The sequence below is a fragment of the Physella acuta genome, unplaced genomic scaffold, assembly GCF_028476545.2.
Source record: "Physella acuta isolate Inbredline_101_S28 unplaced genomic scaffold, ASM2847654v3 ptg000022l, whole genome shotgun sequence".
In the NCBI taxonomy this organism is placed as follows: domain Eukaryota; kingdom Metazoa; phylum Mollusca; class Gastropoda; family Physidae; genus Physella; species Physella acuta.
The window spans coordinates 108,299-252,477 of NW_026731542.1; the positions used below are offsets into that span (position 1 = coordinate 108,299).

At 34.8% G+C, this 144,179-nt stretch overlaps 4 protein-coding genes across 15 annotated transcripts in view; 1 reads left to right on the forward strand and 3 right to left on the reverse strand.

Moving 5' to 3' along the window:
* Positions 1-1,993: 1,993 nt before the first annotated feature.
* On the reverse strand, positions 1,994-31,708 carry LOC131940541 (ribonuclease 3). Of its 3 annotated transcripts, none has more exons than XM_059299210.1 (20): positions 31,547-31,708; positions 28,626-28,757; positions 24,147-25,958; positions 19,263-19,436; positions 18,828-19,015; positions 18,081-18,360; positions 17,742-17,918; positions 15,484-15,669; positions 15,146-15,316; positions 14,249-14,447; positions 13,847-14,022; positions 12,557-12,665; positions 10,764-10,915; positions 7,940-8,043; positions 7,481-7,563; positions 6,366-6,533; positions 5,404-5,486; positions 4,942-5,048; positions 4,660-4,805; positions 1,994-4,260 (listed from the first exon to the last, which is right to left on the reverse strand). In XM_059299210.1, exons 2-20 carry the CDS (start codon positions 28,716-28,718, stop codon positions 4,103-4,105), a joined length of 4,566 nt encoding a protein of 1,521 aa, XP_059155193.1. In that variant the 5' UTR covers positions 28,719-28,757; positions 31,547-31,708; the 3' UTR covers positions 1,994-4,102. The 3 variants fall into 3 exon arrangements, with proteins under 3 accessions (XP_059155193.1, XP_059155212.1, XP_059155202.1); XM_059299229.1 differs by having other exon boundaries at positions 31,666-31,687; XM_059299219.1 differs by lacking the exon at positions 31,547-31,708 and adding an exon at positions 31,417-31,493.
* Positions 31,709-48,605: 16,897 nt separating this feature from the next.
* LOC131940554 (rhomboid-related protein 2) lies at positions 48,606-81,361 on the reverse strand. 3 transcript variants are annotated; one of them, XM_059299243.1, is made up of 11 exons: positions 81,161-81,361; positions 66,510-66,568; positions 65,929-65,952; positions 65,692-65,844; positions 64,492-64,650; positions 58,036-58,190; positions 57,583-57,695; positions 56,049-56,149; positions 53,324-53,444; positions 53,036-53,131; positions 48,606-48,808 (listed from the first exon to the last, which is right to left on the reverse strand). In XM_059299243.1, the coding sequence occupies exons 2-11, from the start codon at positions 66,564-66,566 to the stop codon at positions 48,645-48,647; spliced, it is 1,143 nt and encodes a 380-aa protein (XP_059155226.1). In that variant the 5' UTR covers positions 66,567-66,568; positions 81,161-81,361; the 3' UTR covers positions 48,606-48,644. The 3 variants fall into 3 exon arrangements, with proteins under 3 accessions (XP_059155226.1, XP_059155234.1, XP_059155242.1); XM_059299251.1 differs by having other exon boundaries at positions 81,154-81,361; XM_059299259.1 differs by lacking the exon at positions 81,161-81,361 and adding an exon at positions 66,820-66,906.
* Positions 81,362-86,845: 5,484 nt separating this feature from the next.
* Positions 86,846-111,830, forward strand: LOC131940576 (ELAV-like protein 2). 6 transcript variants are annotated; one of them, XM_059299288.1, is made up of 6 exons: positions 86,846-86,958; positions 99,663-99,700; positions 101,336-101,524; positions 106,669-107,341; positions 110,343-110,562; positions 111,230-111,830. In XM_059299288.1, the coding sequence occupies exons 3-6, from the start codon at positions 101,488-101,490 to the stop codon at positions 111,266-111,268; spliced, it is 969 nt and encodes a 322-aa protein (XP_059155271.1). In that variant the 5' UTR covers positions 86,846-86,958; positions 99,663-99,700; positions 101,336-101,487; the 3' UTR covers positions 111,269-111,830. The 6 variants fall into 6 exon arrangements, with proteins under 6 accessions (XP_059155271.1, XP_059155254.1, XP_059155263.1 ...); XM_059299271.1 differs by having other exon boundaries at positions 101,437-101,524; XM_059299297.1 differs by lacking the exon at positions 86,846-86,958 and adding an exon at positions 93,475-93,529 and having other exon boundaries at positions 101,437-101,524.
* Positions 111,831-135,380: 23,550 nt separating this feature from the next.
* Positions 135,381-144,179, reverse strand: part of LOC131940613 (uridine-cytidine kinase 2-B) — a 16,161-nt gene continuing 7,362 nt past the window's right edge. For 2 of the 3 annotated variants that reach the window (XM_059299323.1, XM_059299338.1), the window contains exons 2-8: positions 143,349-143,457; positions 142,377-142,536; positions 141,013-141,109; positions 138,035-138,180; positions 137,741-137,838; positions 136,942-136,990; positions 135,381-136,193 (exon numbers count right to left, since the gene is read on the reverse strand). In XM_059299323.1, coding sequence (XP_059155306.1) covers positions 136,087-136,193; positions 136,942-136,990; positions 137,741-137,838; positions 138,035-138,180; positions 141,013-141,109; positions 142,377-142,536; positions 143,349-143,453 — 762 coding nt within the window. In that variant the 5' untranslated portion in view covers positions 143,454-143,457 and the 3' untranslated portion in view covers positions 135,381-136,086. Of the gene's footprint in view, positions 136,194-136,941; positions 136,991-137,740; positions 137,839-138,034; positions 138,181-141,012; positions 141,110-142,376; positions 142,537-143,348; positions 143,458-143,982; positions 144,121-144,179 lie in introns of those variants that run through there. The other variant, XM_059299331.1, reaches the window with a different exon arrangement.

Below are 144,179 nucleotides of genomic sequence, written 5' to 3' on the forward strand. Positions count from 1 at the left end.
TGCGCTAAGTGATCTGGTTGCCGAGATATGGGCCAAAAACTGCATTTGTTCGAGGTTTTTTGGCTTTTCCGGGAAATCCAGGAAGGAATTCCGGGAATTTTTTTGGCCCACAATCATCCTTGGAACTTGCTTAACATATTTGCTTTGGAACTAGTCCTCAATATTGCTTCGTTGAGGAGGAGATACGACTTAAAGCTGGGGACACACATCCATCCAGAAATGACGAGTTAATAATCGCAATTGTCCGTATGGAAATTGCGCTAAAAAGTCACAGGAAAAAAAACACAGAAAAAGTCAGTTTTTGCTAGGAAAAAAAGTCACCATGGAAAAATTTTATCGGAAAAAAAGTCACAGAAATAAAGTCACAGAAAAAAGTCACAATTTTTTTTCCAGAAATATTTTGGTTTAATTTGTTGAAAATTATAAAATTTTGTCTGTTTATTGTTGTGGATTGTATTTTTTGATAGCATTTATTATTTATAGACTTTAAAAGCATTATGGTTTAAAATTAATTAATTTACACACCAATCTCAACTTTTGTTAGTATTTAGTTAAATACGCGGTATAAAATCTAATTATAAAAGAAATTTAGGCACATCATTGTGTTTTGCATGTTTTGTCGTAGGCTATTCTCTGGTCGGCCTTGTCCGAACATATGGTGTGTTGTGGACGTTTTGTGTCAATGACAGCCTTTGAACCTTATCGGCTTTCTGTTTTGATCAAATGCTTTGTTATGTAATTAGCGTGATAAATGTGGGCGGTAAAGGTGGTTGAACTAATCATAACTATTGTTGCGATGAGTTGAGGGCAGCCAGTCAGATGAACTTACCATTTCACGGTAGTTTAATGTTAGTATTTTTTAAAAAGACAATGAAAACCGAGGACGTTGGTCTTGGAACATTCTATAAATGCTGTCAATATTATGTTTTACATAATTACAATCTAAATACTTCATACTAAATATTTTTAGATGAATTATAAAAATTACCATGCATATACAACCTACACACATTACATTACATTAATTAATCCTAAGTTAATTTGCACTCTCTGAATATAAAATTCATAAAAGTATTAACAAATATATATTTGTGTCTTTTTTCCTGTGACTTTTTTTTCCTGTGACTTTTTTTCTGTGTTTTTTTTTCTGTGTTTTTTTTTTCCTGTGACTTTTTTTCCTACAAATACAGTACTAATAATAATATTCTGCACTATTATGTACATTTTATTTGGCGCTCTCTTGGTGAGCAATTCTTTTTTCTACGAGATTTTATTCTATTTTAAAAAGTTTAAGTATTTAAAATGGATTAAAAATCATGCCTGTATCCCGAGTTGCCATCCCCTGTTGTTTCATCTATATATATAATTCTCTTCTGGGAGCCGCTAGAAAACAAGCTGCAAACGCGCTCCCTACCTCCCCACCCCTACATGGTTTTAGTGAGATGTGTTCACTCTAAATGTTGACAAGCAGAGCCAACGATTTTAAACGTAAGGGGGGGGGGGGGGGGGGGAAGGAAGGGGGGGGGGGGGTATGGTCCTTAACGAGCTACTTATAGTGTTTTAAAGAAATATTTACAGTGGCAGCGTTGGTACTGTCGAATTCACAAATTATGAATTACTGAAAAGTAGAAAAAAAAACAACTAAATAGAGGCGTATGATACACCGCGGGTCGGCTCGTATAAGAATATTCGAGAAAGTTTAGAAGAGAAGACTCCCGGTTCATTTTTAGATGTGAAGGATAAAGTTGCCTATCTGAACTTGGCGGGATAGTAGAGTTCACCTGTTTCTTTGTCCTTAGCATTTAAAGGGATAGGGTGGTCAGAGACATGCTCGGCCGGAATTGTTTTTTTAAACGATAAAAACATGTTGTCTGAGACTTGGCAGGTGAAGTAGAGTTGAGTAGGTCACCTGTGACGTCAGTATATGAAGGGATAGTGTAGTCAGACCCATTCTCAGCCGAAATCTGCATTTTTAAAAGATAAAAAACGTCTTTTGAGTGGGGGTCTCGTTATTTTGTGATAAGTGACAGACTTGATGTTATCTATGGATGACCCCCAAACCCACAGTTATCTAACTAGATAACTGACTGGTAGTCTAGTTACATTTAATTTATGGTAAGCTGATTTGCACTTTCTGAATATTTAATACATAAAAGTATTAACAAATTCCATGCAAATACATATTTGTGACTTTTTTTCTGGTTTCCTACATTCCTTTTATAACTTTCCTGCAAACTGATAATTTAACATCTGCACTCTCATGTACATCACAATATCATTAACATGAGTTTCTTGCTTTAATTATTCAATAAACTTGTCATCTTGATTGGCACATACAGTAGCAGTAATTCATTTTATACATTTAGTAAGCAGCTGGGAGAAGAGGTTGTATGTGACATAAATTTAAGGAGATTTTATACTCACACACAGTCACAAAAAAAGCCAGATCCTTAAACGATGTAATAATTAATAATCCACCTTTCTAAAATAACCACTTTTATTACATTAAAATTACAGTCACTGTACAGGTTAGAAAATAAAATAAAAGACTGTTTGGAAGAATTCCAGACATTTTACATATATTTTGGAACTATTATAAAATTATCCAGCATTTGTAATCTCATTTAATTACAGTATAATGACATTTAATTTAGGCAAATAAGCTAATGCTTGTATTTAATATTTTAATTTCTGTAAGAAAAGAATAGCTTTTCTAGCTGTCTCATGCCCCCCTCCCCCCCTTAAACATTTTGTAAGGACTAAAAGAACCTATTCTCCTTAATAATACAATGCTAACATATAAAGGACTTTAAAAGACCATTGAGTACACTTGTTTTGACGATTTTTACCTCCCCTCCATCACACATCGTCACAAAAATCCAGACCCTTCCCCTAAAATGATGTCACACCTTAGCCTACAACACACCTCCCCCCACCCCCTCTCAAGATTGCAGTTGAATTTTTCTTTAAAAATCGATATTTTGTCAAAATCTTGTCTGAAACATTGAGTATTTTAATCAATTCATTTTACAATTTGCTTGAAATTGCTTTTTTAAATACAAAAGTGTGACGTCACACCATCTGAACCCCCCCCCCTCATCACACACCTTCACAAAATTATGGAACCCACTCCCCCTACGAGTGTGACATCATTTATGAACAACCCCATAGGCGTATAAAAATAGTGTTGTTTTTTTAAAAATTAAACTGACAAATTGAGATTAAATCCACACAAAAAATGAACAGTGCTAAATTAATCCTAGCAATGTGAAGATAAGAAATTTTTGTCACATCAAAGTCACTACATTTTAGCTGCTTCAATATGTTGCTGTACTACTTAAAAGCTTAATATAGAAAATCTCTTTACTATCTTTATTTAATAAAAAAATTATTTTTTTACAATTTATCCTGTATAAATAAAAAAAATTTAACAAAATATTTTTTTATTTCACAATAAAACATTAATCTCATTTAATATGTGACTTTTCTATTTGCACTTTTACTTTTGATTCAATGCTTACTAAAATACCATCAATCTATAAAGACAGTTAAATAATTTAAAACATTATAATTAATCAATTTACTGATCTAGGTCTACTCTTGAGAGTATCCCAGACTTATCCAACCTATATAGGAAAGAAAACTTTATTTGGGCCTAAAATATTCAATGCACATAGATCTAGAGAAACCTTATCAGCAATTAAAAGAGAGGGTAGGGAGTGGGGGACACTGTGATTTAACATTAGTTTACACATCAATGTATAATATGTCATTGATGTAAATTTTATTCTTTTAAATGGCAACATTTTTTCCCTAAATTTAAAGAAATAATACAAATGAAACTATCATCAGAAAAAAATTGTACTGAAAATAAGGATTCTGAAAAAGTAGGATATTTGCCAAAATTCAGAAAAGTAACATCCATGAATATAAAGACCAAGGAAGTATTTTATAACTTATTATACAAATACAAGTATCATAAGTAAATGAAATTAGTGTTAAAAACATAAATCTAGCTCAACAAAAATACAATAAACTATAAAAACAAATGATTCCATTACATTTACAGAAGAGCTGATACAAATTATTTAAAACTTGCATTCTAAATATTAGCGTGTCTTTTCCCACTACTTTTTCTACGGCTCAGTTTTACTCTTCTTGATTTTTTCCCAGCCTCTGGTTCATCATCTTCTTTTATTCGTTCTCCATTTTTCATTCGCTCTAGGAATCTACGTTGATGTTGTAAAATTGGAAACAACTCTATAAAATAAAATCAATGTGTCTTATCCATCTGTCATTTCAATAAGATAAAAAACAATTCCAAATATAGTAAATGATTTCAAGTATGATCTAAACTTTTTAAAAATAATCTTTAACTGACCATGTTAATACCTACATCAAAATTTGTAAGACTAATTTTGAGAACATACCTTATTTTTAAATCCCAGACAAAAATAATTTAATGATATACAACTGCATATTAATGCTTCAAGTAGTTCAATATGTGTAGGTAATTTTATTTTTGGAGTATGGAATTTCTTTAGTTAACATTCACTGTGAGCCACCAATTTAATTAATTACTTCATAATTAAATCCTTTATGACCTTTTATAATATTAAATCAAGATCACTGTGTATTTCTGGCAGACCTATTTATTACCTGCACGTTTTTTTAGAGCCTGTGTAGCAGCAGCCATTTCTGCTTGTTGAATACTGTGACCTGTACCTCTAGCTAGACGTTTACCCCGGAAATACACAGCTACAACATATTTGCGTGTATTTGTGGGGCCAATGGATTCTATCACCCTAAAAATACATAATAAACAAATTAGTAGGAAATTTTTTTAAAATAATATTTTCAAAAATTAACCAAACCAAAATTATTTTTTTTTAAATGTTGAAGTGCATTTTTAACTTAAATGGAGCATGTAATTTTACTTACTTGTATACAGGAATGTCAGGTTCTCCTCCTCCAACTTCTCGAAGAGTCAAGCAACATTGCTGCAACTGTGATTTCGGGTCATTCCAATCTTGATTCAAAATGAAATCCTACACTCACAAAAAATATAAATAAGATTTATTGTGTAATATATCTGCATATTAATTGTACAAGACCTAATGTAGCATTTGTTTTTTAAAAAAACATCTGATTTATCCTGGGTTTGGAAATAGATTTTTGATTGAATTTATTGGTAGTGTGCTTCCGGTTGAAAGTATACTATAACAATGCTCTAGGAATTAATAAGAAAGTCTCAAAATATAATGTATTAAAAGAATTATGAATGAATTTTAATTTTTGATATCTTAAAATATCAAAAGTAGAATTTAGAATGTGGTTTTTTAAAAAGTGAGTGCAAGTGTAAACTCATTGCACAATTTTATTTATATTTATATCTGCATTTACCTTTAATCTTGGAAAGAAACAAACATTACAGAAAGTTCTACAGTAGTCCAAATCTTTATCCACAAAAAGAGCGCCAACAAAAGCTGAAGAGTTATTAAAGTAAAACTATGATAATTACAGTTTTTTTTATACTAAACTATTCACTAATGAAAAAAATAATTTCACAATTTCTCTCTTAGTAGGGTGCTGACTAAGATTTTAAACAACTTTATTATTGTTTAAGATGATTGTTTAAGATGTTTAAACAATTAAAAACTTCAATTATTTACCTTTAATTTGATAGGAATTTTAATTATTAAAATATATCTGTAGACTAGAAGATGCTTTTAGAAAAAAATCATTTGTTAATCAATGGCAATGATGCAATAACTGTTATGGTGGGTTAACTTTAAGGAATGTGTTGTGTGATTCAATTGACCATACAGCATATTTGTGTAGTCTGATAGAGTTGTTCTCATTCAAATACACAGCAGACAAAATGGGTGAGCTTGGTTGGCTGTTGCATCAATCGAGTTATTTTCGTAAATTATTCTTCAGGGTTAGGAATGTTTTTATTGATTAAAAATTAGTTTAATCCAGCAGGGCATTTAATTTTCTAGTCTCGGCCAAAGTTTTAGCAATATAAAAATTATTAATTATACTACAAGCCATAATGTCTATTATCTTATGTTACCTTATACTCAGCTAAACAAACAACTATACCACAGATGGATATTGGAAAGTGCATGGGAAAGATTAAACATTCATTTTTGTAATCTAATGAATATCGTTGTAGAATTTGCTTGATAAAACTAATTAAAACAATTATCGCTCAACTTTGCAAATAAAAGGTGGATCGGTATTTTCCAGCAGCCATCATTACCATGGCAACAGCTTTAAAAAGTAGATCAAGCAACAACCTACCTTCAAGTAACCTTAAATTTAATTCAAATAAATTATATTACATAACATTGAAAACTTACACTCCAGAATATCAGCTCTCTGTTTAGTCTTCATATCCAAACCATCACTGATAGCATTCTCATTGAATATAACATATTCTGACATTCCTAAGTCATCATAAACAAGACCTTGCGTCCGACTGTTTACTAATGATGACCGAAGAAGAGACAAGTGACCTTCGTGGTGCTCTGAAACAAAGTTTAAATTTATAACAACTTACTTTAGCAAAAGCCTTAAATTTACTCTAAAATAATAAAAATTTGTACTTAAAGTTTTAATGAGCATTATTTTTTTAGAAAACTACTTTTTAACATATTTTGTCTAAGAAAAGGCACTCTAAATATTCATTGCTTTTTAAAGCTTGTCGCTAAAAAGATTTGTAATATTTGTTTTATTTTCTACTTTTTAGTGATTCATAATTTATGAAGTCGACACAACTAAAAATATTTGCTTTAAAACACCATTGCGATATCTAACAGTGAAAGCAGCCATCCTTGATAAATATTTTACAGACAGCTTGTTATTAATTATTTTTTTTTACTTCCCCTTAGTTTCAAATCGTTTAAAAATGTCATTATCTGCTCCTAATAGCCTTCACTAGATAGACCATCTACACGATTGTAGACATTTGGCATGTTATTGAATATAGTAATCTATGGTGTGATTTTTTGTTATCTCCCCTTAGTGCAGAAACTGTTTAATCCATTTTTAATGATAATTAAACATACAATTTAATTTTTAAAAAACTTGTACTGTCATCTAAGTTAAACATATCTGGGAAGTTTGAATTAAATTGCTGCATTAGAAGTGGGTCTAAATTGAGTTACAAGATTTGCCTTAAATCCACAAACTAAAAACAAACAACAGTTGCGAACTAAATTAAAGCTTGTAATAAGATTAATTATATAATTCCTTATCATAAATTATGTGTAATTTTTAACAAGCTGTTCATCTAGATCAGCAATAGTTAATCTTTGGTCTTAGGGATGGTAGAATGCATGCCATATCAATCACATTAAATTAGCTTGATAGATGTATTTTTTTCTATAATTTGCTTTAAAAATCATAACAGATCTGTTTGACATATCTTGATCAAACATCTTTTTATAAAGAAATTTAGAATGAATATACAAACCAGGATAATGTTTATACAGATACTCAGACGCTATGAGCTGTAATACTGTATCTCCTAAAAACTCTAACCTCTGATTATGGCCCCTAGAAAAGTAGAAGCGTTTTTAAAAATATATATATTTCAATGGTAAACAATTATAAAATGAGAACTTTTTACATTTTGAAATAAATGATAATTCAATAGAAATGAAAAATTACATTTCTCATTATATTTTTCTTCTATTTTCTAACTAATAGAATCAGCAATAATAATCTAAATATGTTTGTATGTTTAAATTTTTAGTGTTTTATGTTAAACTGTATAATATCTCATCAACCTACATGGGAAACCGACTAATTTTATATTGGCCAGTCACAAAACAATTATAAAGGCTTCAGCAAACCTAAAAATGTTATCTTCACTGTATAATTTCCCACAGTTTGAGTACATCTTGTTAATAGAAAGAAGTAACTTGCTTACATAGTAAGAGGATTTGTTCCAATATTTCTGTGTGTAAAAGCTTTAGCTAAAAGCCGAATATGATTAAAACGAATTCCAATTGATTCTTCAAACTTCTCAAGCTTCTGTAATAAAAAAAAATATTTTGAATATTAATCAAAAGGCATTTTTGAAGTCAGAGTTTACAAATAATAAAGCATATTTTTTGAAGAATAGATGAGTTTTAAAATTAGTAATTATAGTAGTCTCAAAAGCTCAAATCTGTTTGTTCACTTCAAGTAATAAATTGTAATTATGGGCAAGGTCTATCCTTTCAATTCAGGTTCCCCTTAGTCTACTGCTTGTCCATAAGGGTAGTTTGATGGCAAATTGTGCAAAAACACATAAATCATTAAATCAATGGGATAGCATATGATTGCAAACTCCAAAAGTCAAGAGTTTTGATCCCCCAGGGTAGATGAGGCTCATTAGCCAGGAACAGCAAGCAATCTATGACAGAAAACTCCAAAATCAAACAACTGCTGCAAAACATATTATTCTTGAGTGGACAAAGACTATAGAAGCAAATTTCTGAAAGAAAACCAGACACGGTTACACATAATACTCCATTGGGTTGGAGATTTCCTTCAATATTATACAATTAAGAATGAAGAAGATTAAATTGGTACTTCATGGAGATTCATTATATATAGGCCTTTAAAATATTATATATATATATATATATATATATATATATATCTGCCAGAGGGTACGAACTCGTGACTTTTCAGTTTAGAAACCATGAGCTTTACAGACTCTACCACGTAAAACCTCTATACTTTTCATCCAACCATCATGAAATTGTTGAGAATACTCCTGGGAAGGTTTCTGTGATAAAAAAATTAAATTTTACAGGGGTTGCACCCCCGCAGGATGTGATTAGCTGCCCAGAGTTCCTCAGCAGCTATTTTAGCACCTGGGATTCGTAGACTGGCTGTCCTGCACAAGGGGTCAGGGTACTACTTAGTTCAACATTCAAACTGCACCAGGTGCATCCCCAGGCTTCTCAGTTAGCACTATGGTAGCTACTTTTGTTTTAAAGTAAAGTGAACTAGGTTTTACCTGTTTCTATGACCTGATATATGAAGGGATAGTGCGGTCAGCACTATTCCGAGCTGGGAGGATTCAGAGATGTTCTACTGACTTGAACCCGATTTTGAACTCAAGACATTTGGGTTAGCAGTCTAGCACTCTACCATTAGGCTACGCCATCCCTATTTGTTTTAAAGAGTGCCATACAATAGGGACATGGGGGCAACTATTTAATGATCTACCAAACCAGGGAACGCGCAGCACTGGCTCCCGAGAGAACCCAGCGATGCTGATGAAACCTATTCAAAGGATGATTAATGAACACTCAAGACGTTTGTTAATAGAACAGTAGTGTGGACAAACCCGCACCCCAACAACTAGGATCCAAGACATAGCGTTGGCTTTGTTTAAATTTAAATAACTCAGTTTTAGAACAAAGGTCATGCATATAAAATACAATTGAATACACATAGGAGAAATCCACTTCAAATGTAGTATCTGCCTTTCTTCTGAGATCACAGTAGCTTTTGTCTTTTATACAATAACTAGGCATGACGCCCAGCTTCGCTTAGGCTTTCGAAAACATTGAGAATTTGAATGCTTAATAAATTCGCCCATATAAGGCGCCGGTCAGTCAAGGTCAGTTTTGACCCCCCTCATCGTAGACTTTTCGGCCAACCGGCCCCCCGTGTTCTGTCGCCCCAAGGCAAGATCCTGCCAAATTTGAAGCGCCTGCGGTGCCGGGAAGTGCCCTATCGGGCACCCGACAACTTAGCTTCATATATTATATAGATTAGCAAATTGCATAAATAAACAAAGATTTCAATAAAGTAATTGAGGCCTGAAATTACATCTGTGTAAGTCTAGTTTTTCCGTAGATCTAGATAATTTAGATCTAGATCTATAATCTCTAGATCTAGATGATCTAGAATCTCTAGATCTAGATGATCTAGAATATCTAGATCTAGAATTCAAATAGATAAAATAATTTGTTTAAGTTTAGGCCGAGAAAATCGTATTGTATACATTTCATAGCGTACATAGCTCTAAATCATATTTGAATGAAATAGTTCATTTCTTTTTATTCTAAACTCGGAAGATGACGTCATAAGTTTTGTGCTCTTTTTTTAGTGTAAACAATAAGCGACGTCATTGTTAAATGCGTTCTTGTCCCAAATTTAAACACTTTTCAGGTTGCATAATTAAAATTGTTTTTCTACATTCGAATACGCCTTTATTTTTTATTTTTCTTCTTTAAATAAAATTGTGGTTATACATTTAAAACATCTAACATATTATTTTCAACAAAAGTCCGTATAAAGTTCTTCATATATCGCTGCAGTTTCTGATGTGATGTCAGGCGAAAATATTTTGCGGACAGACAGAGAGAGAGAGAAGTGCGCACGGGGGCCATTATATATTAGGATGGCTTTGAAATTATGTATACTGTTTTTAAACTTAAAACAATATGTACATGCATGAGCACATTACTTGATATGAATCTTTGCACATCCTATTATAAAATGTGTTCAGCTCAAGCTGATTCTGATCATGTTTCAATATGTTAATGTTCATACTTATTAACATGTTAAATCTAATGACAGGAAAGTACCATTAACATGGAAAAAACGTTTTATGTAAAAAAAAATATTTAAACCAAGTTTTGTTTCTAGGCACATAAAATGTACCAGAAATTTTAAATCCACAATTAAATATGATTATTTTATATTTGTTTAGCTCCTATTTTGTTTAATGTTACTATAAAAAATACAACCTGCAAAATAGGACTTGACTTAACCCATCGCCTATCACCACCTGGTTCTTGCTGCTGTAACACATGCTTGGGCAGGTCATTCCATGTATGGAGAAGTATTTGATCATCATCAAATAATGCACGTGAGAAAATTTTATCAACCACATCTATACCTGCAAGGTTTTTAAAAAGCAAGATTTGCATGATAAAGTATAAGTAAAGATCCCCTTTCAGACCTAACGATTTATAGGACAGGTGAAGTAGAGTAACATGTTCCTTAACCTCATTATACAAAGGGATGGTGCAATGTCCAGCTCAGCTGCCTTTACTTTTCCTTAACTTGAGTTAGGTACTCATAAGAGCTGGGTGGACTGAGGCATATCCTAGAAACACTAGAGTCCATGATCCAAACTCGTTACTTTCTATTTAGTAGTCAAGCACTGAACAAATTAACCACCTCATCACATGCATAATCTATATATATAATTCTCTTCTGGGAGCCGTTAGAAAATAAAATACTTAAAAAAAACTTTTTAAAAAACCACGTTTTTCTTGTGGACTAAAAAGTAGAAAATAACTATTTACATACATTTGATGACAAAAAACGTGGGTACGTTCACCATCAAATTTCCCGACCCATCTGCCCGACCCACGTTTTTTGTCATCAAATGTATGTAAATAGTTATTTTCTACTTTTTAGTCCACAAGAAAAACGTGGTTTTTTAAAAAGTTTTTTTTAAGTATTTTATTTTCTCCTTTTTAGTCCGTTGCTACACATGAAAAACGTGGTTTTTAAAAAAGTTTTTTATATAGTTTATTTTCTACTTTATCTAATGACTTGATTAAGTATGAATTGACTAAGTGTTTATAAATACACGGACTAAAAAAATCTTGAGCGACCAGGATTCGAACCTGGGTTGTCGCGGCCACAACGCGAAGTACTAACCACTATACGATCACGGCCAGCGCGCTCACATCGATTGGGGCCGAAGTAACTGTGTCAATAAGCCTCCAGTCTTGTCGGTATCTTTAGAAATCATGTCCTCAATTTTATGGTCCTTGGGGCGTAATTAAATTAAGCTAATTACGGTCTCTAATTGCTAGTTTTTATGATTGCATCTGAAATTGTTAGGCGAAAGTAACCTGCATGCCAAATTTCAGATCTATAGATCAATAAGAAGTGGGCTAATTTTCGATGTCAATTTTAACAACAAACACACAAACGCGAAGCTGAGTTAATAAAAACGTGTTAACAAGCTGCAAACGCGCCTTGCAATCCCCTCTCTTCCTCTCTGTCGCTACCACCCCCCCCCCCCACCCCTTCACATGGTTTGATGAGCTGTGTTCACCCTAAATGTTTACATTTTACAATCGTAGAACCGGGTTTGGTGACGGCTGTTAGGGGCAGATAATTTAGTTTGAAACGATTTTAAACTTAGAGGAGGTAACTAAGAGGAGGCTGCTTTCACGGGGGGGGGGGGGGAAGGGGTGTTTAGTATTGTAAAGTAAATATTTTCAGTGGCAGCATTGGTACTGTCGAATTAACAAATTATGAATTACTGAAAGGTAGAAAAAAAAAACAACTAAATAGCGGAGTATGATACACCGCGGGTCGGCTCGTATTATATAAATGTCAAAATTTTAAGGTTTTATTTTCAAATATGAAAGTATTAACTATCTCTGAAGTTTTTATAAAAATACTTTTAAGTGTTACATTGTACTGGCTGTCATCAGCAATAATTGTTGAAAAAGTACCTTTCAATTTTTTTTACCCAATTTTGTCAATGCCTATTTAAAGCTTAAGTTGAAGTTACCTCCATCCAAAAATAAAGCACCCATTAAAGCTTCGCAACAGTTTGCCATAGCATGACGAAGATCAGATTCATGACATAGATCAGGGCCATGGACGTACAACATGTAATCCTGTAAATAATTATGTACATTTAGAACTAAGATCAGATTCATGAAATAGATCAGGGCCATGGACGTACAACATGTAATCCTGTAAATAATTATGTACATTTAGAACTAAGATCAGATTCATGAAATAGATCAGGGCCATGGACGTACAACATGTAATCCTGTAAATAATTATGTACATTTAGAACTAAGATCAGATTCATGAAATAGATCAGGGCCATGGACGTACAACATGTAATCCTGTAAATAATTATGTACATTTAGAACTAAGATCAGATTCATGACACAGATCAGGGCCATGGACGTACAACATGTAATCCTGTAAATAATTATGTACATTTAGAACTAAGATCAGATTCATGACACAGATCAGGGCCATGGACGTACAACATGTAATCCTGTAAATAATTATGTACATTTAGAACTAAGATCAGATTCATGAAATAGATCAGGGCCATGGACGTACAACATGTAATCCTGTAAATAATTATGTACATTTAGAACTAAGATCAGATTCATGAAATAGATCAGGGCCATGGACGTACAACATGTAATCCTGTAAATAATTATGTACATTTAGAACTAAGATCAGATTCATGAAATAGATCAGGGCCATGGACGTACAACATGTAATCCTGTAAATAATTATGTACATTTAGAACTAAGATCAGATTCATGACACAGATCAGGGCCATGGACGTACAACATGTAATCCTGTAAATAATTATGTACATTTAGAACTAAGATCAGATTCATGACACAGATCAGGGCCATGGACGTACAACATGTAATCCTGTAAATAATTATGTACATTTAGAACTAAGATCAGATTCATGACATAGATCAGGGCCATGGACGTACAACATGTAATCCTGTAAATAATTATGTACATTTAGAACTAAGATCAGATTCATGAAATAGATCAGGGCCATAGACGTACAACATGTAATCCTGTAAATAATTATGTACATTTAGAACTAAGATCGGATTCATGAAATAGATCAGGGCCATGGACGTACAACATGTAATCCTGTAAATAATTATGTACATTTAGAACTAAGATCAGATTCATGACACAGATCAGGGCCATGGACGTACAACATGTAATCCTGTAAATAATTATGTACATTTAGAACTAAGAATAATTTATTCCATGCTCATAAAAATAATTTTGAACGACCTACATGTAGTTTTAACTTTTTAGCTAAAACAGCTAGGTGTTGATTTTGAACTAGGGCCATTCTATAAGTTGTAAGACCTCCTTCCTCTAACCATGGGAACATATAAAAAAGATGAACACTTGTTAAAAACTCAATCACAGCATCACCCAAGAATTCAAGCCTCTCATTGTGTGGAATTTCTGAAAAAATAAAATAAAGACTAATTCTAGCTTCATAAATAAGAATAAAATCACAGGAATAGGAATTACAATTGCTGCAGTGTGTACATTTTTTTATCATATTATGTATGACTGTGTTTAAACAATAACTCTTTTAAAAAAATATTAAAAAACCACAGAATTTAACCTACACAGTGCCCTTCATACAAAATATTTCAACAAGTTTTGGTACTTAAAAGAATTTTACCTGATGCTGTTTCTTCTTGTTTTCCAAGACGTGACATAATGTCTACAAGTATGCATATTCCTCTTTTTCTTGTGTTTTGATAATGAATACGTCTATCACCATATTCAACCTGCCTCATACCACAGTTTGTCAAAGAGTTGCGTGTGTGGTCTGGATTTGTACCATAATTGGTACGATAAGATGTGTGTGTCAGTGACAACTAAAAAGTGAAAAAGATGTAATTTTCTTTTAGGCAAATAAGTATTTTTGTTTAAAATTCAAACTAAATTACAACAAATCTGAATGATAGTTAAATGTAAATACTGCTTTTGTGTTTATCATTGTTTTGAAAAATGTTTCAATTAAAAAAACCCATGTAACTGCTATGACCCAACCTATTTCAAACACAGCTCAAAGCATAACTTACTAAGCAGGTCTACAAAAAACAGAACTATGATAAATGTAAAATAACCCGAAAAAGATATAACAATTACAATTTATTGACAAAATTTAACTGAAAAAAGGAATAAACTAGTTTTCCCAGACAATTCTGGAGCAAGTAATAAAATCATTAATGCTACAGCAACAACCACTGAAAACCACAAAATATACAGGTCTTTCACAGAATGAGGACACAAATCAATCAACAGATTTTCTCTACCTCTCCTAATATGAAGTGAGCTATCTAAAAGGTCTCTCCTATCTTCTCTACTGCCTCATACTGTTTTACTAAAATTAACCAGAATATGAAAACAAAGATCGATAACTTCACCCTTGAATATTCTAGTCAGTATCACTCGTTACAAAATCATTACGGAAAGTCACTCTCAATAACCACACACTGTTTAATTCAGAGCACTGTAATCACCATAGCGACCCATTTGTTACAGTAAACTGTAGGAAATGAGCATTACAAACCTGAAGTAAATTTCTATCTGCAAATTTGTACTCAATTTTATCTTCAAGTATGTCTAGGCAAATGTGAAATCGTAGGTGACTCATTAAAACTGGAACCATCAAAGCATGTTGACACAAATCGGCTCGTAATCCAGTACAAAGGAAACCTTTGCTGCTTAGCTCTATTGTTACCTAAAATATATACAAAAAAGCCAGTTAAAATAAGGTATTTGAGAAAAAAACAGTTTTATCATTAAGATATTCAACTTATCATTAATTACTAAATAATTGTAGTCTCAAGGTGAAAGAAAATACAAAAATACTTGAATAAAAAATTAGGCTAATAAAACAATTCATACTTCTCTTTTCATCGTTTTCTTCATTCTAATTTCCCTAAGCTTTTCTTCCTGTTCTTTTAGCTTCAGTTTGTCTGCTGGTAATATTTTAGGTTTGCTATTTAAGAGGTGACGGAATTTTACATATTGTTTCCATGCCTTACGGTAGACTGGGTCACCAGCATAGCTCAGTTGTGCTGGTCTATAACCCTAGAAAATGTACAATATACAAGGCATGTTTTTAATTCATCATCTCTGACTCTTACATAATACAGAAGACAAGTCTTTAAAACAGGTTTCAAAATGCAGTGTATCCCCCCACAGGGGGTTGGAGGGGGGGGGGGGGTGCAATTAGGAGTTTAAAAAAAAATATGCAAAATATTAGGAATTTATAAAAAAAAACAAAGAGTAACATTAAAATTTCTATAGATCATAGTACAATTTTATTCATGAGGCAAATCATCAATTTCAATACTCATTGCAAATCTGAAAAAATCAGGCTGGGGGGAAGTTAATCAAACCATCAAAATCAGCATTTAGAAATATTGAGGGAAAAAATTACAAACATTAAACTTGACTTATTCCTTTAAGGCCCCTGAGAGCAAAGGGCTGCAGCTACACCTCTCTACTGGACCCGGTTTTTGGCAGCTCTCTTTATTTGAGCCCATGAAAACCCGACAACCCCTGTCTCCCATTCTACAGTTTTTCACCAGGATTGCCTTGGCTGGCCTATATCTTGTTCAAGCGGAAACACCAATCATTGAGTCAAACAAACGAAAAGTTTGAATGCTAAATTGATGGCTGCATTTGCTACTAATAATACAACTCAAAGCAAACTCTATTAAATTTTGTTTCAATGCAAATTAAATAGAGATCTACATGTGAGTATTTTAGACTGCAAAACATGTATCTTCTAAACTTATCTGTGTCCACGATAAAGTATTTAACAGATAATTTCTTCATACATAATTTTGTTGTCTACCGCTCGTGTCTGTGTTAATTACTTTATATGTAATTTATTGTGAACAAAATTGTTGCATTAGCACAAAAAGTGATTAAATCATTTCATGACATCAAGTTTGAGTCTTGCTTTGCAAATTTAATTAAACAATTTTACAGCAACAACCAAAATACAGTTTTTTTGTATTTGTAGCTAAATTTGGGAGAATGGGAATTATAAACATTTTTGTATTGTAAATAAGAATTCACAATTCACCAATGTGTCTTCAATGAATGAAATAAAGCTATTTTAGAAATTAATATACCGCATTCAGTACTTGTTCATCCTTGTTCAAATACAAACGATTTTTTATTTCAAAGACAGCTACCAGAAGTAGATAATTGGTTATGGACAGTAGAACACAGGGCAAAGACTGGGTTCACACCAAAATGAAATATAACTAAATTGAATGAGAGTCTGCTTTTTCCAGTTAGTTTAATAGCCATAGATGGGGCATTGCACAGAAGATAGGGAAACGCTGCTATGGCATCTAAAATTTAAACAACAATATTTTATAAATATTTTGACCAACTAAATTACTTATAATAACAGTAACGCAATCTATATATATAATTCTCTTCTGGGAGCCGTTAGAATACAAGCTGCACGCGCCTCCTTGCAGTCCCCTCTCTTTCTCTCTATCACTATCACTACCACCCCCACCCCACCCCCACCCCACCCCCACATTGTCTGGTGAGTTGTGGTCACGCTAAATGTTTACAAATCGTAGAGCCGTAGAGCCCGGTTTCTATTAGGGGCAGATAATTTAGTTCGATTTTAAACTTACAGGACTTGACTTAGTCCTCTTTGCTCCTTATGGAGCATAGGGCCTCCACCATTTCCTTCCATTTCTTCCTATCCTCGGCTATTAATTTTGACATCTCCCAAGACATCCCTGTTGGCTTCAGTTCTTCAAGAAGACTCTGCCTCCAGGTCTGTCTTGGGCGCCCTCTCTTCCACTTTCCCTGGGGGTTCCACTCAAGCGCTTACAGGAGGTGACTAAGAAATAACTAAGAGGAGGCTGCTTTCACGGGGGGGGGGGGGGGGGGGGGATCGGGGAAAAGGGGGGGGAGGAGGGGGGTTAGTGTTTTAAAGCAAATATTTTCAGTGGCAGCATTGGTACTGTCGAATTCACAAATTATGAATTACTGAAAAGTAGAAAATAAAACAACTAAATAGCGGCGTATGATACGCTGCGGGTCGGCTCGTACATCATAATGAACTAAAGGTTACATAAATATTTGTTTTATTCTCAATGTAAAAAAAAAACATGCAAAATTACCTGATGAATAATTAGTGGGTACTTGGGTAGATCATTTTGTATATCTTCCTCTTGTGTAGTTGTTTTATCTGGTTTATTACCCTTTTCTTCATCATCACTTTCAACGAAACTGTCCAATTTAATTTGTGGTGTAGTAACTTTTCTGTCCAGCTGGTCAATGCGAACTGAGCTTGGTTTCTGTTAATCAAAAATTATTTTTAATTGCACATTGATAGCAGAAAAGAAAATGTGAGTGCAATTTATAGATCAACCAACTGGCTAACATTATTTGTTATAAAAGATAGCAATTTTAAAATCCAATTTAATTAGAATCAGCAGAAACAATATTTAATTACTTACCATGCCTGGATTTGTGACAATCATGCCTCTTAAATTGTCAACCATATTGTGCCATTCACTTTCACCACAATCCATGATTTCTTGGAGTCTTGACTCTTCAACAAGAGGTGAAGCACTTTTGATTAAAAAGCTAAGTACAGTATTCATAGAAAGTACTTCTTTACATCCAGAATCAGGAAGAGTTCGACAAAACCTTGGCATAAAGTGAAAACGATTGCATCCCCCTTCTTGACCAGTCCAGTCCAAATCAACTAGTTCCAAAATTTCAGAAAATATAAACCTAAAAAAAAAAATCAGAGACTATTACAGAATAACTAACCAAAAAGAACAGTAGTAGTAAAATAAGTATAAAGCTATTTACATTGAACAGGATATTACTTTAAATAATTCTACTTACAATACTCAGAACTTTAAAATCAAACTAGGATTCTTTTTGTTTTCAAACTAAGATTTTAATCTGGCAAGAAATTAAATTAACTTTCACTGGTAGTTGTAAAAAGTGTATGATAACAGTGTTATTATAACAAAGCTGATGTTTTCTTGCATTTTAATCAAAACCATGGTGCTAATATGCTACTTGCTACTAGAAAGTTTGAAAAATCATCTGTTTTATAGCATCTTTTATTGTCTTGCCAGAGGTTTTATAAAAACTTAAACCAATTTAATTATTCGTTTTCTGTGTATAAGTGTTGAAATGGAAAACATTTTTCTGAGCTTTAATTTTTTATCAATAATTAAGGTACATACGTGTTGAATAAATTTATACTGCGCACAGTGAAGTTCTCAGGAGCAGATTCAGGGATAAAGTGGATTGTGTACTCAATGTTAAAACGCAGAAGTTTACATGGTGGAATATTTTCAAGTTTGCTATGACTGAACATTGAGAATCCTTCAAAGATGTACTCATGATTGTCATGATTGATTAGGGTAGGCACCTATAAACATGATTAGAAAACTTTTTTCAAATTTTAGATTTAAATGTTAACTACACCAGTAATTAACAAACAATTATCATAAATAGTGTCTTTTTAATCAATCTAATAAATTTAATATAGAAAATAGTAAAGGAAATTAAATAAAAGTGTGATAAGTACAACATATCTACTTTTTTATAGATGCTTTAAATAATTATTTATTATTATAAAATATTATCATTAATATAAGGTACATGTATGTTCAAACCTTTGTAAGAAAGTTTGTGTATGGCGACATAGTTATTCGATAGTGATACAAATCTCTCAGATTGTTACTTTCATCTTTGCATACATTAATAGCCTTTTCTCCTGGATATATGTCATGCCGAATACCTGACTGTCTTGATTTAATACTGCACCTGCATAGCGGTCCATCGTTGGCCTAAAAAAATATTCTCAAAAATCAATTATCCCACATGAAAAAAGTTCAACTTCATATGTATATATATGTATATATGTGTATGTATGTGTGTGTATGTGTGTGTATGTGTGTGTATGTGTATGTTTGTGTGTGTATGTGTATGTGTGTGTATGTGTGTGTATGTGTATGTATGTGTGTGTATGTGTGTATGTGTGTGTATATATGTGTGTATATGTGTGTATATATGTGTGTATATGTGTGTATATATGTGTGTATATGTGTGTATATATGTGTATATATGTGTATATATGTGTGTATATATGTGTAAATATGTGTGTATATATGTGTATATATGTGTGTATATGTGTGTATATGTGTGTATAAATGTGTATATATGAGTGTATATGTGTGTATATGTGTGTATATGTGTGTATATGTGTGTATATGTGTGTATATGTGTGTATATATATGTATATATGTGTATATATGTGTATATATGTGTATATATGTGTATATATGTGTATATATGTGTGTATATGTGTGTATATATGTGTGTATATGTGTGTATATATGTGTGTATATGTGTGTATATATGTGTATATATGTGTATATATGTGTGTATATATGTGTAAATATGTGTGTATATATGTGTATATATGTGTGTATATGTGTGTATATGTGTGTATAAATGTGTATATATGAGTGTATATGTGTGTATATGTGTGTATATGTGTGTATATGTGTGTATATATATGTATATATGTGTATATATGTGTATATATGTGTATATATGTGTATATATGTGTGTATATGTGTATATATATATATATATATATATATATATATATATATATATATATATATATATATATATATATATATATATATATATATATATAATTCTCTTCTGGGAGACGGTAGAAAACAAGCTGTAAGCGCGTTCCCTACCACCCCACCCCAACATGGTCTGGTGAGCTGTGGTTCACGCTAAATGTTAACATTCGTGGAGCTGGGTTTAGTGACGGCTATTAGGGGCAGATAATTTCGTTTGAAACGATTTTAAACTTAGGGGAGGTAGCTAAGAGGAGGCTGCTTTCACTGGGGGGGGGGGGGGGGGTAGGGGTTGGGGGAAATGAGGGTGGGGGTAGTATCGTCCTTAACGACCTACTGATAGTGTTTAAAAGCAAATATTATCAGTGGCAGCATTGGTACTGTCGAATTCACAAATCATGAATTACTGAAAAGTAGAAATTATACAACTAAATAGCGGCGTATGATATGCCGGTGGGTCGGCTCGTATATATATATATATATATATATATATATATATATATGTTCTGTAAAAAATATTGTTTAATATTGCAAGGGCGGCGCACCACCGGGGGGGGGGCGATTTTTTTCTCTATATACGGTATATAAAAAATAAAACTTTAGGAAGTAGACTAGCGTACCAGACCCCCGCGCGTTGCCGCAGGGATAGAAGAAAGTTTGACGAAATATATTAGGATTTCACCAACGCTTTATCAATTATAATTATATGTTCTTAGACGCGTGACCTACTTTTCTAAAACCTTGAGTGTACATTAATTAATATGGTAGAACACACTTCGGTGAGCGCCTCTGTGTAAGAGCGTAGAGGGGCGCTCTCATGCCCCCCCCCCCCCCCCCCCCGATTTTACTACCGCATAGGCGCGGCGTACTACCCCTGGCTCCTTAAAACTAACAGGCGTCATCGGCCAAATAGCATCCTGTTAATAAAGATGCAGATTTCGTCATTCGCTAAAGTGACACAAATGATCAGGATTTTTTCTTTGACACGAAAAAAAAATTATTTGACATGTTTTAAGTATCAGTGTGACTGATGCAATATGCTAGCGTTACTAATGGTCTATTATTAGATGCTCGATCTCAATTTCTGACTGGATTGTCTAATAATATATGCTTATTGCATCATTCGCAAAGTGACGAAACTCTACAGTAGGCTCCTCATATTCAAAATGTTATTTTTTCATCTTTCGCAAGGTGATGAAACTGTACAGAAGGATTTCCTCGCGTTACAAAGTTATTTTTAGAAGCCTGTTGTAGTTTTACCGCTGAATATAGTAGTACTCCTTACTCGCAATGCAGGACGCTCGATTAACAGATGCCAAGTGCCAACATAGTCGCTCTAAAACTCTGGGCGCCAAACCGTGTATTGACGAAAGTTGTACCCTATATGTCGCGCCCATAAGAAACTTTAGTTTTCTTTTTCGCAGAAATATTCTCGGAAGTATTCCCATCTACTCCCTAAAGTTCATGGTACTCGGATGAACCGCATCCGAGTTTTATTTTTTATAAACCGTGTATAGAGAAAAAAAATCGCTCCCACCCTGCCACCCCGGGGACGCCGCCCTTGCAATATTAAACAATATTTTTTTGCAGAACCCTACCATTGAGTGATCTAATCATCTCCCCAAACTTTCATGGTACACAGATGAACGGTGCGAAACAGAAATTTTATAAACCGTATATAGAGAAAAATCGCAGCCTCCCGTGGTGCCGCCCTTGCGAAATTAAAAATGATTTTTACAGAACCTTTCCCTAGAGTTTTATAATGAACTCCCCAAAGTTTTATGCCTATCGGATAAACGGTGTCACTGCAATTCACTTTTATTATTTTTATATACCGTAAATAGAGAAAAATCGGACCCTCCCGTGGCGCCGCCCTTGCGAAATTAAATATTTTTTTTTACAGAACCCTTCCCTAGAGTGTTATAATGAACTCCCCAAAGTCTCATGACTATCGGATGAACGATGTCAAAACAAAATCGACTTTTATTTTTATATACCGTATATAGAGAAAAAACAAATTGCGCCCTGCCGGGGCGCCACCCCGGCGAATTTGAAATTTTCTTTTCGCAGAAACCTCCCTAGGAATATTCTCAACAACTTCCCAAAGTTTCATGCCTATCGGATGAACGGTGTCACCGCAATTCACTTTTATTATTTTTATATACCATATATAGAGGAAAATCGCACCCTCCAGTGGCACCGCCCTTGCGAAATTAAAAATTATTTTTTTTACAGAACCCTTCCTTTGAGTGTTATTATGAACTCCCCAAAGTCTAATGGCTATCAGATGAACGATGTCAAACCAAAATTGACTTTTTATTTTTATATACCGTATATAGAGAAAAACAAATCGCGCCCTGCCGGGGCGCCACCCCTGCGAATTTGAAAAATTTTTTTCCGCAGAAACCTCCCCAGAAATATTCTCAACAACTTCCCAAAGTTTCACGGCGATGTGATGAGAGGTGTAGTAATGCATAAAGGACAAACACACACACACACAAACACACATACATTGCTTTTTATATATATATATATATATATATATATATATATATATATATATATATATATATATATATATATATATATATATATATATATATATATATATATATATATATATGTATATATATATATATATGTATATATGTATATGTATATATATGTGGATGTATATATATATATGTGTATGTATATATGTGTATATATATAAAATTGTGTATATATGTGTGTGTGTGTGTGTATATATATATATATATATATATATATATATATATACATACACACACGAAAATACCAATATAGATTAGAATACTCTTGTTCAAGTTTTAAAATTAAAAATACTTAGTTTTTATTAAAAGTAAAAACAAGTTATAACATGTCATTTGTGTGACTGCTTATAGTCTGTTTTGAAAATCTCTGTTTTAAAATGTTTGCTATAATCATAATGCCTCCTGTAAATAAGTTGTACGAAATAATATGAAGCATAAAAGCTGTGATGTGTAATGGTTTCTCGCCCTATGTTTATTTTTATGTTTTTTTTTGTATTTATATTATTAGTTTTAAATACATTTCCTTTTTATGCTTTGTAACTCTTTAAACTTTAATATGTATTTTTTTTTAAATAATAATTAAGAGAAGTAATTGCTTTTTAATTTGTTTAGTGCAAATCTATTAAAAGGTGCTTAAGAGCACACATATTTGACTATTTAAAAAAGGGAAATAAGTCATGGAAGTGGTTTGAACATTTGCGTATCTTTCACGTGATGGATTAATTTTCAAAAGAATTTTGCCAACAACAGCGTGTGTTTGATTGTAGGAGAAGGAGGACTTGAGATGGTGTCTATAAAATAAAGATAATCCAACCTCAGCTTCAGTATTCTTTTTGCAAAACAACCATCAAGTCAAAAATGCAAGATTTTTTTTTAACTGTAAAAAAAAATTGTTTATGGTCGGCTGCGGGCCCCTAAACGTCCTCCTCCTTCCCCCCCCCCCCCCCCCCCGGCATTGCGAGGTCTGGCGGCACTGTAGTTCCGCCCCTGTAATGACATAATGACAAGTTCAGGATCGGCACTGAAGTCCTTAAAGACGTCTCTAAATCCACTAAACTCTGAAGGGTTCATGACTAGCATTACTTAGGAAGGTAAAAGTGGTTGGGCAAAGTAAGGGCTCTAATCACTTCATATGCAGAGGCAGAGACTAGGTGAATTGTTTGGCTTGGTTCAAAAAAGAAACCTTGGACATAGTATCCAGAAACAGATACTTATACTTGGCATGAACAAAAATAAATGTAATCCCTTTAAATAATTGTTAACATCAGATGATTGGTATTTTAAAATTAACCATAAACATTAAAAAAAAGAATTCTTATGCTATATAATATGTAATGTGTTAACTGACCTGTCCTTTTAAATTGTACCACAGCTCTGGATGAAGACTATAAGGATGTTTTTTTCTTTTGTCCCATTCTTCCATTATTTGACTAACAGCACCATCATCCTCATCATCCTCATCAGAAGAGGAAGAGGAGGAGCTGTCACATGAGGATTTAGTGCCAGTGCAATGATGGTGATGATGGTGAGTTGGAGGTTGATGCGATGGCTCCTCAATTTTGTCTTGAGTGCTCACAAATTTTTGTGATCTTTTAACTATTTCACTTTCAAATTTATTTTCTAATTCAATCATTCTAGGAGTAGCCTCCATGTTACCAGTTTCTGAATTTCTTATAAAATATAAATCTGCAGGACAACTTCGAGTAAAATAATTAATGTTGTCAGAAGTTGCCAATTCCTCATCAGAACCATGATCACTAACATCCAGCTTAGGTCTCTTTAGTGGTAATGCAGTATCAATTTTATCATTTTTTTCACTTTTAAGCAAATCTTGACGATACTGACTTAGTTGGCTAGAAACTGAACCTAAGCTGAACCCTAAGGAAACAGGAATATTTTTATGCTCAAATGACTTCTCTCTTATGTGACGTGAACGTGAATTGCTGGGTGAAGTTGATGATCTAAGTCTTGAACGAGAATGTGCATGCATTTCCCTATGTGAAGATGATCTATATTCTCTCTTAGAATAACTACTCTTGCCTAAGGTCCTGCTTGTTCTATTTCTGCGATCTTGGGAAGCTGACACGAAACTATCTCTTTTTCTAATGCTGTCATGATCTCTGCTATAGTATGTTGAGTTTTCTCTTTGTGGTGCTTTTGGGTTTAGCTTTGGTCTTGCTGAATGTTGTCCACTAAAAAAAGATTTTGACCCAGTTGTATTATCAACTTTGCTATTATCATTTAACATTAATTCACTTGTTTTCCCCTCCAAGTCTCTTTTTTTATTTGTAGTTGATTCATCATTCCTTGGAGGAAAAGTGGTTTTTTTCTGTGTTTCATATTTGTTTGCTTCTGAGTACCTTTCATAGGCACCATCTGCAAAGTTTGACATTTGAGTTCCTTGCTGTCTGGGATGATATGAAATGCTACCTGGCTTCAATCTATTTCCTGAGAAATCATTCATCTTCAAACTAATATTCTCAGCTTTTCCTAAATTCATACCAGATGTATCTGTTTCATTAGACCGAGGTACATGTATTTCAAACATTTCTGAATTGGAAAAGTTACAGTTAAGGTTTGAGGAGATATTTAAATTTCTGTTATTGAAGTTCCCACTTTGATTAAAATTACTTCCAGTGTTTGTGTTACTTCCCTTTATGTTAGTATTGTTAGTAAATTTGGCATCATAATTTTTTTCAAGCAATAGTGGAGCTGGCTGGTTTGCAAATGGGTTCATTAAAAACACATTGGAAGTTGACGAATTCATAAGCATACTGTGATGAGGTTGTGAGTTACAGAAAAAAGTATTGGTCTGAGGTGTTCCACAGTTCATAATAGGTCTTGTAAAACTACTAGGATTATTGTTCATAGGAGGAAAAGACATTGGAAATCTGGGGCCCTGAAATGTATGCCTATTATTTAAATGAGTTTGAGCTGTCATTCTTGAAGTGGAGTTTGGATATCTAATGTTTGGGTTTTGTATGAATCTTTGAAAAGCAAACTGCTGTAATTCTGTATGTTGACTTTGTTGAAAATGTGGAGCTTGATACTGATGTTGCTGATTATGTGTCTGTGGAAGCTGAAATGTTTTCTTCTGCAAATCTTGCATTGCTACCAGTATCTCAGGTGGCTGACTGTGAACTGACTGTTGATTCTGAAACTAATTATAACAAGAAGTAGTGGTTAAAAGGGTGCAGTAGCAATTTTGTATATTAAAACTGATTTAAAAATTAAATTGTTTTACAAGGAATAACATATAATGCCCAGCCATAATAAATTTGATTGAGTGCTTCATATATTAACTTAATTCAGAGTTATTAATGTAAAGCTTAGCCCTAATATGAATCCTCTTTGTAAATAATTTAATTTTTACTTTTGAAATACATCTTTTAATAAGATTGTACTAAAACTTAAAAAAAGCTAAAGCTTCAATTTCCCTAATGAACAGTGATGTTTTAAACAAAATCAAAGTAAGGCAATATAGTTTTTTTTTTAAATTACTGATTGTTATTTTTTAAAACTATGTTAATGCTTAAATGTTACAATATAAATAATAATGGTCAAAAATAAAATAAATATATAACAAAGCTTTTTAATCATAAGTTCTTAAACACAATATAAATAAGAAAACAAAACAAACGTTCTTTCTTTAGTAAATAAATTTGTCACTCATGAAACATCTTATATATTTTAGAAACTAATGCTTTTATTAAAGAAATCGATTTGCTTTTATTCTCTTATTTTCAGTGCATTCTATATAATAGTTTCGCTGTCTGTCTATGTATCTATGTATCTATCTATCTGACAAGAACACTCTAGAGAAAACACAAGCAAAATAAAAACATGCACAGTAAGGCGGAAACGAAATATGACATCACATTTAGCATATAGTAAAAAATAGTATCAAGCCGGAGAGTGCACACAGTAATATGACGTCATTGATTCTCAAGTAAACATTGAATTAAAAAGCCAATTTTGTCTAATCTTAAAAGTGGTTTGCGTGAAGAGTTTCTTTCATACAATTCTTCAGGTAGGGGCGAAGCCCATCCCCCGCGTAAGAACGTCTAAGCCAACCCCCCCCCCCCCCCAACTCAAAAGAAATGTCGTCATCGATACTCTATAATAAAATTACAGCCTAATTCTAATTCATGTGTCTAATCTAAAAAGTGGTTTGCGTGCAGAGTTTCTTTCATGCAATTCTTCGGGTAGTGGCTAAGCGCGACACCAGTGTTTCTTTCAGACTTTTTCCTCCCCGGAGGGAGGAACTTTTTCTAATCTAAAAAGTGTTTAGCGTGCACAGTTTTTTCATGCATCTCTTCAGGTAGGGGCGAAGCCCCGCCCAGGTTCTTCCTTTAGTTTGTATGATCTACAAATGCGACCAGTGTTTCTTTCAGACTTTTTCCTCCCCGGAGAGGGGTGGGGGTACTTGAAATTTTCGGGGGCGGGGGTAGAATTTTCTGGGAGGGGGCGGACACTGGAAAAAGTATATAATTATATTTCGTTGAATGGGACGGTAGACATGTTTTGGAGTGTGTGTGGGGGGGGGGGGGGGGGGGAAGTTTAGTTTAGAGAAAAGAGACAGCACTATCAACCTAGCGCCCGATGTATCCTTCCTCAACGGGCCATTTTTACCGTTTATAAAGATTTTAGCTAAGGTATTTTTTGACTATCTACTTTTAAGTAATTAAGATGTTTAAAAATTAAAATATAATTAAAATTATAAAAAATAAGATGAGTAATATCTTGGAGGATAGAGACTGGTAAAAGTGGAAAGTCAATAAAGAGCTTTCTGTGGCAGCCCCATGTGTCCTCCACACAAAAGGGAAAAATGATTATTTACCTTTAATTTGATACCAATTTTAATTATCAAAATTAATCCCTAGTTTAGAAAATGATTTGTAAAAAAAAAAAAACGCTATGATGATATGACTGACACTCAATGGTACAGTGGGTTAGTTTTTAAGGAATGTTGTGATGCGATTGACCATTCACTGATTTTGAGCAGAAATGTGTCGTCTGATAGATTTCTTCCCATTCAAATACATGGCGGGCAAAATGGGTGGGCTTAGTTCTTTTATGAAGGATTTGTTTTTACCCTGCATGATTTTCTTAAAATTATTTAAATTATTTTAGTAGGATGCAATATATAATTTTCTATAGTTTACAGTATTTTTGAGTATGTTTACAAAAATATTAAATAAAGCAAATCATGTTTTTCTTACTTTTATTATGTTCTGCTTGATATTCTCAATAATTAGACCAAAAAAATGTATAAATGGCCAGCATGCATCAAACTCATATGTCCATTGTTAAAACTAGATCGGTATTATTGAATAATACAAAAAAATATTTATTATTATATGTATATATTTCTGCAATGACCATGAAACATTGTTAATAAATGGAATCACAGTATCGTCATTTTCAACAGCCATCATTGCCATGACAACAGTAAAAAAAGTAGGTCAAGCGACAGGCTAAACCCCAAGCAGTAGTTTATTTTATCTTTATAAGTCAAGTATCTGCCCCTTTTAATGTCCAAGGTTGGTACTCAGGCTGAAACTATCTGGTAGAGGGATCTTGTGCTTATTTTTTAATCTACACTTTTGACATTTAATTTTTTAATTACTACTTAAAATGACTCATTTAATATCTGATTTCAATAAAATGAGATATTCTTACATCTTGAGAGGAAGTCTGAACATAATCACTGAATTAGAAGTGGATCAAAATTGAGTAACAAGATTTGCCAAAAAACGCACAGAAAGACAGACATTGAACACTATAAAAGCTTGTAATAAAAGCACAGACAGTGCAAATATCTTACTTGATTTTGCGTTGTAAAATGCTGCTTCTGCATAGTAATTTTTTGTGAGTGCAGAGTAGCTGGAATATTGTTGGGATCTCCTCTGCCTGCCATCTATGCCATTTTTATAACATTAGCATTATCTGCATGAATCTATTCATAACAAACAAATGGGATTTATTATTTATATTCAATTCATTTTTTTGTGAAAGCAAAATCTACAATTTTTTAACGTTATAAAATACCAAACTCTATTGTGAAAATATTTCATTAAGAAGGGAAATCCTCATGGTGGAATGATTTTAAATGATAATAAAACAATTTATTTTAATTATTGAATGTGATACCCAATTAAATTAAGTTTTTAGAATCTAAGTTTTTTAAAGAATAAAATAAAAGTTTAAAATTGTGACGATTTAATCTAGTAGGGTTATTAGCTGCATACGAAACTATTGGCTACTGGCGGGGACTCTCAGAAGAAAGGCTGATGTAATATTTTAAGAGGATTTTATAAATGCTTTACCAATCGTGCATTTTTAGAATAATGACTTTGTTTTCTAAAACTCAAGTTATTTAAATCTGAAGAAAGCAGGCACTATATTTCTTGGATCATAGTTGATGGGGTGTGGGTTTGTCCTTACTACAGCCCAGTAGTCACCGGGTGAGCTGTATCGAAGTCTTGAGAGTACGTTGACCACCTACCGTACTAGTGAGTTAGGACACACCTCAGAGACCACCCTGATGCCAGGGGTATTGTGGACGTTCTCAGGAGCCACCAGTTACACTACCGTGTTCCTAGTGTAGGCTGCTCTTAAAAACATATGCAGGGAAGAGCCCGGGTGATGCAGGTTCAATTTAGTGAACAATTATAGTAGCCCATAGTGTATCGCAGTCTTTAAAACAAACATTGAGGCCAAAGTGATAACTGGGAGGAACATTGGTTGCAGAATGTTTTTCTCATTACACATCAGCTTCGCTTGTCCAACCAAGCCTTTCTTTATGTCACTCATGTTCTTTGCTCCATTGATAGTCAGACAACTGAGGTTAGTCCAGTCAAAGTTATAATCAGCAAATGTTTTTAACTCATTGAATATATTATCTCCGGTAACAGTGCCAAAATCTAAGTGGGGAAACCAGCTCTAGTGTTATGTTTATGTCTTTATCCACACCTCTGATGAACACAAGCAGCTAAGAGGTGGAACAGCTGTCCAGCGAATCACCCATTGCAATTGAATAATGGCGAAACTTGCTTGCATTTTTTGAGACAATGTTTTAACAAATGTCTGCAATACAGCGGGCAATAGTATTTGCACCCAAAGCTACTTTTCCAAATTATTTTGCCTTTTCTGGGTAACGTTCCTCAACCAATTCCAACAAATTTTTTAGCAATAATGTTTTACGCTGTTGAGGAAGATTGTAGGAAAAAAAGTCACAGGAAAAAAAAACACAGGAAAAAAAAACACAGAAAAAAAGTCACAGGAAAAAAAGTCACAGGAAAAAAAGTCACAAATATATATTTGCATGATATTTGTTAATACTTTTAAATCTTTTATGTATTAAATATTTAGAGAGTGCAAATTAACTTAGGATTAATTAAATGTAATGTGTGTAGGCTTTATAGGCATAGAAATTTTTTTTTATAATTCATCTAAAAATATTTATTATGAAGTATGTAGATTGTAATTATTTTAAACTTAAGATTAGTAGCATTTAATAGAATGCTCCAAAGTCCACGGTTTTCATCGTGTTATTTTTAAATACCATTAAATTACCGTGAAATGGTAAGTTCATCTGGCTTGCTGCCCTCAACTCATGGCAACAATAGTTATATTTAGTTCAACCACCTTTACTGCCCACATGTATCACGCTCATTACATAACAAAACTGAGGATCAAAACAGAAAGCCGACAAGGTTCAAAGGCTGTCATTGACGCATAACGTCAACAACACACAATATGTTCGGACAATGCCTACTGAGGAGAGGCCGACCGGAGAATAGCCTACGGCAAAATGTGCCTAAATTTCTTTTATAATTAACTTTTCTACCGCGTATTTAACTAAATACGTAACAAAAGTTGAGATTGTTGTGTTAATTATCTTAGAGTATTTTTACTTACAATTGTTATAAATCATGCTTTTAACGTCTATAAATAATTTATGCTATCAAAAAATAAAACCCACAACAATAAACATACAAAATTTTACAATTCTTAACAAATTAATAAAAATATTTCTAAAAAGATTTTTGTGACTTTTTTTCTGTGACTTTATTTCTGTGACTTTTTTTCCGATAAAATTTTTCCACCGTGACTTTTTTTCTGTGACTTTTTTTCCTAGCAAAAACTGTGACTTTTTTTCTGTGTTTTTTTTTCCTGTGACTTTTTTTCCGTTTACCGGTTGGAAAGCATAACACACTACTGTGCGCCTCTATTTTAATTCTGTAAAAACATAATGTCCTATTCCCAACCGACTGGGAATACTACAAAATACAAATAGCCTTGACCAATCTAGGACTTCTACTAGCTAACTTGATCTAGAATCTAGAACAATATACTAATATACTTCTATTAAAGCCTTGACAATGAGGTAACTTTTTCGTACATTTTACATTACTACGTTTAAAAGACGTAGTAGACTAAAGCGATAGATTACCCAATGGCAATTCCAAATTATATTAGTATTAGTCTACTATTAGACTATTATTACAACTATTACTACCCATCTTCTTTGAATCTTTAGTTCATAACTTTAAAAAAAAAACAAAAAAACATAAACCACAATTTGTTTTCGCAAATTGTGTCTCGCTATTTACCCGTGATTCCGCATTTTCTTCTCGCATTTTACCGCCTCATTTTGCTTCGTCTCGCAATTTGAATTTCCCAACGCCCAACACCCGTTTTGAAAGTTACAAAAAATTTACAGTTTCATTTTCATTCATGTACCTGTGTTTGAGCAATTGTTTTAAGCTTTTCAGTAAGCCTAATAAATAATATCTAGAAAAAATAAAGACTAGCGATGTTTTCATCAGATGCAACCAAGCTCATTTAGACATTTACTTTACCAGCCATCTTGTTTGTTTTTTTGTAAAATTTTAGAGGTTCAGGGGAAACCACTCAAATTTACAGATGGCCGCTGTTTATGATAATACAAGAAAAATTCGACCATATTTTCTGCCCACATTAATCACGCTCATTACATAATAATAAAGCATAGGGTCAAAACAGAAAGCCGACACAATACAAAGGCATTGACGCAAAACATCAACAACACACAATATGGTCGGACAAAGCCGACTGAGGAGAAGCCGACTAGAGAATGGCCTAAGGCGAAAAACATGCAAAACACAATCAATGATGTGCCTAAATTTCTTTCGAAATTAATTTTTCTACCGCATATTTAACTAAATACTAAATACGTAACAACAGTAGAGATTGCTGTGTAAATTATTTTATAGTACTTTTTTTACTATTATTGTTATAAACTAGTTCTATAAGGGTCATTCATAAATGACGTCACGCTTTTTTTGACGATTTTACCTCCCTCCTCCCCTCCGTCACACATCGTCACAAAAAGCCAGACCCCCCCCCCCAAATGACGTCACACCTCAGCCTACAACCCTCGTCAAAATTGCAGTTTTTTAATCATATCTATTAAAATTTATTTAAACAGTTTTCTAAAACGTGAAATAACGGTTAAAACTCGTTTTCTAACATAGCTTTTTTGTAATACAAAAGTGTGACGTCACACCATCTGAATTTCCCCCTCCCACTCATCATCAGTGTTTCTTCCAGACTTTTTTCCTCCGGGGGGGGGGGGGCGGCACTTGATATTTTGGGGGGTCAACATTTTTCGGGGGGGGGGGGGGCACACACCATCACAAAATTACGGACCCTCCCCCCCCCCCCCATTACGAGTGTGACGTCATTTATGGACGACCCCTAAATCAAATTTGAATTAAATAGTTCATTTCTTTATATTCTAAAATCGGAAAATGACGTCATAAGTTTTGTGTTCTTACTTTAGTGTAAACATTTGGCATGTGACGTCTTTGTTTCATTGCGTTATTGTCACAACTATAAACTCTTCTCCGTTTGCATAATTAAAATTGTTTTTACACTCAAATATGCCTTTATTTATTTTTTTTTTCTGTATCAAATTCTCCAAAGATCGCTGACGATACAGATATCATAGCCTGTGAAAATATTTGGCGGACAGAGAGAGAGAGAATTGCGCATGGTCTTTTATATATTAGGATAATAGTAATAGCAACTCTATATTGATATATTTAGCCATTGATTTCGGTTTATTCTTCATTTATCTATAATATCTAACACAAATATATATATATCAGGTTTATCTGGAGTATTCTAAACGACTTCCCAATGTTTCAGGGCGATGTGGATCTTCTTCTTTCTTCTTCTTCGTACTTAATTATTTAGTGTTGAAGGGAATCGAGATTTATCTGCCAGTGGTTTGAACTCGAGACTTTGTTCGAATTTATCAACCATGAGCTTTTTGCCGACTCGACCACGCCTCCAACACAATTAAGCGTTACGTGTCAACTGGTTATGCGCCCTTGAGGCCATTGACTCCGATTTCAGCCTGCTTTTCTTTTTGGATTTGCTTGATTGGCCTTTGACCAACCAAGAACAAACTACAAGGCAGCAGTTGTTTAAGGAGTTGTCTCTCCTAGAAGAGTGGCTGTCCCCAGCTAACGAGCCTCATCTGCCCGAGGGTTCGAACTCGAGACTTTTCGGTTTATATTAATGTATCGGGCCTAATGGACAGACAGACAAAAAAAAATCTGGATGGATGGAATTTCGTGGAGGGCAGACAGCTGTGAGGGGGGGGGGATGCAGATTTGTGGGGTGGGATAGAGAATTTCCCAGTCAATTGAGATTTGTAGTAATGCGTGTACATTTACGGGTGCCAGTTACCAATCTCACAAAGAGTCAAAGTTCAAGTTTATTTTAGCTTAATTGGCTTGTACGACAGTGTTGTTAATACGGATGGGCACTGCACGACCCCCCCCCTCCCCCCTCACCACTGAGATACCATTGCCTGTACAGTGAGAAACGACTGGGGGCCTTTTAGAACTTTTATTTATGTCTAATATAGAAAAGAAACTGATTTCCATTTTCTTTTTAAAATTATCTTTATTAAAGAAATATTAAAATTTCCATGTAATAGTCTTATTTTTTTTATAGGAGGGTAAATTGCCCCTATGTCTTGCTTACGCTAGCTTTGCGGTAGCTACGCCACTGACCACTGCACAGACTGTAGTGGAAATAATAAGCAAACCTTCAAATGGCAGTGAATTCCGTGATTCGTTGCTCCCCTGTGCAGAGGCGTAGCGAGGTGGGGGGCTGGGGGTGCGGACCGCACCGGGTGACACCATTTAGAGGGTGACACCAAGGCAAAAAATAGCAAAATATATAGAGAAAAACTTGAGGGGGGGGGGTTCAAATCGAAATTTTGATGGGGGGGGTGCAAATCGAAAATTTGAAAGTTTGTCCCCGGGAAGGGTCGCTACGCCTCTGGGGGGGGGTGACACCATTAAGGTCAACAACGTCATCACGATGAAGTAGTAGTATTATGATAGTTTGGGCGATAGTGATTACGATTACAAATTATATGAAACAGTATCCACCAGTGGCGTAAGAGGGGGGGGCAGGGGGGTGTGGTGATGTAATGTGTATGAAAGGTGAATACGTGGAACGGATCACTGCGTGTGTGTATGTATCATGTAGTGAGACGCGAGGCCGGGTGTGTTGACGTGAATGTTGTTGTACGGAGTGAACGAGGGTACAAGGGAAGCGACTGGTCGGGTGACAGTGGCTGTGTTGTGAGCGGGAGAAAGGTGGTGTGTAGGAACGAATGCGGAGGACAGTTAAAAGTTGGAGCGAAAGCAAACAGGTTGATGTGGGACTAGGGGCGCGTTTGAAGAGAAATAAAGGATACTGTGATACCTAATCTCAATCGTGTTGGTTGTGCATTCGTTGAGATCCTGACACCCTCACAGGGGGGGGGGGGGTGTTATAACCCCTCCCCCACCTTTGGACCCTTCTGTAAAAAAATATTGTCATAATAGTAAATAATAATAATGCTACTTATTTAAATCTATTTCTGAATCAGTATACATATATAATTAAATATGTATGTTTAGAACAGTCATCTAAAAACTGACGCTATGTGCACTCTGAGTTGGTTCTCCCCCCCCCCCCCCCCCCACACACACACCCCACAATTGTGTAGAGCGACATTAATGTCACACCTAGGTATACACAGGGTTGGATAATTGACCTAAAGTGACCGGACAGTGGTGAATGAAGTTGAACCTCCACCCCCGCGTAAGAACGTCTGAGCCCCCCCCCTCCCTAACTCAAAAGAAATTTCTTCATCGATACTCTATAATAAAATTACCGCCTAATTAATGTGTCTAATCTAAAAAGTGGTTTTCTTGCAATTTCTTTAATGCAATTCTTCGGGTAGTGGCTAAGCGCGACACCAGTGTTTCTTTCAGACTTTTTCCTCCCCGGAGAGGGGTGGGGGTACTTGAAATTTTCGGGGGCGGGGGTAGAATTTTCGGGGAGGGGGCGGACACTGGAAAAAGTATTATAATTATATTTCGTTGAATGGGACGGTAGACATGTTTTTTTGGGGGTGGGGGGGGTGATGTGGGGGGGGGGTGGTTTTAGTTTAGAGAAAAGAGACAGCACTATCAGCCTAGCGCCCGTTGTATCCTTCCTCAACGGGCCATTTTTCTCGTATATATATATATATATATATATATATATATATATATATATATATATATATATATATATATATATATATATATATATATATATACAAGAGCTTTCCATGCTGACGAAATAACTTTTTGGTGTGTTCCGAATGACTCGTCTTAAAATGACGTTTAGTTTTGAAGATTTCATAGACTTATGACTGAGAACAACTTTGCACAGTACGCATTGTTTCTTTTCTATTCCACTTCTAGTGATGTTAGTTAAGTCGAATTTCAGATATTCTTCTGAATATTTATGTTTTTAATTTCTTTGCTAGTGTTTAGTCTACCAGTTGGCGATCCCCAAGAAAACCCCAGGGGGGGTCGCAACCCACAGTTTGGGAATCTATGTACTAGCAAATAATATGATATCAATCGATTTGTCATTAAATCGGTCTTCAGTTTCTCTCATCACGCATTCACAATACTCTTTCATCCTTGCGAATGTTGTTTTAGGATTTTCATATCTGATCAGGTGTATTTTTTATCCTAAATTTTCCTTTATCAGGCAACGAACTTTGTTTTGCAAGTCGCTATTGCTGTCTTCGCTTTACTTTGCAATATCCTGTAAATGCATTTTTGTTGCAGCAATTAGGGGAAGAACTTGGGTTAAAATCAAGTCTTTTTTTTTTGCAAATAATTACAAAGGTATGAGAGTGCACAAAGGAGGTTATTCATCACTTGGCAAACTATGATAAAACTCAAATTTCTGATTTCAAGTAGTATTCCCCCTGCCAGCGATGCAAGGTCTGCTCCTTCCTTGTGTATATGCTCACGTGCCATTAAAATAGAAGCAATGCTCCTGTTGACAGCATTAGCTATTCTGTAATGAGACAGCCATCTTACCTCAATACATTCTGGAATTTTTAGAATAGGATCGTCAATTAGCACTTGAATTTCATGCAACAAAGTTTTTTTAGGGGACTTGCTAAATATCTTATAATTATAAATAAATTTTAAAATATGCAGAAACCTTTTGACCTTCTGGTTTTTGTTCCCGCAAGAGGCCGCTGCTGGAGATTTATTATCCACAAATCTCAGCATAATACTAAGTTCCATCTAATTTCGCACGGAAGTACTTTCATCCGCCAAAACAGACAACCTTCTGTTCTGCACTGATTGTTTTATTTCTTCTCGCAAAACTTCGCCCTTGCACACAAGAAGTTCACTGGCGGTGTTCTTTGCTGTAGGTTGATGTGAGGGTGGGGATTTTTACGAGAGGCCGGAACGAATGATTCCAATAACACACAGTTCAAGTTCCAAATACAAAGTTCTTTATTCATATGTATATAATCATGTTCTACCTAACTAGCTATACTCTCTACTATTTACTTCTGCTACTGACTGTTTACTATACCACTAACTACGCACTCCCATGACCAATCCTAACACTAACTGTTCTCTACATTCTACAATCTAACACCTTCTACCTCGCTAGCTAATCATCCTCTACCTAACTATCTACATTCCTCGGCCGTCTCTGACCGCTACCTAACAACTCCTGGCCTATCGCTCTACTCCTCGCTAGCTACCTATCCACTGCCGTCCTATCTCTCTACTGCCCCACGCCTCCGTGGTCAGCTGACCGTCCCACGTGACCGGTCAGCCCCGTGCGCCCATTGGCCTCTCTAACCAACCAACTAGGCCTATAGTCTGTTTCTGCTAACCTATATCTGCCAAACATGTCTGACGTAATCTTGCGTCATCACATATCTCCCTCCCTTTCTGTAGCTGACAAATTATATTTTTCAGCGTCTGCTACTAATCTAATACATCAACAACTATCTATCTTACTACTCTATTCTATCCCTAACAACAATCATGTAAATCAAATACAAAATGGGACAGCACAGTTTACAAAAACATAAAATCTTGTGTCTGTGTTCCTGAATAAAAAAAATGTCATTGTTCTAGTTCTTGTGTAAGTATCTAGACGTCTGTGGTGTGGCTGGTGTCTCTGCTTGATAATGTATGTCTATGTTTTATGGTATGTGTGAATTAAATCATGTGTAACTCAGTTCTGGCTAGGTTGTCGTGTACTGGCCTTGAGCTAATCTTAGTAGAATGTGTAACTGGTTGAACGGGCTTTGCGAGCAGTGTAAGTGTATGTGTAAGTGTTATGTAATTGCTAGCGTTCCTCTGTGGTGGGTGGGTTGTGGTGAGTTTTGATGTAAATTCCCGTGAGGCGGGTGTAGGCGTAACTTTCGTTGGTCAATGTGATGACGCAACAAACTCAACGCTGGTTGAGATGTCCACGTAGAGTGGTTATACGATGAACTGGAGCTGTCTGATGCGGTGGCGAACAATGACGTAAGGTTCCGACGCTGGGAACTTGGACGATGGGTCGTCTACCCTTTGTATGTGCCGACGTAGGTGTACGTAGCTGGCGGTCTGTTATTCAACCCCAGTGCGGGTGCGAAGCGGTGGCGATGCGTCCGCTATCTTGACCAGGGCAATTCTCTGTTCGGCAGGGCTGTTCGCTGTCCAGGTAACCCAACGTAATCAGGGCTTCAGGTGGCGGCACTCTTTGAAGTGTCTGCTTCATCTGGTCTCATTCTGTGTAAGCGTGGGTCTGAAAATGGTATTTCGAGACTATGAGCAATGGTGTTACGTGACCACTTTAGTGCCCGCGCAGACAAGTATTCAGACAGAGGTACCTTCCATTAAATAAAAACCTCAATCCCAAATTTATACGTGCTGAACATTTGTCTGGCAGCATAACAACATATTAAAAAATAACTTTACAACATAACCAAATAAAAAATCAGTACACTCTACTCTAACAACAATCTGTAAAGCCTAATAAACTCAATAGACGTTAACACTACTAGAGCATAGAAATAGCTTCACAAAAAGAATAGACATGTAAGTGTATATAATTAATCGTGCCGTTTCAAATCAACATTTGAATGCGTAATCATATAGTGGAGCAGCTCTCACTATCTGACTTTTGACAACTTAAACTGGCTGGCATGACCTAATGACTGACTTCACTTATGACTTCAGTAACTTCACTGATTTCAGTAACTTGACTTATTTCACTTTGACTTCAGTAACTTGACTGACTTCAATTTAACGACTGATTCCACTTTGACGACTTCAATTACTTCAACTTGACGACTAACTTCACTTTGAAGACTAACTTGACCTCGACGACTTCACTTCAATTCAACTTAAAAGACTTCACTGACCGACTTAAACTTCGACGACTTTAACGTCTTCACTTTGACTTCAAAGACTTTTCCTTGACTTCAACTACTTCAATATGACTTCAAAGACTTCACTTTGACTTCAACGACTTCAATATGACTTCAAAGATTCCCTTTGACTTCAACGACTTCAATATGACTTCAAAGACTTCAACGACTGACTTAGATTAACCTTACTTCAACTTCAAAGACTTTAACTTTGACTTCAAAGATTTCAACGACATCACTTTGATTTCAAAGACTTCACTATAACTTCGGCGATTTCACTTCTTCACTATGACCTCAACGACTTTATGACTTCAACAACTTATTGACTGACTTGACTGACTTCAAATAACTTCTTTGACTTCAGTTCTGACTTATACTTCACTGACTTTAATAACACAATTGACTTCAGTTTGACTACACTGACTTCAACTTAAACTTTTATCGACTTCATGCCGATTTTCTCGACTTCTTAGATCAACACAAAATCTCGACTTCACTTCACTATTATGTCCGTTGTTCAAAATCATTTATGTGGACGGTCCGGGTCACATTCTTGGTCATGGGGTTGATGTTCTAGGGCAGTTGCGTGTTATCTATGTGTTGTACTTTCCGTTTCACTAATTCTATCGCTAACTCTGCTTTTGTTCTTGACATTTCTTACTATCTTGACTATCTTGTTTTCTAACTTACTCTTTATAGATGTTTCAAATTCTTCTCCTGTTTTGTCTAATGGTATGCCATGTTTATAGGATTGAAACTCTGCCTCCATGGTTGTGTATGTGTGTGTGTGTGTAGAGGAAAGTTAACAAAACTAAGGCAACAGTGCGTAACAATAGAATGTGTAAGGCAGAAGAACCGCTGGTACAAACTGTCCAGCACGGGTATAAACCCAAACGTTTAAAAAAATGTTGGAAGGTACTTATCTTTTTGGACATGTTGAATTTTCCCTTGTGTTGGTAATCCACTCGTTCCGGTTGAAGAAACCCGCTGTTGTGATGAGTTAGAGAAAGCAATACACCAGTCATACTCCGTCATGAATAGCTGATATACGTTCTTTCCCTCACTCGACCCGCGCTCCACCAATTGTGAGGGTGGGGATTTTTAAGAGGGCCGGAACGAATGATTCCAATAACACACAGTTCAAGTTCCAAATACAAAGTTCTTTATTCATATGTATATAATCATGTTCTACCTAACTAGCTATACTCTCTACTATTTACTTCTGCTACTGACTGTTTACTATACCACTAACTACGCACTCCCATGACCAATCCTAACACTAACTGTTCTCTACATTCTACAATCTAACACCTTCTACCTCGCTAGCTAATCATCCTCTACCTAACTATCTACATTCCTCGGCCGTCTCTGACCGCTACCTAACAACTCCTGGCCTATCGCTCTACTCCTCGCTAGCTACCTATCCACTGCCGTCCTATCTCTCTACTGCCCCACGCCTCCGTGGTCAGCTGACCATCCCACGTGACCGGTCAGCCCCGTGCGCCCATTGGCCTCTCTAACCAACCAACTAGGCCTATAGTCTGTTTCTGCTAACCTATATCTGCCAAACATGTCTGACGTAATCTTGCGTCATCACAGTTGATCTTTCACTCTGAGCTTCTCTCCAAATTCTAAATTCTTCATTTAATTTGTCTAGAATACTCTCGATCAAGGTTTCATACTTTGTTGTATGACCTATTTCTTCCTTTATTAAAAAATATAATCCACGCATAAGTATAGTATCAAACTAGTAGAAAAAAGAATTGCGCACCAAGCGAACGCCAGGCAAAATGTGTGTAATAGTAGGGAATATTATAAGTACCTTATAAATTCACATGCGTTTTTTGATAAATCGGATCAAAATTTAACAGAAGGTAGAGAATTAGATCTGTTACTTACATGCGAAATTTCATTTATCTAGCTGAAATAGTACGCAAGTTATAGGCTTTTGAAAAATTGAAACTAAAAAAAAACACTTCCGGTTATCGGGAATCGCTGAAAAGTTAATTAGGATCTACAAATTTGATATAATACTTGAAATTGCTGAAAAGTTAATAAGGATCTACAAATCTATATATATAATTCTCTTCTGGGAGCCGTTAGAAAACAAGCTGCAAGCGCTCGCCTTGCAGTCCCCTCTCTTCCTCTCTATCGCTACCACCCCCCCCCCCACCCCCACCAAATGGTCAGGTGAGTTGTAGTTCACGCTAAATATTTACAAAACTATCGTAGAGCATGGTTTGGTGACGGCTATTAGGGGCAGATAATGTAGTTTGAAACTATTTTAAACTTGGAGGAGGTAACTAAGAAGAGGCTGCTTTCACGGGGGGGGGGGGGGGGATGGGGGTTTAGTTCAACAGTTGGGTGACGCTTACCTTGTTATGTTAAAATAAATAGCATGTAATTGAGTTAGTTTAAAGTGAGTTTTCATACAAGCCCAACGCATTAATTAAGGCTGTAGCAAAAGATGTAACATATGTCAATGAATTTTCATTTAAAAACAAGTTAATAAAAAGTCTAGTGACAATTTAAGCGCAATTTCCTTAATTTTTTGTGACCGAACGAATCACCCGTAGATGTTTGCACCCCCTTTCGTTTCTCTCCACACGAGCAGGGCTAGTCCCCGCCCCCTCGCGAGATCTGCGCGAGTCTGGCCAATGGCAGCGTGTACCGCAGAACGCGTCCAGCTACGCATCAAAGGGGAAAAAAGTCTACACGATGCTCAGTTTAAAAAAGTAGTAATTAATTTTTTGTGACCGAACAAAAGGATATTTTTGAAAACTGTCTTCGGCAATATTGTTCTAAATTATGGCAGGAATCGATTGGTAAATGTTTCAAGTCGCTAAGTGGTCTGGTTGCCGAGATATGGGCCAAAAACAGCATTTTTTCTATGTTTTTGGCTTTTCCGGGAAATCCAGGAAGGAATTCCAGGAATTTTTTTGGCCCACAATCATCCTCGGAACTTGCTTAACATATTTGCTTTGGAACTAGTCCTCGATATTGCTTCGTTCAGGAGGAGATACGACTTAAAGCTGCGGACACACATCCATCCATCCATAAATAACGAGTTAATAATCGCAATCCCAGTATGGAAATTGCGCTAAAAAAAGATGTCTAGTGCATTTTACGAAACTAAGGACCGTCGCCGATACTTTTTCTGTATACGCATTTTTCTGTTTGCGCTTTTTCCCGTTGCACAATAGCCAGGGCGCCCGTTGAAGTTTTAACGCTGAATAGTAGTTCCCCTTACTTGCTATGCAGGACGCCTATTAACGAATACAATTACTAAGTGCTTAGTTAGCCGCTCTGGAACTTTTGGCGCTAAACAGTCACACTATGACCCCCCCTCCCCTCGTTTGACGTCATTTATGGACGACCCCTACTCAATTATACTTTTTAAAAAACCACATGACCTAGTTTGATGTTTGTTACAAGCTTTTATTACAACCTTTTATTTAACTCACTTCCTCTGTCGTCAGTCTGTCTAGACCGCAACGCAGGAGTGAAAATTCGGACAGTTCTACTTGACCGACACGATTCACAGTTGGCACGTGGGTCAAGACATGAAGACAATGCAATCTGAAATTAAATTTGACTTAATTGGATGCCTAATTAATTTTTTATGAATTAATTAAAATTTGGACCGAATTAGTAGGCATGTCTATCCAATCACACCACACTCGTCATCACGTTCAATAGCTGCGCCATCACGTTCAGTAGGCGCGCAATGGTTTTTAGTCATGTAACACTATTGTAAATAAAACATGTAAAGTACTGAAAAAAAAATTCATAAAAAACGTTTTAATAACAAGCTGTTATGTAATGATGCACTAAAAAGTAGAAAATAAATTATACACTACTATTTAAATTACTATAAAGAAAAGCGTGGGTCTCTTCTCAAATATTAGTAAAGGTATCCAATAGGTACTAAAGTAACCCACGCCTTTTCTTCAAAGTAATTTAAATAGTAGTGTATAATTTATTTTCTACTTTTTAGTGCATCATTACATAAAAGCTTGTTATTAAAACGTTTTTTATGAACTTTTTTTTATGAATTTTATTTTAACTCACTTCCTCTGTCGTCAGTCTGTCTAGATCGAAACGCTGGAGTGAAAATTCGGTCACTTCTACTTGACCGATACGATTCACATTTGACACGTGGGTCAAGACATGAAGACAATGCAATCTGAAACTAAATTTGACTTAATTGGATGCCTAATTAATTTTTTATGAATTAATTAAAATTTGGACCGAATTAGTAGGCATGTCTATCCAACCACACCACACGCGTCATTACGTTCAATAGCTGCGCCATCACGTTCAGTAGGCGCGCAATGGTTTTTAGTCATGTAACTCTATTGTAAATAAAACATATAAAGTACTGAGAAAAAAATTCATAAAAAACGTTTTAATAACAAGCTTTTATGTACTAATGCACTAAAAAGTAGAAAATAAATTATAGACTACTATTTAAATTACTATAAAGAAAAGCGTGGGTCTCTTCTCAAATATTAGTAAAGGTATCCAATAGGTACTAAAGTAACCCACGCCTTTTCTTCAAAGTAATTTAAATAGTAGTGTATAATTTATTTTCTACTTTTTAGTGCATCATTACATAAAAGCTTGTTATTAAAACGTTTTTTATGAACTTTTTTTTATGAATTTTATTTTAACTCACTTCCTCTGTCGTCAGTCTGTCTAGATCGAAACGCTGGAGTGAAAATTCGGTCACTTCTACTTGACCGATACGATTCACATTTGACACGTGGGTCAAGACATGAAGACAATGCAATCTGAAACTAAATTTGACTTAATTGGATGCCTAATTAATTTTTTATGAATTAATTAAAATTTGGACCGAATTAGTAGGCATGTCTATCCAACCACACCACACGCGTCATTACGTTCAATAGCTGCGCCATCACGTTCAGTAGGCGCGCAATGGTTTTTAGTCATGTAACTCTATTGTAAATAAAACATATAAAGTACTGAGAAAAAAATTCATAAAAAACGTTTTAATAACAAGCTTTTATGTACTAATGCACTAAAAAGTAGAAAATAAATTATAGACTACTATTTAAATTACTATAAAGAAAAGCGTGGGTCTCTTCTCAAATATTAGTAAAGGTATCCAATAGGTACTAAAGTAACCCACGCCTTTTCTTCAAAGTAATTTAAATAGTAGTGTATAATTTATTTTCTACTTTTTAGTGCATCATTACATAAAAGCTTGTTATTAAAACGTTTTTTATGAACTTTTTTTTATGAATTTTATTTTAACTCACTTCCTCTGTCGTCAGTCTGTCTAGATCGAAACGCTGGAGTGAAAATTCGGTCACTTCTACTTGACCGATACGATTCACATTTGACACGTGGGTCAAGACATGAAGACAATGCAATCTGAAACTAAATTTGACTTAATTGGATGCCTAATTAATTTTTTATGAATTAATTAAAATTTGGACCGAATTAGTAGGCATGTCTATCCAACCACACCACACGCGTCATCACGTTCAATAGCTGCGCCATCACGTTCAGTAGGCGCGCAATGGTTTTTAGTCATGTAACTCTATTGTAAATAAAACATATAAAGTACTGAGAAAAAAATTCATAAAAAAACGTTTTAATAACAAGCTTTTATGTACTAATGCACTAAAAAGTAGAAAATAAATTATAGACTACTATTTAAATAACTTAAAAAAGCGTGGGTGTCTTCCTTAACATTAGTAAAGGTATCCAATAGATAGATACTAAAGTGACCCACGCTTTTTTAGCGCAATTTCCATTCTGGAGAATTGCGTTTATTAACCCGTCATTTCTGGATGTATGAATGTATGTGTGTCCGCAGCTTTAAGTCGTATCTCCTCCTCAACGAAGCAATATCGAGGACTAGTTCCAAAGCAATTATGTTAAGCAAGTTACGAGGATGAACATAGGCCAAAAAAATTCCGGGTTTCATTCATGGATTTCCCGGAAAAGCAAAAAAAACCTCGAAAAAATGCCGTTTTTGGCCCATATCTCGGCAACCAGACCACTTAGCGACTTGAAACATGTACCAATCGATTCCTGCCATAATTTAGAACAATATTGCCGAAGAAAGTTTTCAAAAATATCCTTTCGTTCGGTCACAAATTTTTATTGAATTAATTAAAATTTGGACGGAATTAGTAGGCATTTTTATCCAACCACACCACACGCGTCATCACGTTCAGTAGCTAGGCGCGCAATGGTTTTTAGTCATGTAACTCTATTGTAAATAAAACATGTATTTTAACCAATGGTTTTACTAACCATGCTCTTGATTTACGCTACGACAGAGCTATTTTTAGATAACATAAGGAAATCGCGCTAAAATTGTCACTAGACTTTTTAATTACCTTGTTTTATAGTTATTTAAATAGTAGTTTATAATTTATTTTCTACTTTTTAGTGCATTAGTACATAAAAGCTTGTTATTAAAACGTTTTTTTTTAATGAATTTTTTTGTACAATTACAGTGACAAAATAAAAACAACCAAATTTTGTGTAGTAAATTACTATAAAATAACATCAAATATTGTCCAATGTTTAATTGTTTTTAAGTGAGACAAAAACAAAAAAGCAGTTTTTATAGCCATATTTATTTTAATAGCATCGTACATTATTTGGCATTTCGACTAATTTCGCAACTTTTCTTGTTTTGTTTTTTTTTCATTCTGAAAAAATGAGAAAGTTCCCAAAAAAATCAAGGCAGAGTAAATACATATCCAAATGATAGCTGGATAACAAACTAGATCGTGGACTCTAGATGGAGATTAATTATCTCTCTAAAGATCAGGACAATTCAGTCTACAGTCGGGATTATAGGAAGAATACTCAATACCAGAAAGTACATTTTGTTGGAAAACTTAAGTTGACTTAAGGATACATAATAATATAGATCTAAATATTTTTCATTCATATGTGGAGTAACAATGCCATCAAAACTCAGTATGGGTAAAAAAATAATTAATTGAAAATTATTAACTTGGGTTAACAGCTACATCGATAGGCGGTAAAAATCACGATATAGCGACTGAAATTATCTGGTGTAGAATTTGTGACAACAATAACAGTGAATAAAAAGCTATGAAAAAGAAGGCATCACAAGGCACTTATAAAAATATAACTTTGAAACCCATAAAAAAAGAAAACGGGGAAAGGAAGATTGAGCAAAAGTGAAAACAATAGATTTGGTGATGGTTGTTTTTAAATAATGTCTTCATTTTTGTCTCAGCAGACAACGGATGCACCCAGAGAATAGAAATCCAAGGGGCACGTACCAGGGCGTTATGATTATAATTATAAAAGAGATCATGACTTGCCCGTGAGTCGCGACCTGTCTCTACCGTGGCCGGTTGAGTCCAAAGCAATGCTAAGCAACACGTTTTGAATTGAACCAGCATTAGTTGAAGGAAAATTTGACCGAAAGGAAACCAAGAGTTGGTAATTATATCACCTAAGGCCGCCTAGGGGGTCCCACTCATGTTTGATTTCGAAGTTTTCTATCCTATTGCATTATCATTAATTGATTAAAAAAATGTTAGTTCTGTAACAAAAAAAAAAACAAAGCTTATTTAATTTATTTTTAAAACCACTGAATCCAAATAAGTGAATTTTAAAAAAAAATTTCACAACCACACACACCATTTGAACGGCATGGTCAGATGACAGATAACAAGGATGTTAACCTGAAAGTTGCGCATTCAGATCTAGGCTCGAGTCCATACATTACCTTTTAAAGTCAACCCAACTCTGATGGGTATCTGACGCGTTAGGGGAGATTGCTGACAGGTCATATGGGCGAATTCTACTTCATATGTAGTATGGATTGGCAGGTCTGAAAGGTTATGTTTACACTCAAACCATTCAGAACAACTAACTATAGATATACACATAGTGATTTGAAAAACACTGTTGAAATTAACAAGTAAATGGTATTAGCATCCACACATGAATCATATATTAAAACATTATTTACTTTTTAATGTTAATACTTAGATCTAGTAAAAAATATATACACGAATGATAGAGTGACAGTTCATACATTTAAAACTAAAATGCTGCCAGAAAAGTAAATAAATGAGCATAGGCATGACATTGGCATATCACTAAACATGACTAAAGGTGAGAAAAATGGAATCATCATAGTTCTGTCATTGAATGCATGACTTGTCCTGGTTAACCATGTTTGTAATAGGTTGGTCAGACTGCAGCCAAGTGAGGGGAGCAAAGTTTAAATAACACTGCTACTTTAAAATTATAATTAAGCAATGATGTTCAACTTTCACCCACATGCTCAATTAAAACAATGAGTTCTCAAGGAAAAAATTTCTGAAATTTACACTTTTTGTAATTTATTTTCTACTCTAGTACCAGTAATGTTGTCTCTAGTACAGCGGTAATGTTTAGCAAAAAAGAACATTGCACTTGTTTTAACTATTTACTTAAGTATCCAGTCAAAGACACCCCTAATTCAGAGGCGTAGCGACCCTTCCCGGGACAAACTTCAATTTGGCGCCCCCTTCGGGATCATCCTTTCAATTTTCAATTTGCCCCCACCCCCCCCCCCCCCCCCCCCCCCACTCAAACTTTCGATTTGCACACACCTCATAATATATATTTTTAAAAATATTTATAAAGCAAAAATGCAGCTAAAATGAGATTTTAATTTGTTTTTCCAACCCATTTGGGCGTCCCCCTAAGGTCGGCGCCCGGGGACATATGTACCCCCCTGCCCCCCCCTTCGCTACGCCTCTGCCCTAATTTAATACAATACCCCGCTTTTGTAATTAAGTTGGATAATTTTAAATGTTCGTTAAATACCAATTTCATCATGAGATAACATATTCACTGCTAAGAGTTTTAAAATATTTTATTTAACTACAGTGGTACCCCACAGATCCAGTACAAGATGTACAGGCTGTCTGTTATTTCTTAGAGTCCTCATTTGGATACATTTGAACTTTCTCGTATCCAAAGTATAGAAAAAGTATTGTACGCGCGCAAAAATTCGAAATCGAGATTTTCAGAAATGTCGACATTTTAACACCCCCCCCCCCCCCCCCCGTCGGAAAAGACTGCAAATTGTCTGCATGTCTGTCTGTAAACACGATATCCTGAGTACCGTTTCAGATATGTTGATGAAATTTCATTTAATTATTTTATCAAATGTGTAGTTGTGTAAGCTTTTGAGAGATTTCCGGTAACCAGAAATGGTACTTACTGTACTTCTAAATCCAATAACTTGTTTATATAAAATTATGAAACGATTTTCGAAAACCGAAATTGAGACTTAGCTTATTTCCTTGTGAAAACTTAACTATAGTACTTTTTCAGTTAGGTAGACGAAATTTCATATATAACGAGCCGACCCGCGGCATATCATACGCCGCTATTTAGTTGTTTAATTTTCTACTTTTCAGTAATTCATAATTTGTGAATTCGACAGTACCAATGCTGCCACTGAAAATATTTGCTTTAAAACACCATCAGAACGTCGTTAAGGACGATACTACCCCACCCTCCTTTCCCCTAACCCCTACCCTACCCCCCCCCCCCCTGTGAAAGCAGCCTCCTCGTAGTTACCTCCCCTAAGTTTAAAATCGTTTCAAACTAAATTATCTGCCCCTAATAGGCGTCACTAAACCCGGCTCCACGTTTGTAAACATTTAGCGTGAACCACAGCTCACCAGACTTCCTAGAGAGGAAGAGAGGGGACTGCAAGGCGCGCTTACAGCTTGTTTACTTCAATCTTTAGTGATCTCCAATAACCGGAAGCGGTACTTCACTCTATTTCTGGTTTCTAAAATACCAATATCTTAAGTACCGTTTTCAGTGTTAATTCTGTAACATCTCTCTTCTAGATGGTACCACTGTAGTTTCCAGAAGCTATTTATAACAAGGCAGAACAATGAACCTCAGTAAAAACACTGTCGATCTAATTGCTGTCTCAGTATAAATGTTAAAATAACGTATTAGTAATGAAAATGTTCTAACCTACTGCACATGCAAATCTTTAATCAATTTGATATTTTACTATAGAGATGTCCAGTCAGTTTCCGGATATCCATTGTAGAATGCATTAAAAAGACAGCAAAATGCAACAAAAGCTAAGTAAAATGCAAGAGTTATCCAGCCCAGAGTTTTCTCCCAAGTCAACTTGTTAACATTTTTCAGAATTACAATGCCCAGAAATACACCTAATTGAAAAAGAAAAACAATTTAAAATATTTAAATATAAGCAATAATAATTAAATAAAATAATTAAGTAATAGGTAGTTTTTTCAGAGAAAAGTTACTTAATTGTTTAACACCCACTGCCAAATTTTACATTACAAGCAATACTAATAGCTAATTTCACTTTCCTACTGACCCTTTATCCTAACTAGCAAAATGAATGTTACAATATTTAAAATCCACAAGCTAATGTAATTTATTTTTTAAACCAAGATCATATTAATGACTTGTTTCCCACTAAAGGACAAAAAGATCTGCGTGTCACAGCATCAGCCATTGCCTACTGTTTAGACTAGTGCTGTTTATTTCTGACAATCACATGGATTTATTCATAGTTGAAGAACAAACACAAACATTTAACCTAGATTTATTTTTCATCTGTCATTTTGCAGTTTTGATAAAAATGCCCCAATATTATCATAAAAAGAGATAATATTCATTTATTTTCCCCTCAAGCTTCAGGTTATGCCTACTTTGCTGTTCAATATATATATGCTAGGTATGTAACTCTCTCCAACCACTCTGTGGTTCAAGTATATCAAAAGGTCTTGTTTCCCTTGCACTTCCAAAACAACTATTTCATCTTTCAATTCAAAAACATTATTTACATTTCCTTTTGACAGGCACATTTCTTTAAACAAACGGGTTGCATCTTTACTGCACAGGACTCTTCAAGAATTAATTTCACCATCATCAACATGTAGTGTTTGATGAGATTTTCTATTGTGTGAGGTTTTTTTTTTACTTGGCAATTTCTAATGCGACTTCATATGATCTTAGACTAATGCTGTGTTTCCTTGGTGAAATCTTCCTGTTCGATCAAGTCTCTGACATTTGCAACTAGCTTCATGCCGATGAAAGAACTCAATGTCTTTTTTGGTGTTCCGATTGACTCGTCTCAAAATGACGTTTTGGTTTTGAAGGTTTCTTCATAGACTCATGACTAAGAACAACTTTGCACAGTACACATTGTTTCTTCTCTATTCCATTTCTAGTGATGTTAGTAGAACCGAATTTTAGATATTCTTCTAAATACCAGTTGGTGACCTCCCTTCTGGGGGTTGCGACCCACAGTTTGGGAACCCATGATCTAACCTAGTTCAACAAATGCATGCATGATTCATCTGACTTTGAAAAAAAAATGGCTAAAGATATTGGAAAAAAAGGCACACAGTAAAGTTATAATTTGCTTTAAACTGCGCCATTATAAAGATTGAATAAAAATAAAGCGAGAGTGATCTCACCTAAATTCTCTCGCATATTCTTATATAACAGTAATGGGGATGGCACTTCCCATCCTACTGGGTTTTACAAATGTATTTTTTTTTTAAATTAATTTTTTAATACTTACATTCTAAAAACAAAATAAAACCAAGTAGAAAAAAAATAGCACACTAATTGAAAGCCACTTAGGTGTGTATAATTATAATAGAGCGGAAAAGTAGTACTTAATAAAGGAAACAATACTTACATGTTTTTTTTTTGAGAAATCGGAAATAGCATAAAGTACTAAATCTAGGTCTACTTCCTGTCACCAGATATCAATTAAAAATTGATAGAATAAAGTACTTATACCTATGTATAAAATGTAATCTGCCTAACTGAAACTACTTTTTCGAGACCAGAAATAGAGTATTGTACCACTTCCAATTTTCGGAAGTCAGGCAAAAATTGAAAGTGATCCAGTAATAAAATTATATATGACATTGTCTTCTTAACTGAAACAATATGTGTTCCCACAAAAATACAGCAAAATACCACTTCTGGTTATAGAAAATCGTTCTAAAGTTGATACAGAACTACAAATTCAATATAGTACCTATACATGAAATTTTGTCAACATAACTGTAACAATACTCAAGTTATTGTGTTTACAGACAAAATTGCATACTAAGTTCTCCAACAAAGGGAGGTGTAAAACATTGAGATTTTTGAAAATCTTGATTTTGTTATAACTATAAAAGAATGCAGTTACATATTTGAACAGACACTGGATGCAAGCTTGGTTTTATTATTCTGTGGTTAAATCAACATCAGTTTATATTATTCTTGGGAACTGATAAACTGTTAACTATTAAATAAGTGTGTTGTCTAAAATGATGTTATACTGCTGTGGTTGGGGGAGGTTATGAAAATGTGTGAAGGCCACTGTTAGGTATTACTTTTGCATTAAAATAAGCTGTTCAGAAACTGAATTAGGAGTAGTTTTCTTTAAGACATTTTTATGAAGAATAAATAAATCTCACTTTCATGTTTTTACTTTGGAGCAAAAATTTAGCATTAAGTTTGACTATTACTAGTTGTGATTATTACAACTTGTTAAGTGATAAATAATATGATGTAATAAGTTGTTTGATTAATAAAACGTCAGACCACTGAGTGTTAACTTATAAGTAGAGAAAATCAAGCCATTGGTACAATTAAAAATAGTTTTTATATAAATAGGCCTGCATATCAATGTTTTTATTTTTTTGTACACAAAGTATAGAAGGAGTATTGTAACATGCACTGCCATCAAATGAGATTTTGAAAGTTTTTGCTGTTTTACACCTCCCTACTTTTTAGCATATGGAGAATAGAGAACTAGTTGTAATTGTGTGAGAAAACTAAATAGAGATTTTGAAAAATCTTGATGTTTTACACCTCTCTGATTTGGAATAACTTAGTTTTGCAATTTTTTCTGTTTATCTATCTGTAAACATGATATCTTGAGTACAGTACAAAATTTCATATTTCAAAATATCACATAGGTAGTTTACTTAAAACTTTTGAGCTATGTCCAGTTACCGGAGGTGGTAATGTATTCTATTTCTGTGTGAACACAATAAGTTGACATGAAAATAGAGGAAATTCCAAATATAAATATAAGATCTTTTGCTTGGACAGAGTGGTCAAACTGTAGAGAGCTGGGCAGCTAACCTGTAAGTCTCGAATCCGGGTTCAAGCCAGTTGACCGTCCCTGAGTCCACCCAGCTCTGATGGGTACCTAACTCACGTTAGGGTAAATAAAGGCAGCTTGGCATAGTGCTGACCACACTATCCCTTTATATGCAGAGGCCACAAAAACAAGTGAACTCTACTTCACTTGCCCCGTAGACCATCATGTTTGATAGGGAACTTTACTTACTTAACTTTTTAACTTTTGTGTGACCTCCAAAATCTGTAAATTTACTTTACTTAATTTCTGGTTTCTAAAGTAGGCATAGGATCATTCACTGCTTTCTGTCAAATTTTGAGGGATTTCCAGTGACTGGAAGTAGAACTTTACGCTACTTCAGATTTCTCAAAAAACCATAATCGACAACAATGTATTATGACATAAAGTGTGATTTAATTAGTTGTTTAGTTAACTTTTTAAAAATAAAAAATCAGTTTCATTTATAATTTACTAATTTTAAGCTCTTTTATACACACAATGTTTGTGTTCATTTGGTGCTGCTGTGCACAATTATTTTTTCAATGTGATTCTAACATTAAGTATTTAAAAAATTAAAAAAAGTGTTTGTAAACATTAGTTAATAAACACTGTAAAAGTACTTTCCGCATTTATGTTATTTCAATCAATTTCTGGGTTTCTCTTCTTCTTCGTTCTTAATTTTTAGTGTTGGGAGGGATCGAGCCTTATCTGCCAGAGGGTTTGAACTCAAGACTTTTTCGAATTTATCAACCATGAGCTTTGCCGACTCGACCATGCTTCCATCACAATTAAGGATTACGTGTCAACTGGTTATGCGCCATAGAGGCCATTGACTCCGATTTCAGCCTGATTTTCTTTTTGGATTTGCTTCCATAGCCTTTGTCCAACCAAGAACAAACTACAAGGCAGCAGTTGTTTGATTTTGGAGTTGTCTCTCCTAGAAGAGTGGCTGTCCCCAGCTAACGAGCCTCATCTGCCCGAGGGTTCGAACTCGAATTTCTGAGTGATTTCAGTTTACAGGAAGAGGTATGACTGATGTGGTTCAATTTCTGATTTCTTAAAAAATGTTCAGAATTCGATGATTTTATGTTTTCTGTTGCATGACTGCACTTGAAGTGTCATATATAAGAAAGTTTAGAAGGAGAGATCACTTCCACTTAATTGGTAGATGGACATAAGCATCTTTGTTTTTTGTAAGCTACTTTTCAGTTTTTACAACTACCAAAATAGAAACATTTTAAAAAAAAACAACAACCGTAAGTGTAACATATACCTGTTAGGAAGCCACCAATATGAGCTGTTACTCCAATCTTGTTTTTGTCTGGTTCTGAGACACGTCGGTAAATTGCCACACTTGTATCAGGGACAACTTTTTAAAAATGTGTAATTAATATTAGAAAACAGAATATATTTATTTGGCTATTTCTACAAATTTGTTTAGGAAAAAATCTCAATGGTCTAAAAATTTCATTCCATTCATTTAATTGATTTTAATGAAAAACAGTAATACATGTAGTATACATCTGAATAATGGTCAAAGAAAATTGCATGATTTTCTTACCAAGGAGAAGAATTATAGCTAGTCTAACTGGAGCACTTAGTAGAACACGTGCAATGCCACAGCAAACATTATCTTCCATTTCATTTGAATCCATACATTTGTAGTTCATCTCTTTCCAGTTCTAAGAAGAAAAGACCATAAACCGTATTTTCAAGAAAATGACAAAATTGGCTTCAATGTACACAGACACTTTAATGGGCTTGAAAAAGGTGGTTCCAAATGATTGTTGCCAGAAATCATATTTTTCAACCAATATTGAATATTTTTTAACAATTGAGAAATAAGTACAAAATGACTTCCTGTATTAAGGCTAGAAGTATTCAAAAAAATAATTACTAGTGATATAGGAATTAAGCTAACACTTTTAATTTAAACTTGGATTGGTAGAGTCAGTGTGTTGTGGTGATAGGGGATGTTATAATATTTATTGATGGGTATTGAACTCATGTTAGGGAAATTATAGGCAACTGGGCATAGTGCAGAACACATATCTCTCCATATGCTGTAGTCACAGAAACAGGTGAGCTCTACTTCACTTGCCCCATAGACCAGGGGTCTCCAAACTACGGCCCGCGGGCAGCATCCGGTCATTTCATCCGGCCCACGACGATCTTTTTGTCCACTGAATAAATGTTTGTTGGAGGTGGCTGAGGAGCTTTGCACAGAAAATTTAAAACAATTTGAAAATGTAGCTCAGTTAGATTGCTAATTTGGCGAGAAAATTCTGAGCAGAGTATCTAAGAAAAGAAATAGGTGACTTCCTGAAAGTATTGGCAAGTCACAGCCATTATTGTCTGATGAAGAGTGGGTATAGAAATTGGCCTCTGCTGCAGACATAACTAGTAGTTTTAATTTTCTGAACCTAAACCGGCAAGAGAGGGAAATCTAGTTTCTGAACTATACACCCACCTAAAGGCCTTTAGATACAAACTTGTCATGTTTTTGGAACAAGTACTAACAACTTGACACATTTTCAGCAGTGCAAGGTCTTTACGGCTGAAGTTCCTCACGTCATTTACATACGAGATCATTAAAGACCTCCAGCTGCAGTTTCAGTAGCGGTTCTCCGACTTGGATTCAAAGACTGTTTTTGAAGCAAATGGGGCCAGTTGCAAAGATGAACTGCAGCTGGAGGTCATTGAATTGCAAGAAAATTACTTCCTTAGAGACACGTTCAATAAAGGGCGGATGGGTTTTCATACATTTTTGCACAAGGAAGACTTTCCTAATATTAAAACTTTTGGATCAAAGTACCTTTCAAATTTTAGAAAAACATACCTGTGTGAACAAACAGTTTTAAAAATGAAATAAGTGAACTAAGTGAAGAACAATTTGAGAGCAAACGTGAACCGTGGGTGGGGGTGGACACTTTTCTTGGGGGGGGGGGGGGGGGGGGGGGGCGCCACCACCCTGAAGAGATGCCTTAAAGAAACTCTGGTCCCTGAACTGATATTTGATACTAAATGCGGCCCTCGGGCTAAAAAGTTTGGAGACCCCTGCCATAGACCATCAGGTTTGGAAAGGAAACTTTACTTAACAGTGCTATACTCCATTGACCGCTATTGTGTATTTTATCATGTAAAACAATTATTGTGACTTTAATTGTTTTACTTTCCTTGGCCACTCCGGTTGACTTCAAGGATGGTGTCACAGAGTATATATATGGAATTAGACTAGACTAGTAGAGGTTACTGAGGACAGTATAAACTTGGCGGTAGACGATTTGGTGCGAGAGTATTGTGCGCATGTTTAATAAAATATTTGTGGCATGAGTGTGACGCGACAATGTTACCGATGACTTAGGGCGCAGCAGTGAAGTCAGTTGGGGGTTAGCCATCATAGAAAAAGGACGTGTTTTGATATTGTGTAATAGATCTATAAGTGTGTGTTAATAAAGTTAATTCTATTTCATACTCCAAGTTGTTGATATCGTTGATTGTCGTCAGAAAATAAAGAGTGATCCCGTCCTCCTTAACAAGTTTAATAGTTGCAGTGTTAATAATAATAGAAGTATTCAGAATATAGTTTCATATAGTAGAATATATAGATGATATATAACACATACATAAACCCCCCATCAGAGATGGGTTTTAAAAATATTTGAATTGATAAAATTATTTTAAAATTATTTTCAACTGGTTATCTTCAATAAAAAAAATGAAATGAGTGTAATCGATAGTTCCCAAATGGTTTAAATTTTTAAAATTATATAACTATGAATTTTTACTGATTTAAAAAAAATTAGTACGATTACATAGACTTTTCATGCCTACAAACTCCCACCACTACTTTTAAAAACTTGTTAAAAAACGTTTTAAATACAGAGTAATATTAGATATTCAATTTTAATCAAATGTAATTCGCATATTTCTGTAGTAAATAATGTCATTATTATTCATTATTAAAATATTTTTTTTGCCCTGTAATAGAAAAGTAAAATAGGTTCTATTAATGCTAATGTATGTAAAAGAAAATTAAAGAATTTAGTACATGTAAAAAAAAATTCAGAATCTATGTTCTTATACTACTTATAGAGATTCATAACAGACTTTTTTTTTACAAACCTAATGATAACTTTTGTTTTAGTCGAGAAGTTTCTTTGCATTAAATTACATTTACTGGTACAGCATAGAACTAACCTATTAATAATTTTATATCTATTTTAAATTTACATTAGAGTTAGCATTTATATAAAGTAAAATATTATTTTTTCAAGAAAACTCACTATAACTATAGCTGCGACATGAGCTCCAAGTATAGCATACACACCACCACTTGCACCAACAAGTCCTACACTATGGTCACTGATGGAATGGGCTAAACATCCTGAAATAATTATCATGGATTAAATAATAACCCAGTAATTAATATAAATGATTTTTCTTTGTCTGAAAAGAGTTTGTGTACAAGACATTATTTTAATTACTTCAGCTTTCCAATTACCAGAGCAGTGCAAAACATCTTTCAACTTTTAAAAATACCACAAGTACAATAAAAAAAATTTTTTAATGAAAATTTAAAAATTAACCTTTTGAGCCAGACAGGCCGGAAAACCGGCTTCAACATTAGGCATGTATGTCAGAAAAGCCGGTTTTCCGGCCTGATGATCTAGCGTTATAGTCCTAGTGGCTGGTATACCGTGTTATTAAATATAATTAGCGGCGAACTGAATAAAACGGTGCATATGTCTTTTTAGTGCTGTATTATGATTTTGGGGAAAGGTGAAAGTGTTTGCATTTCGTAAAATACATTGTCAAAAAATATTTTTTTTAAATCGGTTATTTTATATTATTCTATTACAATTAACTAACAATAAATAGATGAGTTACTCTAGTTATGTCATTATGTTTAGTAAGTAGTATAAAACAATTATTGGTATATAAGTATTTTATTAGTGTAAACTTTTGTTGTACAAAAATTTTTTTTTTTAAGCAATGCCGCCAAAATCAAAAACTGAGCCACAGCCTCGACTGTTTATAGACTGAAATGAAAAGATCATGCAGAACTTATTTACCTGCCCTTAGTTTCAAATAGTTTAAAAACTAAATTATCTGACCTTAATTGCCGTCACTAATTCGACCCGGCTCTACGGTTGTAAACATTCAGCATGAACATAGATTTAATATCTACATCTAGAAATGAGCATGTTAGTCATGATTTTATTGAATTTTTCTCCCTACTTATTATTTAAGCCATAATATAAATCTACAATTCACATGTTATTTAAAACAAAAGGCCAAGATTCTCTTTTACAATGTAGAAAATCCAATTGTTAGAGAATAGCTAAAATCTATTATCAACCATTCTGCATATTAAAGTTGCTAGGCTGAAATTGTGTTGGTGTGTTATGTGGAATCATCAAGTAATCTGCTGTTTATTTGTCTATTTCACCACACAACTGTGTGCCTCTCTCTTCAGTATCAACATCATCAAACCATACTACCAACTATACTGATAACTTTATAACACTATTCACATAATTGTTGCCACAAAAAGGCAATGATTGCAGATTACACATACATTTTTAGAAAGTGTTTACACATTGGTAGTCATTGTAAGATTTAAGCTGTGATACATCATGATTAAGGCAAGAACTCAAATTTTTAGGTATGCTGGATAAGCAGGCAGACTAATGTTTACAGTGACAAAGTTTTAAATGTTTTCTTATTGTATTAATAATATTATACTAATTTAACTTTTAAAAAGTATGCTTTGGGAAAAATATGTTAAACAATCTTTGAAATTAATTTTCTAATTACCAGCAATAACTCCGAGTAAGTAGACGATAGCAACTCTCCACCATTTATGAACCACTTCTAATGATATGCCAAAAAGAATTTGAAACCCAATGTTGGAAATAATATGCAAGTATCTGGGGAGGAAATAATTTGATTAAAATATGCTTTAATAAAAACTATAAGAACACATTTAATACTGAGGCTTAAATAAATAATATTCTTAGATGCTATTGGGTTTGCCAATTCAAACCACCACTATATTTAAAATAGATTTAGGGTTTGACATTCACATAAATAGATAATGTAAAATTTTTAATTTGAAGGGGGAGACTAACACAATTGTATATTTTAAAAATCAAAATTGTAATACAATTATTCCAAAGCAGAAATTAGAGAAATAATTTTTTTTTTAAAACTTTAAAATTTTTATGTGTGCTGTAAAAATATCCAAAATGAAGAACACTGGCTCCTAACCCTTGGTGCATAAGCATGTATGTAACAAATCTCCATGCCTCATATCTTCTATTAGCTTTGTATACTAGTGGACTGTACATTGCCACTCCACTTGTTGCAGTTGTCTCTTGTCCTCTTTCTCTCAGGTCAAACACGTAGATTATAAACACAACAATCTGTTTAGTATTATAAAAAAAAGCTGCATCAAAAAACTTAATATAAATTTATTTATAATAACAATAAAATACTCTGTACAATCTATAGTATAATATAAGCCACTTGGTCTTGTGTCCCTTACTCATGGGGCAGGTGAAGAAGCGTCCACTTGTTTCAGTGACCTTGGCATGTGAAGGGATAGCCATCTTTACTTTCCCTAACATTAGTCAGGTACCCATTAGCGCTGGGTGGACTCAGGGATGCCATACACACTCGAGCGTGGGATTCAAATTAGCAGTCGAATCCTCTGCCATTTGACCACACCATTGAGTCCACCTATCTGAAACTTATACCATTCACAATATAGCAAAATATGTGGCTTGACAATAGAATTACTTCTATCACTGAGAATTATTAGTTAATGAACTTTATTTTATTAAGTGATTATATAAAAAAAGAATTTATTTCAGCACAAACACAAAAAATAACAACCCGACATTTAGGAACTGTTTCTTAACTGTTATTGATTACAAATAATAATTAATAAAAGTACATTCAGTGTACATAATAAATAAAAGGTAGTAGCTGTGTTTTACCTACCACATTGCACATTATCATACCATGCTAATTAGATAATTGTTTTCCAACATCAAAACAAACTTTAAAAAATGTAAATTTTTTTGTCATCTATCAAGGGAAGTAATTCATTAATTGGTACAAAGGGATGTAATTTGTATTAGGGGTAATCCTTTGGTTTAATTTTGTTCTTTGAACAGAACGTCAATGGACACGAGCGAGAAAACTCTCAAAGGTATTTGAGAGGTGTATAAATTAGTTTAAAAATCAGGCACGGCGTAGTTACAATTAATATGGTTATAAAATCCTGTCTGTCTGGTTTATTTCGGACTTTACTAAAGATTGGGTCTATTTGATGTTTTAAAAATTTTCGGTAACTAATTGAAAATTTAAAAACAAGCCAAAACAATTTGGTTTTCACGTGTAATGGCGACATAAACAATGGCATCCTGCTATTGGATAGGCCGACATTGATTTTATTGTACACATTGTAAGCTAAAAATAGAAAACTAGGTCATGGGGTTTTTAATTTGCATTGTTATTTAAAAACTTGAACTGCAAAGTTTTGTAAACAAATAGTTATCGATCACTAAGTTACTGTACAGCCAATCAATATTTGTCTTACGAAAGTGAAACATCCGGTTATAACTTAGGCTTGATGAAAATAAATAGAAATGTAGCCTTAAACTCAACAAATTATTTTCAAGTTCTCTGGATTTGCAACTTTTATAGCATTTATTCTAAAAATATAAAATTTCTAAATTAATTTTAGGCTTAAGTTTTTATTTTTTATTTTTTTTTACGGTCTAAATCTAAAAAGCACGTTTTTATTCCATGTCAACAATATTATGGAAGGAATCTCGTCAACTCGCTTGTCTCCATTAAAATGATAAGTTGTAAAATGGAAATTTATTTTGAAAAAGATCAACATTGAGTTTTCTAAACATAAATTTATATTATAGTGCAGATATTAACACTATAAAAATATTACACAATAGCGATCAAGTGGAGTTTTTAATTTATGCAAGTCTTCCACAAACATACATACAAAGGCACAGAGTCTATTTTATCTTTATATAATGGACTTTGTTTGCTCTGTTGTAATTTGAACCTTTCCTTTATGTTCAGTTAGCAATATCATATTATTTAACTTTACAATTGAAACCAGAATCTTCATTTTAAACAAAATACATTAAAATTGCTTAAATCTTTTGAAAATGGAAATAAACATCAAATTCAGCAATTTTTAAACAAGGTTCACTGATTTACACAGCTAATTTACATACTTCAATACAACACCATTGCTAAATTTCAAAACCAATTTATGTGACATTTTTTTTACAATGTTTATGTATGTAGCAATTATAAGTAAGAAAAATGTTTCTTTGTTTTGTGATAAAGAAATATATTAAAATATCAGGAAATCATTCGTAAAATCATCCCTCTGAAAGATCCTTCGAACATGCTGGCCATACACCATCAGAAATGAGGAACTGTGGCAAAACATAAACCAACTGCCAGCTGAAGATCCTCCAGAAAAAATGGGAGGGGAGACTTCAGTTTTGTGGACCGTTGTGAGAGTGAGGTTGTCTTAGTGTTAACATCCACACATCAAAAATAACATTTGCATACTATTACCTCAATATTTGAAAAGATGAATTTATTCTGAAGCATAGCTTGTAAGTCAAAGTGCCTGTATCTCAAATACATTTTCACGATTAAAATAAATTGAAATGCCGGTTTTCTGTTCCCACCCCAAAACAAAATCCCTGTTGTTTTTTAAAAGTGTATTTTTACATTTTATGACAAAATTTGTTTAATAATATAATAAATATAAAGTATCAATGCAAAGAAATTAACTGGTTTTATAAAGCGTATTTACCTCGAAAATCAGCTACTTGAGTTTTTGGAGGTGTAGGCCTAGTGTATGGTGGAGGAGATAGGCGGAGGAGCTTCATATGGTTCACTTACTGTTAATGCTAAGCTATTTCAGTCACTTTAATTCATTTACTTGTTACACTCTTAAACCTACACCATATCATATCCCTTAACTGAACTTCATCAAACATAATGAACATGTGTTACTATATAATGTTATGCTACTTTCCCATAATTTTTTTCACTGGTCTTTTCTCTTTTTGCCACACTTCCTCTCTCTCCCAACTTTTCCATGCAGAATGTTTAAAAAATAGCGGAGATCTGTATTTTCCTCCCTTTCAGAATGTTTTGGAAATGAGTTAGGGTAAGTGTCACTAAATAGCTCTGATGCACAACCCAGTTGCAAATTTTTCGAGGAGTTTAAATCTGATACTTGTTTCTAATATTTTGCTCGTATGTTAAAGCAAATTTTAGCTCACTCAGGACACTTTAATGTCAAGGTCCCATTGTATATACATTTTACTTCAACAAAATACCATATTAAATGTTTTAAGCCTTAAAAAACTCAGTTGAAAATCAGGTTGTTTATTGGTATATTTTGTTTTTTTTAACCAATAAATGGTGTTTTGTAGTTTGTCCATTCAAAAATCAATTTCTTCCTATTACCTTATAGGAAGATCTGATAAACATATCCTTTTGAAAAATGATAATAATTATCAGAAATTATTATGAAAAACAAATGAATAGGCTATAGCATTAAAGCTAGAGGCTGTAGTTGAAAGATAACGCATTACAACCAGCTATGATTTCCCAAGTGGGACCAACTACGAAGTAAGCTAAACAAGTTAATAAAAAGTCTAGTGACAATTTAACCCTTTCCCCGGCGACTGGGTGTAATCCACCCGAAGTCGCTATATTTTTGCACATATCTCGAGTCTCGTTTTATAAATTTTTCTGGGCCTCATTCCCATCTATAAGGTGGTTGGGGTGAACACACTGAAGGTTGTAAATTTTAAAAATATGCGTAAAAAAATTTTTTATGAGGGTTTGAAATTTTTTTATACGGTCCCTGGCAACTGGGTGTAACACACCCGTACACAATTTTGAATGGAAAAAATATTTATAGCTTATAATCTGGCTTCTAAATATTTGTTTTTATACATTGTGGGTTAAGTCATTGTGTTACATTTTCAAAGTTTAACTATAAATTAACAATCTGAATGTATTTGAGTGACAAAAATATCAAACAGGATTGAAGCAATCAACTTTTGTATTAAAATAATAGAACTTTAACACATTTTAATCATTTGCACCTCAGAGAGCACAGTTGTTAGATAAAATTAAAATAACTGGACATTTCCTTTTGCTGACAGGGAACTTTTGTTTTCTTTGACAAAATATGGGCACCCTCTTAGTGATGTTACATGAGTCACATGCCCAAAATATTTTAATTCTATACTGATCGGAGTTGCTTGGTATTGATTGGATAAATCTACTCCCATCTCTAAAATCAACCAGTTGCCCAATTAGTAATGATCTCTCCAGAAACATAACACATTGCTAAATTTGTATGGAATATCTACCATAATGGGAGCAAATATACAATGAGCCTAATGGACTGTTAGTTATTGTTTTCAAAGTGAATATGACCCAGAAGGTTGCTGAATCTCTTCATAGAAAATTCTGCCTTCAAAAACTTCCATAAGCAGAACTGAATTGACATACAACTAAATTGTTATTCTGCAGAGTGCCAGTGTCTCCTCTTGCTTTCTCTCCATCCCTGCTAATGCAGTCAAATATTGGTTGCATTATTTTTTTTATTCATGCACAGAAGAAATATTTTGAGTCAGGCTGCTTATATTTTTCCTGGGATTAGCACTTCTGGCAGTAGTCTGGTGTACTGTCACTTTGTCTTCCCTGAAAATATTTATTTTTCTTCACTTTGCACCATCAGTTTCATTTCATTATGGGTGCCAACTGTTGACACATTATTGATAGATGAAATGCAGTATATTGGGTAGACCCTATCATCAGAGCTGCTTGAAACTGAACCAGCATTGTCTTCAAGTAATGATGGCTGCCATTCTTCATCTTCTACCTCTGATACTGATGGCTGCCATTCTTCATCTTCTACCTCTGATACTGATGGCTGCCATTCTTCATCTTCTACCTCTGATACTGATGGCTGCCATTCTTCATCTTCTACCTCTGATACTGATAGTTCAGACTCAAAACTTGTTGGTAATTTTCACCTGCTATACTAAAACTGGCAAATATATTACTTTATCATTATAGCACTTGAGTTTAGACAAAAACGTAAGACTTGTTTCTGTTGTGTTCTCAATAACGTTTATGACTATTTATAAATCTTACTCTCAGGGTCACATCCTGTAGAACACCCACCCCACTCCCAGTTTGATCAATTCATTGCCCAGTATCAACTTTCAAGCAGCATTACAAAGTTGTTTTGCCTTTTTGTCCTCATTCGTACTCCTAATGAGGTTAATGTCAAGTTACTCTAAAATGCTCGACTGTCTCTATCTACATTCCAGAGCTCCCTAAAAGAGTACAAATCACCATATATGTCCTCCCACAGGCAATCTTACCCCTGCATTTCATTAACATATTGTAACTCTAAACTAAAGTTCTGTCTGTAACAGCAAGTCAGAGCTCCAGCAAAGAGTATAAATCACTACATGTGTCCACCCACAGGTTAAATCTTGATTGAGAATCCCATCAACCTGTAGTATCATATTACAGCTCTCCTATTGACAACAACATGTCTTGTGTTCCCCATGGCCTCTGTGCCATGAATACCTCAACTGTGTCAGTATTGTTACCCACCCCACAATGAACAAAGAAAAGAATTTACTATAAGAAAGTCTTTGGGTGTGATCCACCCAGTTGCCGGGGACAGGGTACCAAATATGTTGCCGGGGAAAGGGTTAAGCGCAATTTCCTTAATTAATTTTTTGTGATAGAACGAAAGGATATTTTTGAAAACTTTCTTCGGCAATATTGTTCTAAATTATGGCAGGAATCGATTGGTAAATGTTTCAAGTCGCTAAATGGTCTGGTTGCCGAGATATGGGCCAAAAACTGCATTTTTTCAAGGTTTTTTGGCTTTTCCGGGAAATCCAGGAAGGAATTCCGGGAATTTTTTTGGCCCACAATCATCCTTGGAACTTGCTTAACATATTTGCTTTTGGAACTAGTCCTCGATATTGCTTCGTTGAGGAGGAGATATGACTTAAAGCTGCGCACATCCATCCATCCATCCAGAAATAACAAGTTAATAATCGCAATTGTCCAGTATGGAAATTGCGCTAAAAAGTTGTACTTTAACTACATTGATTCCAAACCTACAACTGACTCATATATTAAAATAACAAAATTTAGCATTTTTGGCATATCTATCTATTAATAATTATGCCAAAGGGGAAGCTATTCTTAATCATGTTACATGTGGAGAAAAAAAATTCCTAGTTTAATCTTTCTATTTTTAATAACAAAAACTTCTACAAATGTTTAAGGTATGAAAAAAATTAGTTGAATATTCAGTCACTCATTGGGTTTAGCTTTTTTAAATTGTTTTTACCTAACTATTTTTTATTTCTTTTTTAGCCAACAAAAGTGGCTCTCCTGGACATCCACTATTGAATGTAAATAAAATTAATAAATTCTTAATATTCTTAAATTAGCTTTTTACAAATGCTATTAAAAATTGATAGTTTTGCTGGAACCTAGATTTTTAATATTTTCATTTACTAATAATTTCTTTTTTATCCAATAAAAATTAGGAAAATTAACACTAGACAAATCATTTTAAGCAAAAAACCCAATACATTTTATAGTAGGCTACTTTACCTCTGCAGCACTAATAAGTGGAATAAAAATGGGTGGTGGACAGCAATTATAATTGGCCAAGAAATCTTCACGCTGCCTTCTGGGTATAATAGATGCTATAGCTGTTCTCATTATACGACGAAAAGGCTTTCGCTCATCCTTTGTAAGGTCTTGTGTCATCTGCAACAGGCATAGAAATTTAAAATAAATTGTAATTGTTAGATATGATGAGAACCTCTTGGACAGTGTTGAATAAATATTGATCTGTGTAATTACATTTGGTGACAAGATACCAAGTCCTTCAAATAAAATCATTACATAATCTAGATTTCACCCAAAAAAGAATGCAGGTTGAATGCTAAATGAGATTTTTTTTAAAATTATTGTTTTTTAATAGAAAAATGGTAGAGGTAGAATAATTTGTATCTATAATTATAATTTATAAATCTATAATTAAAATATAACTTTTCAGCTGATGGAAACATTGAAATAGTTTACTTTTATAGAAATATTATAGTTAAAAGGTGTTGTGTTGAAAAAAAAATGAAAAGTTCCTACATACTTATAGAAAGCTAACTTGTAGACTAGTTAAAATAATTCAATTAAGTGGTTGCAAAATGATTTTTAGCTAATTCTAATGTTTTTTTCTATTCATCATGAAAATTGAAACAGAGAGCTAAAGGTTGCAAACAAAATACACTATATTTTTAAGTCTATTTTTAATTTATGTTTATGTGTATTGTTAGGGTTTTGATTTTTAATGATATATAAAAGTAAGGAAATATTTTTTGGCTGAGAATAACAATTATTAAAACAAAAATGATGAAATCAAGCCAAGTAAAAAAAAATGTAAATAAAAACTGTTCATTACAAAAAAAAACCAAATAACATTTGTTGATGGTAGAGATCCATCTAGTTCTAAATAAACATTAAACATCAAACCTCTTAAACTGATTTTAAATGATAAAATGGGATAATATGATTGATGGTGAGTGTGCGACTGCTAACCCAAATGTCTCACATTTGGATCCCGGGCATGTTCATAGGATGTCTCTGAGTTCACCCAACTCTTATGTGTACTTAACTCACATCAGAGAACCTACTGGCAGCTGGACAAAGTGTATATTGAAGTCACTGAAACATGGACCATCAGGTTTGAAAGGGTATTTGACTTATAAAAATGAATATATTTAGTTATTTAAAGTAAATTTGAACTCTTACCATTCTGTAAAACTCACTGTAGTTTATCTGATGATCTGCATTACTGTCTGCTTTTTCAAGAAGTTGATTCATGCGTGATTCTTGTATATGCTCTAGCAAACCTGCTTCTTCTAGTTCCTGTCGCAAATCTCCAATGGCTAGGTTATTGTCATGCTTTAGAGAATTCAAGCTCATTAATGACATAACTACATTGATGGGGTCCTATTACTAAATTGTTAAATATTTCAATTTACTTACCTTATCAAAAATAGGCTTAAAGTTCTGTGAAAGAAAAGATTTTTATGAGAGCAATTAAAATAAAAATGAAATTTGCATTTTAAAAAAAAATTTATATACCTTTTTCTACAACTAGCAACAAATTGAAAATAAGAAGTAAATGGGTTATCCATCCCCTATCCACAAATGCTCACTTTGGACTAACCATGCCTCTCTTCCTCCAGATGTTAACATCCACATTTGGTTGTGTAGTTTGCAAATTGTAATGTTGAAATGTAGGGGAAGGTGGGGTTTGGAATTTTTTGTATTTTTAGTTAGAAAATTTTTAAAAAAATGTTTGTACTGTTTATAGACCTACCAATTGGCAACACACCAGTAACTCTCTTTTTTCTTCAGTCACATTTTGAATGCAGAGATAATAATTTAAGAAAACAAAGTGAATGGGCGCGAGTTTGTGTCTAAGAATAGGAATTCATTTGGGGTTAAAAGGGTTTATAAATGGCAGGGTGGAAGTAATGGGATGTGGTTTGTATTGTGCAGTGCAGCTGACAGTCCATTTTCCATTGGGGAAACTGGATCATCTAGTTAAGTTTGATACTTACATCATCTAGCTCTCTTTTTAAGTTACGTAGCTCTATTTCATCATCTGAGAGTGCCATTTCTGATAAGAAAAAAATAGTGTTAGTTTTATTAGCATTGATTAGTAACATACTTACAACCAATTTTTTTTTCACTGAAAATTAATTTAATTTTCATATAACAAATTCTTTTGTAATGAGTCACACCCACAATTAACCACTTCTACCCAACCACATCGCCATCAAAACATAATTTTTTATGTTTAATATAGGCAGCAATAAGATGCCCATTCCCTACTGTAGGAGTTGGATACATATAAGAGATAAGCTTTACATTTTTTTTTCTTTTCATTCCTTGCAGAAAATAGGGCCTCTGTCAAAACTTTCCAGTCTCCACTGTCTTCTGCCACTCTTTATAGCTGTTCCCAATTCTTTCAGATACTCTTTGCCTCCTCCATGCCTCCTCCAACACGCTGTAGCCATATCTCCTGTGTTGCTTAACCAAGGGGTTACATTGACTGTCCCCATTGCCAGCATCCTTCCTAAGTGTGTGCCCAACCCAGCACTAATTCCTCTCCATGATGTGCCTTTCTATTGTTTCCTGTCCACATTTCTCCTATAGTTCTGCATTTTCTGCCCTGTCTTGCCATTTTATTTTTAATATACTCCTTAGTAGACTTTATAGAAGTCTGGATTCTGTTTGTTGTTGACTCTGTTGTTCTCCTTTCTCAGATTCATTTTGGTTTTCTAGTTTTATGTCTCTAACTCCATTTGGTTAATTTTGATATTTTTGCCTTTTGGCTGTTTAAGTCCTACTCACTTTCAAGTCTTACTCAAAGCTGTAACATTCTCCTGTGTGTTTTTGAGTCTGTGTGATTGCAAGGCTATAGCATCAGCAAATTTAAAGCCTTCTAGTTTTTGTGTCAGGGTCCAATTATTAGATATACGGTAACTATACTATGAACACTCAAACCCTGATGACCCGCCTGAAGCGCAAACTGCTTGACCACTGGGTACACTATAAGTTAATGATGACAGATGAATAAGGCTACTGTTCGGCAGCTATATAGGGAATATTTGAGATCATTGCACAACAATTATTAAGGTCATTGCATTTTGCATCTTCTGTTGGCCAGACTAGCGCTGGGGATGGGCAGAAGCTTTATCCGAGTAGACAAATCAAAATTCTTAGCAGAAAATTTCCTAAATAGACCTAGATTAATAGTTTAATAGACTAGATCTAGAAATCTGGTCTGGTAAGCTGTTTACAATAGTAGTGACGGCTATTAGGGGCAGATAATTTAGTTTTTAAACTATTTGAAATTAAGGGGAGGTAATAACATGTTCTGCTTCACGAGCTACTGATAGTGTTTTAAAGCAAAATATTTTCAGTGGCAGCATTGGTAGTGTCGATTTCACAAATTATGAATTACTAAAAATAGGAATTAAACTAAATAGCGACATATGATACATCGCATGTCAGCTCGTATATGTAATAATCTAGGTGGGGACCATGCGAGACAACCACGTAAAGGCTTAGCCGTTCCTACCCCGCTCTCTAGGCATATCGCTACCACCCCCACCCCACCAGTCTGGTGAACTGTGGTTCACCCCGAATGTTTACAATGTGACGGCTATTCGGGGCAGATAATTTGGCTTTTAAACAATTTGAAACTTTGAGAGGTAAGAAGTTTTGCCTGATCTTTTAATTTGTCTTCTATAAACTGTCGTGGTAGTGTTGAATTCACAAATTATGAATTACTGAAAAGTAGAAAATAAAACAACTAAATAGCTGTGCATGCTTCCGCCACGGGTCAGCTCGTACTAATAAAGAGACCTATATGATATAGGCAGGTCTTTTTATTAGTATTTCATATTTTTATTCTCTAAGCTCTAGGATACTCTATTATCTAACTACTTTCAATATATAATTAGCCATTGATTTTGGTTTATTATCCATTTATCTAAAATATTTGACACAAATATATCACTATATACTTCTACTAGCTGCATCCCGTGCTCCGCCACTGCAAATCTTTTTTGAATGTACCAACTTGGGAACAGAACAAAACTAAACACAACACAAACGAACGCAAAAAAAAAACACAAACAAAAAAACAAACACAACACTCATAACATAAACACAATTTAAATGCAATCATAAAGGCATATTGCTCAGTCTAGCCCTTAGCGCCGCCAAATCGCGCCCTTTCCGAGCGCCGGCGGACACGTCTGACACAGTGAATGACTACAAAACAGAGGCTTAGCGACCCTTTCCGGCGCCCACGTACAAACTTTCGATTTGACCCTCCCTCAAATTTACGATTTGCACCCCCTCCCCTCAAAATTTCAATTTCCACCCCACCCCCTTAAACTTTCGATTTGCCCCCCCCCCCACGTCGCAAATTATTTTCCAGCCCACTTTGGCGCCCCCTAAGGTCGGCACCCGGGGACACATGCCCCCCCCCTCGCTACGGTTCTCCTATAAAACCCCCAGCTTGTCCGCAAACTGTAAGATAGAATAATAATTAGTAAACAGTATAAATAATAGGCAGTATTTAAAATATCTGTGTTTTACCTACCATATATCACTTTATCAATTCACGCATTTTTTTTCCAGTACTTTAAATTTAAAAAATTTACAATACAGTTTCATAACTAAAACCATTGCGCACCTAATGAACGTGATGACGCGTCTATAATAGTGCGGAATAGTTGATTACAAATTATAAGTAGTAAACAGTACATTCAGTGAATAAAATAAATAAAAGATTGCCTTTTATCAATCCATGCTAATTATAATTTTCTAACAATAATTTCCTCTTCCACATCCGCACAATTTGCATTCGCATTTTGCTAATTATATTATTGCAACACTAATTCCTTCTAGGACGCCCTGTAGATTTGCATTCACATTTTTTAGCGCAATTTCCATTCTGGAGAATTGCGTTTATTAACCCGTCATTTCTGGATGTATGAATGTATGAATGAATGGATGTATGTGTGTCCGCAGCTTTAAGTCGTATCTCCTCCTCAACGAAGCAATATCGATGACTAGTTCCAAAAGCAATTATGTTAAGCAAGTTACGAGGATGAACATAGGCCATAAAAATTACGGGTTTCTTTCATGGATTTCCCGTAAAAGCCAAAAAACCTTGAAAAAAAGCAGTTTTTGGCCCATATCTCGGCAACCAGACCACTTAGCGACTTGAAACATGTACCAATCGATTCCTGCCATAATTTAGAACAATATTGCCGAAGAAAGTTTTCAAAAATATCCTTTCGTTCGGTCACAAACATTTTTTTGAATTAATTAAAATTTGGACCGAATTAGTAAGCATATTTATCCAACCACACCAAACGCGTCATCACGTTCAATAGCTGCACCATCACGTTCAATTGCTGCGTCATCACATTCAGTAGGCGCGCAATTGTTTTTAGTCATGTAACTCTATTGTAAATAAAACATGTAAAATACTGGAAAAAAAATTAATAAAAAACGTTTTAATAACTAACCAATGGTTTTACTAACCCTGCTCTTGATTTACGCTACGACAGAGCTATTTTTAGATAACATAAGGAAATTGCGCTTAAATGTCACTAGACTTTTTAATTAACTTGTTTTTATTAGCGTGAGTTTAATTTATTATTAAATTATCTCCCTTTTCAAAATTAGAAAAAAAAGTTAAATTGATTTGATTTTTCTACCCTACTGTTATTATGTTAAAATGTATCCACTTTGTCTAGGAATATAAACGAAAATGATACTTGACATTGATCCTTTTAATATGTTTTAGCAATGTGCGTGTATTCAATATTTTCTTTACGTTATGCAAAACAGTAAAAACTGTGGCAATTATAAAATAGCTCTATGTCGTTATATAAGCAAACCCTACTCTATTATTTTTATAAGACACTGTGGTGCACTGAAAAGCACAGCATGTGGCGATGTTTACTTTTATGGTTCCAAAATCTATAGCGATGACAGAAGGAAGGAAGGACTGACACACCCTCAGCCCGCTTATATTATAGATACATATCTATAATTAGGGGTGTCAAACTGATTTTTTAAAACAGTCCCAGAGCTTTTTTGAAAGTTTCTATGTCAAGAACTCATGATTCTAAGTTAGTGGGCACTAAATTTGTTCATCTATCTGAAATAGTAAAAAAGTTGTGACGTTTTAAAATATTGGTTTTTAACTTATTTTCAACACCCTAAAAAGTGCCATGTTTGAGAGGTTATATCTGTAAAAGTATGTGTCACAAACAAAATCTTTTGAACTCAACACAAACATACATACACAGTGAACAGACTAAATTTTTTTCAAGCCTCAAAAATAAGTACATCATTAATTAATTGCATTGAAATTGGCTTTTCTCACTTTTTGAAAAAAATTAAAAAGGGATGTAAAAAACACAAATTTTGTACATTTTTAAAACATCACCAAAAAATGTCTGATGAAAGAACATACTTCATAAGTATATCAAAATGTAGGGGAACAACGCTTCTTTGAATTTAAGTTATATTTAAGTTATATAACAAGAACGTTTGAAACACACATTTGACCAGAAGAGTGCAGGGGTTCACAATCTGTTGAAAATGCGTAAAAGAGTGCAGGGGTTCACAATCTGTTGAAAATGCGTCTTTTTAAAAAATTTGCAAAAAATAATTTTTGACACCTACAGTAGATCTGAGTAAACAGTGTTTGTGTCTGTGAAATGTGATTAATTTATATGCGATCCAATGGTGGCTGGAACAGTGCTAGGGTCACATAAAGAAATTTTTGTTGTTGAAATAATTATTAGTCTCTAGAACCAGTAGTACATTTAAAAGTAACAACATATATTTAGAATGCCTCAGTTGATGTATCTTTATGTTATAAATATGTATTTTTACATAGCTGGTTCACAATTTTTGCAATATGGTATGGCTACACCATGATACACTTGCTTTTAAATACATCTACGTAGTTTAAATAGATAACCATTCTAGTCTTGCATTCTCACCCCTTAGTGTCTTAACAGTCGTTCTTCACAACTATAACCTGAAAATATGTAATCAATAGCCACAATAGTCACCATAAACGGTCAACATAATTGAGAGAACGTAACAAGGATTTTTTCGTAGACAAGGGCTATATTCTTTTAAAGGAATCTAATAACAGTTTATTTCCAAGCTGACTGCAAAGTGTAAATGCATCTGCACTCGTGCACTGATCATTAATATATATTGACATTGTTGCAACTGTAGTAAATATCTAGCTTCTCTACCCCAGTCCAGGTAAGTTTTGGAGGCATTAACATGACATATAGTTAAAATGGAGATGTCTGAGTGGACATTCGTGAGAGCATTGACTCTCAATATACGCTCAACCAGAGGTGAACGTGAAGCTGCGAATAAAATACGCTAAAATACTTAAAAATAGAGTTTTACCGTACAGGCCTTAGAGAGACTACTTTAGAGTTTACAATTAGATCTAGATCAATTAGTGACAATTAGTGTCAATTACAATTAGGCCTAGGTCCTAGATCTTTATTTATTTAATATTTAATTTATTAGGTAATCTATCGTTTTGGGTACGTAAAATCGCCTGCGATTTATAATGTGAAAAACAGGTGACTCCTTAAATTTTTATAATTATTTCACATGTTGATGAGGATTTATGTTTTAAAAAATTCACAAATGTTTCCTTGATTCATTTATGTACCTGTTTCAGTAATAAATGAAGACTAGCGATGTTTCCAACAGATGCCACCATGCTCATATACTATAGCAGCCATCTTGTTTAAGTTTAATTTTTATAAGCTTACGAGCCCACCCGCTGCGTATCATACGCCGCTATTTAGTTGTTGTTTTTTCTACTTTTGAGTAATGCATAATTTGTGAATTCGATAGTACTAATGCTGCCACTGAAAATATATTTGCTTTAAAACACTAAAACCCTCCTTTCTCCCAACCCCTTCCCCCCCTCCTCATGAAAGCAGCCTCCTCTTAGTTACCTCCCCTAAGTTTAATATCGCTTCAAACTAAATTATCTGCCCCTAATAGCGTAAACCACAGCTCACCAGACCATGTCACGCCATGTGGGTATGGGGGAGGAATAGAGATATGCCTAGAGAGGAAGAGAGGGGACTGCTAGGCACGCTTACAGCTTGTTTTTTAGCGTCTCCCAGAAAAGAATTATATATAACGAGCCGACCCGCTGCGTATCAAAAGCCACTATTTAGTTGTTTTATTTTCTACTTTTCAGTAATTTATAATTTGTGAATTCGACAGTACCAATGCTGCCACTGAAAATATTTGCTTTAAAACACTAACCCCCCCTTTCCCCTAACCCCGACCCTACCCCCCCCCCCCCCCCCCCGTGAAAGCAGCCTCCTCTTAGTTACCTCCCGTAAGTTTAAAATCGTTTCAAACTAAATTATCTGCCCCTAATAGCCGTCACTAAACCCGGCTCTACGATTTGTAAACATTTAATTTAGCGTGACCACAACTCACCAGACCATGTGGGGGTGGGGTGGGGGTGGTACTGGTAGTGATAGTGATAGAGAGAAAGAGAGGGGACTGCAAGGAGGCGCTTGCAGCTTGTTTTCTAACGGCTCCCAGAAGAGAATTATATATATAGACGAGAAAAATGGCCCGTTGAGGAAGGATACAACGGGCGCTAGGTTGATAGTGCTGTCTATTTTCTCGGTACTTTAATTTATTCAAAATATAGTCATAGGCATATCCCTAAAACATGCACCTAATCTCATTCATGACAAAAGTCGCATTAAGAGTTTCTTTCAGGCAACTACTTGGAAGGAGGGGGCTTTGCCCCCCTCCCTCCCCCCCCCCCCCACACACACACTCCAAAACATGTCTACCGTCACATTCAACGAAATATAATTATATACTTTTTCCAGTGTCCGCCCCCTCCCCGAAAATTCTATCCCCGCCCCCGAAAATTTCAAGTACCCCCACCCCTCTCCAGGGGGTGGGGGGGAAAGTCTGAAAGAAACACTGGTCGCATTTGTAGATCATACAAACTAAAGAAAGAATCTGGGCGGGGCTTCGCCCCTACCGGAAGAGATGCTTGAAAAAAACTGCACGCTAAACACTTTTTAGATTAGAAAAAGTTCCCCCCTCCGGGGAGGAAAAAGTCTGAAAGAAACACTGGTGTCGCGCTTAGCCACTACCCGAAGAATTGCATTAAAGAAATTGCAAGAAAACCACTTTTTGAATAGACACATTAATTAGGCGGTAATTTTATTATAGAGTATCGATGAAGAAATTTCTTTTGAGTTGGGGAGGGGGGGGGCTCAGACGTTCTTACGCGGGGGTGGGGCTTCGCCCCTACCCGAAGAATTGTATGAAAGAAACTCTTCACGCAAACCACTTAGATTAGAATCAATGACGTCATATTACTGTGTGCACTCTCCGGCTTGATACTATTTTCTACTATACGACTTCATATTTCGTTTTTCGAATTACTATGCATGTTTTTAATTTGCTTGTGTTTTCTCTAGAGCGTTCTTGTCAGATACATACATACACAGATAGATACACAGACAGCGAAACTATTATTATAGATTATATATAGATAGCGCGAGATTCAGGGGGAAGCTACTCTATTTTACAAATGGCTGCTGTTTATATTAATATATAGTAATCTATATATATAAAGCAAAGTGGTCAGGTGCCCGATAGGGCACTTCCCGGCGCCGCAGGCGCGTCAAATTTGGCACGATGGTGCCTTGGGGCGATAGAACACGAGGGCCGGTGACGGTTGGCCGAAAAGTCTACGACGAGGGGGTCAAAACTGACCTCGACTGACCGGCGCCTTATATGGGCTATATTACGAAAAAAAATTTCCTCCGACGACCCCCCTTGAAATTTTGTGAGGTGGTAGGAGAACGCCTCGGGGTGTCACAAAAAACTCGCCATGTCCGGGAAAATTCGTTAAATGGGTCAAAACTGACCAGTCGTATTTCCCTATATAATCTTTGTATTTTATGGGAAAAACAGAGGGTCATTTCAAAACGGATTTGAGGGCACTTACCGTCTTTACATCTGGCTAATTTTTTTGCATGCTCTTAGGTATATGGCTTGACCTTTAGGTGAAACTGTCGGTTTCACTCAAAGCCCTCGACGAGGGCTAAAAAGTGACCGCGAGTGAAATTCTCTTTATATGAGCTCTATTACGAAAAAAAATTTCCTCCGACGACCCCCCTTGAAATTTTGTGAGGTGGTAGGAGAACGCCTTGGGGTGTCCCAAAAAACTCGCCATGTCCGGGAAAATTCGTTAAATGGGTCAAAACTGACCAGTCGTATTTCCCTATATAATCTTTGTATTTTATGGGAAAAACAGAGGGTCATTTCAAAACGGATTTGAGGGCACTTACCGTCTTAACATCTGGCTAATTTTTTGCATGCTCTTAGGTAAATGGCTTGACCTTTAGGGGAAACTGTCGGTTTCACTCAAAGCCCTCGACGAGGGCTAAAAAGTGACCGCGAGTGAAATTCTCTTTATATGAGCTCTATTACGAAAAAAAATTTCCTCCGACGACCCCCCTTGAAATTTTGTGAGGTGGTAGGAGAACGCCTTGGGGTGTCCCAAAAAACTCGCCATGTCCGGGAAAATTCGTTAAATGGGTCAAAACTGACCAGTCGTATTTCCCTATATAATCTTTGTATTTTATGGGAAAAACAGAGGGTGATTTCAAAACGGATTTGAGGGCACTTACCGTCTTTACATCTGGCTAATTTTTTGCATGCTCTTAGGTAAATGGCTTGACCTTTAGGGGAAACTGTTGGTTTCACTCAAAGCCCTCGACGAGGGCTAAAAAGTGACCGCGAGTGAAATTCTCTTTATATGAGCTCTATTACGAAAAAAAATTTCCTCCGACGACCCCCCTTGAAATTTTGTGAGGTGGTAGGAGAACGCCTTGGGGTGTCACAAAAAACTCGCCATGTCCGGGAAAATTCGTTAAATGGGTCAAAACTGACCAGTCGTATTTCCCTATATAATCTTTGTATTTTATGGGAAAAACAGAGGGTGATTTCAAAACGGATTTGAGGGCACTTACCGTCTTTACATCTGGCTAATGTTTTGCATGCTCTTAGGTAAATGGCTTGACCTTTAGGGGAAACTGTTGGTTTCACTCAAAGCCCTCGACGAGGGCTAAAAAGTGACCGCGAGTGAAATTCTCTTTATATGAGCTCAATTACGAAAAAAAATTTCCTCCGACGACCCCCCTTGAAATTTTGTGAGGTGGTAGGAGAACGCCTTGGGGTGTCACAAAAAACTCGCCATGTCCGGGAAAATTCGTTAAATGGGTCAAAACTGACCAGTCGTATTTCCCTATATAATCTTTGTATTTTATGGGAAAAACAGAGGGTCATTTCAAAACGGATTTGAGGGCACTTACCGTCTTTACATCTGGCTAATTTTTTTGCATGCTCTTAGGTATATGGCTTGACCTTTAGGTGAAACTGTCGGTTTCACTCAAAGCCCTCGACGAGGGCTAAAAAGTGACCGCGAGTGAAATTCTCTTTATATGAGCTCTATTACGAAAAAAAATTTCCTCCGACGACCCCCCTTGAAATTTTGTGAGGTGGTAGGAGAACGCCTTGGGGTGTCCCAAAAAACTCGCCATGTCCGGGAAAATTCGTTAAATGGGTCAAAACTGACCAGTCGTATTTCCCTATATAATCTTTGTATTTTATGGGAAAAACAGAGGGTCATTTCAAAACGGATTTGAGGGCACTTACCGTCTTAACATCTGGCTAATTTTTTGCATGCTCTTAGGTAAATGGCTTGACCTTTAGGGGAAACTGTCGGTTTCACTCAAAGCCCTCGACGAGGGCTAAAAAGTGACCGCGAGTGAAATTCTCTTTATATGAGCTCTATTACGAAAAAAAATTTCCTCCGACGACCCCCCTTGAAATTTTGTGAGGTGGTAGGAGAACGCCTTGGGGTGTCCCAAAAAACTCGCCATGTCCGGGAAAATTCGTTAAATGGGTCAAAACTGACCAGTCGTATTTCCCTATATAATCTTTGTATTTTATGGGAAAAACAGAGGGTGATTTCAAAACGGATTTGAGGGCACTTACCGTCTTTACATCTGGCTAATTTTTTGCATGCTCTTAGGTAAATGGCTTGACCTTTAGGGGAAACTGTTGGTTTCACTCAAAGCCCTCGACGAGGGCTAAAAAGTGACCGCGAGTGAAATTCTCTTTATATGAGCTCTATTACGAAAAAAAAATTCCTCCGACGACCCCCCTTGAAATTTTGTGAGGTGGTAGGAGAACGCCTTGGGGTGTCACAAAAAACTCGCCATGTCCGGGAAAATTCGTTAAATGGGTCAAAACTGACCAGTCGTATTTCCCTATATAATCTTTGTATTTTATGGGAAAAACAGAGGGTGATTTCAAAACGGATTTGAGGGCACTTACCGTCTTTACATCTGGCTAATGTTTTGCATGCTCTTAGGTAAATGGCTTGACCTTTAGGGGAAACTGTTGGTTTCACTCAAAGCCCTCGACGAGGGCTAAAAAGTGACCGCGAGTGAAATTCTCTTTATATGAGCTCAATTACGAAAAAAAATTTCCTCCGACGACCCCCCTTGAAATTTTGTGAGGTGGTAGGAGAACGCCTTGGGGTGTCACAAAAAACTCGCCATGTCCGGGAAAATTCGTTAAATGGGTCAAAACTGACCAGTCGTATTTCCCTATATAATCTTTGTATTTTATGGGAAAAACAGAGGGTCATTTCAAAACGGATTTGAGGGCACTTACCGTCTTTACATCTGGCTAATTTTTTTGCATGCTCTTAGGTATATGGCTTGACCTTTAGGTGAAACTGTCGGTTTCACTCAAAGCCCTCGACGAGGGCTAAAAAGTGACCGCGAGTGAAATTCTCTTTATATGAGCTCTATTACGAAAAAAAATTTCCTCCGACGACCCCCCTTGAAATTTTGTGAGGTGGTAGGAGAACGCCTTGGGGTGTCCCAAAAAACTCGCCATGTCCGGGAAAATTCGTTAAATGGGTCAAAACTGACCAGTCGTATTTCCCTATATAATCTTTGTATTTTATGGGAAAAACAGAGGGTCATTTCAAAACGGATTTGAGGGCACTTACCGTCTTAACATCTGGCTAATTTTTTGCATGCTCTTAGGTAAATGGCTTGACCTTTAGGGGAAACTGTCGGTTTCACTCAAAGCCCTCGACGAGGGCTAAAAAGTGACCGCGAGTGAAATTCTCTTTATATGAGCTCTATTACGAAAAAAAATTTCCTCCGACGACCCCCCTTGAAATTTTGTGAGGTGGTAGGAGAACGCCTTGGGGTGTCCCAAAAAACTCGCCATGTCCGGGAAAATTCGTTAAATGGGTCAAAACTGACCAGTCGTATTTCCCTATATAATCTTTGTATTTTATGGGAAAAACAGAGGGTGATTTCAAAACGGATTTGAGGGCACTTACCGTCTTTACATCTGGCTAATTTTTTGCATGCTCTTAGGTAAATGGCTTGACCTTTAGGGGAAACTGTTGGTTTCACTCAAAGCCCTCGACGAGGGCTAAAAAGTGACCGCGAGTGAAATTCTCTTTATATGAGCTCTATTACGAAAAAAAATTTCCTCCGACGACCCCCCTTGAAATTTTGTGAGGTGGTAGGAGAACGCCTTGGGGTGTCACAAAAAACTCGCCATGTCCGGGAAAATTCGTTAAATGGGTCAAAACTGACCAGTCGTATTTCCCTATATAATCTTTGTATTTTATGGGAAAAACAGAGGGTGATTTCAAAACGGATTTGAGGGCACTTACCGTCTTTACATCTGGCTAATGTTTTGCATGCTCTTAGGTAAATGGCTTGACCTTTAGGGGAAACTGTTGGTTTCACTCAAAGCCCTCGACGAGGGCTAAAAAGTGACCGCGAGTGAAATTCTCTTTATATGAGCTCAATTACGAAAAAAAATTTCCTCCGACGACCCCCCTTGAAATTTTGTGAGGTGGTAGGAGAACGCCTTGGGGTGTCACAAAAAACTCGCCATGTCCGGGAAAATTCGTTAAATGGGTCAAAACTGACCAGTCGTATTTCCCTATATAATCTTTGTATTTTATGGGAAAAACAGAGGGTCATTTCAAAACGGATTTGAGGGCACTTACCGTCTTTACATCTGGCTAATTTTTTTGCATGCTCTTAGGTATATGGCTTGACCTTTAGGTGAAACTGTCGGTTTCACTCAAAGCCCTCGACGAGGGCTAAAAAGTGACCGCGAGTGAAATTCTCTTTATATGAGCTCTATTACGAAAAAAAATTTCCTCCGACGACCCCCCTTGAAATTTTGTGAGGTGGTAGGAGAACGCCTTGGGGTGTCCCAAAAAACTCGCCATGTCCGGGAAAATTCGTTAAATGGGTCAAAACTGACCAGTCGTATTTCCCTATATAATCTTTGTATTTTATGGGAAAAACAGAGGGTCATTTCAAAACGGATTTGAGGGCACTTACCGTCTTAACATCTGGCTAATTTTTTGCATGCTCTTAGGTAAATGGCTTGACCTTTAGGGGAAACTGTCGGTTTCACTCAAAGCCCTCGACGAGGGCTAAAAAGTGACCGCGAGTGAAATTCTCTTTATATGAGCTCAATTACGAAAAAAAATTTCCTCCGACGACCCCCCTTGAAATTTTGTGAGGTGGTAGGAGAACGCCTTGGGGTGTCACAAAAAACTCGCCATGTCCGGGAAAATTCGTTAAATGGGTCAAAACTGACCAGTCGTATTTCCCTATATAATCTTTGTATTTTATGGGAAAAACAGAGGGTCATTTCAAAACGGATTTGAGGGCACTTACCGTCTTTACATCTGGCTAATGTTTTGCATGCTCTTAGGTAAATGGCTTGACCTTTAGGGGAAACTGTCGGTTTCACTCAAAGCCCTCGACGAGGGCTAAAAAGTGACCGCGAGTGAAATTCTCTTTATATGAGCTCTATTACGAAAAAAAATTTCCTCCGACGACCCCCCTTGAAATTTTGTGAGGTGGTAGGAGAACGCCTTGGGGTGTCACAAAAAACTCGCCATGTCCGGGAAAATTCGTTAAATGGGTCAAAACTGACCAGTCGTATTTCCCTATATAATCTTTGTATTTTATGGGAAAAACAGAGGGTGATTTCAAAACGGATTTGAGGGCACTTACCTTCTTTACATCTGGCTAATTTTTTGCATGCTCTTAGGTAAATGGCTTGACCTTTAGGGGAAACTGTCGGTTTCACTCAAAGCCCTCGACGAGGGCTAAAAAGTGACCGCGAGTGAAATTATCATTATACGAGATTAGGTCATTTGGTCTATGAACAGGGGAAGTAACTTTTTAATGTAATAATTTTTAAATATTTTGTATTCTCTTTTCAAGAAAAAAACAAAAATCATAGAGTATAGCATTGTTTGAAATAAATATTTTGTTATAAATTAAGTTTTGCATTGTACTGATATTGTAAAAATTTATTGTGAAAGTAATTTATTATAATATTTGATTGATACTATTCAGAAATCCCCTGCAGTTCTAATAACCGTACGAGTAATAAGTTTGCGAATATTCCATCAATATTAGTGTTGCATAAAATTACTCCACTGTATAAATTTAGGCCCTATGCATTTAAGATAGCAGCCAATCACCTATTAATTAATTATTCAATTCCTCAATTTTTTTGAAAACCTAAGCGAAGCTAGGCAGTATGCCTAGTATTAATATATAGCAAACCTAATAGCAATAGGCCCTATATAATATATATAATAAATATAATATATATATATTAGGCTATATAGTAATAGCAATCGATTTAGGTTTATTATTCATTTTTCTATAATATTTGACACAAACATATGACAATAAATATACTTCTATTATAAAGCCTTGACAATGAGGTAACGTTTTCGTACATAACATTTGTAGCTGCGGGCGATTTTTACGAATTTATGTACCCAAAACGATATATTAAAAATTAGATTAACTAGATAAGTAGATTTCTACCATTTAGAGGGTTTACCGAAAAAATAGATCAAGAATAAGTAATATTTTTGGGTAATCTATCATTTTGGGTATGTAAAATCGCCCGCGGCTATTAATGTACGAAAACGTTACCTCATTGTCAAGGCTTTAATACTAATAGAAATAGAAGTATATTGTCATATGTTTGTGTCAAATATTATAGATAAATGAATATTAAACCTAAATCAATGGCTAAATAATAAATATATCGATATAGGCCAGAAATTAACTTTAAACATAAACAGCAGTGTCTGAGAGCAAGATTTGCTATATAAACAGCAGCCATTTGTAAAATAGAGTGACTTCCCCCTGAATCTCCTGCTAAAAGCTTATAAAAATAAAACTTAAACAAGATGGCTGCTATAGTAAATGAGCATGGTTGCATCTGTTGGAAACATCGCTAGTCTTCATTTATTACGGAAAAGTTTTAATTCAATTGTTTAAAAACAGGTACATAAATGAAACAAGGAAACATTTTTGTATTTTAAAAAACATAAATCCTCCTCAAAATGTGAAATAATTATTAAAATTTAAGGAGTCACCTGGTGTTCACATTACAAGTCGCGGGCGATTTTACGTAGGCCTACCAAAAACGATAACGATAGATTACCTATTTTTGGCCTACTTAGTACTTAGTACTTACTACTTACTAGATCTACTTAGTCTTATACAGGATCTAGACTAGATCTAAATCAAGATCTAGATAGTTCTTGTCTAGAATCTCGATTCGTTTTCAACTAGACTAGATCTAGATTTTTTCTAGATTCTAGCTAGATCTATATTCTATATGTCTAGATCTAGATCTATGTCAACTTCCGCGTTAATTTTTTCTAATAACCTGTTTTCTGACCTAGATCTAGATCGCGCGGGAAAGAAGCTATTAATAAAGTTTCGCCTAAGTAATAAGTATTGTAAATTTAATTTAATAGTATCAAGTTTTAGTTTTATGTGGTTACATTGAAATTTGGGTCCGAAATTCCCGTAATAATGCGTTGTCTCAGTTGTCTCACTTCTCACCATTCTCCTGTATATATATATATATATATATATATATATATATATATATATATATATATATATATATATATATATATATATATATATATATATATATATATATATATATATATATATATATATATATATATATATATATATATATATATATATATATATATATATAATATATATATATATATATATATATATATATATATATATATATATATATATTACGGTCAAAGCCCAAAGTGCGGCCGAAGCCCGCATTGGCCGGCTCTCTTGGCCAAAGCCCGAAGAGCTTAGCACTAAGAGCGTATTTCGTACATTGGCAGGCCAATGCGTGCACTGGCCGGGAAGTACTGGCCGAAGTCCGAAGACCTTTAAATTGACTGCGTATTTTGTACACTGGCCGGCCAATGCGCGCACTGGCCGGGACGTGATGGCCAAAGTCCGAAAATTTTAAAATTGACAAAGTATTTCATACATTGGCCAGCCAATGCGCACACTGGCCGGGATGTCCAATCTAGACTAAGTTGTGATCACGTTTTCATTAATCTGGGTGCGGTTTCATTGTGAGTAATGTATTGTTTGCATAGCATTCTATATGCCATAAGACATGGACCAAAAGGGCCGTCAGACCAAGTGACAGACATACCAGATGGCTGCCAAAATAAATAACCCAAATCCTATTGGAAGAGAATTTGTGAATCAAGTTATTTCTGAACTAAAGAACACGTTGACTGAACTTAAACTACTTCACGGAAAAAGCCAAAGCCAAGGTTCAATAGAACGTGCCAACCGAGATGTTCAAAACATGATGATGACATGGATGCAGATAAACGAGAGTCTAAAATTTATTCAATTTAAGAAAAACATGACAATAATATGGCCAATAGATTATGTGTAGTTTGTGAAAGATATTGTAGTGCAGCCCATTCTTGTGGATTCTGTGGCAACGATGTCCATGCAACATTCGGAGTAGCCAATGAAGCAGACGAAGGTTACGGAGGGAACATTACTTGCAGATTATGTCACAATAAACAAGAAATCATGGACAACAGGTCAGCTTCTCATACTAGCTTGCAAACTCAAGGTGCCAAGACTCTAAAAAAATTTTTTTAAACAAGCTGAAGTGGGAGATAATGTTCGCATCCGTATACCAGATGTTGACAGAGGTCGAGGTGATCCCCAAAGCGTCATTGCAGTTGTCATGAGCGTCGAGGGTGCTTTCTACAAGCTAGGAACGGAACATTGTGTACTAAAACAACTATATGCTAAAAGTGAGTTTTCAATTCTTTACGAAAAACTGCTCTCATTGTCACCCGTTGGCATCGAGGAAAATCACTACGAACCATCGCATCTTCACAATCACTGACCAGCGGCCAAGGCTACATTTATTGCAATTGCACAACTTAGTGCACAACAAATCGCTGCATGCGTAAAAATAATAACGTAATTTTAAATAATAATCAACTAAGACTTAATTTTTTATGATCCTTACGGTATAAAAAAACTAAAATCTGCTCAAGATCTTCTAATTCGGACTTTGACCGGTATTCCCTAGCCAGATGATCTTCTGATTCGGACTTTGGCCGGTCCATAATGGCCAGTCCGCAGACTGGCCGGCCAAAGACCGAAATCAAGAGCCATTTCAGACTTTTGCCGGTCCACCGTGGCCAGTCCGCGGATTGGTTCGGACTTTGGCCGGTCAATGAGATGCGATATTGGCCAATATATATATATATATATATATATATATATATATATATATATATATATATATATATATATATATATATATATATATGTATATATATATATATATATATATATATATATATATATATATATATATATATATATATATATATATATATAAAGAAAAGTAGTCGAGAGTGTTTCTTCCAGACTTTTTTCGGGGGGGGGGGGGGCATTTGATATTTTCGGGGGAAGGGGGGACTAAATTTTCCGGAGGGGGGGGGGGCGAACACTGGTAAAAGTATATGATTTTCTATATAAATTCCATTTCGTAGACTTTCTTAATTAAAGATCTGGGCACTTCCCGGCGCTTCAAATTTGGCATGCTCCTGTCTTGGGGCAATAGAACACAGGGGCCGGTGCCAGTTGGCCGCAAAGTCCAAGAAGAAAGAGAGGGTCAAAAGTAACCTCGACTGACCGGCGCCTTATATGGGCTATTATCGAGAAAAAAAACTTTTGCCGAACGACACCCCCCCCCCCCTTGATATTTTGTATGGCGGTAGAAAAACACCTAGAGGTGTCAGTAAGCTGATCTAGAACATTTTCCTTAGGCACCTTGTACAGATGCACATATTTTTAGATGGATTGTGTTAAAGCTAGAAACCAGAGCCGGCGTTAGGGGTGCGCGGGGCCTAGGGCCAACCATCCGCGCGGGGCCTTATATTTTTCCATTTTCCATTGGTGTCTAAAACATGCACAGTGAGGCGTTTTTAGCGCAATTTCCATACTGGCAATTGCGTTTAATAATGCGTCATTTCTGGATGGATGGATGGATGGATGGATGGATGGATGGATGGATGGATGGATGGATGGATGGACGGGTGGGTGGGTGGATGGATGGATGGATGGATGGATGGATGGATGGATGGATGGATGGATGGATGTGTGTCCGCAGCTTTAAGTCGTATCTCCTCCTCAACGAAGCAATATCGAGGACTAGTTCCAAAAGCAAATATGTTAAGCAAGTTCCAAGGATGATTGTGGGCCAAAAAAAATCCCGGAATTTCTGCCTGGATTTCCCGGAAAAGCCAAAAAACCTCGAACAAATGCAGTTTTTGCTCCATAGCTCGGCAACCAGACCACTTAGCGACTTGAAACATTTACCAATCGATTCCTGCCATAATTTAGACCAATATTGCCGAAGAAAGTTTTCAAAAATATTCTTTCGTTCGGTCCCAAAAAATTAATTAAGAACATTTAAACTGAGCATCGTGTAGGCCTAGGATGATATTTACTACTTTTTAAAACTGAGCATCTTGTAGGCCTACTCGTTAAAATAAAACTATTTCCGTTGATATAGGTTAATATACATAGTTGTCTTTTTTTTTGCGCAAAAAAATATCCTTTCGTTCGGACACAAAAAATTAAAAATTGTTATGGATAACATAAGGAAATTGCGCTTAAATTGTCACTAGACTTTTTATTAACTTGTTTTTGTTTAGAGTGATAAATTGTTTTGTTTTGTCGACCTACATTGTGTTTTTTTCTTATTTCTTCAGAGTACTGCTTTCAATTTATATTACATCATAGCGAAGCAATGACTTACAGCTAGTATATATATATATATATATATATATATATATATATATATATACTAGCTGCATCCCGTGCTCCGCCACGGTAAATCTTTTTTAAATGTACCAACTTGGGAACAGAACAAAACTAAACACAACACAAACGAACGCAAAAAAAAACAACGAAAAACAAACACAACACTCATAACATAAACACAATTTAAATGCAATCATACAGGCATTTTGCTCACAGTCTAGCCCGTAGCGCCAAAATCGCGCCCTTTCCGGTGATTTGCACCCCCCTCAAACTTTCGATTTGCACCCCTTCCCCCCCCCCCGCCCTAAAACTTTCGATTTCCACCCCCCCCCCCTCGCAAATTTTTTCCAACCCACTTTGGCGCCCCCTAAGGTCGGCACCCGGGGACATATGCCCCCCCCCCCCCTCGCTACGCCTCTCCTATAAAACCCGAAAGATAGAATAATAATTAGAAAACAGTATAAATAATAGGCAGTATTTAAAATATCCGTGTTTTACCTACAATATTTCACTTTATCCATTTACGCATTTTTTTCCAGTACTTTAAATTTTAAAAAATTACAATAGAGTTTCATAACTAAAACCATTGCGCACCTAATGAACGTGATGACGCGTCTATAATAGAGCTGAATAGTTGATTAAAAATTATAAGTAATAAACAGTAGGGCCTACATTCAGTGAATAAAATAAATAAAAGATTGCCTTTTATCAATCCATGCTAATTATAATTTTCTAACAATAATTTCCTCTTACACATCCGAATAATTTGCATTCACAATTTGCTAATTATATTATTGCAACACTAATTCCTTCTATGACGAACGTATATTTGCATTTACATTTTTTATTAGCGTGAGTTTAATGTATTTTTAAATTACCTCCTTTGTCAAAATTAGAAAAGAGTTAAATTAATTTGATTTTTCTACCGTACTGTTATTATCTTATTAAAATGTATCCACTTTTTCTGGGAACCTAAACGAAAATGATATTTGACATTAATCTTTTTAATACGTTTTAGCAGTTTGCGTGTATTTAATATTTTCTTGACGTTATGCGAAAGAGTAAAAACCGTGGCAATTATAAAATAGCTCTATGCCGCTATATAAACAAACCCTACTCTAATACTTATAATAAGACACTGCGGTGCACTGAAAAGCACAGCATGGTGCGAATGTTTACTTTTATGGTTCCAAAAGCTATAGCGATGACAGAAGGAAGGAAGGAGAAGGACTGACACGCTCAGCCCGCTTATATTATAGATATATATATATATATAACGTTGTTCAAGCATACGTTCTTCCACTTATGTATGAAATTCCGTCTACATAACCGAAACATTAATGGGGTCCCGCGGAAATAGAGCAAAATACAGCTTCCTATGACTGAAAGTCGGATCTTTCGTAAGTTGGTAGAAACCTGCGCATACTTCTATGTGACATTTCGCCAATCTAACTTTAATTATTGGCTTTAAAGAGAACACTTCCGGTAACCGGAAATCACTCAAAAGTATAGAAGACTATAAATTAATTACATTTGGTAAACATAATTGTTTTATCGTGTTTACAGACACTCAGACGGACAGGATTGCAAAACTAAGTTTTTCCGGCACCTTAAATCTCGATTTTTATTTTTGTCACAATTACAATATATACATCCTTTATATTCCATATATGATAAAGCAGGGAGATGTAAAACGGTGAAAACTGTCCAAATTTCATTTACATTTTGTGCACGATTACAATATTCTGACTATGATATGTATAGATCTACGTCAGTATACGAGAAAGTGACATGAGAAAGGTCCACCAGTCTTTTACTACCCACGGGCTCCCGGCTGCTCTGTTATTTGTGTTGTGATGCCACCACGCCACTGAATGTTTGTGTTCCACAATATAAGCACGATTAGTAAATAAGCAGGCTACTCTCTTAGGCAATTAAATCGAAATTATATAATGGGCTAGAATGTGCATATGCCTAGCATATTCTAATTCTAGATAAGACTGCGCCTAGCCTACTTGTCAGTCGGCCTAAATCATGGATTGGTGCGTTGTTTGGTTAATGTTAGCTTCGGTCAAGGACGTGAACATGCGCAGTGTCTACTTCATTCTTTTGGTCGTGTTGGGATTTTTGAGTTCAGGTGATGTTGCTAAAAAACGTATTTTAGTCTCGAACTTTCATTTAATAATATGTCATCTAGATTCTATATCCCCTTTTCTATATAGATCTAGAGCGATGTAGATGTAGTCTATCTATCTAAATTACGTCAACAATATAAATGAAAGTAGATCCTAGGTCTCAAGATCTAGATTCTAGATCTAGATCTAGCTAGATCTAGATCTAGATCTACTCTAGTCTAGAATCTAGATCTAGATCAAGAAATCTACTCTAGAGTCTAGACTCTAGTCTAGACTCTAGAGATCTAATTCTAGAGTCTAGATCTAGATTCAGATTGACTTAAAAACTAAAAAACGGTCTAGATTCTAGATCTATTTCTATATCAGGTATATCTAGAATCTAGATAGATCTAGATCTAGGTACTTCAGGTACTAAACTAGTCTAGAATCTAGATCTAGATATATCTAATTATCTATTATCTAGATCTAGAATCTAGATCTAGTAACTAGCATAAAAAAGTAAAAAAAATGGTTTGAGTTTGATTGCATTAATTTAAGCCTAAGCCTTAGGGTAAAGGAGGGCGTTAAGAGCCGTGTGGTATTAAGCCCCAATCAACACCCCACCCCCACAAAACCCCCAATAACACTGCTAATCTTTTTCTGAGGTAATAACCACTGCTGTTCTTTGATAACAGAGAAGCAGAGGATTCATTTTATGTAATTTATGACCCACTTGGTCCAATTGGGAGAGGATGAGACAGGATTTAATCCCACTGCTCTTTCCCTAAAATTTCTCATCTCCATAAAACCATTTTGTGAACTTTTTTTCCAAATAGACATAACTTGGGAAACTTCACTTTGTAATAAACTAAATGAGTTTTTCAAGCCCATTCTTTGTTCCTGTATTAGAGCATTGGCTGTTGTACATTTTAACACTATTTTGATAGCTATGGCTAGAATAGTTTTATTTTGGTGAATTTTTTTTGCACAGTGATTATTGGTGCCAAAACAAAATGGCCGACATCTGTCCTATTTTACCATGCTATAAAGTTTTTATCATTATCAGAGTAAAACTTGAGTAATCATTACCATAATGGTTTTATTTGTTAGATAATAACTAAATCTACATGAATACATTAATTTTGTCCACTAGCTTGCCTGTTCAGAAAAGTTATAACAGATAATGTTATGTGGCTCTTGAAACCCTATGTTCAAGTTTCTCATTTATTAGACCACTGAATATGACACAGGTATAGGAATAGTTAACACAAAATGTATTAATTGTTAAACAGACTTGTGTCTAAATGATAGAAATACAATTCTAACCTGCTAAAAAGTAAAAATTCAGCCATCTGATGTTAGCCAGATAATTTTTAAAAGGTACAGGTACTTATTACCCCTAAGGGGCAATAAGCCGACTCAGCCCCCACCTGTTTCTAACCAACCATAAAACTTCTAATCTCTTTGTAGGTAACAGGAATAAATGTTCTTAGGTCTCAGCCAATCTGGGGTGGTATGTTATGTAATTTATGACCCTCATGGTCCAGCAGGGAAGTAAACAGACACATTAATACCACTGCTCCCCCCTTACAATGTCTTACCCCCATGATACCCAGCCCCCACCAGTTTCTGGCCCACCATAAAACTTCATCTCTTTGTAGGTAACATGGATTACAGTTACAGATCTCAGACAGTCTGGGGTGGCATGTTATGTAATATATGACCTTCATGGTCTAGCAGGGTGGAGACTAGGAATCAGTACCACTGCTCTCCCCTCACAATTTCTCACCCCCATGATACCCAGCCCCCACCTGTATCTAACCCACCATAAAACTTCATCTCTTTGTAGGTAACATGGACTAAGTTCTTAGATCTCAGCCAACCAGAGATAGCATCTCCTTATGTAATTTATGGCCCTCAGGGTCCAGCAAGGAGAACAAAGGGGAAACCAGTACCACTGCTCTCCCCTCAACATTTCTCACCTCCATGTCATGTTATGTAATGTATAGCACACATGGCTTATCAGGGGAAAGAATTAAGGCAGATTAGTTAGTACCACCCCTTTTTACATACAAGAATGTTAACTCTGGACAGCTACACACTAGTATACTAGCTACACACTAGGCATACTAATGTGCCTACTGTAAACTACTAGACTTTAGGCCCTATGTACACCTGCAATTGTATCAATTGTAGACTGGGCCCATTGGGGCCTAGTGATAGCTAATATCAGTTAAAGTGTGTGTACACAGCATTAACTATTTTGGGGTTAGAAATTAATTATTTTTATTGCGGAGTTAGTCAAAACTAGGAGATAATACTTATTGCCCCATTGCCCGGCTCCTTTCACCCCAAATGCTGATTTTGGGGGTATGACAATAAATGTTCAATTACACCCATTTAAAGTATATTTAATAGACTTTGTTATTATTTTTATATTGTGTAAGATATGTTAGAATAATTTTGCCATATTTTCAATACTAAAAAATTCTTAGATTAATAGAAATCTTTAAAAATGTACAGGTGCTAAAAAGTGTGGCTCTTAACGCCCTCCTTTACCCTAATTATTAAATTAAGCTGAATAAGAAGGTGACTGCAGATTAAAAGAAGCAAAAAAATTACAATCACAGAACGTGAGAACTCAGAACAGTTTTTGTTTTAGAATCTAGATTAGATCTAGAAGCTAGAAATCTAGATCTAATCTAGAAATCTAGAGTAGAATCTAATCTAGAGATCTAGCTCCAATAGTTGAAAAAATATTTAGGCCTAATATAAAAAGTTAGGGGGCTTATCCTTTTTTTCCCTATAAAAAAAGGTGCATTTTTTAACGCAGGATTTAAAAAATTTCTGTGATAAAGTTTTTTTTTAGTGTGAATTAAAATGATCATTGTAAACTGTGATAGAATTTGTTCGAACTTTCCAGTATTTTTTTTTATCATATAGATCTAGACTTTATAGATCTACGCCTATGGGAGCATAATAAACCATAAAATAAGATACCTAGCCAGGCCTATGGGATGGGTAGAAGGGTAGAATTTAAAAAACAAACAAAAGTGGAACATTGCATGGGACACCCCCCCCCCCCTGTTTTTGAACACGAAGCGCTTTCATACAACCACAGTTTAAATTTTAACTATTTGAAATATTAAGGTTAAAATAACTCAAAATGAGTAACTATGGGTGTGTCAATGAATAATATTAAATATTGATCATAGCATGAAAGATTTTTGTATAACATGATGCAAAGCTGATAAATCATGCGATGCTACTAAACCAAAGTCTGGTTTATGTGAAATAGGCCTACAAAATTATGCCAAATTTAAACTACTGAGCATTTAAGTCTCAAAATTTGCCTAACTTTAGATAGCTCTCTATAGGCCTACTACATAAGAAATAATCAAAATATTGCTTGTTACTCTGTTAGCCAGAAATATTTGGTTGAAGAAGGTACCTTTTAAAAAACCAAAATTTTTGCACAATCTGAGTGTGAGCTCTATCTATTAAAAATATCAAGCACAGAACTTAAATGAAGTTCTAAAAATGTGTCTATTAATAGAATTTTCATTGAGCTAAAGAAATGGTACAACTCACATTGTAATTATGTAGGCCTAAACGATTTTCACTATCATTGTTCCAAAAGTGAAGATATGTTATTACATGATGGCAAGTCATTAAAGACCCTTAGTCTGATTGTAATTAAATGAAGATAGGACATGGTCAGATGATAGAACACCCAAGTGTTAACCTTAAATCTCAATCTAGCTGTAATCAGTACCTGATATTCTTATGGAAATTGAAGGCATCTGGGCATATTCATGACCACACTATTTTAAAAATGATTTTGTTATCATGTATTACACAACCTTAGATGTTTTTAAAATAAATTTGGTTATGGTAAAGCAGGGCACTAGGCACCACATTTTTTAGCATCTGTACATTTTTAACTTGTAATTCAACAGACCTCCTATGTTACAAGTCCATATACACTGTATCACTGTAATCCCACGATCTACTGACAATGTTCTTTCTGTTCAACCATTCTGTGTGTACACTCAAGGTTTCTCTTCGTTTGACACTTTGGTCGCAATCCCCACATCTCAAACATGCTGGGTCTTAGTTGAATCTATTTCCGCATTCTTTCTCCGTCATTGCCTGATCTCTGCACACAACTGTTTGCTCTCAGCCTTTCTGCCACGATCGTTTTCTCGGCTTTTCTGCCCCCAACCGCTCAAGTATCACTGCTTATAGACACCCTGACATTGTGTCTTTCATACAAACATCTGTCACTTCCTGTTTAATAAAAAAGTTCTATCAAGGTCAAAGTATTCTCTTTCAGTACCACCAATTGTGTAATATTTTGTAATGGTTGGTCCATCTGTATCTTCTACATTGGCAACAAACAACTTGTTTACATCAAGTATCATGTCTTGTTAACATTCAAATTCTATATTAGTCTCTAGTTACACTACATATAAACATCATGTTTATGTCACAGTTTCATGAAATCTCGGTTTGGTTTAACCTTGTCCTTGTAGACAGACACCAAATGCCTTATTATCTATTGCATTATTTGTAACTTCACACCAGGTACATGTGTCTTAATGGGACAGGGATTAACGCCATAAAACTAAAAAAGTAGATTTAAATATGCGATTAAAAAGATTTTTTTAATAAAAAGATTTTATACTTTGTTTCATGTTGAAATTCTGGTGTGGTAAAAGTTTTGCAGTCTTCTTCACATTTTACTGCCAACCTACCAAGGAGGTGTAGTGTCACATGAGCAGCATTTTTCACTAAAAAATAAATCGCCTTCATTTTAGTTGTCTTGCTTTTTATCAACATTGCTGAATGTGTGCTGAATTCATTAATAAAACAAATTTACAAGATTTGCCACGAACAAAAACAAATGTGAACTAATTAAAAGCTTTTTAAAATAGGATGCGGTTAGCACTAATGGTTGGGGCATCTAATTAAGCTTACAAGATGCCATTGTAAAATTGTAGATTTCTTTTTACGGCTGGGTGCTTCAGGACATGCACTTTTGTTATTAATCAAGCAAATCCACAGAAACTTTTATCCAAATAATTTGCTTGCAATAATATTTTTAAAAAATGGAAATATTTTTTGGTTGCCTTCGTTACGTCCGCCATATTGGATTTTAGAGTATCTTTTTCAAAATGCTACTGCTCAGCAACTCCTTGAGGTAAACATACAGAAATGCAAGTATTTTATAGAGTAATGTTAGCTTGAAACTCTTTTTTAGCGCAATTTCCTTACAGGAATTGCAATTATTAACTAGTCATTTCTGGATGAATGTGTGTCCCCAGCTTTAAGTCGTATCTCCTCCTCAACAAAGCAATATCGAGGTCTAGTTCCAAATATGTTAAGCAAGTTCCGAGTATGATTGTGGGCCAAAAAAATTCTCGGAATTCCTTCCTGGATTTCCCGGAAAAGCCAAAAAACCTCCAAAAAATGCAGTTTTTGGATGGATGTGTGTCCGCAGCTTTAAGTCGTATCTCCTCCTGAACGAAGCAATATCGAGGACTAGTTCCAAAAGCAAATATGTTAAGCAAGTTCCGAGGATGATTGTGGGCCAAAAACATTCCTGGAATTCCTTCCTGGATTTCCCGGAAAAGCCAAAAAACATAGAAAAAAATGCACTAGACATCTTTTTTTAGCGCAATTTCCATACTGGGATTGCGATTATTAACTCGTTATTTATGGATGGATGGATGTGTGTCCGCAGCTTTAAGTCGTATCTCCTCCTGAACGAAGCAATATCGAGGACTAGTTCCAAAGCAAATATGTTAAGCAAGTTCCGAGGATGATTGTGGGCCAAAAAAATTCCTGGAATTCCTTCCTGGATTTCCCGGAAAAGCCAAAAACATAGAAAAAATGCTGTTTTTGGCCCATATCTCGGCAACCAGACCACTTAGCGACTTGAAACATTTACCAATCGATTCCTGCCATAATTTAGAACAATATTGCCGAAGAAAGTTTTCAAAAATATCCTTTTGTTTAGTCACAAAAGTTTTTTAAAAATGACAAACACCTACAAACCGATCGTTCTCCTAGCTTGAACGCACCCCAGCATTATACGTCTTGTGTTTTGTCCCCGTGTGTGCTTTACGCTACGACAGAGCTACGGGTTATGAACATAATACACTACAATACTATATAGCAATATATAGATATAGATCTATGGGGAAAGGGATGTGTCAAAATAATGTATTTTTCGCTGTCTTTTAGATCTTGCTGTAAGTTTATTTTTTACTTATTAATTCAAATGTTATTTTTGTACCCTATTAATTTATTTACAATGTATATGAGAGTGATAGGGAGTTACAATTACAAGGTTTTGTTTCGCTAGGCCTAATCATTTTTTCACATTTTTTAAAAACAAACTTGATCATTATCTATTTTTAGATAACATAAGGAAATTGCGCTTAAATTGTCACTAGACTTTTTATTAACTTGTTTTAGTACATTTTTATTTTTAGGAAAATGTTGATAACATTTATTTTGAATTTTTATATCAGACTGTTAACAGCTGAAATTTGCTCAATCAACACATTTCAGTCCAGAAAATCAAAAGTAAGAAAAATCTTTAAGAAATGTTCAGTAGAAGTTGTTTGTATATGTTAGGAGAATAATCAGGCCAAGTTTCATGACACTACAAGGAGAACTGAGGAGTAGTGATTTGAAGAGTAAAATTTGACGTTTTGAGAAAATCATATATTGAATTTCAATCATAACCTAACAAATACTAACAAAGTTAAGATTTTGAATTATAAAGTTTTATTTAACAGATATGCATGCAATGATGAATTAAACTTGCAAGTACATTATAAATTTAAAGTAAAAAAATTATCATTCAAAGATTTGTCAATTACGTAATAGTGAAACAACTTTTTTCCTAACATAAGCTATTTTAAAACCTTTACTACATCTATCAGTTCTATATTGTTTGAGCATATTTACATTTTACTTTGGCAAATGCTACTTTTTCCTGCCATCTAGCAGATTTTCAAGATTTGTATTCCATCAAAATATTTGAAGTGTTTGTAACAGTTTCAAACAATACATGCTAGTATTCACCACTACCTGTCCCAATAATTGATTTATTCATATATTCATATGTCCTGTTATTACGTGTGCACTGACCAAAAATTAATGTTCAGTTTCCATGATTTTGTCTGGTCTCCGATTTCTCAGGCTTTTTCTTACCAAAGGTGAATTTTATAAAGTCAAGTAGAACAGAAGTTATTTTCGTTATAAAAAACCAACACTTTACAACAGACATGTTTTGAATTGAATATTTGTAAGTAAACAAGGAAAAAGAAATGTGTGTCAAAGGGAAATAATCACTTTTCCCTTTTTTATTAAATTCGATTTATTAGTTTTCTTTATTATTTTTTTGATAAAGCTAGATTCTGTGTCTTCTTTTTGGGTTTTGCAATGAAGGCCAGTGAGTTGACGAGAATCCTTCCATCATTTAGACCGTGAAGATAATACAAAATAACAACTTAAGCCTAAAATTAATTTAGAAATTTTATATTTTTTAGAATAAATGCTTTAAAAGTTGCAGATCCAGAGAACTTGAAAATAATTTGTTGAGTTTAAGGCTACATTTCTATTTATTTTTATCAAGCCTAAGTTATAACCGGATGTTTCACTTTTATAAGACAAATATTGATTGGCTGTACAGTAACTTAGTGATCGATAACTATTTGTTTACAAAACTTTGTAGATCAAGTTTTTAAATAACAATGCAAATTTAAACCCCATGACCTAGTTTTTCTTTTTAGCTTACAATGTGTACAATAGAATTTATGGCAGCCTATCGAATAGCAGGATGCCATTGTTTATGTCGCCATTACGTAGGAAACCAAATTGTTTTTGCTTTTTTTTTTTTTTACATTTTTTATTTAGTTACCGAAAATGTTAAAAACATCAACTACATCCAATCTTTAGTAAAGTCCGAAAAAAACCAGACAGACAGGATTTTATAACCATATTAATTGTAACTACGCCATGCAAGATTTTTAAATTAATTAATGGGCCTCTCGAATACTTTCTCGCTCACATCCATTGAATAGTAGATTTTAAATTATGCCTTAAATAAAATTTAGAGAGAAAAATATAATAAAATCATAACTAATGTTCATATGGCCTAGTACATAGTAAGGCAGGAATAATCAAATCATTATCATTAATGTTATGTTTAAGCTATGCAGGGGTGCCACTTTTCCAGGCTAACCAGGATTTCCAGATTCGAGAGTCGTATTTTGTTCACTTTCCGGATTCGCAAAATTTGATATTAAAATTTCCTGGTATTTGTAGTTTAAAAAATAGACGGTTTTAAACTTGAGAAATGTTTTAATTAGCAAGACTCCTGGGCCTTTTTACAGCTTATGGCCCCTAATGCCTTTCACACATGCGTAGATGATACAACATCCACTACTGTGAAAGCAAGGCTAGTAATCAACTTGACGAGACATCATTTTTACGCAGATTATTTCGTTTTTCTTCACGTTGAAAAAACTTAAGGAATCATAAAAGAAAATCAGATTGGTATAAAAAATTTAAGTTCGAATGCAGTCATCTTTACTCTATAGACACAGGGGTGCCACTATTCCGGGATTTTCCGGATTAAAGAACCGTATTTTTTTCACTTTCCGGATTTGCAAAATTTGGAGTTTAAAAATTTCCGGCTTCCCAGTTCTAAAAAAAATATTTAAATTATAAAATTCGTTATCGCATTTTTACTGCTTATGGCCCTTGTCGTCTTTCGCGCATGCATAGGTTGTACCATATCCATTGCTGTGTAAGCTAGCCCTAAACCTAGTGATGTCATTAATATTACGTTGCTACTTTCGTTTTCTTAACTGACACTGAAACATGAAAGAACTTAAACATCTAAGTAGAGAAATTTGATGTGTATGAAATTTAAAGTTCGAATGCAGTATACTGTAATTTATAGCAGGAAACCATTTTGCTGGACTACAACATTTATAAATGCTTCTCTGACCATTACTGGCCTTTGAATACCCTACATCATGCCGACATGACAGTCACTGCAACCTTATTTTCCAATGCTTAATTTGATTTCATTGTGACCTCGCAGTGTTGTAAAGTTGTAGTGACCTAAATTAAATTTCTTAAATAATACTAGGATCGCACATAAAGCAGTCTTTACTACACTGATAAGAATTTGATTCATTAGTTTGAAAAGAATAAATGGTAATTTTTTTAGCTAGAATCTGAACCACTCATAATAATTATCTACAAAATTTGTTCAAAAGAAAAATTAAGAAGACTTACTAATTAAACTTTAAATAAAATTGGAACAGTTTAAGGAAATATTGAAATACTCACTACTAGTTGTCAGTAAACCTGTAAACAAACAAGGCTTTAGTTGTCATACTCAGCTGTACAACATCACACACTTGAGTCTATTTTGTTGTGTAATCATTAACCCTTGTTACAAATTAGGCACTAGATGTTTGTAACACCGCAGGCCTACTCTCCAAAATTGTTATATACAATAAGTCTATTTTTGGCTGGACCACAGAACGTAAATGTTGCTGTGAAATAACATACTACACACTTTACACAGAGCTTACACTTGTCAAGCGCTTGTAGTGCTTGTAGTAGAGAATGGCGGCTGATATGAAAGAGTGAAGCTGTAGTCAATTTTAATATTATTAACCATTCATGGCCCATACGAGGACATAAAATGCTGTATCAACAAGGCTAGATGTGCCTTCAACTCACTGCGCCCGATGTGGAGGTGCACGGCACTGTCACTCCGGAGCAAAATTGGGATTTTCAACACAAATGTCAAGGCAGTGCTGCTCTATGGCTTGGAGGGTTACGAAGACAAATACTGATAGGCTACAGGCATTCGTAAACAAATGCTTACGACATATACTTAAAATAAAATGGCCAGACAAAATATCAAAGACCTGTGGCAAATTTTAAAGCAACAGCCAATAGAGAAAGATATCAAGGCCGTAAATGGGGATGGATTGGACACACGTTAAGAAGAGAAAAAGAAAATATAGCAAAACATGCTATGGACTGGAATCCCCAGGGAAAAAGGAAAGTGGGCTGTCCAAAGAAAACACGGAAAAGAACGGCTGAGGAAGAGGCAAAAACAGCTGGGCTCACATGTGCACAGATTAAGGGAGGAGCCCAAAACCGAGTCCGCTGGAAATGTAGTTGCAGCCCTCTGCTCCCCAGGGGGCCACAAAGGAATGATGATGATGATGGCCCATACAATCTCTTAAAACACCACCCTTGGCATCCCAATATAAGGGGCATAACTCTGTATGAACAAGTGAACCCTTTACAAAATATTCAATTGTTTAAATGAAATTAATAATTAAGATAAAAAGTAATGTACAATGTGGGAGTTAAATCTGGCTTTCCAACAATATTAAATAGAACAAAATATAAGTACAGTATAAAAATTAAAAATGTCAGAGAAAATCCTAAATAGGTCATTTGGGGTAGTCAACTTTTATTATTTTTGTTTAAACAACTATGATTTTAATTAAAAAGTTGAATATCAATTTATGTATAAGACATACAATTCATAAAAATACATGCCTAGATACGCTTTTAGACAGGTTTTTTATTATATTTTAAATTAAAAATTAAACAGGACAGATGAGTGTAAAATTTCTGGATGGAAAGTATTTTTCAAGATCGCATTTTTATTTTCTAGAAATTGTTAGTGAAATTTGGCTTTCATTTCTAAATTAAATAAAATTAACATTTTTTAAGGGAAAGTGAAAATATGCAGTCCTATGCACCAGTATAATTTACTTAGAATAGTAAAGCCTCATCAGGTTTAGTTTTGAAAGTATTAAATAGTGGCACCTCAACATATGTGTGCCCAGACAAGAGATTTTTTGAGATACATGCAGCCATGAGGGTGATTTATTGCTTTAAGAGCAAAATTTGAGTTACAAGTAAATGGATCCTCTGGTTTAAATGTTCAATACAAATAACATCTGAAACCGCTCAGATGAAAATGAGTAAAGCATGTAATAAATGAAAAGACTAGTGATGAGAAAAGCAATCACGAAAATTAAGCAAAAGTAATAATAAATTATCAAATAGCATTAAAGTTCAGGGTTGCCTACTTGTAAGGTTTTGTCAGTAATTTTGGGAATTTGAAACCCAAGTAAAAAATTTACAACTATGCCATGAAGATTAGGTTTGTTGTGCCTTCAGTCAGTATCAAAATGGTCTGAGTTTTTTATATCCACATCCTAAGGTTTAAATAATAAAAGAATAGCCTAAACTATGCGAATGTAGGTTTCTATGTATTTATAAAATTATCTGGTTGTGAGTAAAACGCATAAGGGAAAATCGTAGCTGCGGAATTATGGGTAAATAATTAGCAACATAAGTTACTGAGGCCCATCTAGATCAATTTTGAGTTGTATTTTAAAAAAAAAAATCTTTTCTGCTAAATATAACCTAGATAACAATCTAGATTTTTTAAAAATCAAGAAATATGCTAATTATAAACACCATAACCTGTGTGATCAGCCTCTCTCAGTTTCCTATGAGTGGGAGAAAAATCCTCACATGGTTGAGAGGTCACTTAGTTCAATTTGGTTTAGATATTTGTAGTGTAGGCCTGTATCGTAGTTCATACTACTCATAGCAAAGAACAAATCCTATTTCAAATTTTCCATTGTCGCCTTACATGCTGAATTTCGCTGCTTTTTTAAAAAATTAGTCTATGTCTTTAAAGTAAAAAGTAGCATGAGTAACATAACGTAGCAGTTGCCATCATTAGGCAAATTTTTGTGATATTATAAAATTGGACTTATTTACATTGCATTAAAAATTTGAACAAATACTGACAGTTATGGACAGTATCCAATTATTACAGAAAATCTATGCTCTTGTTACTGAAAAAAACTTTTTTGGTAGGCAGCCCTGAAAGTTCAACTTTGATTAGTGAATTTTAGTAAAGTTACGTTTAGTTGTTAAGTTTAGAATTATATGTAACCAGTAATTTCATTAGAGTGACCTAAAGAGTTTAGCTTTATGTTTTTACAAAATTTATTTATAAACGCATTTTCATATAAAAATTATATAATGAAAACTCATGGGGTAACCAAATTGGGGCAGGCTGAAACAGATTAATAGCATTTAATAAAATTTTATTCAAAAACTTCTTTGAGATAATTACAATTTGACATATGAGTAATAATGTTACGAAATTAATAAAATTCATATCTTGATGTACTACACAGAATCCTTTTCTCAGTCCAAAACTATCAATTTGACACCACACCTTTCCATCAATCACTAAATTAGTTAATAAACTAAAAATGAGTCCACTTGGACTCATTGAAATGAAAAATTAATGACCTTATAAGTAATTTTAGAAAATGGTTTTATTTGTTACTTATGACATCATTTAGTACATCATAATTTTATCAGTTAATAGTGTAAAGAACCATCAAATTCAGCTGTAGCAAACATTAAAACTTTGCATTTGTGACAGTTTATTGCATTAATATCTTGCTTTTTTCCAAACTATTTACATGTATATATGTTTTGCACAGGTTGCAAGTAGCTGGGGTTAATTTTTTTAGCAAAAACGTTTAACCTGACCTGTTACTCCTTTTTTCACTTCAGTTTTAATATACATTTTATTATATATATCCATGTTTTTATCATTTCTCTTTTTCTATAGATTTTAACTGAATTTTTTTCTTTCGGATTTTAGAGAAGGTATTTATATTTTTAAGTGTTTTTTTTTTATTTATCATATACTACAACCTAATTTTTTTTTTAAAAGAAATTTCTATAGAGATAAACCTTTATAATTCTAATTCAGTCATTTTAAGCCTCCTCTGTGGTACATTTCTAAGCAAATACATTTCAAGAGAATCATTTTTCTCTGAGATGTGTATTGTTAGACCAATAGTCTTGTTTTGTCAGTTTATTAAGGCAATTAACGTTCGTTTTATCTTATTTATTCTTACCCTTTGATGAACTTATTATAACAATTTCCCAAAATATGTGCTGATCTACAATTGTATCTAGTGTTAAGAAAATCCCTCTAAAGAGAAGATATAAGAGCCTTAAATTTTATTCTTTTTGTTTCTTATTTTTTGGTTCTAGGTGTATTTGAACATCAAATCAACACACTGCTAGACATCACTATTTTTTATTTGCTGATTGGCACAAATTGTTGACCTTTAAATCAGTTGTTTAAAAAAACAACTTTCTAGACAATTATTTTTGCAATTTTAAAAATTAGCTTAGTCTTTTCGAAACATTCGATAGTTACAGATTTATTTATTGTACCTACCCATTCAGTACACTGTTAAGAATAGAGTTCAAATTTCAGAAGCAAACAAAGTGTAGAGAAGTATTGTTTACGTGCTAAAATTTATATATTGATAAAACTCAACATTTTGCACACTTTGAATATTCTAGCTTGCAATCATGTCTGTGTACATGATGACTTGTGTACTGCTTCAGGTATCAAGTACACATTCTATATTTTAGGTTTCTAACTTCTTTTGAGTGCTTTCCTTTGACTGAAAGTGGTACTTTATTTCTTCTTAAAAACAGTCATAATTTGATATAATTTCTTACAAAGCAGCATATTCTAAGAACTTTTTGCTTATGTAGGTCTAAAATTGACCTAAAGCACAGTCTTTTTTTTTAAAACTATCCATCCAGTCTTTTTTGTGTGTTGTTTATGAATAAAAATGAGAAAATGAGCATGAATGATGTCAGCATCTTGTGATGATTTGATGTAGAATATAGTCCAATTAGAAAAGAGGACCACCACACTTGCATCATTGTTTTTCAGTTTTCAGTGGTTTACTTCTTTTCCTTTCCAGATCTACTAGTTCTTGTGAAATTATTTATGTTTGTTCATTTACAAAATTTAGGTGGCATTGTTTTTATTAAAACTTTAAGAGTTCATTATGTAGGCCTACTAGTATTATGGTCTACACCAGCAAATGAAGTTTTAATATCCTTAAAGGCATATAGTTTGCATATATTCACCCATTTAACTTCAGTTTTAGAATGTTAAAGCCCTATTTCAATTTGCAATTTTATTTGTTAAATGAATAATGATTTTCATATGATTGATGCTCATTATACAAAAGCTGTTATGCTTTAATATAATTTTTTTTAGTTATCTCAAGTTGTATTATAGTATCAAGTTTAAAAAAGCATATTATGAAATTTGCACAACTGCTCCTGTGCCTTATGGTCTACGTTGTAGGCTCTAATGCTTTGAGTACCGAGTACACTATAAAACATACTTACTGTCTTAAGTATTAGCAAGATTGGCACTTTACCTTTTAATATTTAAACTAACCTCCCTTCTTTCTTTCCCTTCAGGAGGCTTTTTAATTTTTTTTTTGTTTATATTTTTTTTCTCCTCTCCCCTTGCCCCACCTACCAAAATAAATGCTTCTGATGATGACCATGGCTTTTATCAGCATTGGTAATAACACCCTGTGCAACTCAAGAATAGCAACACATCTGCAACAATGGAAGATCAAAATGATGGTAATTTCTTTATTGATGGTAAACAATTTTTTTATTCATTATGAATTTTTGTTGATTTTTTAAAAACACTATCCTTAATAACCAACCTGTTAGCTAACACAAGTCCAGTAGTTTGATGTGATTGTTTGGAAATGCTTGTTAACCTTCACCGTACGTCATGGATGGAATCCACACATTTACATTTAATTCTTAAATGTCTGCCTAGTCACACTATTATGTCGTGAGTGGAAAACACTCAGTGACAAAAATAAAGAAGTTAAATAAAACTTAAATAAGTACATGAACTTTAAACAATCTACTTATGGCAGCTAAACAATCGGGAAATTAAGGGGCAGTATTCTGATAGTTTTGGGCTCTGAACTACTCTTGAACTTTTGGGGTAATTCAAGGACACTTTACTAACATCATACTGGACAACAAATTTGACTTGCTCACTGTGCAATGAAAAATTTTATGCTTAAAACGTGATTTGATGAATGGAGGAAGGAAAACAAAGACAATTAAATATTCATTGGTCCAATTACAGAGCTTTGGAAAATTTTCTCTGGATACTTTGTACCTAGAAGTTGCATCATAATTTGCACATGAATCATCAAATTTCGTGAAAGGTGTTCTGTCATACTAAAACTAAACTAGATAAGCATGGCATCAAAATTTGCATGTGATACAGAAACGTTTTACTTTGGCAAACTAGCATGTTCAAAAGTGGTGTCCAATGGGGTCTACGTCATTTGCCCGAAGGCTGAATTCCCGAATGGACACTTGCCCGAATGAGACAAATGCCTGAATGGTCACTTGCCTGAATGCGACAAATGCCGAATGGACACTTGCCCGAATGCGACAAATGCCCGAATGCCACTTGCCCGAAAAATGTAATCAATAATATATTACCAAATAGTCATTCGTAATCAATTTAAATTTGAAATTTTGATAAACAATACATATATTAACAAAAATAAAGGGAAAATATTAAATATAATATATGAACACGAAGACATTATTAATTAATTTGTATTTAAGTAGAGATCAAACATAAAAGACTAACTTTAGTTTTTAAATTAGCCGCCTAGGCCCCGCCCCATTCTTTTGTTGAATTATCACCTCACAAGTTCAGCATAACGAGATAAATCAAACAAACGCGCCTCTGTTCAATGTTGCGAGACGCCGCGCCCTATAAACCACCGCAACACGTCGGCTACACAAGGTGGTCAAAACTTACACATCAAAAGAATGTTAAGATACCGGCGCCAACATCACCGTACATTTATTAAAGAATAAAGAAATTTTATTACGGCAAGTTCTCATATTAAAAAAAAATAAAAGCTCAATTTTAAAAATATAAACAAATTTGTTTTTATGCTTAAAACTGTTATCAAAATTTCAAACTTGAATTGATTAGGAATGCCTATTTGGTTATATAATTTTTTATTCAATTTTTACCTTTTTCGGGCAAACGGCCTTAGGGCAAGTGTTCATTCTGGCATTTGTCGCATTCGGGCAAGTGTCCATTTGGGAATTCGGTCTTCGGGCAAGTGTCTTTCAGGAAAACGTCTGGCTTCCTGTCCAATGATATAGTTATGTAGCATATACAGCAGGGGTCTCCAAACTGCTGCCCACGGGCTGCATGCGGCCCGCGAAGTCCTCTCATCCGGCCCGTAGATATCTTTTTGTCCACGAAAAAAAAAAGTTTGTTGGAGGTGGCTGAGGAACTATGCCCAGAAAATTCAAAACAACTTGAAAATGTAGCGTTGGGTGCTAATACAATTGCCCACCGTGTTGCAGACATTGGTGAAAACATTGTGACTCAAATAGCGAAAAATACAAGCAAGTTTTCCTATTTTTTAAATTGCAATGGATGAGTGGCTAGGCAGCTGTTCTACCTCTTTAACTGCTTATGTTCATTAGAGGTGCTGATGAAGACATGAACCTTAACACAAGAGCTGTCTTCCCTACATAACATGTATATCACTGTTGCCCGAGACGATATATTCAATGAGTTAACATTTGCTGATTATAACTTGGACTTGACTAACCTCAGTTAAGTGACTGTTGATGGGAGAAAGTACATGCGTGGCAAAAAGAAAGTCTTGGTTGGACAAGCGAATAAGAAAAAATATTCTACAACCAATGTTTCTGCACGGTATTATTCTCCTGTATTTTCTCCTGGAGGGGGACACTTGAAATGTGTATATATATATCTACATAAATTATATTTCATCGGTGGGGGGGGGGGGGAGGAGAGAGTAGACGTTCTTTGAGAGGGGGGATGCTCTGCCACCTGGAAGAAACTCTGGCCCCCGAACTAATATTTGATACTTAATGCGGCCCTCTGATTAAAAAGTTTGGAGACCCCTGATATACAGTATTGACACTTTGCCAACCTCATGGGTAATGATGACCAAAGCACAAACATAAAGCAGGCCCAACCATTCATCCATGCTTTTTATTTTAGAGATTACAAAGCACGACTTGACATGCAAACATTCACCAATACACTTTTTATTGTTTTTCTATATAACATCTAAATTGTTTTTCTCTTTATAAATGTATTTGGGTGGATTCCACCCATAAAGAATGGCAAGGTTGGTAATCTTGAGTTACGGGGAGGGTCAAAGATAGGTATGATGAGGGTTAAGGATGTTTGAATAGTTTCTCTGTGAGGGTTAAGGATGTTTCTATATAAGGTTATTGTCTTTTTCTGTCACTGTTTATAATTAGATTGAGGAACAACAAGACTGCACATTACTTAATAGCTCAGTACAGGATAATGAAATTCTGAATCATGTTTAATTATCAGATCTGCATGAGTTATGCTAACATTTCAAGATAAAATTGGGTTGTAGTGAGGATTTTTAAAAATGTAATTGTTACATTTTTGTGACTTTTTTGAGGATAATCAGCTTGGCATCATTTTAAAAAACTACCTTTAGGCATTTCTTCCCACTGATTATCGACCATTCATGTTTAAACAGTTCTTTGCATCCAAACTTCCATTAGGAATTTTTTAAACAGTACGATATTTAAACATCTTTCATTTTGATAAGTACTGCTTTAGAAAGGTCATTCCAAATTTAATATCCAGATACTAAATTTAACTCATAACATGACAGTATTGACAGTTTACTTGCAGATATTCTACATTAAGGCTAAACTTTTTGTACCTCTTCAGCCAAATCATTAGTTATCTGCACCAATTTTTAGCAGAAATCCAATTTTTCAGCTGATTTTTGTTGATTTTTACGAAGTTTTAAAAATTAGAACAAAATAATGGAAATGACCTTTTATGGAAACTGCCAACACGTGCATTCCACATATTCCTATTTAAATCAAGTATTATAGTATCATAACAATTTACAGCTAATGAGCTATTCCAAAAACATAAATAACGATGTGGCTGGGCTATCAAAATTGTTAATTTTGGTTTAGATATCAGACCATTTCTAATTTCAGTTTATCTAGTAGATTTCATTTTCCATCACATGAGCCAAAACTTTCAAATTACAATTAATCTAGGCTCTTTACAGTTAAAAACTAACATTTTACCATGCCAATCTTTAAAAGAATATAAGGCGGAATTTAAATTTGAAAACAAGAGTACAATCAGACAAGATTAGTACAGTTTAAATTAGCTTAATGTTAAAATAAAACTTAATTGCCACTTTTGTTACATTGTAAAAAAAAAAATTTTTTTTTGAAAGTTGTTTATAAGGTAAACATGAAATTTTTCGTTTGCTGCTTTGTTTACAAATGTATTCAGAGATGCATCTTTTCCGCTTTTTTCAGAAAGAAATTTTCTGGCAAAAATATTTTTCTGCCAACAGACTTTTGGAAAAACATCAATGTTTTCAGCTGATCTATTTTTCCGTTTGACTACCCATATTTGAATGGTCCCCTCCAGCTTCATGACTGTTTTACTGGTTTTACAGAATAATGCTGTTCACTCTGTAACTAGCTTAAATTATTTGGGGATGTGCAATAGTCAACGCTGTGTAAACTAACTGGCCATTTGAATGTGCTACAGCTGTTTATTTAAAAAAAATTATTTACTTTCAATTTACCCACAATTTTCTATAACTTTATAAAGCTTGTCAGAAGTTGTCAGAAGTCCCTGAAAAAAATTATTGGAGAGGTGGGATCCAACTTTTTGATGCAATTTGTTGTGTGGGTACAATTCGGCTCATTAACGCGACGTCATTTATGTAAGACTGCTTGGCTGCGCCTTATATATAACTTAACCGAAGTGGTTCTTTATAGGATTATCTCCAGCTTTTCTACGGAAATCTTTTTTCCTACAAAAAATTGCTGCGCCTTATATATAACTTAACCGAAGTGGTTCTTTATAGGATTATCTCCAGCTTTTCTACGGAAATCTTTTTTCCTACAAAAAATTGCTGCGCCTTATATATAACTTAACCAAAGTGGTTCTTTATAGGATTATCTCCAGATTTTCGACGGAAATCTTTTTTTCCTACAAAAAATTGCTGAAAGCTATGGTTGTGCTGATTGTGAGGCCTATGACACAAGACCGCACTAGCACATACAACAAGCGCTTTTATTTGAATATATAATTTTAACGTGATTATTTTGAGTTTTTTACTAAATTTTGGAAGGAAACAACCCACCCGATCTATGTAATAACTTTTGATAAAACAATTGTAGGTTTACTATGATGTGATTACATGATCAATCAGTGCCTAGATCTAATGGTCTCTTAAATTGCATTTTAGCCACCATGACTGCAACCCCCCCCCCCCCCCCCCCCCCCCCCAAGAAAATTCTAAATTCCTCTTTTTTTCTTAGGTCTTGTATTTAAAAAACTAGAAAACAAATTACAGATATATCTCACTCTCATCTGTATACTGTATGCAATTCAAATCTAATCTAAATTTGAACACTTACTAAACTTGACATTGATGTTATTGCTGTACCTTTTAATATTGGAAAAAATGTTTGTAAACCTACAAATTTTACTAGATAACCATGAAGAACTGCTAGAGTAGTTTTATGTGCCATTTTTTCTTCATTAGACAATGTGTACATGACAAGGTTTATATTTAATAGCTCTGAGCATTATAATCTAGATTAATATGTTTTATCTATTCCATTGAAATGTGTTCTTGCTATTGATTATGCTGTGTGATAGCACATTTTTTATTTTTCAGATTCAAGCAGCACCAACTTGATCATCAATTATTTACCTCAGACATTGTCAGATGATGAGTTCAGATCGATGTTCTTAAGTGTTGGTCCAATTAAGAGCTCCAAAATAGTAAGAGATAAAGCAACTGGGTATAGCTATGGCTTTGGTTTTGTTGATTTCCAACATGCAGCTGATGCTCAACGTGCAATTGAGACACTTTCAGGCTTGCAATTACAAAATAAAAGAATCAAAGTAGCATTGGCCAGACCTGGTGGTGATCAAATAAAGGGTGCAAACCTTTATATCAGAAATTTGCCTGTTCACTGGAAAGAAGGAGAACTTAACAAAATATTTGACCCTTTTGGAAAAATCATTCAGTCAAGAGTATTAGTAGATTTATCTACTGGAATTAGTAAAAGGGTTGGTTTTGTTCTGTATGACACTAGAGATGAAGCAGAAAGTGCAATAAAAGTTTTAAGTGGCAAAACTCCAGAAGGCTGCACAGAACCAATTATGATCAAATTTGCTGATGATAATACCAAAAAAATGAAACAGGGCACAGTACAGTATGTACCAATACCGAATTTTGCTGCTCCCGGCCCCATGAGGAACCAAATGAATCGCTTCCAACGCTTTAATCCTATGGCTGGCAATTTCAATGGTTCTCCTGGCGTCCCTCAAGCTCAGCAAGGGGGGTGAGTATTTTTTAATGTCTCAATTAGTTTTTATGAGATGCAACTTTTATGGGGGTTTTTTTCTTTCAGAAATCTGCCTTTTCTACTTATGGAAAATTTTCTCTGAAAAAGAAAATTGATATCTTTCTGCGTGCTGACTTTTTAAAAACAAAATGGATGTGTTTTCAGGCCAATATGACTCCTTTTTTTTACTCAGTTACTGCATTATTTGGTGAAAAAAGGAAAACTTATAAATTTATTAGTCTTATTAATCTTTTTTTTTTTTTTTTTGGAATTTGGTATGGTAAAATACCATTAAAATGTATGCTGAATTTATAATACAAAATTTTGAAAATGTGATTTTTTTTTTTTTAAAGTGTAAAGTGTAATCCTTTGCACAAACTAGCCAGCTTACTCTATTAGAGTTAGAAAAGAATGATCAATGATTATATGATCATTTTATAAGATAATTTTTTAACCTTAAGACCTGCACAAAAGCTTTTTTTTTCAATATGGCTGCTGTTGGCATGGCAACTATTTTAAAAAGAGTCCCTGATGCATTCAAATATGCAAATATTTTACCTGAAGTATTTAGATACACACTAATTTAAAAGAAGTCTTATTCAGTTTTTTTTTCCAGATACTACTCCCTTAACAATCTAGAAAGAATTATTTTTTAAAAGCATGACATCATGTATGGACAACTCAAAAACAAATTCCCCAAAAATATTGCCAATTAAGCTTCCAAATTCACTGCTCTATCAATTAATATCAACAACATTACCGAAAAATGTCTGGCTAGAAGATTATGAATGGGGAAGATCGAATATGCATTTTGCTGTCAAAAATCTGTTTACCGCCTAAAAGTCTCTCAGCTACAAGCCTACTTATTTTCTGATATTTGGCTAGTGAAATTTAAATATAAACAGCTCAATTTCCTAAAATAAATACTATAATTATGAGTGTACAAATCTTGCCTCATTTTATAAATATGTTGCTAAAACATGTATTAAGTCTCAAATTATTTTTTTTAAAGTATGGAAAATTTTTGGAGAAAGTATTGAAAATATCTTTAAAAAAAATGTCTGGAGTTTCATTTTCAAAAGTAGTACAAACTCTGTAAACATGAACATCATTGGTTTTTTCTTAAACGCATTATATTCTATTACTAATCTGTATACAACTTGCACCCTGTTCCATTTACATTGGCTTTTAAACATTGGTGTTGCAAAAATTTTAATTTCCATTCAGAACTTTTCCACTCTTAATCAGCGATGTATTTTCAAAAAAAAATTAAAAATTAGGAAAAGGGTATTCTAAATGTTGTCTGTCTAAATGGAAATCATATCTTACTGGCCCGGGTTCTTTACAGCTAATCTCACTGTCAGATATGTGGTAGTCTAGTTATAATTTACCGGTATTTTTAATTAGTTTCCATTTTGAAATTTTTTTCTACCACCTCCACCATTTCCAACTGCTTTCCATTTAATTTCTGAACTTCAAATTGATTTTGGAATCTTTGCAAACACATCTTTCTTTTTAGCACCAGTCACTTATTTCAAAACTTGAGTTCAACTCGCTGTGACCCAGAGTACGTGATTAATTCTGCTTGCTTGGAGAAAAAAAAATGACATCTATTCTGGTTGATCTCATTGTCTAGATCTTTAGTTATAAGGTTAAAATTACAATTTTGCTCTTGACTTTTGAAGACTTACCTTTTAAAAATGTAGATACACTTGCAGTATTTTGATAACAAGCTTTGATTAATTATGCACTAAAAGTAGAAGTAGAAAATAAAAATTAGGTTCTTTAAATATATAAGGCTCCACAATTACAATAATTATTTAAAATAAACCGGGAGTGATCTCCCCTAAACTTTCTCGAATATTCTTATATAAAACAACAGGGGATGGGAACTCTGGATATAGACATGATTTTTAATCCATTTTAAATACTTAAAGTTTTAAAAATAGAATAAAATCTCGTAGAAAAAAGAATTGCACACCAAGTGAATGCCAAATAAAATGTGCATAATAGTGCGCAATATTATTAGTACTTTATAAATTTACATTAGTTTTTTGAGAAATCAAAAATAGCGTAAATTACTACTTCAGGTCAACGGAAATTACTCAAAATTTGACAGAAGGTAGAGAATTAGATCTTTTACTTACTTGTGAAATTTCATTTATCTATCTATATATATAATTCTCTTCTTCGAGCCGTTAGAAAACAAGCTGCAAACGCTCTCCCTACCTCCCCACCCCTACATGGTTTTAGTGAGCTGTGTTCACTCTAAATGTTTACAAGCAGAGCCAACGATTTTAAACGTAGGGGGGGGGGGGGGGAGGAGGGGGGGGAGGGAAGGAAGGGGGGGGGGGGTTATGGTCCTTAACGAGCTACTTATAGTGTTTTAAAGAAATATTTTCAGTGTCAGCGTTGGTTTTGTCGAATTCACAAATTATGAATTATTGAAAATTAGAAACAACTAAATAGCGGCGTATGTTATGCCGCGGGCCGGCTCGTTTGAAATAGTACTCAAGTTATAGGCCTTTTGAAAAATTCAAAGGGAAAAAAAGTACCACTTCTGGTTATTGCTTTTTCTAAAACTAATGCTATTATATTTAGCATATAGTTATACTAGTTATAGCTCAAAGAGTAAGCTTTAAAAAAATGGCAGAAAAATTCCTGCCGTTGCCGTGGTGATGGCGTCCATTTTGGTTTTTATTAACCTTTTTAACATCAAAATAACCGAAATAACCAACTTCAATAAAAACGTACAGGTTTATAGAGACACATGTTGGTAATGTTTCTGATAGCTTACATTTTCAAATTTAAAAATATTTTTGGTTTTACCATTTTTCTGAAAATCACTTTTAAAAAATCTAAATTTGTGCAAAAAATTAACTAAAAATAGTTGTTATAAAATTTCACTGCACCTATCTTTGATTTTATAAAAATTTTGACTCATTTTTATTATAAGACAAAAAGCATTAAAAATAGTTTTTTTCACTTCCTCCTTTAGATACACTTTGTTTGTTTATAACATTGGATTTCAAGCAACTGACCGTACTTTGTGGCAACTGTTTTCCCCATTTGGTACTGTACAGAAGGTAAACATAATGTTGGACCATGAAAAGAATCAATGCAAGGGATATGGCTTTGTTACTATGACTAATTATCAAGAAGCTCAAAATGCAATTAATTGCTTAAATGGATACTTTTTTCAAGGAAGAGTTCTCCAGGTAATACTTTAACTTGCAATGCAATATTTTTTGTTACAACTAGCATGCCCCTCCTGCGGGTGTTAGAAGAAAGTCAGAGGATAGGCCGGGGGTAAACTGCATCCTACAGGGGCATCGCCGGACACGCCTGATTCATTTTAGTGAACGATTATAACACCCCATCTTATCTATAGTCTATTGCCCGGAGCGCCTACACTACCACCTAGCACGCCATGGGGTGTGCTATATTAAAGCCTTCAGTGTACGTTAATCATTGTTTTCACAGGAAAGCACAGGGCGATAAATTGAACTCTGCAGGGGTGACTTGGATGTGCCTGATTTGATGTAGTCAAAGATTATTGTTGCCTATTGTGTCTTTAGTGTATAGCCTCTTTAAAATGAACGTAAGCGCCTTACTGCTTGCGGCACACAATAGCCTGGGGGCTGTATATGTTGAAGTTTCAACGCTGAATACAGTAGTACTCCTTACCTGCTATTGCTTTTTGTATATATAGTTAGATATGTGCAATATATTTTACTGTTTGCTTTTTGGAATCTCTTAATTCATTTTGTTTTTAAATCGGTTGTGATCTGGTGAAAGCACACAATGGTGATATGCAATACAGGACTTTTCAATTTTGTTTTCATAACTGTAAAATCAGTTTAGCCTTATCTTTCTTCTTTACAGGTTAGCTTCAAAGGACAAAATCAAACTGGGCCTAACTAAGTAAGCATTTCAACTCAAGGTGTAAGAAAGATTTTTGCAGTAACTAGGCATTTTATTTGGGCACCTTTATTTGGTTATGTAAATATTTGCATATTTTTTTAAAAAAATGAAACATCAGTTTTAATATGTACTGAAACAAAAATGAAACATGATCTACCTAATTAACAATCCTTTCTCATTTTGTACATGTTCATTTAAAATGTATTTATCTATTACTTTAACTGCTACCAAATTTTATTTATCAAAACTGTCAAGCTCTTATTTCTTTTGAATAATAGTAAATTATCCTAGTTATTTTGTTTTTTAGTGAATGGTAAGAGTATTTTGTTAAATGTTATTAGTTTATGCATTTTTCTTTGTTTGTTTTTAGTTATCTACTAAATGTATTTTCTTTTGTAATTGCATATTTTTTTAAAGTTCACTTTGTGTATGAAAAATAATTTTCGGACCAAATGTAACTTTAAATTGCCTATTTAAACTGGTACAAAAAATTATGGAGATTGTGTTCATTTCACCTGTAAATAACATTTTCCAGTATGCATTAAAAGAAACTTACATGCTTCATATGTGTACTTCTTATTTTAATGCCATTCATAAAGTAGGTATTCTAATTGACGTCATTTTAGAAGGGTTTAAAAAGTAAAAAAAGGTGGGGGTCTTGCTGTAGTAATAGTTCTAGTTTTAAAACCGATATTGAAAGTAGGAATGTTTATCTACATCAGGGGTCTCCAAACTACGGCCCGCTGGCCGGATGCGGCCCGCGAAGTCCTCTCATCCGGCCCGCAGAGATCTTTTTGTCCAAGGAAAAATCGTTTGTTGGTGATGGCTGAGAAAGTTTGCCCAGAAAAATAAGACATACCTGGAAGAAACTGGCCCCCGAACTGAAATTTGATAGTTAATGCGGCCCTCGGACTGAAAAGTTCGGAGACCCCTGATCTACATGGTGATAAATTTTTGCAATCAGAAAAAATACTAGTGTAAAGCAGGGCACTAAGAGCCATGTTTTATTAGGACCCGGTCAGCACCCCACCCCCACAAAACTACAAATCTACTGTTTATTTTTAATAACAGAAGCAGAGGATTCATTTTATGTAATTAATTTATGACCAACTTGGTCCAGCAGGGAGAAGACCAGACAGGAATCAATCCTACTGCTCTTTCCCTACAATTGCTCACCTCCATAAAACCATTTTGTGAACTTTTTTTTTCCAAATAGACATAACTTACGAAACTTCACTTTGTAATAAACCAAATGAGTTTTTCAAGACCATTCTTTGTTCCTGTATTAAAGCATTGGTTGCTGTACATTTTAACACCATTTTTATAACTTGGCTGGAATAAGATTATTTTGGTGAATTTTTTTTCCACACTGATTGTTGATGCAAAAACAAAATGGCCGACTTTTGTCCGGGTTTTACCTTGCTATAAAGTTTTTATCATATCAGAGTAAAACTTGACTGATCAAAATCATAATGGTTTTATGTGTTAGATAATAACTAAATCTACATGAATACATCAATTTTGTCCATTAGCTTGCATGTTCTAGTTAATACAGATATCGTTGTGTGGCTTTTGTTGCCATTGGTGCAAGTTTATCATTTATTAAACCACTGAATATACACTGGTAATACTGGTATAGGAATAGTTAACACTAACCTTCTAAAAGCAAAATTCAGACATACTTATTACCCCTAAGGGTAAATAAAAACCTACTCTGCCTTTCTAATATATATATATGTACTAGCTGCAACCCGTGCTCCGCCACGGTAAATCTTTTTTTAAATATACCAAGTTGGGAACAGAACAAAACTAAACAACACAAACGAACGCAAAAAAAACGAAAAAACAAACACAACACTCATAACATAAACTCAATTTAAATGCAATCATAAAGGCATACTAGACTACCCGTCATCCGTAGGATAACTGGGTTTCGGGGGTCATCCATAAGAAACATCACGTCTGTCACTCAGAGGCGTAGCGACCCTTCCCGGTGCCCGCCCGGGGACAAACTTTTCGATTTGAATCCCCCCCCCTCCCGCAAGATTTCGATTTGCACCCCCCCCCTCAAACTTTTGATGTACACACCCACCCCCCATCTCAAAATGTCTTACCTCCATGATACCCAGCCCCCACCTGTTTCTAGCCCACAATAAACTTCATCTCTTTGTAGGTAACATGGATTACAGTTCTTAGATCTCAGCTAATCTGGGGTGGCATGTTATGTATGACTATCATGGTCTAGCAGGGTGGAGAACTAAGGGGAATCAGTACCACTACCCTCCCCTTAAAATTTCATTTCTCACCTCCGTGATACCCAGCCCCCACCTGTATCTAACCCACAATAAAACTTCTTTGTACAGGTATTGTACGCAGTCTGGAAAAAGTCTTGAATTTAGAAAAATGAATTTCAGACTTTAAAAAGTCTGGAAAATCGCTCGTTTTTGGGCTGGAGTTTTCTAGTTTTAGAAACAAATAGTCCACGAAGTCCATATATTCCGACTAACAAAAAATGCTATTCTTTCGTGAATTTACTCACATTTTTTTCCCCGCGGGTCTATAAAGTGTAATAACATTTTTGCTAGATTACAGAATAAACCCGATTGCTCAGTTGTTACGTCATGGGAAGGGGGAGAGAAGAGAAATATTTTTGTGCGACTGACAGTGTGGACGTGTTACAAGTATTTAAAATTGTCATTTAATGAAAGAATTATCGCCATCAGAAATGATAGGCTCTTGATTTTACCCGCTATTTTTCATCAAGTTTGTTTGAGTCTGCAGACAGGCAGTCAAAGCAGAAAATTACGGGGAAGGTGTGTAAGTGGTAGTTAAAGTATAATTTATCTATCTGTATTTTTAATCCACCTTCATGTAAACTTTAAAAAAAATATTTTTCAAATTCAAATGCTGACGATTAGGGCTAGACTAACCAGCCCCTCCTTGTAACTACTATCACTTATGTGAACTCAAAGTGACCCTAAGTACATATTTTTTACGGTGAACGGAAAAAAGTCACAGGAAAAAAAAACAGAAGAAAAGTCAGTTTTTGCAAGGAAAAAAAAGTCACAAAGGAAAAATTTAATCGGTAAAAAAGTCACAGAAATAGTCACAGAAAAAAAGTCACAAAAATCTTTTAAGAAATATTTTGATTTAATTGTTAAGAATTGTAAATTTGTGGGTGTTTATTGGCGTGGGTTGTTTCTGTTTTAGTAGCATTTTATAAACGTTAAAGCATTATGGTTTATAACAATAATACGTAAAAATAATATGACGTAATTTACACAGCAACCTCAACTTTTGCGTTAAAGCCAGCCTTTGTATCGTGTCGGCTTTCTGTTCTGATCCTATGCTTTGTTACATAATGAGCGTGATGAATGTGGTCAGAAAAGGTGGTTGAACTATTGTTGCGATGAGTTGAGGGCAGCAAGTCAGATTTGCAACGTCTTTATGCCATTTCACGCTAATTTAAAAGACACGATGAAAACCGAAAAGGCTTGAACATTCTATTAAATTATATTAAACATTATATGTATAGCGGAATTAAAACATACACACTTCATACTAAATATTTTTCCGTTTGCTATAAATATTACTATACATATACAACCTACGCACACTACATTACAGTTGGTTTGCACTCGCTGAATATTTAACACAAACAAGTTTTAACAAACCCCATGCAAAAATATAATTGATGACTTTTTTTGTGACTTTTTTTTCCCTACAATCATTTGTTACCGCTTGGCTGGGGTGGGGATGGGGGAAAAAATCACCTCACAGTTCATGCTATACTGACATATTAAGCAGGCCTACTGAAGTCTAGACTACCATGACCCCTCATTAGGAGTCGTCCATAAATGACGTCACACTCGTCGGGGGGGGGGGGGGGGGAGCAGTGTTTCTTCCAGACTTTTTTCTCCGGGGGGGCACTTGAAATCTTCGGGGGGGGGGGGGCGGTAAACTTTCTTCGGGGGGGCGGACACTGTTAAAAGTATATATTTTCTATATAAATTATATAAATTTCACTTCGTTCGGGGGGGGGGGGGGGGGCGGTAAAAATTTTTCGGGGGGGCTAAGCCCCCCCGAAGAGATGCCTGGAAGAAACTCTGGGGGGGGAGGGGGGTCCGTCATTTTGTGACGGTTGTGTGATGTGGTGGGGGGGGGGGGGGGGGTTCAGATGGTGTGACGTCACATTTTTGCATTATAAAAAGGCAATGTTAGAAAACGAGTTTTAGCCATTAATTCGGATTTTAGAAAACGGTTTTAATAAATTGTTTTGTAATAGGAATTTATCAAAATACTCTATTTTGACAGAGTTCTGACAAGATTTTGGAAAAATATCGATGTTTTTAGAAAAATTCAACAGTAGTTTTGAGGGGGGTTGTAGGCTGAGGTGTGACGTCATTTTAGGGGAGGGGTCTGGCTTTTTGTGACGACATGTGACGGAGGGGAGGGGGGAGGTAAAAATCGTCAAAAAAAAGCGTGACGTCATTTATGGATGACCCCTTGGCCCTTTTACCGTGTTTTTTTTTGTGGGAAAAGGGGGGGGGGGGGTTATTGGCAGTTTTTTCTCAGCTATAGCATAAATAATGAATGATGTAGTTATTTGCACGGCCTGCGGAATGTTTTTTTTTTTTTTTTTGGCTCCAATTTTTCTTTTCAATTAACCTTTTATTTTCAAAACACTATTCATTAGATCTAGGACCTAGGGTAAATAAGTCTAAGAGCAGACGTCAATTAGTAAATTACTTTATTATAATTCTTTTTAAGTAATTAACAACACTATTTTAGTGATAGTTTGTAGGTAACATGGACTTTGTTCTTAGATCTCAGCCAACCAGAACAAATGGGAGAACAAAGGGGAAATCAGTACCACTGCTCTCCCCTCACAATTTCTCACCTCCATGTCATGTTAGGTAATGTATAGTACACATAGCTTATCAGGAGAAAGCATCAAGGCAGATTAGTTAGTATCACCAGTTTCTTCCAGGCATCTCTCCCCCCCCCCCCTCCCGGAATGAAATGGAATTTATATAGAAAATATATACTTTTAACAGTGTTCGCCCCCCCCCCCCGAAAATTTCAATTGCCCACTCCCCCGGAGAAGAAAGCCTGGAGAAACACTGTGTACCAGGGGCGTAGCGAGGGGGGGGGGTGCGGACCGCACCGGGTGACACCATTTAGGGGGGTGACACCAAGGCAAAAAATAGCAAAATATATAGAGAAAAACTTGAGGGGGGGGGGTGCAAATCGAAAACTTGAGGGGGGGGGGTTGCAAATCGAAAACTTGAAAGTTTGTCCCCGGGAAGGGTCGCTACGCCTCTGAAGGGTGACACCATTAAGTGTCGCACCGGGTGACACCCGACCTCGCTACGCCACTGCTGAGTACCACCCCTTTTTACATCCAAGTATCTTAACTCTGGACAGCTACACACTATGTATACTAATGTGCCTACTATAAACTACTAGACTGTGGGCCCTATGTAGACTACAAATGTAAAGCACTAGTAGTAGCTCGCGATATTTGAAATACGATTATCTGCCCCTTCGCAACGCACGTGGCCGCTCTCGGGCGTGAAAGCAAACGTCCATGATCACAGCACGCTGAGCACAAGAAACTCATATTCTTAATACGACTAGATTTGGAAACATTTGTCGGCGTAGCGAAAAAAAAAAAAGGGGGGGGGGGCTGCACCTGTTGACACCAAGGGAAAAAAAGTATCAAAACATATAGAAAGGAAAAAAATCGTTCCAGTTAAATGAATTAGAGTTAAATAGACTTAAGAGCGAAGTTGACAAATCCCGACAAGATTAGGGGGAGGGGGGGGGGGGAGGAAGAATGACACCATGGAATAAACCTTCTAGCGATAGAAGCCGCATTAATAACCTACTGTAGATAAATATCGTAAGTATTATCTGTGTTCAGTTTTAAGCCATCACGGGGGGGGGGGGGGGGGCGGAGGGGGTGACACCAACTAAACGTTGTAAAATTTGCTTGAGGAAAAAGCTTTTGAGGATTGTAATAACTGACATGTCAATGGACTTCTGGGATAGGGGGTCACACCACATTACTACAAAAGCAATGATTTTTCCCACTTGAATACCCATAAGTGGTAAACAGCTTCTACGGAGCGCCCCCCCCCCCCCCCTCTCTGGCCATATTTAGAAAGGTGGAGCCTTTTTGGAAACTGTTTAAACTCGAAGTTTTAAACGATATTTGTTAAAAAAATATGTTTGGTCGGCATATCGATGTAAATCACAAGACTTTTCATGCAGCAATTCAGCATAATAGTATTAATAGTACTATAATTAACAGATATGTAAATTTATCATTCTAAAAATAACAATTGCGATGTTTAAAAAACCTCTACGGGTAGTAACTCTTGACAAGAAGGGTGTTAAGTTTAAGTCCACTGTATAAAGTATTTGCTTAAGAATAAATGAATAAGAATAAAGTATACATAAATCTGCACAAATAATTACTTTATATATAAAGTTTGAATAGTGTAATTAACTTTTACTTTCTCGTATACGAAGTATAGAGAAAGTACTGTAATCGTGCAAATTTTTTTTAAAAAAATCGAGATTTTCTCAAATCTCGACGTTTTACACCTCCCTGAGTCGGAAAAGTATATATAAGTATTTTATCAAATTTGTAGATCTGTATCAACTTTTGAGCGATTTCCGATAATCGGAAGTTGAACTTTTTCTACTTTAAATTTTCAAAAGCCTATAACTTGAGTACTATTTCATATAGATAAATGAAATTTTCCTTGTACGTAAAATATCTAATTCTCTGCCATCGGTCAAATTTTGAGTAACTTCCGTTGACCGGAAGTAGTAATTTACGCTATTTCCGATTTCGCATAAAAGCGCATGTGAATTTATAAAGTACTAATAATATTCTTCACTATTATGCACATTTTGCTTGGCGATCGCTTGGTGCGCAGTTATTTTTTCTACGAGATTTTATTCTGTTTTAAAAAGTTTAAGTAATTAAAAATGGATTAAAAATCATGACTATATCGTGATGTACCATCTCCCGTAGTGTTATATAAGAATATTCGAGAAAGTTTAGGGGAGACTACTTCCGGTTTATTTCAAAATTACATTACAGACACAAATAAAAATGCGTGCGGCGTCAAAACGGCCAATGACAAAACGGCCCCGTCAAAACGACCCCGACAAATCGGCCCCGACATAAGAGCCCCGTCAAATTAACCTAGTCAAAATGGCCAGCGACATATGGACCCCGTCATAAAGGTTCCCGATAAATAGGCTCCCGTCATTTAGGCTCCCAACAAATAGGCTCCCGTTAAATAGGCTCCCGACAAAAGGACTCCAGTCAATTAGGCTCCTGACATATAGGCTCCCGTCATTTAGTTTTTCCACAAAACGGCCATCGTTATTACGACTCCCGACAAATAGGCTCCCGCCATTTAGTTTCTCCACAAAACGGCTCCTGTCAATTTGGCTCCAGACAAAAGGACCAGTGTTTCTTCCAGACTTTTTTCTCCGGGGGGCACATGAAATCTTCGGGGGGCGGTAAACTTTCTTCGGGGGGGGGGGGGCGGACACTGTTAAAAGTATATATTTTCTATACAAATGATACAAATTTCATTTCGTTCGGGGGGGGGGGCGGTAAAAAAATTTCGGGGGGGCTTTGCCCCCCCCCCCCCCCCCCCCCGAAGAGATGCCTGGAAGAAACTCTGAAAAGGACCACTGACAATACCGTTTCTTTAGAGACTAAGTCTCCCGGCAAAGCGGTCTCATTGAATATGACTCCTGCCAGTGGGACCCCTTCATCAATATTCTTTAGAGTTAGCTTATCCAACACTCTTAAGTAATACAACGTATGCATCTCTTGTTCGGCAGGCCTTATTTTTATATTAGTTTATCTATTATAATATATAGTATGTTTTAATTTAAGGGTAATCTATCTATGGCTTCCATAATTGAGTCGGTTATAGGCTGTTCCAACTCAGTGTGTGGGGAGAAGGGTCCACGCTGTACCTTCCTACCTGCAGTATGCTTGGATTGTAGGGAAAAAAGTCACAGGAAAAAAAACACAGGAAAAAAAACACAGAAAAAAAGTGACAGGAAAAAAAGTGACAGGAAAAAAAGTCACTAACATATAGTTGCATGATATTTGTTAATACTTTGATGTATTAAACTAGGCATGCTGCCCAGCTTCGCTTAGGCTTTCAAAAACATTGAGAATTTGAATGCTTAATTAATTCGCCCGAGGGTCGGTCTACGACCTCAGGAGTTATGAAGAGGTTCCTACGTGGACAATTTTTTTTCGATTATATATCTCATATAAGGCGCCGGTCAGTCGAGGTCTGTTTTGACCCCCTCATCGTAGACCTTTAGGCCAACCGGCACCGGCCCCCGTGTTCTGTCGCCCCAAGGCAAAATCCTGCCAAATTTGAAGCGCCTGCTTCATATATTATAGAGATTAGCAAATTGCATAGATAAACAAAGATTTCCAAAGTAGTTCCTTTCTTTATAGTCTAAAATAGGAAGATTCACATTATTAAAAAAAAATAGGTTTGACTTGGTGTCAGCACCACCTGTCTGGTATCAAGTACACTACCATCTCAGCTAAATAGGTACCTTTTAAAATATGGAGAATAAAAGAAGTGTTTAAAAAAATAACTTACACGAATATGCCTATTTTTTCAAATTATTTTTTTTACCCAAAATTAGCCAGTTTCATTGCTAAACAATTTAAGATTTCTATAAAATATTTAAGTCCTGAAAAAGTTTATTATAGAAATTTATTTTTGGAATAGATTCTACAGTAGATAGAGCAGTGGCGGAACTAGAAAAAAAGGGCCACCCCGCAAAAATTTTTTTTAGCCCCCCCCAATATATGTATATATATATATATATATATATATATATATATATATATATATATATATATATATATATATATATATATATATATATATATATATATATATATATATATATATATATATATATATATATATATATATATATATATATATTTATATTTATATATATATATATATATATATATACAATCACAAAATATGAACATAGGTAATGCTGGCCTGTTCGGGATTTGAAAAAAAAAATCAATTAAAAGAAAATTTCAACTTCATGTCATGCGGCTCTTTTGATATCAAGATGCGGCTCTCCAGCTCCTTGAACAAATACTAATAATCTTAATAAAAAAAATAATATTTGAAATTAAAAAAATGTTAGTGGCTCTTTAAAATCAGGGAAATTTCGAAAATTGTAACTTTTGGCTCTTCCGCTTCAAAGGGTTGCCGACCCCTGGTGTAAGTGCATTAATTTTTTTTTTTTTTTTACGTCTCAGTGTTGTAGATTTGTCTTTCCGCGCGCCCAGCCAATGAGTGGTGGCAGTAGCTGATTTTTACTACGTTCATCATGCGACATAAGAAGACTGGTGCAGATTTACAATTTCAACTATTCCTGAAACTTTCATTCTCAAAATTTTACATATTATTTTACAGAATAAAATTTGTATTTTAATGGGGTGGGGGGTGGGGGGGGGGTGGGGTGGGGGGGGGGGGGGTATTTCATGGGCCAAAAGTACTTTGCTATATCTGAAAATTTAAAGTTATAATTGGGACAATATTTGGCTATAATAAATGGAAGCGATGGGTTATATTAGGCTTTATATTAAAGAAATTTGCTTCAAAGGTTGTTCTGGGCTTCCTAAAGGAGGGGAGGGGTACAAATAGTTATAACTGAAGTGTAAGTGCATTTTTTTTTTTTAATCATTGACTATTTATTCAATATCATACATAAAGGTTTTTCAGGACAAAATATGACTCAAAGTAATAAGTTGACAAAAAGTACAAAAACTGAGAAAACTCCACTGATGTATCTTTTTAGGCTATACATGTTCAGCAGTAACAATGTGGGCCAGTATACTAGGGATAAATGCCTCATGTTCTTAAATTACAATCCTATCGAGAAGTTGGGTCCCTGAATCTGGAAGCCTGCTCTCTCACTCGTCTCTCATACTCTGCACGATTTTGAAAATAAATTGTGTATGCCTCAGCTTGAGCAGGGTCTTTTATGTTGGGCTCAAGTGTAAGTGCATTAATGTGTTTCCTAAAAATCAGTTTTAATTAATTTTTGATAGAAGCCCTCTTGAAATCTAGTCGGTCAAAATAATATAAAACATGAAAGCTTTGTATAAGTAATGGTGTCTCGTGTTATGTTTATTTTTATATTTTTTTTTGTATTTATATTATTGATTTTTAAAATATTATTGATTTAACATATTTCCTATTTATACAATGTCATTATTTAATAATTACTTATAAAAAAATAATAATTAAGAGAAGTTTGTTTAGTACAAATCTATTAAAAGGAGCTTATGATCACCCCTATTTGATTTTTAAAAAAAAGGGAAATAAGTCATGGAAGTGGTTTGAACATTTGCTTATCTTTGATAAGTTTAATTGCAGGAGAAAGACTCGGCTTTCACAGTTGTTTAAAAACTAAGGGAAAAAGAAGATACAAGAGCGTGGGGTGGTGTCTATAGAATAAAGATAATCCAACCGCAGCTACGGTAATTGTTAACAAAACAACCAACAAGTCAAAAATGAAAGAAACATTCTTTTTTATTTAACTATAAAAAAAATTATTATGGTCGGCTCTGGGCCCCTAAATGGCGTGCCCCCCCCCCCCCCGCATTGCGGGGTCTGGCGGCACTGTAGTTCCGCCCCTGGCGCACACGGAAAAAAAGCGCAAACAGAAAAAAAGCGCAAACAGAAAAATTCGCAACCAGAAAAAACACAACGAAAAATGTGCAAAAGAGAAATTTAGCACAAAGACCATATGGTCTAGATGACACATTTATACATGACTATTAGGGCTGCTGTGAGAGTGTCGTGTTTGATCACGTGATCTACTACTATTTAAAGCGTACCACTACCATGTGCATTTCTATCACCATGATACAGGCGATAATCGCTTTACACAATGCCTATTATTTTCTTGGTCAATAATTATTCAACTACTATTCTCGTATAAATAAACATAAAACTATCGACATTACACGAAATATCTTTCACATTTTCCCTATTCCGAACTATATATATATATATATATATATATATATATATATATATATATATATATATATATATATATATATATATATATATATATAGTTTTGATGTATGTTTAAACAAGGATTTGTGTGAACGAATATTAGTGCGAAACTTAATGACGCATTGAATAGTTACGCGGTTCGCAAGAATGAGACGTTTTAGTGTAGGTTCGTTGTTGTCGTTTTAGTGTAGGTTCGTTGTTGTCGGGGAAAGAAGTTAAAAAGTATACTTGTTCTTGTTGTGTTAGAGTGATGTCGTAATGTAGTCCAGTCTTATTATTGTTCGTTCAAGTCGTCCTTTGTAATGGAATAAATAGTCAAATTAATGTCACCCTGTCGAATCATTTGTATACCTTGATGTCGTCGTGTTTTGGGATAAACTACTGAATGGCTAGAAAGAATATAATGATAGTGTTGACCCTCTCATGTAGAACCATACAATACATAGTTAATCAGTTTAACAATAAAGATGCCATTGGAGTAGTCAAAGCCTGATGTTATTATAAAACTTCATCTCTCTTTGTTTCTTTATAAAAAGGTTATGGAAGTTTTTTTAATGTATCTTACTGAAATGTTTACCGGACGAATGCAAAATGATATAAACAACCATAGCTCTTCTGTTATATAGGCTAAATGCAGTGTTACTTCTAGACTTTCCACCCCCCACCCCCCATCCCCCTCAAACTTTCGATTTGCACCCCCTCACACTTTATATATATATATATATATATATATATATATATATATATATATATATATATATATACATACATATATATATACATATATATATATATATATATATATATATATATATATATATATATATATATATATATATATATATATATATATATATATACCGAGGGGTCTATGGGGGGTTATGACCCCCCCTAACCCCCCCCCCCTTCCTACGCCACTGCAAATAAGTATTCGCATAGCTTTAGAGTACCGTCCCTATTGTTTACATGTTTTCACTACCCTTCAAACAAAAGTCTGTTTTAGTTATATTGAGATTAAAGAATGTAAATTAATAGTACACACAATTCTGTAGAATAGGAACGATTAGGAGGGAAGTGACATTTAGCGCAGGAAATTTAGAGGATAGGTAAGGTATAATAAATTGTGGGGTTAGGAAAGTTAAGGGGTCCATTTTCTAATAGGCAGTCTATGTCTCTTTCGTACTTTCGTGTTGGTTAATTGTCGAACCTGTCCTCGCCTCACATCACAACAGTTGGCTGACGCTTACCGTGTAATGTTAAAATAAATAGCATGTAATTGAGTTAGCTCGAAGTGAGTTTTCATACAAGCCCAACGCACTAATTAAGGTTGTCGCAAAATGTAACATATTTGTAACATATGTCAATGATGTCATTGAATTTTCATTTAAAAAAAAAGATGTCTAGTACAGTTTACGAAACTTACGAACTTCGCCGATACTTTTTTGGTGGGTAGGTGGGTAAGTGGATAGGCGGGTAGGTGGGTAAGTGGGTAGGTGGGTAAGTGGTAGGTGGGTAGGTAGGTAGGTAGATAGGTGGGTAGGTGGGTAGATAGGTAAGTGTGTAGGTGGGTAGGTGGGTAGTAGGTAGGTAGGTAGGTGCGTCATGATGTGAAAAAAATATTAAATACATAATTGTTATTGTGGTGCGAATGAATGTTGTTACGAGAGATATGACGAATGCATGTTTGATGACGCGGATGAAAGAGAGTGAAGTTTTGCCATAGGAACGGGTTGTTATGGTATGCAAGCTAGGTAGTTCGGACTAGGGAAAATGTGAAAGATACTTCGTGTAATGTCGATAGTTTTATGTTTATTTATACGAGAATAGTAGTTGAATAATTATTGACCAAGAAAATAATAGGCATTGTGTAAAGCGATTATCGCCTGTATCATGTTGATAGAAATGCACATGGTAGTGGTACGCTTTAAATGGTAGTAGATCACGTGATCAAACACGACACTCTCACAGCAGCCCTAACAGTCATGTATAAATGTGTCATCTAGTCCATATGGTCTTTGTGCTAAATTTCTATTTTGCACATTTTTCGTTGTGTTTTTTCTGGTTGCGAATTTTTCTGTTTGCGCTTTTTTTCTGTTTGCGCTTTTTTTCTGTTTGCGCTTTTTTCCGTGTGCGCTTTTTTCTGTGTGCGCTTTTTTCCGTTTGCGCTTTTTTCCGTTTGCGCTTTTTTCCGTTTGCGCTTTTTTCCGTGTGCGCTTTTTTCTCTTTGCGCTTTTTTCCGTTTGCGCTTTTTTCTCTTTGCGCTTTTTTCCGTTTGCGCTTTTTTCTGTTTGCGCTTTTTTCTGTGTGCGCTTTTCTCCGTTTGCGCTTTTTTCTGTGTGCGCTTTTTTCTCTTTGCGCTTTTTTCCGTTTGCGCTTTTTTCTCTTTGCGCTTTTTTCTGTGTGCGCTTTTTTCTCTTTGCGCTTTTTTCTGTTTGCGCTTTTTTCTCTTTGCGCTTTTTTTCTGTGTGCGCTTTTTTCTCTTTGCGCTTTTTTCCGTGTGCGCTTTTTTCCGTGTGCGCTTTTTTCCGTTGCGCTTTTTGTTTTGCGCTTTTTTCCGTTGCGCTTTTTTCCGTTGCGGTTCTTTCTGGGAACCTGACCCCCCCTAAACCCCCTGCCTACGCCACTGTATATAAGTATTCGCATAGATTTAGAGTAGCGTCCCTTTTGTTTACATGTTTTCATTACCCTTCAAACAAAAGTCTATTTTAGTTATATTGAGATTAAAGAATGTAAATAAATAGTACACACAATTCTGTAGAATAGGAACGATTTGGAGGGAAGTGACATTTAGCGCAGGAAATTTAGGTTAGGTAGGGTATAATAAATGGTGGGGTTAGGAAAGGTCAGGGGTCCATTCTCTAATAGGCAGTGTATGTCTCTTTCGTACTTTCGTGTTGGTTTATTGTCGAACCTGTCCTCACCTCACATCACAACAGTTGGGTTACGCTTACCGTGTAATGTTAAAATAAATGGCATGTAATTGAGTAGTTCGAAGTGAGTTTTCATACAAGCCCAACGCACTAATTAAGGTTGTCGCAAAATGTAACATATGTCAATGATGTCAATGAATTTTCATTTTTAAAAAAAGATGTCTAGTACAGTTTACGAAACTTACGAACTTCGCCGATACTTTTTTGGTGGGTAAGTGGGTAGTTAGATAGGTAGGTAGGTGGGTAGGTGGGTAGTAGGTAAGTAGGTAGGTGCGTCATGATGTGAAAAAAATATTAAATACAAAATTGTTATTTAGGTGCCAATGAATGTTGTTACGAGAGATATGACGAATGCATGTTTGATGACACTCTCACAGCAGCCCTAACAGTCACGTATAAATGTGTCATCTAGTCCATATGGTCTTTGTGCTAAATTTCTCATTTGCACATTTTTCGTTGTGTTTTTTCCGTTTGCTCATTTTTCTGTTTGCGCTTTTTTCTGTTAGCGCTTTTTTCCGTTTGCGCTTTTTTCTGTTTGCGCTTTTTTCTGTTTGCGCTTTTTTCCGTTTGCGCTTTTTTCCGTTTGCGCTTTTTTCTCTTTGCGCTTTTTTCTCTTTGCGTTTTTTTCTCTTTGCGCTTTTTTCTGTGTGCGCTTTTTTCTCTTTGCGTTTTTTTCCGTGTGCGCTTTTTTCCGTTGCGCTTTTTGTTTTGCGTTTTTTCCGTTGCGCTTTTTTCCGTTGCGGTTCTTTCTGGGAACCGCTCCCGACATATTGGCTTCCGACAAAATGACTCAGGACATATTGGCTCCAGACTAATGAATGGCATGACCGCTATTGGCATAAAAGTAACCATTTTGTCCTACCTCCACTACCACTATAGCCTCTTTTAAATACCTGAATGAAATTGATTTTTACAATCAAATCGAGCTCTTAACAACTTAATTCCACTAATTCTAAAGTTTTGATAATGTTTAACTTACAACAGTAAAGATATGTTGATTAAAAGCGAGCACAGAAGAGTAAATGTATGATATACATGAAGTTTACAGGATAATGGCATTTTGTTTTGATAACCTACAAGCATACTGCAGTTAGGGTTGTACAGCGTGGACCCCTCTCCCCACACACTGAGTTGGAACGGGATCAGGACAAAAGGCCGACATGGACAAAAGGCCGACACGGACAAAAGGCCGACACGGACAAAAGGCCGACAAGACAAAAGGCCGACAAGACAAAAGGCCGACTGCCAAAAGGCCGACATCCAAAAGGCCGACAAGACAAAAGGCCGACAAGTTTTATAAAACAACAAACTACATTTACAGACATGTTTAATATCTAAAATATGTAATTATATACGACTGTTTAAGTTTCTCATAAATACAAAAGGATAAAATAATACACACGATGTAACCAATTATTTGTTGACGATATATTGATCTTTATATAGGGAAATCACATGGGCAAGTTTACACACAAAAAAAAAACCTTACCAATTTTGGCACACGTGTATCAAAATCACAACAGAAATAATGAATCCAACGAATATAGTATACACTTTTTTTCACGCAGTTCGCAATGGATGAAACTAAAATATAATTCAAAGTTTGTCGGTATTTAACATGTAGTCCAGTCAAGGCACGCGATCGGTCTACTTGATTCGGTTTCTTTGATTTCTTTACGTAATATGCTGGTAACGCCACCTATCTCCAGTCGCATGGACCCAATTGTCCACCTTATAAGGATCGCAACTAACATTGTCTCTTCCACCTTGTTGCACGTGGGCGATAATGCCGGCAGCTTTTGACTTTGATGATTATCTCACCCCTTTGACATAGAAGGAGCTATGAAAGACAGCAGTGACAGCATTTCGCAATAATTAGGTGTTGATCCTTTGTGTCGCTTGACCCGATGGTTCACCTTATAAGAATAGCAACTAGCACCGTCTCTTCTCTTGAACGTTTCACCTTATTTCATGCCTTATTTCGATTGTTGTCAAGATAGAAGCTATGCAGTAACATATTTTGCGATTTTATTATTTTTTATGCTTGTCGGCCTTATGGTTTGTCGGCCTTATGGTCTGTCGGCCTTTTGGCTGTCGGCTTTATGTCTTGTCGACCTTATGTCCTGTCGGCCTTTTGGCTGTCGGCCTTTTCTCCATGTCGGCCTTTTGGATGTCGGCCTTTTGTCCTACACCCGTTGAAAAAGCCTATAACCGACTCATTTATGGAAGTCATAGATACTATTTCTTATAATAGATAAACTATTATAAAAATAAGGCCTGCCGAACATAAGATGCATACGTTGTATTACTTAAGAGTGTTGGACAAGGTAATTCTAAAGAATATTGATGTCATATTCAATGAGCCCGTTTTGCCGGGAGTTTTAGTCTCTACAGAAACCGGATTTTCGGTGGTCCTTTAGTCGGGAGCCAAATTGACATGAGCCTATTTGTCGGGAGCCAAAATAACGGGAGCCTATTTTTCGGGAGTCGTAATGACGGGGGCCGCTTTGTGGAGAAACTTAATGGCGGGAGCCTGTAAGTCGGGAGCCTAAACGACGGGAGCCTTTTTGTCGGGAGCTTTATTGACCGGAGCCCTTTTGTCGGGAGCCTATGTAACAGGAGCTTATTTGTCGGTAGCCTAAGTGACGGGAGTCTATTTGTCGGGAGCCTATATGTCGGGGTCCATATGTTGCTGGCCCTTTTGACGGGGCTCTTATGTCGGGGCCGATTTGTCGGGGTCGTTTAGTCATTGGCCGTTTTGACGCCGCACGCATATATATATGTGTGTGTATAAGCGTGTGTGTGGGTGTAAGATGGTATATGTGTGTAAGCGTGTGTGCTACAGTCCGGAAAAGGTTTCTACAGTGTATGATTTTCGTTCTTAAAACTTTATGCCAGGAGTCGGCAACCTGCGGCTCGCGAGCAGCAATAGGCTCTTTTGATGTCAAAAGGCGGCTCTCGAGTTCCAATTCACAAATATTAGAAATTATTGAATTTTATATTCAAAACCCATGACAAATTATATACTGTAATGAAACACAAGTTTAAACATAATAAAAACACTAATCAGCGAACAATGAGAATAGGTGGGAGCAGAGAGTATTCGGACAGCTGACAGTCGCATGGGCAAAAAGCCCAGCCCCACAGCCGTGCAATGCTTGCCACTTCCAAAGTGCCGACTTTTTTTTCGAATATCGTTAAATGGAGGAAGTTTTTTGATTCAGAATGCATTTCCCAATCAGTCAGTAGTCATTAATTTGACGCGAGTGACGCAGTTTTTACTTTCTCGTATATACGAAGTATAGAGAAAGTATTGTAATCGTGCAAAAAAACCTCTTAAAATTTTAACAATTTTCACCGTATTACACCTCAGTCCTTCATCACATCCGAAGTATAGAGGACTTATTTTAATCGGGCAAAAATTATCAATCCAGATTTATCAAAATTAAGAGGTTTTATGCGTAATCCATTCTGAAAAACTGGGCTTTGCAATACAGTCCGTATGTCAGTCTGTGTGTCTGTAAACACGATTACTTGAGTACCGTTACAGCTAGGTTGATGAAATTTCATAATGTGATGGATTGGAATCACTGACGAGAAGCCACATTGATTGTTAACAGTAGTTTATTCACCACCATGAGGAAAGAGAGAGAGGGCGGAAGTCACGAGACACTTATATACATAAACATGTAAGGGACATCACTCAAGATAACAATATAAATATAATACTAATACAGAAGAGTGAGTTCCCTTGACTTCACAAGTCTCACTATATTACATCCCTTTACCCTTAGTAAACACAACACATCTCTCAATAGAACAATTTACAGTATCCTAAAATCACCAATGAGAAATTATATTGTAACATGAACACTATGGTAGATTACATCCTTACAAACAATGCACAATATGTTACAACACAATTAAAATACAAACAATGATGTCAAAGTCCTTTTGACCTTTAAAATCATAGGTCTAACTTATTTGGGACTTTGATTGTCCTGTTTGACCTTCTCAGTGGCTTTTGATTTGGTGACTCAATATTCTGACCATTTGGATTCTCTATCTCAGGAGGTCTAGGATTTAAGTCATTAACTCCAGAAATTACATTTTCTGACTCCAGACTACTTGGTTCACTCATATCAACAGAACTTGGTTGTGGAACAAACTGAGTTGGTGTGAACTGATCAGATTTGGTGGGATTGATAGATTCACACTTATTATCTGCACAAGTTATTTTTAACTGGTCTGCATGTCTACAGACAATAAGTCCATCATTTGTTTTTACTTTATAAGACACAGGTCCTGTACATTGAACAATTTGACCTGGTATCCATTTTTCCTTTTTCCCATAATTTCTTAGATACACATTATCATTAACTCCAAATTCTCTTTCAATGGATGATTTGTCATGATTTACTTTTTGTGTATGTTGATGTTGGGAAACAGACCTTTGAACAGTTGGATGTAGTAGATCAAGGTGGGTTTTAATTTTCCTACCACATAACAATTCACATGGTGCAACACCTGTTGTTATATGAGGAGTTGTGCGGTATTTGGTTAAGAACCTGTTTACTCTTTCTCTAAGAGAAAACTTGTTACCGGTACTCATTTTTACCATAGCGGTTTTGAATATGCCTACCGCTCTTTCAGCTAAACCATTCCCCGCAGGATGATAGGGGGATGTGGTTATATGCTCAATACCATTTGCCACACAAAACAGTTTAAACTCATGAGCTGTGAAACTAGGCCCATTATCTGAAACAATTTGATCTGGTAATCCATGAGTTGAAAATATTTCCTTAAGTTCTATAATGGTATCATTTGCAGTGATTGTGTTCATGATTTTAACTTCTAACCATTTAGAATGTGAATCAATAACAATTAAGAACATTTTGTTCATGAAAGGTCCTGCGAAATCTATATGTATACGTTTCCATGGTTCGATTGGCCAGTCCCAGTTTTGCAAGGGTGCTGTAGCTGGTTGCGTTGAATGTTGTGCACAGCTTGAACAAAGCTTTACATATTTTTCAATATCAGCATCCATATGTGGCCACCAGAACCATGATCTTGCTAGACTCTTCATTTTGGAAGAACCAAGATGAGTATCATGTAAAGTTCTTAAAACTTCTTTTTGTAACATTTTGGGGATAATTACTCTTGACCCCCATAGTACACATCCATCTTCTAGACTTAACTCCATTTTTCTTATTTTATATGGCCTTAAGTCATCATTCACAGACTCTTCAGGCCAACCATTCTTACAGTACTCATATACTTTTATTAAGCACTCATCTTTTTGTGTTTCTCTTTTAATATCATTCACATCTATATTGGAGTTATCCATGATAGTGAAGAGAACAAATACAACATCTGGTACATAGCTCAGGCTTTGGTTTTTTAAAGATAATCTACTCAGACTATCTGCACTATTCTCAGATCCAGGTTTGTATTTCAATTCATAATTGTATGCAGTTAGTGTGATAGCCCATCTTTGAATTCTTGGTGAGGCATGCTCAGGTAGGGTTTTGTTTTCTCCAAATAAACCTAGCAATGGTTTATGATCTGTAAAGATGGTGAACTTCCTACCAAACAGAAACTTATGAAATTTCTTAACACCAAAAATGATGCCTAAGCCTTCCCTATCTAACTGAGAATAATTTTTCTCAGCCTGGTTCAAAGATCTACTGGCAAAAGCAATGGGTCTGTCACCCTTCTCATCCATGTGGGACAAGACTGCTCCTACACCATCTGGTGAAGCATCACATGTTAATATAAGTCTTTTCCCTGGGTCATAGTGAGTTAGTAAGGTGTCAGAAGACAAAGCCTCTTTTGCTGTATTAAAAGCAGTATCTTGTTGTTTACCCCAGTGCCAAGTTGCATTTTTCTGTAGCAGCTTGTACAGTGGTGATAGTTTACCAGACAGGTTTCCTATGAACTTTGCATAGTAATTTATCAAGCCCAAAAAAGCTCTTAGTTGTTGGGTATTTTCAGGTTTGGGTGCTTCTTTAATGGCTTTTGTTTTCTCAGATTGAGGTCTGATACCTTGCTTGCTTAATATATAACCAAGAAAACTAATTTCTGTCAGCATGAATTGACATTTATCTTTGTTTATCTTTAAACCTTTTTCACCAACAATTTTCAAGACTTTATCAAGTGTTTTAAGATGTTCAGTGTCATTCTTACCAGTTATGTACACATTGTCAAAGTAAACACAAACATTTGGAATATCCTTAAAAATACTGTCCATGACAGCTTGGAAAATTCCAGGGCTGGATGATATACCAAAACATAGTCTTTCATATTGGTAGAGTCCTTTATGTGTGTTTATTGTCGTATAGACTTTTGAATCTGGATGCAGTTCTAGTTGAGTGTAAGCATGACTAAAGTCTAATTCAGTGAATTTGTCTCCTCCTGCCAAATTCAAAGAAATTTCCTCAATGTTAGGAATAGGGTACCTATTTAGCTCTATTTGCTTATTCAGTGTAGTTTTATAGTCTCCACAAATTCTTATAGAACCATCCTTCTTTAACACTGGCACAATGGGCGTTGCCCAATCGGAATAGTCTACCTTCTTTATGATGCCATTAGATTCCAATCTACTTAGCTCATTTTCAATTTTATTCCTCATTGCATAAGGTGGAACTCTAGCTTTGCAGTATCTTGGATTTGTGTCTTTAATGCTTATCTTCACTGTTCTATCATTTAGTAAACCTGAATTGCCAAAAACACTTTTATTTTCAGATATTACTTTATCTATTGAAGTAAGACTAGATTCTCTTGCATTGTTCAATGAACATATACTCTCCCAATTTAACTTAAGATCACTTAACCAGTTCCTACCTAGTAATGGTGGTCCATTTCCTTCAACCACAAGAAGAGGGAGTTTAACACTTTGACCATTATAACTTACATGAACCATACACTCTCCTATTACCGGAACATTGTCACCAGTGTATGTTGTTAGACACTTGTGACATAGCTGTAGAGGCACTGATCCTCCTGTGACAGCGTCAAAATCTTTCTTTGTTATGACTGTTAGAGATGCTCCAGTGTCAAGTTGGAAGCTGATGCTCTTACCGTTGATATTAACTAGTACATTGATGGGAGCATGACTTATTGATTTCACAGAGAACAGGTTGAAATCCGGCTGCGAATCAGTTTGAGCATTTTCACAGGTAGAGTGGTTCATTGGTTGGGTTAGGTAGTCTTGGTGAGAGTTAACATAGTGCTGCCTTTGGTTGCGGTACTGTCTTGACTGGCTAGATTTAGCAACAGACGAAGACTTTGCAAAGCAGGCCTTGGCAATGTGACCTTGCCTACTGCACTTATAACAAGTTGCAGACTTGAACTTGCATCGATGAGATGCATGGGGACCTTTGCATCGATGACATTTTTGATAATTATTACTAGATTTAGATCTAGGCTTTAAACGTGCAGGCTGTTTAGCATAAGTTGGAATGCTCTGATTGGGTTGGTGTTTGTTGACTAACCTGCTGTTTACTGCATGGATCTCTGAAGGCGTTAGAGATTTCGCCGCCTCGGATGACTGCTGGAATGAAGTTGCAAGTTGTATTGCTTTTTCTAATGTTAGATCTGACTCAAGCAGCAACTTTCTTTGAATATCAGGGCTGTTTACACCTGTCACAAACTTTTCACATATTCTGTCAGACAGCGTGTCTCCGAATTCACAAAATTCACTTAAATGACGTAAAGCAGCAACATATTCTGATATTGACTCGTTTGGTTGACGAGCCCTACTGTCAAATCTAGCTCGACATAGCAACTTTGATGGGGTAGGCGCATGGTGGTCTGTTAGCAATTTGCTCAGCTCGTTAAAGCTCTTGGTAGTTAGACTAGCTGGTGCGCATAAGTCCTTTAGTAGCCTAAATTGTTGAGGCCCTATGACTGTTAACAAAACAGCTCTCTTTTTGGCTTCTATCGTCACGTTGTTTGCTTCAAGGTAAAAGCTTAACCTATCTAGGTAATCATGAATGATTTCATCATTCGAATCAAATTCTTTTATTTGGCCATACAGCGCCATTATTCTAGAAATACTTAGCCAATATGCTCTAGCAAACCTCTTTTTTGCGTAAGTAGGTGCTCTTTCTAGTGGATTATTTATCCTCGTCGCCAATGTGATGGATTGGAATCACTGACGAGAAGCCACATTGATTGTTAACAGTAGTTTATTCACCACCATGAGGAAAGAGAGAGAGGGCGGAAGTCACGAGACACTTATATACATAAACATGTAAGGGACATCACTCAAGATAACAATATAAATATAATACTAATACAGAAGAGTGAGTTCCCTTGACTTCACAAGTCTCACTATATTACACATAAGTATTATAATTACTCAAAATTTGACAGAAGGTAGAGAATTAGATATTTTACTTACATGTGAATTTTCTTTATCTATCTGAAATAGTACTCAAGTTATAGGCTTTTGAAAAATTCAAAGTAGAAAAAGTACCACTTCCGGTTATCGGAAATCGCTCAAAAGTTGATCAGAATCTACGATTTTGATAAAATACTTATATATGAAATTTCATCAACCTAGCTGTAACGGTACTCAAGTTATCGTGTTTACACACGGACAGACAAGATTGCAAAATTATGTTTTTCCGTATTAGTGAGGTGTAAAACGTCGAGATTTATAAAAATTCTCTATACTTTGTATGTACGAGAAAGTAAAATACCATACGAAATGTGGTCTGGAAATAATACGAAACTTGCTAGTATATTCGCCCAAAACTAATGATATATGATATGTTTTGCTTGTTGGCCTTTTAAATAAAAGTCAGACATTTGAACACGTCGATCCCCTGTTCAAAACTATTAACATAAATGCAAAAAAAAAAAAAAAAAAAAACACACACACACACAAAAATAACACAAAAATAAAACAAACAAGGGAAACCATAACACATATGAAATCTCCGTGTTTAAATAATTTTGACCGGCTTACCAGACATTACTTATATTTAAGCGGGTATAAAAGTGAGACATTGAAAATAAAAGTAGATCTATATTTTTTTTTTTTTTAAAAGGTACAAATGAAAATTTTATGAATTCATTAAAAAATTGATTAGTCATCCAATTAAGTTTAATTTCATGTTATTGTCTTCAAGTCTTGACCCATGTGCCAACTTTGAAACCAATCGGTAGGTCGGAAGTGCTCAAAATTTCACTCAACAGTTTCGATCTATGACGACAAAACCACGAGAGAGGAAGTAAGTTACATAAAAACTTGTAATAAATGTGCTATTCTTGTGTTTTTGAGCACACACTTTAAAATGTATATCTTCTATACTAAAAAAATATTTTCTATAATTACTTATTATTTTTTTAATTATATCGCTAATATTTAATGCCTAATTGGGGGGGGGGGGGGGAAGGGGGGCTAAAAATTTCTGCTCTAACTTAATCCGCCCTTGGCTGATGTGTGTTCTAAATAAATGGAGACAAAAAATATTTAAATTTCTAAATTTTAATTTTATCCAAATTAATTTATGAAGGTTTATTTAATTTTAAAATATGAATACAACTCAGAAGAGGAACATAAATCAAGCAAACAAATATATTCACAAGATAGTTCATAATGAGAAGAAAATGTATCTATTAAGTTTGTGTAGGGTAGGCCTATCTAAGTGTTACAAGCAGTTTCAGGACTAGCCAATTGTTTACACCCCCCCCCCCACCAATTTTTCTGTTTTATTTATTTACATTCACAAATGTCTACATACCTTATGCCTCAAAGATGAGATTAAATTTAAGAAAAGGACTAGTACATTAAACAGGAATTATTGGTTTAAGAGTGGCTTACACACAGTTGTAGGATTATGGAAATGCAGGTTACTTGAAAATAGAAAACAATAAAAAAAAATTATTCACACATATCTAAATAAACTTACAGCCAATCTTCTATCACACAACTTAATATAAAATGCAATATATTTTCTTTGAATTTAAGGGCATCCCAAATTGAAGTCTCATTTGTAAGCACTTAAGATTCTCACCCTATAATTCTAATAATAAATTAAGTTAAAGAATAACATTTTTAAAATCTTTATTAAATGCAAAATAGCTACATAGCCCCTATTTCAAATACAAATCACAAAGTTGTATCACCCCAGGTATGTGACGTCAGTAAGTGGACTTTCCTGCTGTTTTTAATAGATCTTCCTCAATTCATATGTAGAACTTTCAATAGATCTTCCTCAATTCATATGTATAGCTTTTAATAGATCTTCCTCAATTCATATGTATAACTTTTAATAGATCTTCCTCAATACATATGTATAACTTTTATCAATTCATATGTATAACTTTTAATAGATCTTCCTCAATTCATATGTATAACTAAGCTTATAATCTGATTTAAAATTGAAAAACTGATTTTGATTAGAATTCAGACAAAAAAAAAACAAATGACATAGAGTATTAGTGGTATACATAAAAAATAATGATTTATTTGAGATTAGATTATTTCTTTTGGCTAACCAGTTCTAGCCTATACTAAATTTTATATCTTTAAAAATACAGCTAAAACTAGTACTTGTTACCTAATACTGTTAATACATGTTTTAAAAGCTAGCAATTATAACTTAAATTAATCGAGTTCACACAGTTAATGGTGATGCATTGGGATGGCAAGTGCCTATTAAAACTAGAAATACTAATATTGTTACTGATCTATTACAAAGATTAAAATCTTTGCTCATTATTTACAAAATAGGTTTCTTTATATTTAAGGTATCAATGTGGTCTTCCTACAAGTGAATCAGAGTTGTTTCTCTGTCTACGACTAGTCCTATTGGGACGCATAAGTTCTTGAATATGTTGAACTATCAAATCAATAGCCACTGTAAAAATAAAAATGTTTGATTATTAAAAATGTTGTGTTACACTTAAACAGTTACAAATTCTGTGAAAATTATACATAAAAATATATAATGTAGTGGGAGTATAAATTAAAAAAAGACACTTCATTTGATGGAATGAATCAGAATTTATCAGCAAATGAAAACACTGCCAGAGACAAAAAGTAGCAAGGCTGATTTCTCCTGCAAGCTTGTAAACTGTACGTCACTCAACTGTGTGCCCCAAACCCTTTGAGTCACTAGTGCATCTGAACCGCCTAATCTTGGTACAAAATATAAGCCTACTTATTAGTACCAGGGGTCGCAAAGTACTGGTTGTTTAAATTTATTCAGTCTATTTGCAGCAAAAATCAAGTGTGTGGTAAGAAGTAATACCACAATTCCCTATAAGTTTAAGGAGCAAAATTCTAGCGTATAACATATTTTGTGTGGTGTATGCTTTGAAAGGTTTTTATATATATTTTACAAAATCACTGGGCAGAATGTTGACAGCTACTAAGTGAACATTGTTGATGACCATAATTTTACAGGGGAAAATAAAAGCATTATAACCATGACTACAGTTGAGACTTTTTTCTTTTTTACTCATTTTATACTGACCTTGACACCAAAAGTATTTGAATTGTATACGCTTGTGTAAGCTATGATTAAGATAACGGCAGAAAAACAAAAAGAGTGACAGTGAAAAGGTAACTTTTTGAGGCTATCATGAAAGGAAAAAACATCTTACCAACATTATCTGCTCCTCTGGGTATTATTACATCTGCATATTTCTTGGTCTATTTCAAAGAAACAAAATAAAACGAAGGTATTAAACTCATTCTCTATGATGATGAGATTGTTTGGTATGTCACAGTAACCACACCTGCTTTACATAAAATTCCATGAAAATTTTAATTGAATTATTTTGTTCATTCATTAACTTAAATAACTTTGAAACAAAATAGATAAGCTACGAAGTGGGAAAAAATTATAAGTGAACTAATGAAAAGACAAAGTTGAGTTCATTAGGGGTGTTAAAATCATGGCATTGCACGGTAAAGTTAAGAGATAACTGACTCCATTACACAATACTGTCTATAAAGTTAATTATGCAAAATGTAAATTACCACAGACCAAAATGGATTCTGGGCATTTTTTTAAATTTTGAAGTTAGGCATTGACCATTTACAAAATGGCTCTGTACAAAAAAAGGGTATCTTACAAATTGTTGTGACTGAACTAAATTTAATGATAGAAGTTTTGCTCTTCACCAACTTGTTTATCTAAATAGATGTGCAACATTTATCTTGAACACCAGCTTACTTGTTAAGTGATTGCTATTGCCTAGTTATTTTCTTTGAGATTGAAATTAGCAATGGTTAAACTGGTTTTTATTGATTAAAATGTAATTTGTAATTAGAATGACAATGAGATAGTCTTGAATTTTCATTGGAAATGAACTTTAGCTGAAAGAAAATTAGAAATTGGTCAAAACTGTGTCACAAAAGGTGACCCACAAAAAAGCTTGTTATAAGATTATTGCTTACTGGAAGACAGAATTCCTCAAAGGCTGGTTTGACTAGAGTCATGTACTGATTCAGAATCTGTTCAAGCTCTCTGCCCCTCTCTTCAATGTCCCGTAAAACTGATAAGAAACAAAGTTCATTTTCATTTTTGTCTTAAGAAACCATTAGTTAACTAATAAGACATACCAATAGATTAAATCAGGGCTGTATTAACTACTGCAGTTTCTCGGTGAGTAATCAAACAGCAACTACAACAGATATGTGACAAATCAGAGTTAAAGCCTAGAAGATTTTACAATAGAATTTACTTCATACCTCTTCTTGATAATCGAGTATCAGGATCTGTATCCACAAATAGTCTCATATTGAATAAATCTCTTATTTCTGGGAAGTAGAATACTAAAATACCCTCAAAAAGTACTACATCAGCACAATGGATTACAGTTGTTCCTTCCGAATTTCTATAATGTGTAAAATAAAAATATGTATGAATAGTAACAATGAATATTTAAATATTTAAATTTAATGAAACATATTTTTTAAAAATTTGTTCGTTTATATTCACAGTGATTAACCTTCATCTTTATTGTTTGCATCATACCAATTCATATGGTTTACCAATGAGTGGCCCAAGAAAATGAAGTGTTACTGAAGAGCAAGTAATCTGAACAAAGACAGAGGAAGAAGAGAGAGGTCCACACCTGCACATGGTCATCTAGGAAGAGTAGTAAGTTGCAGTAGTTTCAAAGAGACGTAGGGAATTGGGGTGTATAGGAAGCGACTGGATGCATAGAAAAGTTGGGAGGACATTCGATGGAGTTATCAAAGTCATCTCAAACCATTTGCATCCTAACACCATCAAACGGAATGTTGGGGTAATGTCTTAAGGTAGTCTGGAACTAGAGGAATCAGTGATGAGTAAGAGAAATGTCTGAAAGGAACCCTAGTGATTAGTGAATATAGCGATTTTGAAATTACTTTTGTGTTAAAAATGGAAAAAAGATTTTTTTTTGCTTAAGGCTTAACCCTAAATAAAACTTAAAGAAAGCCTTGGGAGATGCCAGTGGAGGAGATGACTTAAAACTAGCAAAAATATTAATCTACTTGGATGGACAGTACTATTATCAACTTTATCAGTACTGCATAGCTGATGAATTAACTGTGAGTTTCCCTTATTTTTCAATTAATTTTCAAATTAAAAAAAAATCTAAGCTTTCCTTCCTTTAAAATAGTTTGCTGTACCATTTGCATAAAAGTGGGGCCATTACCCCAACTCTCTTCTGAAAACAGATTTGTGAAATGTCATCACACTAGGACACTAAACTACAGATAAGCTTTGGTGGGTTTTTTTAAACTTCAGTTTCAAATTATTTTTAAATAATTTAAAATCTGAAATAAACTTTTTAAAATTCAATTCCACACTTTCTAGGAATCCTGTGTTATTAAAAAAAAACATCTATTCCTTGAATAAATATTAGACAAAATGTTGACTAAATTTTAAATCAACATGATGAAAATTACTTCAAAGGTGATCTATTTTTTTTTTTGGAGGAATTGGTGAAACAAGTTATAATTGTTGCTATTCATTCTTCAATAAACTTTTTTGTAAAGACATCCTGTAATCAATGCTATTTTTTTAGAGATCATTTGGTAACTTAGTTGGCTCCAAAGTGTTGCTCAAACTACATTCTATCATCTTTTTTGCTAGACTTCAATGTTGTTTTGAGTGCAAGGAATCCCCATTGGAATGGTACTAAACACTGACCATAAGTGTAGTAATTAAGTGGATAATAAGAAACTGGAGTTCTGTTCCTCCTGGACATAATTAGTTTCAAAGAACTAAATTACATCATTAGCTTTAGCAATGCTGGTTAAAGGACAATACAAGTCTCTGGAATATCATCAAATGGTAGAGATACTATGGCAAATGATGGTAGATTAATAAATTGAAGCTTTATCTGTCCCATAAGGAACACTAGCTAGTTTTTGTCTCCACCTACATTGAAAATTATAAATGTATTTCTTCGATTTCATTTCTGAACACAAAACTTGATAGTTGGATAAACACAAAATTCATTTAACTCTTACATTTTCTTTCTATTACACCTTTTTAAAATCAGTTATCACTAGCAAAAAAAAACCACAAACAAAGCTAACACAAAAAAGGGCAGCATTTATTTATATGTTTTAATGATTAGTTTTTAAGAGAAAAGTTTTTGTAGATAAAATCTTTATAAAACAGGTAGGCCTAAATTATGTAACTAACAGCTCTGCCCATTTAAATACTAGGCATGCTGCCCAGCTTCGCTTAGGCTTTCGAAAACATTGAGAATTTGAATGCTTAATTAATTCACCCGAGGGTCGGTCTACGACCTCAGGAGTTATGAAGAGGTTCCTACGTGGACATTTTTATTCGATTTATAGCTCATTATAGCTCATATAATGCACCGGTCAGTCGAGGTCAGTTTTGAGCCCCTCATCGTAGACTTTTCGGCCAACCGGCCCCCGTGTTCTGTCGCCCCAAGAGAAGATCCTGTCAAATTTGAAGGGCCTGCGGCGTTGGGAACACCCGACAACTTTGCTTTATATATTATAGAGATTAGCAAATTGCATAGATAAACAAAGATTTCAATAAAGTAATTAAGGCCTGAAATACTTTAGTATAGAAATGTATTATTTGAACAGATTCTAGATCTAGGTAGGGTCTACATCTGTGTAAGTCTAGTTTCTCCGTAGATCTAGATCATCTAGATCTAGAATCTCTAGATCTAGATGATCTAGAATATCTAGATCTAGAATATCTAGATTTAGAATCCTAATAGGAATTTTTTTTTACGTTTAGCCCGAGCAAAATTGCATTGTGTAAATTTTATAGCGTAGGTAGATCTAAATAATATTGGAATGAAATAGTTCATTTCTTTTTATTCTAAACACGGCAGATGACGTCATTAGTTAATGTATAAACGTTAGTGACGTCACTGTTTTATGCAATCTTTTTCACAACTACAAACGCTTTTCCTGTTGCATAATTGAAACTGTTTTTCTACATTCGAATACGCCTTTAAATTTTATTTTTCTTCTTTAAATAAAATTGTGGTTATACATTTAAAACATCTAACATATTATTTTCAACAAAAGTCTGTATCAAGTTCTTGATATATCGCTGCCGATTCTGATTTGATATCCAGCGAAAATATTTTGTGGACAAAGAGAGAGAAGTGCGCACATGGGCTATTATATATTAGGATAATATTAAAGCTGATGAATAATGAAATAAAGACTTCCAAATTTACCTCTTATGTGCTACGTAATCCCATGTTGGTAACTCTACTCTTTTGCCGGCCTTAACATCCATTAATGTCTTGTGCATAAGTTCAAAATCAAAAGCATCTTAAAATAAAAATTTTGAATAGATATACTAAACAAGCTATGTAGGAATATAAAAACGTAAACAATAAAGTGTACAAAAGGCAATGTACTAACTCTTATCTTTATGGTTTAGTGCATAGGGTTCAATGCATACACGAGATAATTTCAATATGGGGTGATTCTGTTATGCTTATCAGTTTTCACATATCTTAAATTTTGCTCGTATGTCAAAACAAAGTTTAGCTCGCTCACTCGAATCTAAAAAATCTTATATATCTTGGCACTCATATGTATATATATATATATATATATATATATATATATATATATATATATATATGACCCTACCGCAGTATACGCAGCTATTTAGTTGTTTTATTTTCTACATTTCAGTAATTCATAATTTGTGAATTCAACACTACCAATGCTGTGACTGAAAATATTTTGCTTTAAAACACTAGCTCAAGAAGGGCGATTATTCCCCCCCCCCCTGCCGCAAAAGCAGCCATCGGTGACGACAGTTTACAGACGACAATGAAAATATCAAGCAGAACATGTTATCACCTCCCCTTAGTTTCAATTAATTTATTTAAAAACTAAATTATCTTCCCCAAATAGTCGTTACTAATTCAACCCAGCTCTACCAGACTGGTGAGGGTGCGGGTGATAGCGATAAGTCTGTTGCTCATGATTGGAGAGCTAGGGAGGGGGCGGATCTGCGTACGTATACGTGGTTGTGTCCCGAATGGTTGGGCGACATAGAGAATTATATAAAGATATATATACATATATATACACATACATATATATGTATACATATATATACATATGTATATTTCAAAAGTAGGCTATTATCTAGTTATAATGGAATAAAGCTATTGTAAAGTTGAAAAACAATAAAAAAAATTTTTTTTCTTCAAATGGACCTTGGTCAACCCATATTACAGTATTGCTCAATGAGAGCTGTAAATATAAAGGATAGAGTGAAGAAAGCATTATTTCAATGTCTGATATCTATTAAGTTAAGAAGGATGGATAGAGTGAAGAAAGCATTATTTCAATGTCTGATATCTATTAAGTTAAGAAGGCTGGATAGAGTGAAGAAAGCATTATTTCAATGTCTGATATCTATTAAATTAAGAAGGATAAGTAGGTAACAGTTAACATTACACAATTAATGTGTACTTCTTAATATTGTTAAACATTGCATACAATACAAAAAAGTAAAATACAAAGTCCACACAACTATGTTTTATTCGAAAAATCAAAAATGAAATGCTGCAGATACCTGGATGATCAAAGTTATAACCGCCTTTATTAGCCTTTTTGTGTTCTTCAAGAGTGAGGTCACGGTAAAAGCTGTCTTGGCTAATGATAGTAACTCTTCTGTTATGTTCCAATACAGATTGTTGGCCCAGCTGTTCCATTATCTTTGCACATACTGTGCTCTTTTTAAGAAAAGCAAATTGAAAATATCAATTTCATTATTATACCAAAAACATTTATTCAAAACTAAAACATGATTATATAAAATCCAAATATGAGTGTATATCTCACTCTTTTATGTCTTTTTACCTGTTTAATCCTATTAAACCAAATCTAATAATCAAACCTTTATACACACATTTGTCAACCTTATTATGCATTTATATATGAACATTAAAATACAGGGGCTGTCATCAATATTTTTTTAAACTAGCTCAAAGATGCACTGGTTTCCTCCAAATATTTTAAAACCATATTACAGCTGAAATAATGCATGCTATCTAGTGACAAAATTATATAGTATCTGCAATTTTGATGAGATCAGGGTAGTTGTTACATTTCCTGAATTATATAGTTAAGTCACGGATTGTTATCAAAATTTCTTTACCATGAAAAACTATAATTTTCTTCAGTACTAAAAACAAAAACAATTATTAAATCATTATTATTATTAAAAAATTATTATTTTATTATTATAAAAATATATATCATACATATATAATATATATCTTATATATATCATATATATATATATCACACACACACACACACATATATATATATATATATATATATATATATATATATATATATATATATATATATATATATAGCATATATATATAAATAGCATATATATCAATATATATAGCTTATATGTATAGGCTTTATATTATATATATGTATGTATATATATTTATATATATGTATATATATATGTATGTATAAATATAAGTGTGTATATATATAAATAACACAATGAGAAATAGGCTACTTTTCCTGAAGCTGTACCACCAGCTACTCCAATGAGAAAAGGTCTTGGAAATTTATCAAGGACATTCAAATTGTCTTTTCCATTACCAAACACAGGGTAGGCCATTTGGCTGGAGAAAAACATAACACATTTGTTATTAATAGTTATCTGAAAAAAATAACATGCTCCCTATCCTATTTTAAATAAGTTATGATTTTCTTCCTGAATTATGTATTTTTTAATGCAGTAGTGTTAACAAACTGACACCTGCTACAAACACATAGCTCCGTTACCTTAGTTTCAACTTATTTTAACAACAAAACAGTAGTAGGTATATTAAGAAAGTTTTCTAGAGAATATCATTTATAAATAAACTACTAATGTTTTAGTGTTTTAAAACTGCTTTTTCAATCATATTTTTGTTATGTTTTACAACTTAGATGAAGTAAATTCACTGAGTTATTAGTTGTTCTAATTTTTTTGCAGTAAAATTTTTTCTGTATCAGTGAGGAGGTGCAGGGCCAACTACGACTACATGAGGACTATGACTATGCTATGCTAGTGATACAGTAAAGTTCTACAATGGATGACTAAACTGAATTAGGAAACTGTAGTTTTTATCCTTTATGAATTACACCACCTTTTATCCAATCACCTTGAAACTTTGGGAAAGTCATCAAGTACACTCCATAAAAATTTCACTGGATATATATTTTATAAATCTACCATATTTTCACAATCTATTGAAGCTCAGCAATAGCTTGGTGCAGTCACTTTTTCCTTTCATTTCTGCCTAAAAAAAAACTTACAATTCTTTTTTAAAACAGTAAATGCTCTAAATTCATTTTATTT

What these genes read in the sequence shown, in the direction of transcription:
- LOC131940541 (XM_059299210.1), bottom strand. Translation starts at nt 28,718, where the DNA reads ATGGCAGGCAGAGGAGATCCCAACAATATTCCAGCTACTCTGCACTCA. An exon ending in CAGATAGAAATTTACTTCAG is followed by an intron (nt 14,448 to 15,145) that starts GTTTGTAATGCT and finishes TTCACTTTTTAG; the next exon opens with TTGTCACTGACACACACATC. An exon ending in TCTGTATAAACATTATCCTG is followed by an intron (nt 6,534 to 7,480) that starts GTTTGTATATTC and finishes ACTTTGTTTCAG; the next exon opens with AGCACCACGAAGGTCACTTG.
- LOC131940554 (XM_059299243.1), bottom strand. Translation starts at nt 66,566, where the DNA reads ATGGCACTCTCAGATGATGAAATAGAGCTACGTAACTTAAAAAGAGAG. An exon ending in TAAAAAGAGAGCTAGATGAT is followed by an intron (nt 65,953 to 66,509) that starts GTAAGTATCAAA and finishes TTTCTTTCACAG; the next exon opens with AACTTTAAGCCTATTTTTGA. An exon ending in TATTGGTGGCTTCCTAACAG is followed by an intron (nt 48,809 to 53,035) that starts GTATATGTTACA and finishes TTTTTCAATTAG; the next exon opens with GTGTATTTCTGGGCATTGTA.
- LOC131940576 (XM_059299288.1), top strand. Translation starts at nt 101,488, where the DNA reads ATGGAAGATCAAAATGATGGTAATTTCTTTATTGATG. An exon ending in TGGTAATTTCTTTATTGATG is followed by an intron (nt 101,525 to 106,668) that starts GTAAACAATTTT and finishes TTTATTTTTCAG; the next exon opens with ATTCAAGCAGCACCAACTTG. An exon ending in TTCAAGGAAGAGTTCTCCAG is followed by an intron (nt 110,563 to 111,229) that starts GTAATACTTTAA and finishes TCTTCTTTACAG; the next exon opens with GTTAGCTTCAAAGGACAAAA.